Genomic DNA, 144,179 nt, shown 5'->3' with positions numbered 1-144,179 from the left:
GAATAAAGACGTAGACATAGAGAATGGACTTGAGGACACGGAGGGGGAGGGGGAAGCTGGGGCGAAGTGAGAGTAGCATCGACATATATACACTACCGAATGTAAAATATAGATAGCTAGTGGGAAGCAGCCGCATAGCACGGGGAGGTCAGCTCAGTGCTTTGTGACCACCTAGAGGGGTGGGACAGGGAGGGTGGGAGGGAGCCTCAAGAGGGAGGGGATATGGGGACACGTGTATGCATATGGCTGATTCACTTTGTTGTACAACAGAACTAACACAGCATTGTGAAGCAATTATACTCCAATAAAGATCTATTAAAAAAATGCACTTTCACTCTGGTTTTGTTTTTCAAATCCATCATTTCTTATGTCCCAGCCCCAAATCTATCTGGATGGCAGGGGCTGACCCCATTCCTGTCAGCTTTCCACCACCAACGAAAAATTCTTATTTTTTCAGTTGCAGAAATAGATCTTGAGAAACTGTCTGTGTGTCCCTGTCACAGCCCCCGGGAGGAGAGAGCAACGTCCAGGAACTCAGGGCTCTCCTGTTACCTCTCCATTTTCAATTTGCATCCTAAGCATCAAGGCACTTTTTTCCTTCCCAGGGAGATTTTAGTCATATTGTCTTGGCCAACCAGGCAGGAAGAGAGGAGATTTTTCTAAGCTCAGACCCAAGTACGACTAAGTGGCTTCTTCCTCATCCCCTCGCCACCCCTCACCAGAGATTTTAAATGCAGTGTATGTCGACTGCACTTCTATTTGCAAAGTGACTTTCATTCCAAACAGATCCCATACACTTCACACAGTTAAATAATATTTATGAAAGTGCATGATGGGGAAATAGAGAAGCGCAGGGTAAACTGATCGTGAGTCACAAAATGGAATGGAAGAGAGGAGGGTAGGTTGTAAAAATTACCAGATTGAAAACTAATAATAGGGTGAGTTGCTAATTAACTAGAAATGAATTTTATTTTTTTTACTAATTTTCAAAATGTTTTCAGTAGCCAATTAACTAGTTTAAAAGCTTAAAGGAATCCCACATCCGCATCAGGAAAGCCACCTTATTAAGCTAAGACATCTCAGCCCCCCACATAAGCTGGGAACCACATCAGCCACCATCACAAGGACTACTGTTTATTGAGCACTTACTATGTTCCAGGCTCCTTACACATTGCAGTCCTCCAACAACCCTATGGAGTTGACATTCAATTTCTGTTCCATAGACTAGGACACGGAGGCAGAGTTGTTACTTGCCAGGGTCAGCATGGTTCATGTCCATGGTCCACCATCTGCTGACCCACTGAGTATTTGCCTGAGCCCAGAAGAATCCACCAAAGTCTCATTCTTGATGCCTCACCCTGGCTTGATTTTGGCTCTAGACACACAGGGCATCAAGAACAAAAAGAAAGGCCTGATATATTGTGGGTACGAGCACCTCGGTGGGCAACACCTGGGTTCAGTTCCACGTTCTGGTATTTGCATGCTGTGTGATCCAGGGCAAGGAACTGTGTCTTTCTGAACCTCAGTTTCCCAGCCTAGAAAATGGAGACAATGATCACCTTTTGGGGTTATTGTTAGTAATAAGTGAGATTAATCATAATTGGACCTGGCACATTGCTGACACCAACTATTTTTATTTATACGGCTCGTCACATGTTGCTGAGTGCTTGTGAATTCAAGGAAATGACGAGCCTGGCACAGCACTGAAGCATCCTCAACACCCTAGGCAGTGTTTCTCAAAGCGTGCTGCATGGACCACTTTCATGAGAGTGACGTGGGGGGCTTGTAAAGCACACAGATTCCTGGGTCCCACCTAAAGTCTCCTGAATCCAAATACTGGGGACAAGGCCCAGGAGTCTGCATTCTTGGGAGGCTCCCCAGGCCAGTGATTCTTATGATGCCAACCCTGCAGCATCATAAGTCAGCAGGGTCAAAAAGAAGTGCTGGGGCAGTGGGGTTAACACTGGTGCTGTGGACTGAATAATTGTGTCCCCCAAACTTGTAAGTTGAAATCTAATCCCCAATACGATGGCATTAGGAGGGAGGATCTTTGGGAGGGGATAAGGTCATGAGGATGGAGCTCCCACAATGAGATTAGTGCCCTTGTAAAACAAGACAGGAGAGAAAGGATCTCTCTCTCTGCCATGTGAGGACACAGCGAGAAGGAGGCTGTCTGCCAGCTGGGAAGAGGGGCCTCACCAGGAACCGAATTGGTCAGCACCTTGACCTTGGACTTCCCACGCTCCAGAACCGTGAGAAATAAATGTCTGTTGTTCAATCCCCCCAGTCTATGGTATTTTGTTGTAGCAGCCCGAGTGCACTAAGATACCCGGAAAAAGAAGGTAAATGCAAGAGCCTTGGTTGTATAATCTCCTTCTACTGTCAGGGAAGCCCTGGTGCTGGCTCAGTTACCCACGTCTCCTTCCCCAAAGTCTGCCCGCACTATCAGCCCTCTCTTCCCTTAACTTTCAGCCATGGGGTTGCATTTTCAGAGGGAAAGAAGATCGAGCCACCAGCGCACGGTGAGTTACCTTGTGAAGCCACCAACGTGTTGAGGAAAGAGCCCTAAGCAGACTTCCATAACCGATGCTTCGACCACCTGCTATTTGTCAAGTACCACGTGGGTCTCTGGCGGTGGAGTGGTGGACAAGAAAGATACAGTCCCTGCCCCGCTCCTGGAATTTATCATCCTCTGTGTGTGTGTGTTTGGGTGTAGGAATGCCAACTTGTTACAAAGAATTTACAGCATGGTCTGATAAGAGTTGTGACAGGAGAAAGATGGAGTAAGAGAAACCAGGACTCTGAAAGGAACAAAGAAACTTAGAGCAGACAGTCAGGCAGAGGGAGACAGAGAGAGACTATGAAGGAATGAGAGGGGTGGGTGATGGTTGAAGTGAGGGTGGGAAGGCCAGTGGGGATAGGTGATGAGCTCCCTTGGGAACCAAGTTAAGGAATTTGTACTTTCTCTTCCAGGGCACTGGGGAGCTACTGAAGGATATTGAGCTCTGCAGGGCGCAATCAGGTCTGAGTTTTGGGTACAAGGTTCTCACTGCAGGGTGGTGAACGGATAGCAAGAAGCACAGGCAGAGGCTGGCGATCAGGAGCTGTGTTGTAAGTGGAGAAATGCCAGGTCTTGCCTCTCGCTGGTGGTGACGCTGATTCCAGCCCGGGGCTCTCATCTCTCACAGGCAGAATGGCCCCTTCTGTGCAGGCTTTGGGAGGAGATGAAATGGTCACTGCGTCCCAGGCTGGCACATTGTGCGCGTCATAAAGGGCAGCCATTATTACGTCCTGAGCTCAGCGTCTGGGTGACCTCCTTCAAGTGCCCCTTAGGGCCTCGGGGTCTGGAAACGCCCAGCCCACGGCCGCCTCAGGACCTGCCAGGATTCCGCTTCCAGAGAACCTCTTCCGAACGCCAGGGCCCTCTGATGTCCCTGAAACTGGCCTTTCCTTGAAGAGTGACCCCCGCCCGGCCAGCAGGTGGACAGAAGGCAGGGCCGCTGGGGTCCCCGGGCAGAGCCCCAGCCGTTCTCCGAAATCAGTCTTTAGCAGCTACTGCTAACGTTCCGCTGACGGACGGGCCGTGAACTTCCCGCAGCCCAAGTGCAGAGCTGTGAGACAAACGGGGATCTTAGTCATAAAGCAGAAACTAACACACCATTGTAAAGCAATTGTACTCCAATAAAGATGTAAAAAAAAAACAAAAAACAACGGGGATCTTAGAGATCCGTGCGCGGGCATCTGGGCCGCTGTCTTCTTCCCAGGCCCCGGCATCGGACTCTTTGTTTAGGGTTCAAGACCAGAGGCTGCCAGGTTTCCGACTGAAGCTCTTGCTGTGGCAGCCGGTCAACGTCTTAACAGCTCAACTAGCTGAAAAATAGAAAGGGGTCGAAGCAGAGGGAGCACAGGGGCCGCTGACTCCGCCGCAGGGCAGAGGGCGAGGCGGGGCGCGGGGGCACGGCGAGGGGACTCTCTTTTCGAAATACAGAGAAGCCTTCAAAGTGGGCACGCGTTGGGAGAGAGCCTTCAGGCCGTTCTTGGGGGATGGGAAATTCAGATCCAGCTGCCAAGGAGGAGGAGACCCACCTCTGCAGAAGGGATGGGAGTGGTCCTTTAACCTCGGGGTGACTGCTACCCACACACTTGTCCCTGCGCAACTCACCCGTCCACTGAGAGGTGGCTGCCGCTCTCCATGGAGAGATTACGGGCAGGGTGTGGCTCGGACGGCCCCAAGTTCAGGTCTGACCCGGAGCTTCCGCCCGGCTTCCTGCAGGACAGGGTTGCTGGGAGGATGAAGTGAGCCAGGGACACCAAGGACTGAGTAATAACCATGACAATGGATGTGCCATCAATGTGCTAATACAGGTATAGGTAACAAAACAAACATGTAACAGAAGCCCGTGTGCCAGGCTGGGAGCTGGGAGTGCAGAGGGGAGCGAGGCACAGACATGGTTCCAGTGGGAGAAACACCTGCTCAGGAGACGGGAAGGGGTCAGCTGCTATGAAGAAGCATAGAGTGGGGTGAAGGGGTCAGTTCAGGCAGGGTGGCCGGGGATGGTCGAACTGAGGACGGGACATTTGCTCTTGGATCCAAAGGCAGTGGACACACCGTGTGGACATCTGGGGGCAAGGTCCAGGCAGAAGAGGTTGCAGGTGCAAAGGCCCTGGGGCTGCAGGGCTGAGGTGCTTGTGCGGATGAGCAGACAGTGGGGGCTCCGGGGCTGGAGGAGAGTGCGCAGGGCGGGCGGGGGCGCGGGTGAGGGCAGAGAGGTGACATCTGGGGTTAAAAGACACCTATTATGGAGCACCTACTCTGTGCCGGGCACTGAGCCAGGTGCTGGGGACCCAGCAGTGGGAAAGCAGGCCTGGCTCCCCTTCTGAGCCCAAGGGGACTTGGTTCCGAAGGTCATTTGTGAAGGTCACCTTACTTGACCCTCCCGACCATCTTGTCCAGCAGCTCACACCCATTTGGCAGGTGGAGAAACCAAGTCCAGAGGGGACCCCATGTCCCAGTGGACTGCTGCATAGCCAGGCTCCCTTGCTCTCTGGCTTCTGGTTGGGTTGGCCAATGGGAGGTGCCCGCATTTGCTCAGGGGCCAAGAGGAGAGAGGGGCCAGTGGTATCTCTGTCCCTGGTTCCCTCTTGCTGAGCTGGGGTTGCAGTGCCTGCATTTCTTGGCCTCTGTCAGGTGACCACTAGCTGCAGGTCTTGCCAGGTGCCGATAGCCCATCCTTGGGAAAGGGTGATACCTTCTGTGGTTGCTTGTAGATGGAGGGGCGGACAGGGGAGCCTTGCTTCTTGTGGCTCTCACACGTTTGCAAAGAGTCTCATCATTCTCCCCTTCTGAGTAGGTGCTGTTCAACCCAAGGCCTGCCAACCAAACGATGAACAGCAGAACCAAGCAGAAAGACACCAGGGAGGGTCCCATGACATCACTGAGCTGCCAAAGCCCACCCTCATCTGGATTTCCTGTTACATGAGCCAATAACAGTCCTCATGCCATTTGGATATAGATTTTCTGTTTCCTCCAAAGTGACACAGTTACACAGCACTGGGGCATCTTGTCCCCCACCTCACCACCCCTGAGCTCCTAGCATCGGGTTAAAAGCTTGGGCTCCAAGTTAGACAGAAGTGGGATCAAATCCCAACTATTCTACTTAAAAACTGTGTGACCTTGGACAGGTTATGTAACCTCTCTGAGCATCAGTTCTCTTTCCTCCACCCTGGGGATGATAATAGTTCCTCCGCCATGGGGTCATGGTTGTAGGATTCAATGAACTACTTCCCAGTGCCCGGCACATAGCAAACACCCCAGACAGCTTAGTCAGCTCTGCTCTCCTATCACTACTTTCGCACACCGAGAACAATTTGACTGCATTTCCATTACTGAGATGATGCAATTGTGCCCATCACTGTTTTCTGCCTCAACACACCTATTGGTGACCAGCACTTTGAAGTTTCCCTCGAGGGGAGGGTTGTTCATGGGGATCCTGTTTTTGTGACTTAAACCTCACTCTGACACTCGTACTCCCTGGGACACGATGGAACAGAGTGCCACCCACTTCGGGGTCTGCTGCGTGGCTGTTGCAGTTTGAGGAACGCGTCCTGGAACTCTCAGGTAGGACAGCAGTTTTCGCCCTTGACGTTTCCTCTGTGGGGATGGCTTATGGGCAAGAGTGCAACCAGCGATGCCTCTGAGGCCAGCTGTCCACTGACGGAGGGACCAGCACTTAATGAGGCCGTGACGGTACAGCCCGGGGACCTCTAGCATCAGGTGGGAAGGAGGTGATGAGGTCTGATGGATGAGTTAATTGTTTTCTGAAAGGACCTGAGGTGAGAGTGCCAATTATCTTTCCCCTTCCAGGATGTTTAAACATTCCGGACCCATCCATCTGTTTGTTCCTTTAGTCGATAAATACGTATTGACTGCCCTTTATACTCCGGCAACTGTTTTAGGTACACGGGATATTGTGGTTAATAAGACAGAAAAATCCAAATACAGACCTTTCCTCCCTCTGGGACATCCAATTAAAAGCTCAGAGATTAAACAAGTAGAAGATAGACGTACAACTTTTTCTTCAACTTAAAAAGACCACAGTGGAAAATACGGAAAAGCACAGGGAAGAATCCTCTCCCCCAACGGCGATCGCAGTCACCGTTTCAGTGTATTTACTTCCATTCTTCCAAGATATGTGTTCTAAGTACTGTCAAGATGACTCTGCAATATGCAGGATTTTAACCTTTTCTTACTGTAAAATAAAACAGACTGCAAACCACACCAAACAACTGCATGGCTGAAGAAATTGCTCTAAGGAAAACACCCCTGTAGCCCCACCTGGATGAAGAAACATAACTTTGCCTCCTACCTTCAAAGACCGTCCACGTAGTCCAACCTCCTCCTCCAAAAGGTGCCGTTACCTGCCTTCTATAGCAACCTCTCTCTTGTGTTTCTTTGTAGTTTTGTTGCCCTGGTGTGCTGCCCTAGCCACTATGGTTTAGTCTTGCCTGTTTAAAATATTTAGTTATGTCTTTTAAGCCCCTTGTAATCTACAGTTTTGTCCTCCACCTGCGCCCCCCCCCCCTTTGCCATTTAATTTGTTACAGTCTGGAAGAATCTAAGAAAATTGATCCAAGAATTTCCCACAGCCTGGGTTTGGCTGATTGCAAACTCTGGGCAGTTTAACATGTACTCTGTCCTCTGTGTTTTCTGTAAATTGGAAGCTGGTCCAGCAGCTTGATCAGACTCAGGTTCAGTCTTTTTAGCTTGACCTCAGATGATGCTGTGTTCTTTCATCAGGAGGCAAGCCCTGTCTGATGTCTCTTTTTTCCCCGATGCAAGCAGCAAGTGTTGCTCTGTTCTTAGAGCCATTAATTCCCTGGGGGCTGCAAAATGGTCATGTTTTAATTCTGCTACTCCTCCTTCATTTATTAGCTGGAATTTTTTATAAAGAGATGTTTCCCCTCATCTGTCTGATTGCCCAGTGGTACAGTTCACAAGAGAAAGATCGGATAAATACCTGATTCTTTCTTCGTGCGTCGATTTCCAAGATAATGAGTTGATCTCCCACCATCCTCCAAAGATGATCAACTTTACTTTTTAAATGCCATTATGAACTCATAGATCTAAAACTATTTGCTAGGTTTTAATCCATTACAAAGAGTTTACTTTTTGAAGCTCGAATTGCGTTCTCTTCGGCTGCCGGAATCTTCTTCTGTTTTGTCTGTTTTGAGTTCTGTTTTGTCCTTTGACGTGACTCTAGTACACTTGTTTTCTTGCTCTTCTGGGTCCATTGTGAACATTTCCTGCCCTAGACCTCAAATCAGCCATTTCTCCAAGAAGCCTGGCTTCTCGTACTGGGAAATGGTATTCTGACACCGCAGTCTGGGTCCCTCAGATGCTCATTGCTGTCAGGTTGATGCTTATTTGTAAGGAATTTTAGCACTTAAGAGTATTCACATTCAAATCTAAGACTACAGATTTTTTATTTAATACCCCTATATTCATGGGCACAGGTGATGACAGAATTAATATATCCCATGGTTGTTCTCTTACGTTATCTTGCAGAACACCCACGACCATCTCAGATAATTCCGATACTAACACCAACAATGTAATTACTGAGAGCAGTTTAAAATTTCTTTGCATACACTCCTCCTACCCTCTCCCCACTTTTGTGTGATTGTATGACTGAGTAATTGCCGTTACAAACTATATCCTCTCCCTTTTAGCCCTCTTTATTGCTAGTTTAAAAGGGAGCCAGTATTTAATACTCACCATTGGTCTCTATGTAAAGGTTTCTCTAGTTATCTTGGTTGTCTGAATCCCATTCTCGAGTAGATTCCTTGGGAAGAACTCGTGGGAACAATATTCCCATTGCACATTGCTAACAGTTTGTAGCCTTTATACATAAAAGTCAGTCTGTGAAATTTCAAATCCTTAGCTCATGTTTTCTTCCTTGCAAAGCCTTAAAAATATTATGCTGGGCTTCCCCGGTGGCGCAGTGGTTAAGAATCCGCCTGCCAGTGCAGGGGACACGGGTTTGAGCCCTGGTCTGGGAAGATCCCGCATGCTGCAGAGCAACTGAGCCCACGTGCCACAACTACTGAGCCTGCGCTCTAGAGCCCGTGAGCCACAACTACTGAGCCCGCGTGCTGCAACTACTGAGCCTGTGTGCCTAGAGCCCGTGCTCCACAACAGGAGAGGCCACCGCAGTGAGAAGCCCGTGCACTGCAACAAAGAGTAGCCCCCGCTTACCGCAACTAGAGAAAGCCTGCGCACAGCAACGAAGACCAACCGCAGCCAACATCGTCTTCTGGCCTAAAACATTGCTGTCAAGAAGTGTGATAATTTTCTTTTCTCTAATAAATCACTTGCTGCTTTTGCCTAAATGGTCAATGGATTTTGTTTTTTCTTTAAAGTCCTGTGATTTTACTTTAGAATATGACTCAGTGATAGTCCTTCTGAGTCAATCTTCTCAGATACTTACCCTGTGTACTCTTGCAGTATGTGATTTCAAAGCATGTTTTAAACGGAGTAGAGTTTACATACAGTAAACTTCATTCTTTATATTGATCATTTCTATTGTGTCAGTTTTGACACAGTCATGCAACCACCACCGTGATTAAGATAGAAAATATTTCCATCATTCTTTCAATATGTAGGTTCAAAACTCCTTGTCTTCAGTAAAGTTTTCTTGAATTATTATTATTTTTAGTGTTGTTTCTGTTTCCTTGCTTTGGCGATCTTCCTCAGTTACTCTTTGTTAGATCTTCTTTGCCAATATTCAATAGGTGTCACTTTTTTCTGAAATCCTTTTTATCTCTCCTTTTTGTTACTGTTTTCCTCTCTCTGCATTTTGGGATTTTCGATGGCTCTGTGTTCAAGTTCACAGATCTTTTCTTCTGGTAGTGTCTAATCTGTTGGCAATCTCATCCTGTGTATTGTATATGTCAGACGTGATTATTTTCAACTCTAGAAGTTGGGTTCTTTTTATATTTTCTAGGTATCTCCTTAATGCTTTCCTCTATCTTCTTGAACATATGGAATGTAATCATAATAACTTTTCTAATATCATCTACAAATTCTATCATCTGTGTCTATTGGTTAGCTTTTTTCTCATTATTTTCCTGCTTTTAAAATTGGAATTACAGATTTTACCTTGTTGAGGGTACTGGATAGTTTTGTATTCCCTTAATTAATGAACTTTGTTCTGGAATGCAGGTACATTTCTTGGAAACATTTCCATCCTTTTGAAGTTTGTTTCCAGTCTGTGTTAGGTGGGAACAGCACAGTCTGGGTTACTTTGGCCCAACGATGGAGGCAATGCCCTTCTGAGTACTCTATGCAACGTCCTGTGTGTTACCGGGTTTTTCCATCCTGGCTGGTGGCAGCACGAATTATTCCCACCCCGTGTGAGCTCCAGGAATCATTCTGCCTGTTCCTTTCTGGTGGTTCTGCCCTTAGCTTTGGGTCGCTTCTTCGCATGCACTGATCAGTACTTGCCTGAAGGCTTGAGAGAAACCCTTTGCAGATTTCTGGAAAGTTCTCTCTGTGCAGCTCTCTGTTTGCTGCTACACTGCTATAAGTTCTAGCCATTTTGACTTCCCTGAATTGTCCACTCTGTCTTCTCAACCCAAGGAGATTGCCAAGATGTTTGGGTTCCTCCTCCTAGCACTGTGCCCTAGAATCTCTTCAGTCAATAAGCTGGGCTCACTGCGTTGTTTGTTTTTTTCTTTCCTTTTCTCAGCAACTCACTGTCCTGTGCTACCTGTTTTCCAACATCTGAAAATTATGGTTTCAAGTATTTTGTCTGGCTTTTGAGTTGTTTCGGGCAGGAACATAACTCTGTTCCCTTTGCGCCACCCTGGCTATGAGTCTGTGTCTCTGAGTTTAAAAATGTTCTCCTTTTCATGTTCTGTTTCTCTTAAGGCATCATTTGCTGTGTTTATACATGTGTGTATTTCTTCTAGTTTACTCTTTATTTCTGTAATTATTATTTTCTTTTATTTCTAATTCTTTCCTGAGTTCTGTTACCCCATTCCTGAAGTTTTTCTAATTCTGATTTACATTGTCTTTTAAAAAAATATATTTATTTAATTAATATTTTTGGCTACGCTGGGTCTTCGTTGCTGCACGCGGGCTTTCTCTAGTTGCAGCGAGTGGGCTCTAGAGCGCAGGCTCAGTAGTTGTGGTACATGGGCTTAGTTGCTCCACGGCATATGGGATCTTCCCGGACCAGGGCTCAAACCCATGTCCCCTGCATTGGCAGGCAGACTCTTAACCACTGCGCCACCAGGGAACCCCTACATTGTCTTTTCATGTCTTGTATCATTTTCTTTATATCTTTTGCTTCATTTGGAAATAGAAGGTCACAGTGGCATGATTTCATTTCCGTGGGGAGGTTATCTTGCTCTCTATTTCTTTGTATTATAATTCTGCGTGGGATTTGACCTCAGTGCTTTTCTGAGGTCAATTGAGCTTACTTGTTTCCACATGAGATTAACTTTCCTGAATTTTTACAAAGATGTGTGGTTCCCAGATCTTCATTTTTTTTTTGCTGTACGCGGGCCTCTCACTGCTGTGGCCTCTCCCGTTGCGGAGCACAGGCTCCGGACGCGCAGGCTCAGCGGCCATGGCTCACGCGCCCAGCCGCTCCGCGGCACGCGGGATCTTCCCGGACCGGGGCACGAACCTGCGTCCCCTGCATCGGCAGGCGGACTCCCAACCACTGCGCCACCAGGGAAGCCCGCCAGATCTTCTTTTTTTCTGGTATTTCCATGTAGTGTTAAAAATTATTATCCTGGTTCTATTCCACCCACCTTTATATACACCTTATATTTTCCTTCGTCTCTGCTGCTCCTGTATGGGCCAATTTTGATTCCACCCCCAGCAGTTCCTTATCCGTCCTTCCTGTCTTGGGAGGTGACCCTTCCAAGGCAGGATTAATTTCAAGAGTTCATAAGACCACCTGCTCCAGCTCCTTTCCTGGCTTCACCACTAACTAGTAGTATGACCCGGCGCAAACTACTCAGGTCCTTACTGACCACTGGTCAAGGGAGAACTACTCAGCGTTCTTCTGCCCAGTTTCCTTATCTGCAAAATGGGGATAATGATAGCATGAACTCATACAATTCTAGTGAAGATGGAATGAGAGGGTGTATTCTGAATGCTTGTGCTCAGCAAAAGCTCACAAACTTTTCAGCTGAGCTGGAGGTCTGCAGAAAGGAGAAGCACAGAGTTCGAATATTTTTGCTGCAAGTTCTCAGATGCTGACTGTCTGAGGACCTGGTTGGGTGGCTGGACAGTAGCTGTGCCTTTTACCGTTAGTGACTGAGCTTGTGTGGCTGCCCTGTTTCCTCTGGGTCCTGAGGCTGCTGCATCTTAAGGATGCCTCTTGGCCCAATTTTGTAGAGTTGGCAGTGAAGAATCGCACGTGGTTCGCCTGACATGTCAGGGAGAAGGGAATGATTTTCCACTCGATTCTGTTTTTTCCAATAAAATTCTATATTTAAACCACCCAGATATACTTTAAGGAAATCCATAGTGTTGCTTAATGGAAGCTCCCAGTTCAATAGAGAAACCTAAACATCTACATGGAAAGAGACACCTCACCTAATTCTTGACTCTCCTGAACTTTAATCCTTTTTCCATTTTCTTCGTCATTTTAAAAGAGGAATCTTAAATTTCCTAGAGACAGGAAGTGACATACAAAATTTGGCCAAGTCCTTCCAAACCCAGAGATGGAATCAGAGAAGTTTAGAAATCGTTGAGCCCTGGAGGCTTTCTTCATGGCCTCTGAAGTAACAAATGCCCAAAACGATGTCACCTATGACCAGAATAATTCCCTGGATGTTTCCCTTTCTTCTCTCCACATCTCAATCTTTCTTTTTCATGCCCACTGGAAGTACAGAAAGGGGTTGTTCTTCATTTGCCCATCTCTCTATTTATTCAACGTGTGTTTATCGAGCACCTACTGCATGCTGGTCACGGGGCTGGTGGAACATGGCAGACGAGGTATAGTCCCTGCTCTTACAGGGCTTATGTCCTACTATGAGGAGACAGAAAATAAACGAAGAAGTAAATGTCTAATCAGAAATTGTGATAACGCTATGAAGGAAATGGATTTTGGGGAGAGTGTGCAAAGGGGCCCAGAGGTGGCGACATTTAAGCTAATCCTGAAAGAGCAGAAGGATCTATTCGGCGGGCAGGAAGCGATTCCAGGCAGAGAGGATGGCTTGACCAAACACCCTGGAGCAGGAAATGGGACAGAACCACCGCCAGTGTGTGGCATTCAGTGGAGAATAGTGAAAGATGAGTTTGGAGGCATAATCCGTGGATTTTGGTCTTAATCCTTACAATAAAGGGAGACCATTGAAGGAATTTAAGCAGGAGAGTAAAACAATGAATGAAATTTTCTGCAAAGGTCAACGGCAGGGTGGAGGATGGATTGGAAAGAGGGGAAGTGGAAACAGGGAGGCCAGCCAGGCTGGGAGTGCACTGTTCAGAAGAGGCAATGATGCTGGCCTTGCCCCGGAGGCCAGTGAGACGTGGAGGACTAGGGTCGCTCTGCGGTGTTAGGGGAAGAGCCTTGATTCTATCCTTGGCTTCACTAGTGGTCAGGTAGATGGACCTGGGAATTTCTCCTTTCACCGCCAGCCCCCTTATTCCCCAATTTTTAAAACTGTAAAATTCACATAACATAAAATTTACCATCTTAACCATTTTTCAGTGTACAGTTCAGTGGTATTAAACACATTCGTAATGCTGTGCGACCATCTCCGCCATCCAACGCTTTTCATCTTGTAGGAGTGAAAATCTATCCACGTTAAGCTATAGCTGCCCATTTCACCGCTCTTGCCAGCCCCTGGAAACCACCCTTCTACTTTCCGTCTCTGTGATTTTGACTCCTCTAGGGACCTCATATAAGTGGAATCATACAGTATTCATCTTTTTGCAACTGGCTTATTTACTTAGCATGCTGTCCTCAAGGTTTACCCATGTTGTGGCATAGGATTTACAGAACTACCCTCCTTTTTGAGCCTGAATAATATTCCATTGTGTGGATGTACTACAGTTTGCATCTCTGTATTTCCAGCCTCAGCACATGGTAGGGTTTTTTTTAATGAAAAGATGGACATATACATGGATGAAAAAATGTATAAATGAATATATGGAGTTTTGGGTGGATCCATGGATGGATGGGTGGATAGGTGGTTGATGGATAGATGGATGGGTCAATGAATAGATGGATACGTGCATGCGTGAGGTGTTGTGTGGATGGATGATGGATGGAGGGATGGGTGAATGGGTAGATGGATGGATGGATGGATAATGGATGAATGGAAGGGTGGATGATGGATGGATGGGTGGATGGGTAGATGGATGGATGAATGGATGAGTGGGTAGGTGAGTGGAGGAATGGGTGGATGGAATAGTGAATGTATGTATGTATGATGGGCACATGGATAGATGCGTGGCTGGATTGAGGTATGAACAACCTTTCTCCAAGAGGCCTTTCATGGAGTTTGTGAGCTCTCTTTAAGGCTTTCCAAATGTGGCACTGTGAGGCACAGATGGAGAGCATGTGGTTTTCTAGATTCAAGACAGTGTAGGGGTAGAGAAGAGGTCTCAAACCAGAGGCCTGGGGGCCGTAGTCAGTTGGCAAGTGGAGTATACTTTCATCAAATTGGCTGTCGGCTTTAAAAGTGAGGATGTTTCCCACAAAAAAATCCAGATTTCTTGACTCTTTTGGAAAACGTTTTTTATTTAAGATTTTTTTTTTGATGTGGACCATCTTTTAAAAGTCTTTACTGAATTTGTTACAATATTGCTTCTGTTTTTTACGTTTTGTTTTTTTGGCCACGAGGCCTGTGGGATCTTAGCTCCCTGATCAGGGATCGAACCCACACCCCCTACTGGAAGGCTAAGTCTTAACCACTGGACCGTCCGGGAGGTCCCTCTTTTGGAAAACTTTTAAGCTCTGGCCTTACTGGGCCAACATTCCTGCCTGAAACAAGTGGCTGGAACTGAATGGCAGACGTCTCCTCTCGAGGGTCAGGGGCCGCCAGTTCCTCGGCTCCCAACATGCCCACCCCCCTCATTTGGTGCTCACAGCCGAGTCCTCCACCCTACAGTGGTGGGTCTGGGGTCCGAAAGGTCTGGGTCAGAGTGTACTCCCATCAGGTTCTCTGTGTCCTCGGGCAAGTCACTTCCTCTCCTTGTCCTGCTGGAGGGGCAGAGAACTGGTAGCAATAGAGTTGGTTTTGGTCAAAGTGCATCCCTCGCGCTGGTTCCTCCCTGGCTTTGCCGTAGATTCCTCACCTGAGACGTGGGGACGATAATGACATATTATTAATAATACTCACTATGACTATTAAAACGTGCTGCAAGCCTCTCACACAGTAGCCAGTGAATCCTCCAGTGAGGTCGGCAGTCTTATTATTCCCACTTCAAGAGGACGCTCAGGCTGCCCGAGTCCACCCGGCCAGAAACCAGCAGAGCCGGGCCCCAGACCGGGTCTCCCACTCCCAGCGTCTCCCCGTGCTTCCTGCAACCACGTGCACGCAGCACAGAGCGAGGCCCCTCTGAGCCACCGCCGCTGCCGCACATCCTGCCTTTGCTGACAAACCCGGCACTGGCCCTTTGACCCCCGGGGACCTCTCTGCGGAACATCCCGTTGTAAAGGCTCTGGAACGCGGTTCCTCCTCTCTCGTCCACACTCCGCTCTCGGGTGGCTGGGCCGTCCCCTTTCCCACACAGAGGGCCTGGAGGGCGCTTGAACAGCATGTCTGAGCAGAGGCCTGGGTTCCCAGCCTCCGGGGAGCCCCAGGGACTGGCCGCCCAGCTTCAAAGTGCTTCCCAGCCAGACGTGTCCAGCTGACTGTGTTCCCAGGGGACAATGTCTTTCCCACGGCCACACGGACCCCGGGAACGGCCTTGGCCACCAGCCCGCCTCTGAGGTCCTCCCGACCGCGGCCTTTCCCTCCCCGGGAGGCAGTGGGTCTGTGGCGATGGCGGGCCTGCGGCTTGGTGAGATCTGGGTTTGGGTCCAACAGCAATTTGACTTCAGGCGAACGCCTTCTCCTGTCTGAGGCTCCCCCTTCATCTGTACATTGGGGTTGACAGTGCCAGCCTCAGGGGGTTTCACCCAAGGGGCTTTCAACACGCCTTTCTGCCAAACCAGCCTCCAACTATGTCTCCCTGGAGAAAGGCCCCTAAATCCACATACCCCCCTCTTGTGACTGGTCGCCATGCTCTAGAGACTGCGAAGTGATTGAGCTGGTCGGTTCTCTTCCGGTGTAAAAGCCAGACCCCAGCCACCAGACATGACTCTCCGGCCTCCTAGTAAAAGGACACAGGGCCCCGCTTTCGTGATGCTCTTCAGAGGAATGTATGTTTCTTGAGGGCCAAGCGTATCATTTCTGGGTAGAGAACATGGAGAAGAAAAGGAGAATCCACCTCCACTGCTATCCTCACGGGAACGACGTTGAAAGAAAATAAAAACAAATGACCTCCTGATGTTACATAAAAAGTTAGTACATGTAGCAAGGTCCTAAAAAAAAAAAAAAGGACTAATAACTAGACAAATACACGACACAAATTTCAGGTCCGTTTAAGACTTGGACGTGGAAGTCTCTAGACTGCCATGGAAAAGGCAGCTTCACTTAGAAACACAGGACTTGGCCCTGGTGGTACTCAATGTTATTACCTTGAAGTACTAATGAGGGTGCCAAGCAAATAGTCCTCAAACTAAAGGCCACCAGCCATCGTGTTAATTTTACGTTAGTGTGTTGAATAAAAGAATATTTACTGCTCAAGGAACAGCTTGCCCATCTCAAGTTAATCGATTGAAAAACACATGAAAGTGTGGGCTTTTCTGGAAGGCCTTCTCTTTGTCAACATGAAGCTCCTCTAATTTCGTTATAAAGTCCCTGTATTTTCCCTCCACCATGGGAAGCATCATTTGGGATTATGTTACATATCGTCCCTAAGAAAATTCTGCTGATGGTAACAAGTATCTATCCCAGAAAGGTGACCGTAAATATTCCAGTAAGTGTCCTGTGGCCTGCCTGCGGCTGTTCCTGACATGGCCCCTGGGGAGCAGGAAAGGCTGCCCGCCACGCCAGCCTCAAAAGATGTCCAGGTGATGGTTGGCTGTGGCCCCTTCCCCGGGGCATGTAGTGAAGGGGGCAGGGGCCCTCCCTGTAAAAGAGGGTCACGGATTGTGGGCCCAGTACTATGGGACCCCTCCAAAAAGGGGGTCAGGAACTACTCAGACCAAAAAGAAGAAATCCCACCAGCAGAAGGTTGACATTATGTGGGCAATTTCTGAATGATGTTTAATATTGCTCTGGTAGGTCATTGTGAAGGTCAGTTTGAGGCGTCCACCCAGTGAGCCCCCGTCCCCAGTTCTTCAATCCATCGCTCATCAAAGTCGATAATCAGTTGACTTGAAGTTAGGGAGACTGTCCTAGATGGGCTGGTGGGCCTGGGCCAATCCGTGGAAGGGCCTTGACAGCACGGCTGGGGCTCCCTGGCGAAGAGGAAATCCTGCCTGATCTTTTGAGCTCTGTCCTGAAATTTTCATCTCATGGCTAATTTGAAGACCACCCAGGCCATGCCCCCATCTCTCGGCATGTCGGCCCCTCTGCCTGGACAGCTGCCAGCGGCTGGCATGCCTCATGGCTGGGATGCTGTGGGCATTGCACCTGCTCAGGGAGGCTACAGCGGCTCCTCTCCCACCGTCACTCTCATCCAGGCCCCTGGTACATTTCCGGTTCTGTGTTTGTTTGTCTTTATTGGATGTTACCTTGTTGATGTATCTGCTTCCTGTTTATTGTCTTTTCTCTCTCCCTTGCAGCAGAGAAATCCCTTGGATCCTGTCTATTTCTGCTCATCCACCTTGCATGTCCCAGGGTTGTGTCATAATTGTGGATGAGTGAATAAATGAATGCCCTGGAGTTTGGATGGGTGGGGCTGGGGACCAGAGCCAGCCCTCTCTCTTCCTGCTCTCTGCGGAAGAGCTCCACCACAGCACGGCCTGCCCTCCAGCCCAGGGCCTGCAGCCAGGAATTCAGATTCAGAGACATCTTGGAGGGAACATGTGGCAGGCTTGCTCCAGTGCCCGGCTGGACTCCGGGACGTCTCTGCCCGGGTTGCTGGGCACCTGCCCGCCGTCTAGGTCATGTGATCCCCATGGAAAATTTCTGATCTGCAGCAGGATGCCCATGACTCTGTGACCACAAAATGTTACACCCACTGGTTCTGATGGGGACGCTTTGTTTCTTGTTAAAACAGTGGCCTGGACATGTCAGGAGAGAGTCCGGCCCAGCCCTGGAAGCACTTCAATGCACTTGAACCCGGTTCCTGGCCAGGGCTCTGAGGCTATGAATCAGGCTGGGAACACAGTGAGTTCAGAGCTGGCAGAGATTTCAGGGCCTGGAGTCAGCCCTTAGCTGGGCCCAGGCTGTGGGTCAGGGAGGCTTTGGAGAATTTCACCCATCTTCAATTTGCACCAAGACCGCTCATCCCATAATAATAAAAATGCTCCTGTGGAGCCTTACACAACCTTGCACACGTGATCTCATGCACCCCCAGGGGCCTGACGAGGCGGTACCCTTCCCATGGTACAGATGAGGAAACTGAGGCTCAGAGAAGTGACTGTCTTGCCCAAGGTCTGGCAGATGGGACGGGAGCCCAGCATCCCGATTCCGTGCAGGTGTGGAGGGATTTTGTGCGTTGCAGCCGTACAGGGTGTCCCACCCTCTGAGGAGGAAAGAGGAGGCAGAGCCCTTCACTTCACACATGTGGGGGACTCCCTGGCACCCCTCAGGGTCCTACCTTTGGAGGGCTCAGGGGACTCACGCCTGGTGGGGCAAAGGCGGCCTGGGTTGGCTACATCTGAGAAATCAGAGCTGGATGAGTCGTGGGCACCAGGACCCTGGGGACTGCATTAGGGAAAAAGGGCTGCTGTCCCGGACACTGGCCCCCGGGGTGTACCCAGGGCCAGAGCCATCCCCCAGGAGTGTCAGTCCACGGTGGAGCCTCTGCTGAGCCCTGCCCCTGCTCCGAGGGAGAGGCCCAGACGGTGCAGGGTGGTCCACCTTGCCTGGTCTCCCCATCCTGCTTCATCCCTGCGCCCCGGCGAGGACTCCACTACCGCAGGCAGCCAGCTCACTGCAGACCTGTCAGGAAGCAGGTTCATATTCAACCAAAGAGCAAGTTTTGATTTTCTCCAGGATTGGGCTTCATCGATTGCTGCATGAGACTGTGTTTGTGACTTACACTCACCACAGGGCTGTCTCTGCTGGAGGGTCCAGCAAAGTCACCTTCACTGCCTGCGTTCACATCTGGTCGGGGCAAACCTCTGTCCCGGCGCACGGGTTTAAAGGGCCAGTGGGCAGCACAGAGGTTGGCTCCACGATTAATCCTACGTGTCCGGTTCGTTCTGTCCACCCAGCTCCACTGACTGGGGTCGTCCTGAAGTGGGGGTGATGTGTTCACCCAGCACTTCCCCCAGTGCTTGGAGCGTTGCAGGCCTTAAAAAGGATTTATTGCGGAAATGAAGAAATGGGATTGTCCAACTGGTCTGCAGTTGCAGGTTATCTTTTTTTTTTTTAACATCTTTATTGGGGTATAATTGCTTTACAATGGTGTGTTAGTTATCTTGACCCGAATGGATGCCCTCACTACTGATCCTCATGGGACTAAGCCAATCCTGGAGCAGGGTCAGCGGTTAGGGGAGGGGCACCCCACCTCCGGCTGCTCTGGGGCGTGGTCCCCCTGACTCAGGGAGGTGGAATGCTTTGGGTGGTTGATGACGAGATGCATCTGGCCACAGGCAGTGGGATGGGAGGGCCAAAGTGGGGAACTTGGCTCAAAGGGGATCCTAGGAGGCGCCCTTTCTGTGTTGTTCTTAGCCTTCCCGCGGGCAGTCGCCGTTCCACGTGCTGGTGTCATGGGGAGCTGCAGTCCCCCCAGGAACCAGCCACTCGGAGAGCCAGGTTGGGAGTGGGGAGGGGAGACCCATCCAGGCAAAAGGAAGGGCCTGTGGGAGAGCAGACCACTTTGTCTCAGGGCCAGACTTCAGGCAAGTGTGTAAGACACCATGAACAAAGGAGGAGAGGGAAGATTGGGGGTCAAATCATGGAGGGCTTGTGATTTTATTCCAAGTGCAGAGGGGGGCACTCAGGGCTTGAGCAGGAGGGTGATAAAACACTGATTTTTTTTTTCTAAAAGGCAGTTGTTTTAAGGAAGCCGCATCTCAGTTGGAGACACACGAGCCCTGCAAGGGCAGCCGCCAGTCTGTTCACACTCATGGGCCCGTCTAAGAACCGCCTTCGCACAAGGAGGCCATAGACCCACCCCTTCCCATCTGACTCGCCTGGGGCCCCTCCTGGGAAAAGGATGCTGTTTCCCTTTGGGGGTGGCCTCTGGAAGGGGCCACGCGGCATGACCTTCCGTTGACCCATCTTCTGCCCAAGGTCATGGCGGTTGGGTCGTCTGAATGGCCAAGTGATGAACTCATCGCCCACCTCCTGCAGGGCCACTGTCTGAGTGTGTCTGTGCTTAATCAAGGGACAAGCACGCCGTGTCCCGGGGCTGGGCCGCCAACATCCTTGATGAGTAACTGGGACAGTGAGGGGATGGGGAAGTGGCAACAATGCCACCATTGTTCTTTGGCTCCAGAGCCCCAGAGGGCCAGGGCCACATGGAGGCTGGGCCGCGCTGGGCTGGGCTGGAAGCTGCAGCTGCTAGCCAGACCCCCTGCAGCCTCCGTCATCTCAGCAGGAAGGCGAGGGGACAGGTCCTGCTGCCCCGGCGACGCCGCTTCCACAGAGTCCCCAGAGGCTCAAGACAAGCAAACATGTCTTGTCTGCAAAGGGCAAAGGTTCATTTCTGCAGAAGGACTGGGCATTTATGCACAGTGGAGGGTCTTTGGGTTCATTCGCGTGTTCATTCATTCATTCATTCATTTCTGATTCCTTCAATATTCATCCAGCCCCTTCGAGTGTTTTACCTGAAACATGAGAATGAGCAACTTCATCACGTTTAACCCTCACAGCATGCAGTGAGCTCTATGCAATTCAGATGCCTGTCCTAGGTGGCTGGGCTGGGACCTTCCCCACTCCTCCGGGGGGGGGGGTGTGTGGCCTTGGGCTGATTCCTTCACCTCTATGACATACATTACAGTGGGCGATGTTAACTACCTCATCCAGTTTTTATTCACAAATCTAGAGACAAAAGTCTACCTATAGGGGTATAATTTAATTAACAAATTTGATCCCATGTCTGGGTAACGAAATAGAAAGGTAGAGAATAAACTTTCTCTTCCATGAGATATCCATGGGATAGTTACCAAGAAAGAGCCATAAATCACCATATAACCACAATAAATCCCCTTCCCAGAAAATAATGCAGGCACATTTTGGCATAATATTGAAAAAACCCGATTAAACGAATGAAAAAAATAATACCCGAAAGAATATGAGTACTTGTAATTCACCCACTTGGGAAACTGTTTGAGAGGATCTGTTTGTTCTAGAGCTGAATGTATGCCTGTTCTCTGACCCGGCGTCTTTACCACTAGATGTACCTGCCCGGGAAAAAGGCCTGCATATGTGCTGGCGAGAGCCCGTGGTCTGTATCTCTTCCCAGCTCTACTTTTAGCTACATCACCGCGGCAGCTTGAAGTCAGCCACGGTGGGAGGATTTACACCGTGGAAATTGGCAGACACGTGTCAGAGCTTTTTTCTGAAGAGCCATTGTTCAACATTTGCCAGTATACCAGTGATCGAAAGTCATGGATTGAATATTCACGGCAGTGCTGTTCATAACGGCTCCACGCTGGAAGTATCCTGGGTGTTCATCCACAGTGAAGGATAAATTCATTATGGCATTTTTTTCCCTGCATCGGAACTTTGCAGCAAGGAAAGTGAATGCCACCACATACAGCGACATGGCTGAATCTCGCAGACACAAAATAATTTATAGTTTAGGGTTCCCTTTATGTAAAATTCAAAACCAGGCATGACTAATCTGTGGTGTGAAAGGCTATGACGGGGGAGTGCAGGGCCTGTCCAGAAGGGCACACAAATGGAGTTTCTGAGGTGGTGGTAGTATTCTGTTCCTGTATCAGTGCTCTGGCTACATGGCTGTGTTTACTTGGTAAAAATTCATTGAGCTGACGCTTATGATTTGATATGCATTTGATTTATATGTATCAGTGCTCTGGCTACATGGCTGTGTTTACTTGGTAAAAATTCATTGAGCTGACGCTTATGATTTGATATGTATTTGATTTATATGTATGTTAATCTTTAATAAAAAGTATACTAAAAATACAAGATTTACAAATAAAACGCAACAAACCAAACTAGAAAATTATCTCCTAAATAACTCTTAGGCCAAAGAGAAAATTATAAATGAGCTGGAAAATACTATTTGTCCTAGGTAATTAATCATGGACGTGTGTAAACATTAATCAGGAGAGTTTATTACAGAGCGGCTCAAAGTAGCAAAAAAAACATTGAGTATTATCCAAGTGTTTAACAAAGGATATTGGGTAAACATATTATGGCACAGTCACACAATGGAATATTATACAGTGACTACAATTATATTGTACAGAAAATGTCTGATGACATGGAAAGTTTCCTGATGTGTTATTAAATGGTTATGATAAGGTTTTTTAAACTGCATTTTATACAAGGAAAAATAACTGGAAAAAAATACATCAAAATATTAATAGTCGTTATCTCTGGATAATGGAAGTGCAGGTTACAAAATTGTTTTTTTATTCTTTTTTACATTTTCCAAAGGCTTTGCTGTGAATATGTGTCACTATTGTAATGCCCCCAAAGTTTATTTAAAACAAGATAGCTTTATTATTAAATTCTGGCAACTAGAATGTGCATTGTAGAGAATAAATCTCAGTGCCTACTTCTCGAGTGAATGAGTGATGGGTTCCTAGGGTCAAATCTGAGTCCTGTGGGAGAAGACAGTGTGCGTGGACCACTTACCATGTGTGATGGATGGGGACGTTTTCACGGTGGATACGGGCAGACAGAGTCGTGTTATAATAACTGTGGAGGGAAGGAAGAACGGATAGGGCTTTTGTAGATGGAGAATGAGACTTCCCAGGGTTAGAAACAGCTTGACCAGAGTAGAGCAGAGAGATTTTTCTGAGTGTCATTTCTGAGGTCAAGAGAGACCCTGCACCACCCTCTCAATCTTTTGAGGCTCATGGGAGTTACAAAATGGGGGCATAGTTCACATTTAATAAATAATAACTTAGGTGCAGAAACAGAGACAATGCCAGGTGTGAAAGAGTGTTGAGAGTTGACTGTTAGTCAACCACAGGTGGCCTGCCATTGCCCATCGTGGGAGTATTTACACCGTGGAAACTGGCAAACCCTACAAGCCAGCAGCATTTCCCCCCCCCCCTTTATTCTGGAGAGCTGGCTTACCAGCACATCCCTGGATATAATTGGCACTGTTCGCAAGATAATCCCAGCTCTCCCAAAGCCGGCTACTTCTTAGTGTGTGCTGGTCAGGGCACAGAGTTGAAGGTGTATTATGTATACTTTCTTCTCCCCGTCCTGCCAGGGTAGCTCTGCAGCCGTGTGTAAAGCTTCACGTGGCGATCTGGCTTCGGCCAAATGGCCATCTTGCGTGCAGCAGCTCCGGCCCACGGCCACCTCCACAGGTGGGAGGCCCCGCTCAACCAGCCCCACTACCCAAAGCCTGCCATTTCTTCCCGCACCCAAACCTGTCCACCAGCTGCTTCCGGTGGAGAATCCGCTCTCCCTGAGACCTCAGTGGGCGTGCGGGGGCGGGCCTGAGCCCCTCTCCTTTTCTGGCTCGAGAAACCCTTTAGGGCACATGGCACCTCCCGCGCTGTGGGTGCCTGTTCCCCACCAGCCTCTTGGGAAAGGTAAACGGCAAGAAAAGTTATCGTCACTCTTCAAACAGTGGCTGCCTTTGAAGCTGCATCTCAATGAGGTTGACTTCGCTGTCCATCGGGGGAAGGGGCTTCCTGAGAGAGGAGGGCCCTCACCCCATCCTCTCTCCCCTTCCCTCCTTCCCTCACCCTTCCAGCTCCCTGTGCCCTGGGCCGGGCGACAACTGGGCTGTGAAGAGCCTCTTCCCTCCGCTGTACACCCCTCCCTGTGTCCTACATAGACTCTCCCTGGGACAGGCATTCTCATCACGAGACCTTTGTCCTCGGAAAGATCCCGGCAGATGGCTCCCTTAGCCTAGAACATTCTTCCCCCATCTCCCCCCTCCTCTACCACCTTGCTTTCACCTGTGCAGTTAGTTCTCACCCTTCCTTCAGGACAGGCATCCCTGAAGGACTCCTCTCTCCAATCACACTCCTTTTCATGCCTCACAGTTTGGATGATAATGTTCCAAACTGTCTGCTGAGCACCTGCTCTGCACCAGGCTGACAGGAGACGGCATTTCCTTGTTTTCCTTGGGCTCCTTCCCCAAGGCATCTTACCTTCCTTCCAGCACCTTCTACACTCCTCTCGGACTTAACATAGAACTTGTGGCGTGGTGGGACCTCAGTATATATTGAGAGCCTACTATGTTCTTTTGCTATGCGTCCCTGAACATTTACTGACTGACAGCCACTGTCGACATTCCTGTGTCTATTGAAAAGATGTGGGTTTGCCCCCAACAGAGGATCTGCCATGGTTTCTTCTTCCCTCTACCTTCCTTCTTCAGCTCAGCTCAATTTTCGCAGAAAGTAAGATTTTCCAACTTGAACAGATGCCGTTTTCACCTTTGATCAAGGCTAAAAACTACAATTGAGATGCCTGACGACAGCAATCAATATTGTAATAAAATCACACCTAATTGACCTAGTACTTCAGGTGTACCAGGGTTCCGTTATCCGGATAGAGCTTTTGAAAGTTTCAAAATGAGGAAGACCTGTTTCGCTCATGAAATTTCTATGCTTGGCCCTCACTGACGCACCCTTAAGGGCCAAGACCTCCAAGCTCTGACCCGCTTAGGAAATGGATACCCTGGAACGCAAGCTTCTCAAGCGTTTCCAAAGCTTTTAGTCCTGAGACCCAAGCTGGTGGCAGGCAGGGTGACCAAAGATGCCTGACAGTTTATCTGTGCGGCATTGGGATGGAAATTACTTATCTTTCCATGGTAACCCTTATTATTGTTTCAGAAACTGGAGTTCTTTTCTCCAAGTAGGACGTTCATGAGAAAGGGGATTTACAGAGGGAGCTGGAACTGGAAAAGCAATGGTTTCCCAGCCAGGCCAACACCAGTCTCAGAGTGCAAAACATTCGTGAAAACCCACCAATGACACGTGGTCAAAACCCATTTTCTGCAGACGGTCTTCATGATTCTGGCGGGTCAGCTGAAGGCTTTTGTTTGCCTTCTATAATAAATACAACGGCAGTGGGTTTCTGAGCACAGAACCTGGAGGGGCTGGGAGGAACAGTCTCAAGGAACACAGCTCCAGAAAGTCCTCTGCCCAGATGGGCTTCCCGGGAGCAAAATGGACATCCTCCTTCTGGAGACCGACAGGTCCTCAGCTGAAATCGGCCAAGCAGGCCCCCAACCCGCCCCAAGTCCCAGACCCCAACTTTGTAAATAGCACCACCGCACTTATTTCCTTATTGTTGATTTATAATAAGCCGCTCTTATTTCCTTTCCTCCGTCATTACCCCAGTAAGGGCCGTTAATATGACTGTGTGACAGGCAGTTAAACATGTGGGCTTCTGATCACTCTGCCTGGGTTGGAATCTGTGCTCTGCCGCTTCTAGCTGTGTGAAGTGAGGCATGTTGCTTAACCTCTCTGTTCTTTTGGTCCCTCATTTATAAAATGGTGACAGTGATGATAGCAAATATCCAGGCTTAATTCAGGATTAAATGTGATAGTTTGCATAAGTCCAGTACAATATGGTGCTGGGATATGCAGAGTAATGTAAAATGTTGGCCTTTAATATTGTTGAAAATAGTTTAATTTCCCCACTTCTCTCTCTCCCCGCTGTCATCGCCTAGACTCAGCTGACATCCTGCTCCAGGCGGGTCAGCGAGACAGCTTCTCATGTGGCTGGCTCCCTGCTTCCTTTCCTGCCCCCCAAACCTCTTCTGCATGTTTCAGCCAGAGGGGACTTTAAAACGTTGCTTTAGTTTCTAAGACTGCCATACAAATGACTGCAAACTTGGAGGCGTGAAACAACAGAAAATTTATCCTCTCATCTTTCTGGAGGCCAGAGGTCTGAAATCAAGGATTCAGCAGGGCTGTGCCTGAGGCTCTAGAGGAGGATCTGGCCCCAGAAATCCCCACGGTCTCCTGCCTGTGGGTCCCTGTGGGGATCATCTGCTCATTTGCTTGATAAACAATGATCGACCCCCTGGCGGGGGGCTGGCACAGCGCGAGACCTGACTGTTAGGTCACGAGGAAAACGCAGTCAGAGCAGCGCCCAGGGGCCAGGCTAGGTTGGCCCTGTAGGTCAGGAGAGGGTACGGATTCTATTCTAATTGTGATGAAAAATCATTGAAGGTTTTGAGCAAGGAGCTAATGATTTGGTTGGTACTTTACAAAAGTCTCCCTGGCTTAGGGTTCCCAGATTTAGCAAACAAAAATGCAGGTTGCCCAGTTAAATTTTAGTTTAAAATAAATCACAAATAATTTTTTAGCGTATGTCCCAAATATTGCAGGCTGAAACTTATTCATTTATGTTGAAAATTATTCATTTTTGCTCTGAAATTTACATTCAACGGGGCGCCCTGTATTTTACGAAGCTGTTCTACCCTGGCTGCTGGGTGGAGGAGGGGTCAGAGAGGGACGAGGCTGCAGCCTGGGGCACCGTGATGAAGCTGGGGCATCACCCAGGGGTGTGATGATGGTGGCTCTGATGAGGTGGTGGCAGTGCAGGTGGAGACGAGTGGACAGACTGAAGACGTGTTTTGACAACATCTCACATTTGTGGGTGCTTTACTTATTTAATCTTTCCAATAACCCTCTAAGGTAGGCGCCCAGATTATGCCAATTAGACAGATGAGAAAACAGGCCCAGAGGGTACCTTGCTAACTTATGGGAGAACAGGATTCAAACCAGTCCCAAGCCTCTATTCTTAACTGCTCTAAGATAGCACTTACGTGGATTGAATCTCACCAAATTGTAGCCCCTAAACGTCCACCTCTGTTCAAAGACCTCAGCTGTGTGGGGGAGGGGTGTGGGGAGACCAGAGCAGTGGGATGGGTTAGGAGGGGCCCCCTTACAGGGCGACAGAGGTGGCTCTAGAGCAGCGGCAGTGAGAATGGAGGTGTGGAGAGGGGACATCTGTGTTCCAGAGACTTGGGGAGCAGACAGAAACGGCTCCCCATTTCTGTCTGCAGCAGGGTGCAGAGTTATTTTGGTCTGCCCACTATCTATTCCCCTTTCTTTTGGTTAGAAACTCCCCAGTTTCCATCGGGAACCAGCCCTCCCTTGAATTCCATCCGTGTGCTTGGGGGAGCCAGCCCCACCCCCAAGATCCAGAGGTGCCTTGTGAACAGGCTTGGCCATCAGTGCTCGCTACGGCTCCAGCCGCTGTGATTGGTTGGCATGACCCAATCCGTCAGTCATGCCGCGGGGTGAGCCCTGGCCTCCTTGGGATGCTTGGACAAGAGGCTCTCTTTCCGCTGGCGATGGCGAGCTAGTGCGTCATGGGCACAGTGCTGCTGGAAACTGTCTCTCCTCCCGAGGACAGTGAGGCCAGAGGACGCCCCCAGTGCAGAGAAGTTAGGGGTGGGGGATACCGGGGACCCTGAGGGCATTTGGCGCCTGAAACCAGAGCAACAAGGACCTTTCCAGTACAGGAGCCACTAAACTCCCCTTTCCTTGTCTTGATCCAACTTTAGTGGTGTGTCTGCCACTTGACCCTGGAGCGTCCAGGCTAATCTACAATGTCTCTGGATGGCATTTCACCTCCACCATGGAAAAGAATGTTCTGGAAAGAGGACTCTTGGATCTTTAGAACAACAGAGATCAAATGTCCCCATTCTAGAAGCCTTTGAGTCCTCACTGAATTTGGTAAACGAGGAAATGGAGGCCCCAAGCTGGGAAGCCTCCTGACAGCGTCACTTAGCTAGTTAGGGCCATAACCAGAGTGGGGTCCACTTTTGACAAATAGTTGGATTCTCCGTGATGTCTGCCGCGTAGCGAGCACCCAGCACATAGCTAGTGACTATACTGTGGCGGGAAATCCCTCCAAGAAAGCAGTATTTCCAGCTGCCAGCTTCTGACCCGCGAGGATGCTGGTGTTTTGGAGTCTTTCCTGGAGCAACAGGCATGTTAAAACCAGAGTTTACAGCTATCTTTATTTAGATGACTCAAGGTGTAATGATGCACAAAATTAAATTCAAACCAAGGTGTGATCAATGGAAATAGACACGTAACAGAAAGCTCAAAATTAGAGAAGGATGCTTTAAAAGAAGAGACCTCGTGGTCTCAAACACCCACGTGATGGTGAGAATCTGGCATTTCCCACGAAGATGGGCACTTCTCAATGTCCACTGCCGAGTTCTCCCCACACATGGGCAAAGGCTCCTGGTAGAGCTAAGAGGAGAGCCCTCCTCTGAACCTCTCCATCTGAGGTCACCGAACCAGAAGCCAGATGGACCTCTCCTGCTCAGGTGGGTCCCAGGTGCATCTCTCCAGGACCCCAGGAGCTCGGCAGTTCTGCTCTGAGCACCACTGCAGCCATGGGCTCACCCTGGGCCAGAAAACCGTGCTGTCCTATGGGTCCCTGAATCAGAGCATCTTGCCTCCCCTCTTGCTGCTTTTACCTGTGAAACCCAGCGGAATGTTGGGAGGGAATTCACCGTCTGCTGCTTTGGTCCCTCACTCCCTTGGAGCAGATAAAGCCAGGTCACCTGGGCACCCAGTCTCAGAACCAGGTCACATTCAAATAAACAACTGGCTGAGGGTCAGAAATAATTGAAAAGCAATTCAGTCTTTGCTGAAATCTCTCAAAAACACTCCAGGAGCTTCCATTCTCAATGCACATTGAAGCTTTCTAACACCCTCTATCCAGCAGTTCTCAGCCCAGGCACCCAGCCCAACCAGACAGTGAGGTCAGAGAGCCCGGGACAGGCAGGCCCAGTGTCTGTTAAAACTCCCCCGGGATCCCAATGCACAGCCAAGTGTGAGAACCTCCCCTAATGTGCTCCAAGCCCACCCTGCTTTTCTCTATCCCCCCACGTCCCCTCCACGCTCATTAATCCCATTTGAAAAACAAGAACCGGGAAAGAGCTGGCAAAGCCTGAGTTCTTCTTGACGGGGAGAGGAAAGGGCAGGAGTTGTAGATTTGCCCGTTGATTTGGGGGCACACACACTGATCTGCCAACATTCGTTAATGCTTACTGTATGCCAGGCACTGTGTGAGGCCCAGGAGAGCAAAGGTATTGCAATAAAAGGGATGAGAAAGGGCTGTGGTTTGAGGGAAGCAAGTAAAAGACAATTACAATAAAGGTCGATACAGACCATACGCACGATGGCCGATGCCACGTATTAGCTGCCTGCCGGATTCCAAGTCAGTAACGTGGATGAACCTGTTTAACCCGCACAGCAAACCTGTGGTGTAGGTACTGATGTGAACTCCCACGTTACAGGTGACAAGACAAAAACCAGAGAGGTTACTCCTCTGCTCAAGGGTGCACAGCAGGTCGGTGGCAGAGCTGGGATTCCAATCAGGAATGTCTGAGTTCCAGAGCCTGCCTCTCATCCATGGTACTATCCTCACAGAAGGCTGTGTGGTGGCAAAGTTGGGATTTAAACCAGCCTGGCAGAGCACGCTAGGGCACCAGGGAAAACTTCCTGGAGGAGGCAATGCCTGAGCTGCGTCTTGAAGGACCAAATGTTCCAACAGGGTTCCTCTAGCATCTAAGCGGCGCCTGGATAAGGCAGGACATGGGAGTGGGGGAAAGGGGAAGGAAAGTGGGCATGATAGCCACAGGGACATTCCTTGGCTGTGACTTGAACAGGGAAAGAAACACAAAAAGCTAGATTAACAACAACGACAATAAACCCAGGAAATTTACTGACATGTGCAACTTGGAACAGTTTGGCAGCCTTCAGGCACAGTTGTATCCAGGGGCTCATTTGACTTGACTCTCCTCTTGCCATCTCTTGGCTGTGTTTATTTCTAGTTGGCTTCATTCTTGGGCAAGCTGGGTTCCAAATGACAGCAGGGATGGCCTCCAGCAGTTCTGGGCTTCCATTTCTTTCATAGCTAGCGAGTCAAAGAAATCTCACCATCTTCCTATAGAATCCATTTCATTTCCCCCAAAGGATTCTGATTGGCCCTGATTTGGCCATGTGACCGCCCCCTGACCCAGGGCCTGTTAGGAACCGGGCCGAACAGCAGGAGGTGAGCAAGTGAAGCTTCTTCTGCCTCTCTCCATCGCTCGCATCACCGCCCGAACCATCGCTCGCGTTATCACCTGAACCATCTCCTTCCCTGGTCTGTGGAAAAATTGTCTTCCCCGAAACCAGTCCCTGGTGCCGAAAAGGCTGGGGACCGCTGCCCTGACCTATCCTGATGCTCCAGGTCATGGACTGCTCTGCCTAGCCAGCTTGGGTGACATGCTCAACCTCACGGTGAGGGAGGCGTTAAGGCAAAGGGGGTCCCCAGAGGAAGAAGAGCCTCCTGGGAGGGTAGTGGATCCCTCCTCCAGCCAGGCCCACTCCTCACGCCTGTCCAGCCAAGTCCAGCCTCAGTGGCCAGGAGGATGAGGAAAATGGAAAAAGAAGGACGAAGACAAACCGCAGGTTTCTATACGGTTAAAAAACAAACCCAAACAGAACCCCAAGCGGTCCTAGAAAATCACTGGAACTGCTGGAGAAAGAAAAAGAGAAGGAGGTGGGACCCTTGAAAATAAAATGGAATTAATTCGCTGTGAAACTGAGCACCAAGAAATTAAAAATAATTTAATATGAAGCTCACAGACTTTTGTCTAGCTTTCTATTTAACATCTGGGGAAACTTTGATACACAGACGTGCCCCAAATGGAGGGTGCGGAGGAAGGGAGAAAGCAGGACCCTTGCTTTGGGGTCAGGGGCCTGGGAGCTCAGCTCTGGGGAAGGGTCAGAGTCCTGGGAGGTGGGGCTGCTCCTGTCTTCACGGGGACAGACCTGCCATCCTGCCAGAGTCCTGCCAGGAGGGTAGGAAGATCCTACTTAGGCAAGGTCCAGGTAAGCAGCTCCCGAGTTAGAATCCAGGGCTCCTGGCTGCCCGAATGACCTGAGGAAAGCATGTTTCCTGAACTGCAGCTTCCTCGGTTTGTAAATGAAGTGGCTGATGGAAGACCTAGTTGGCCAGTGCTGGGCACACCCGTCATTAGTAGGAGAGATGATTTCCAGCAGTACAGAAGCAATTTTTTAAACTTTAATAATGATGTGTTCATCTTTACAGTCACCTTCTAGTTTTGTTTTTCCATCCGCAGTCGTGACGTAGGGTTTTATTTTAAAATGAATTTGCTTTTGTGAAAAGGGTGCATTGTTTAAAGAATAATTCTAAGTAAATTATAGCACCGGTAGGCAAAGTCATGAAGGCGTTCCCCACGTTGATCAATGTCTGGGGAATGCCAGCTGGGTGCACTGGGATTTCAGGTACAGGTTCTTATTTTATTTGTACATCAGCTGTGAGTGGGAGTGTTCAAGGTGCCCTGGCGACCAGCTATAACGCCCAGAGGAAGCCCTGAACTTCCCGGGCTTGCCTTCCCAGCGATTCTCCTAGGCACCTCCTAAAAAGATAGCTGCAATCCCGATACCATGACGTTTTGAATCCTGCTTTTTTGAAACAATATTTGCTGACAGTCACCATATGCTGGCAGACCGTCTCCTGTACCGTGATTGTCAGCTTCTGCCTCCAAGTCCCTCTCCGGAAGGTCCTATAATGTGCTTAACTGGTTCCTTTTTGGAAGGAGTGTCCCCATTTTTCATGATTGTGAACAGCAGTGCTTTGAGCTTTCCTGCAGCCGGACCGTGGCTCTGATGATTCCTGAGGGTGCTTTCCTTGGAAGGGACATGGCTGGACACCCTGATCAAGGTGGTGAGGAGCCACTGGCTGCGCCAGCTACAGCCCTGAGCACAAGGCCATTCAGCTGCAGTCCTGTCTAGACAGTGAGCGTGCCAGCCACTCACTACCAGGCCTGACCCAGCTGTGTGTGTGTGTGTGTGTGTGTGTGTGTGTGTGTGTGTGTGCGCGCGCGCGCGCGTGCGCACGCGCGTGTTTGCTAATTACTCTGGAATGTCTGTTCTGGCCGCCACTGTGGAAATGTAGGTCACCCCAGTGAGGCAGGCGGTCGTGAGAAGGGGGGTCAGGCCAGCCGGCCGTGCACACACCATATCGAGGTCATGGCAGTCTGGGAGCCAGCCCGATGGGGCCAAGCACGTGAGAAGCAGACAGACTGGGGGCTCTTTCTGCATCTATGTCTCCTCGTACATTTCATAGTATTGCTCACATTGTCAACCTCCAGCGTGTGGCTTTCCCATCACAGAGGCAAGGACAATGTCCCATTGTACATCTCAAATTAGATCTTTCACATAGAAGTCTTTTATTGAGCTGGGACATCCTATCAGGCAATTTTTCCTGCATGGTCAATGTCGTTTCATCCTTCCAGCAGCCCTAAGAGGAGGGTCCTATGTTCACCACAATAACCAAATACATAATCTCCATTTACCTTTTACAGGTAAGGAAACCAATGCTCAGAAACGTTACCCCGCTATTAATAATTTGTTCCTGACTACACACCGGTCTCATCTGTTCCCAGCTCTTTGTGCCTAATAGCTCTGGTAGTCCACCAACAACCAAACAAAGGTTGTTCCCATTTTACCGATGAGCAAACTGAGGCACAGAGAGGCCAATCACAAAGCCAGATTCAAACCCAGGTAGCCTGGCTAGAGGCTGAGCCCTCAACCATGAGCTGTCCATCATGGCGTTAAGGTGCCCAAGTTGGGCTGGAGTTGGCCTCTGTCTAGGATAAGCAATTTGAATTAAAACAAAACTGAAGTGAAAGCAGGGCTATTGTGCCCACTGCCGAGAAGATTTTGGTTAGAAAGAGTTAAACCTGTATCCTGGTAAACAAAGGCGGCTGCAGGGGAAGCCAGATCTTCTCAATGGGATTGTTCGAAGGCCCGGGTGTGCAGCGTCTTTTATCAGCACACACCCTCAGCCTCCTTGCCCCAGGTTAGAAAAGAAAATAATCTCATCTAACAGACTTTTCCATCTGTGGAACCATACACTGCTGTGTGGGTGCTTTGTTTGTGCACCTGACAGTAATAATTGTTCAAACATTTACAAACTGTGAGGTGACGAGGAAAAGGTTCTAAGGAACGAAAAGAAATACAAGGAAATGATGCTTTAGCCCACTCTCTCCTGGAAGCTGGGGCAGGATGCATCCCTCCCCCCAACATTTTATTATAAAAAATTCCAAACTACAGGAACATTGGAGGAATTACACAGTGGACACCCAGATACTCACCACCTCAATTTTACCATGAAAAGTTCGGCATGCTGGCTTTGTCACACGTCCACATGTGACAGCCTGCATTTGAAAATGTCACAGACTTATTGTCTGCAGGTAGCTTTCTCTCCACAGAGAAGGGGTTCCCAGTCACATGGGGGTTTGGCCATGACTTTTCAAGGATATTTTTATACATAACATAATGTTGGAGAAGGAGGGGACTGAGAAATGTCAACAACCGCTCTTTTCTTATCTCCCAGGCACAGCGGCGCTTTCTGCCTTAAATAGTAGCAGTAACAATACTGGTCCCCGAGGGCTGCGTGAACTTGGACAAGTTATCTCACCTCAGTTTCTCTGTGTGTGAAAAGGCAGTGATCATACCTTCTGATGAAAGCTGATGTGAGGTTCTGAGACACAGAGGGTGTACAGACAGCATCTTGCACATAGCAGGTGCTCAATAAAAGGTCATTCTCTTTCTTAACGTCTACTGAGCTTATAGGCTGTGCTGTGTGATTTGCATGTGAGGGGCCTGGTCCTGGGGCTTCTGTGACCCATAATCAGAAGTCATGTCCAGCTCTATGGGACAATGTGACAGAAGGGTCCCCTTGCTACACGCCCCCCCCAAAGGGTACCTCATAATCTGTGCTGGCTCAGGGAGAAGCGTGACCACCTTGGCAATTTGACCACCATTTAACAGTGAATCATACATGCTGCTCGTTTATTTCTTTTGTATTTCTCTCTGTTTCTGCCCTCAAGGAGCTGAAAGCCTGTAGAGGGGAGGTTTTACCCTTTTCGTACGGGACCAGAAGGACCCAGCAAAGGGCTCGGTGTAACTCAGTACTCCTCAATGCACCCCATGCTAATTCAACCTAACCCAAAGTAACCCAACCCAACCCAACCCTACCCAACTCAAACCAACTTAACCCGACTCAACTCAACCCAGGTCAATTTAACCTAGCTCAAACCAGCTCAATCCAACCCCACCCAGCCCAAACTAGGCCAACTCAGCTCAACCCAACCCAACTCAACCCAACCCAGCTTAACTCAGCCCAATCTAACCCAACCCAGCCCAGCACAACTCAGCTCAAGCAACACAGTTCAATCTAAACCAGCTCAATCCAACCCAGCCCAACTCAAACCACCCCAACCCAGCTCAACATGATCCAGCTCAAAGGCAATAGTTGTTCAACAGAAAGCACACAGAATTTGGAACCAGATAGACCTGAGGTGAAGTCTCAGCTTTTTGACTTAGGAGCTGTGTGGTCTTAAGCAAGTCCCTTCGCTTCTGAATCTGTTTCCTCATCTTTAAAATGGAGTTAAAATACTACATTTGCCAGTATAAAAAATGTTTTTTCTACTTGCAAGAGTATGAAGTTGGACCTTTCCTACCATGTGCAAAAAGTAAATCAAAATGGATCCTAGATCTAAATGTCAGAGCTAAAACTACACAAATCTTAGAAGAAAAGGGCGTAGATATCCACACTAGTGTGTGAATAGGTGTAGAAAGTGTGTAAATTGTGTAGAATAGGTGTAGATATTCACGACCTTGAACTAGGCAATGGCTTCTTAGATATGGCACCAAAAGCACAAACGACAAAAGAAAAACTAAAAACAAAATTCATTTTCTGTCCATCGGGTGCCTCCTTGTGTGACACCATTAAGTCGGCCTCAGGCCACTGAATGGAGTAAATCCCAGCAGCGTGCCCTGTCCCTCCCCTGACCCTCCCCTACAGCAGACGGGTGGGAAGGCCTCAGGAAGGGCAGGAAAGGCACCACCAGCCCTGTCCTCCTGTTTGGCACTTGTCTAAGAAGATTTGGGGTAATAGTTAATATTTTTCAGAAAATCCTCCTGATAAAATTGAGTGATTTCTTATGCACCAGCTAAATTTTCGACTATAAATATGGTCCCTTCAAAGCATTGTCGTGAAGACAGACATTAATGCGTGGTACACTAATATGTAGAAATTACTGCCGCTGCCGCTGCTCCTATGACCACGGTCAGGATACTAGTGTAGACGCTCTCTTGATCTGTCTCCGCATCACCAAGACACTGGACTGACCAGTCCTCTCCACTGCCCCTGAAAACATTCTCTGGATGCCCACAGCACTCTGAATGTTTGAGAGTGGTCAGCTACACATCACAGAGCCTTCCCACCTCTGCCCCCATCTAATAAGTCATCTGGTCACCCAGTGTCAGATGGATTTGTTCCCAAACCTGTCCACACCAGTTACACTTATGATTTTAATTTCAAAATTCAATTGAACTAATACACAAGGTGAAAAACTATGAGTATGAAAAGAAAGAGAATAGTTGGTTTTATGAAAAATAAGCCATATGCTTTGGAATGACCTGATAAATACAAATTGCCCCCCAAACCGCTGAAGAATTAGGTGTGGGAGAGATTACAAACTACGCGAATAACGAAGGACTCTACATTCAGAATCTTTGCAAGCGTCCTTCAAAGTTTTACTTCACCTTAAAGGATTGGAAACTAGCAATTCTAGGTAATGTAAAAATGGGTATGGTTTATGGAAGAAGATGAAAATGGAACTCCAATCAGCAAAACTAAAAATGCCTTGACGTACGCAGAAAGATTGGTACGTGGATGTCCCGTTGGGTGATTAAACCGCCGGCTCTAACCGCGTCGGGACTTTACAGAAGGTGACTGCCATGGAGAAAGCGACGTGCGTGGTGTCCCTGAGTCTGGCTCTGCAGTGGACTTCAGGCATTTGTATGAGCTGAATGGAATCAGGTCCCACAGTGGAAAGAACACAGTCTGGCATAGAGGCAGAAGGTTCAAGGGTCCTTCTACCACTCGCTGGGTGACTTTGGGTGGACCACGTCACTTCCCAGGGCTGTGATATCTTCCTTCGTGGGGTGTGAAGGTCAAGGGAGGGCTAAGGAGGATCTGTAGCCAGGTTTTGGCCCAGAAGAGGGGGCCGTCAGAGCGCCTGCCCCTCCCCTCTGGGCATCCATGGCCCAGTGGTCCAGCGTGTGCCTGACATTCTCATCTCCCAGCCCAGGGTCGAGGAGTCTCGGCTCTCAGCTGAAGGGCACTCCTGGGTGCCACATCTGTGAAATGGACAGAGGTCTATGAAACACACATTCCCTCAGGCTCTGAAAATGCACTTGACATATTCGTGTCCCTCGGGGACCCTGACGTTTTTGTCACCTGGGACTCTGCAGAGAGCAGATTGGGAAGAGAAGAGAGGAAGTTCCAGTAAAAGAGGGGCAAGGCACTGCGTCCTGGCTGTGTGGAGGGTTAAAGAAACACTGCCTCATGGATTATTTAACAGAGGCGGTCTCATTACCCACCGTCTGACCTCCAATGGGCAGACACTCTGGGTGGCCGCGTGGTCCAGGGTCATTAACAATGATGTGCGTGGATTTATTGCAGAGACAACCGCTTTCTTCAAGACCCAGCTTCAAACGGAAAAAGCACTTGTTTCCGCGTCTGCATTGTTCCTGGTAGATAAACAAGGAGAGGAGAGCGCTGGGCCCTGGTGAGGGCCCCCTTGGGAAGCGTGAGAGAAAAGTCTCCCCATGGTGCGGCTGTGACAGTTCCACCTCGGGGAGGGGCGGGCCGTGTGGCGAGACTTCAGGGAGGGATCCTGAGAGAACTTTCCAAGCGGTGGGGTCTCCTGGTGAAGGTCATTGGCTTACGAGTCAGGCAGACCTGGGCCACAGACACGAACCAGTCCAGCACTTGGCTTTACCTGTCCACACCTTGCTCTCCTGTTGTGCAAGGTTGGCCCTGGGGAGCAACCCACAGGTGGATGCTTCCTCCAAGAAACTAACATGGGGAGATGGCTCACCTCTTCCCCATCTTGGGTCGTTTCATTGGTTTGCTTGTTGACTAAAGAGGACTTTTTTTCTTTTCTTTTAGGCCTTGGGAGTTAGATTTCATCAATTAGAAACTTTAATGTGAGTGCTCAGAATATGGGTCCCTTCAGTTAATTGGACCACATTCTGCTCAGTTATCTCCTAAGGTTCCCATCCCTTCTCCCACCTCCCACCCATGGCCTCTGTGTTCCCCACTTAATCCCTAGGTAGAGTAAAGGATGCCCCATTAGACTGGAATTTTAAAAAAAAGTTTAGTGTAAGCATGTCTCATGCAATATTTGGCACGTACTTCTACTAAAAAGGATTATTCTTTGTTTATCTGAAATGCGATTTTTGCTGGGTAGAAATTTTTATTTTCATTTGCTCAACCTGAACATGGGTGGTTGCGGGGAGGCCCCAGAGCACCCCAGCTGGGACTCGGTCCCGTTAATGACTATGCTGTGATTTGTTTATCGGGCAGCCCCTCTGTGCCGGGCACTGGGCTGGGCCGTTGATGTCCGTCTTCCTGTCTTTAATCTTCACAATCACTTTGCAGATGTGAAAGCAGAGGGCATAGAGCTGTGGGGAGACCTGCCCATTAGACGCAGGTCACTGAAGCCCGTGCCGTTAACTGCTCGCCCCTGCCCCTCTAGAACCGAGACACAGGGCCCTGACCCCCTGCCCACTCGCCATCAGCAGCTGGTCCTGGACCACTTCCTCCCGCTCCCTGGACCTGATTTAGATTCCTGCTATTTTCAATCCAGTGCCTGTGCCACATGTCAAGTCTTTATTTTTCCATCTAAATTAGCTCCTGGGGAGACCCCGCACTCTCCCCAGCTTTTATATGCCTTGATCTGGCTCGTGAAATGAGACACGTAGCCCCTCTTGTTCTCCAGCGAGGCTGGCGGAGACTCTCTGCTCTTGGCTATGGCCCCTACCTTGTTCTCCACGAAATGTTATTTCCAGTAGACCGAGTGACGTAGCACCCGTCATATGGTACAAATCAGGCAGGATACTCTGACCGGCCTTCCCTCGTCCCACTGTGTTTCATGGGCCACGACTCACAGTGATGCTCTCAGGCACACAGTCTGGCGTTGCCTCGAGAACACACAGCTCAGCCTGACTGGAAAGGTTGGCTCAGCCTGACTGGAAAGGTTGGCTGTTACTCTGTTCTTTCTTTTATGTGGTTGGCTTTGTGGGAATGGGTGGGTTTACCAGCTGGAGTCACGCTCCAGAACCAGGCTTTTGGAGCCGGAACTTTAGACACAAGTTAGAATGTTCTGTGTTTGCCCTGGTTCTCTGAAGTCCGGCTCTGGTTTGAAAAGATACGTCATTATGAGGCAGACTGGAAGGTTGCCGACATCCTTGGATAAAGCCAATGACACCATCTTGCAGGTACTTGGGACAGTGGCTCTGGGAGAGGTAGTTAATCCAACAAGGTTCATGGCCACCAAAGGTACCCTCATTTACTCATTTAATGAATATTTCGTGAGCACTTATTTTGTGCCTGGTGTGTTAGCACCAGGGATACAGTGAGATAATTAGGATGTGTTTGCTGTGTTAAGGGTTCCGTCATCTACGGAGGTGGGGCGGGGGGTGGGGTCAGAAATATAAACCAACAGGCAAACCCACGAGACAGCGGCCACCATGCAGAGCCCCCTGAGGACCTGTAAGGGAGCTCCCACACTCTGTGTCTCCAGGCAGTGAACCAGGATTGATCCAAGTCTATCATGGCCACTGCATTCCCCTTTGCCAGGCTCTTATTTCCTGCCTCTGTTGCATCTGGGGTGGCCCCACAGCTCTACAAATGAGACAGGTTGAAATCTGGCAGGGAGTTGCTGAGAAACATTTTGCTCTCCTGATAAAAAGACCATATTCACCGGTTTCCCCTTCTGCTTTCTTCTTGTCTTGAAAATGTTGGTGTGATGCTTTGAGCTCCAGCAGCCATCTTGACACCATGAGGCCACCAACCTGAGGACAAAAATCCTAGGTGCCTGGAATGTCAGAGGGGAGGGCAAGGACAACCTCGGTCCCTGAGGGAGTCACTGAGACAGGGCGCCCTCCAAGCAGTGCCCCCTCCTCACTCCTTCACATGCAAGAAAAATAAACTCCTGTTTGTTTAAGCCACCGTTAGCTGGCATTTGTGTTACTTGTCGCCTAAAGCATTTCTAATGGATGCAGAATTCGGTGACTTGATCTGGAAGGTTCTGGAAAATCTAGACAGAAGAGGTTTAAAAATGCACAAAGTCCCTTGTCCTCAAAGATTCACAATTGGTCAGAGACATATAGCATGGAACCATGGTGACCCCTTTGTCCCAGCAGATAGAGGGGCCACTCCTTGACTGCCAGGGGCCGAGGTGTGAGGGCTGAACTTAAGAACTCTTGCCCCAGGAACAGGGGAAGTGAAATCAGACTGCTTGGTCCTGCTTGGTTTCCCTGAGACTCCTGCGGAACCCCCTTCTCTGTCATTTTCAATCCAGTTGAGCTGGGAAAACACAGAACATATAGACAGCACTGCTCAAGCCCCGGTGCGCTGACATCACCTAGGGGTCTTCTCCAAATGCAGATTCAGACCCAGCAGGTCCAGAGCCTGCATTTCCAGCTCCCAAGTGGTGCCGATGCTTCTGGCCTGGGGACCACACTTTGAGGAGGGGCGTGTAGAGGGTGGCCAGCTGCATCTAACACTGTCCCACTGGTGGCCAGGTCTGCTCTCCTACCCATGGAATCAGCCAAGTGGGCGTTCTGTACCTCAACTCACTTGGCTAAACCTTAGCTCACATCACAGTTCTTGTTAAGTATGCCCTTCTGCAGTCTGGCAGGACCTCTCAGTGACGGACTCTATATCAGTTCCCTGGGGTTTGGATGGACCTAGAGTGACCAACTGTCCTGGTTTGCCCAGTGCAGAGGGGCTTCCTGGGACGTGGGACTTTCAGTCCTGGCGAACTGGGACCAGCTGTTGGCCCTTTATAGACTGAAACCTGAGTGATTAAACCCAGGAAGACAACCCAGAAGAGGCCTTGGCACCAAACCGAGGAAATACCGAATGGGTGTCATGCAGGGGCTACTGCAAGCAGGTGAGTGAGGGAATTGTTACAGCGCTCCGATCAGTAAAGTGCGACAAGCCAGCCCTTTGGAATTTCCTCAAGATGTGCTAGACCGGGGTCTGGAGGCTTGAATAGTTGGGGAACAAAAATATCAAGCTCCACACCCACCCCCCCCCCGGGGGCTTGCTGCTGCCGTGTGGGCTGGCGGGGGCAGCCCTGTCACAGCCCTGCGCAGAGGCCCGAGGACTGGCGTTGGGACAGAATGAGGTCACGGGGCCTCCATGCCTCCTGGGGGTGCAGGGGACTCCCTGCCTTCCACAGTCCTGGGCGGTTAACAACTCAGCTCCTTAACAGAAGAAAATATGCACTCATTCCGCCCTTAATTTGTCTCATTTGTGCCTAAAGCACAGGGTGTCAGGGCAAAGCAATGTTAAACATTACCTTACATGTGGCCTTTGGCAATCCTCTGAAAGTGCGTTTTTTTCCAGAACTAGATAGGGGGGCAGGGCCGGAGATGGGGGCTAACCCGGAGGTGACGGGCTGGGTTCTGCCTGCGGACTGGCTTTATTTGGGGACTCTTGTTGTGTTTTTAAGAAGTGGCCAGTACTTAAAAATTGGAAGATCTTAAATAAATATCGATGTTTCTAATATCTCTTGAAAAATTTAGCAGCACCAAATCCACATTCAGACACGTGGACAGTGAGCTTGGGCTGAGGACGAGCGGCCCCTCGGGCGCCCCGGGGGCGGGATGTGTGAGGGCGGGGTGTGTGGGGATGGGGTGTGGGCTCCCCAGCCAACCTGGCTCCTGCAGCACTGAGTTGGAGGTTTCTCGGAATCATTTCTTGTGTTATTTTACTAAGTGGGCAAAATATTCTTAGTATTTGCACCAACACTGGTTATCATTATTGGATTTACTTTCACCAGTAATTTCTGACTCAACGCCCCTCCCAACAGAGGAATTTCCACACTTTGGGGATCTTGGGCCAGAACTGGAAAGGAAGCAGAAAGCAGGTGAGGCTTAACCCCAGCTAAGGAGCTGCGTTTGAGCATTGTGGGGTAGAGTTGCAGAGATAAGTTTTTATGTCTCTTATTATTTTTCAGAACTCTGTATTCATTGTGAAAATAGGTGTGAATTTTTCATAGCAACATTTGCAAAGAATGTAAGGAGTATCCATCAAGAGAGCGATGAACCCACATGTGTTTCAGGACATCCCAAGAAACTGCCCAGAAAATATTCCCCTCCGGCTGCTCTGAGTGTACCTTGAACAGGAAATGTTCATTCAGATCTCGGTGGGGTGGATATCCACGTGAGTAAATGTGAAGATTCCGTTCTTGGTAGGCAAAAGTGAGGTAACTGAAGGATCTAGCTCACCTCATTACTTGATGTATGATTTTTACTGTAGAAGCAAGTCTAATGACATGAAAAATGGTGTTAAGATAAGATACATAAAAAGTAGCAAAACTATATGTAATGCATGATACCACAACAAATTAGGTGTATATTTAAATGTGTGCACAAAAAGAAAGATCAAAAGTTATAAGTCAAAATGATCATTTTTATTAATGGATAGGAGAGTTGGATTTTGTTTTCTTTTTGTTCTTATTTTTAAAGGAATCTGGGCAGTCAATTCTATTTCCCAGATCAAGTTTCCTTCAAGCTGCTCAATTAAAATCAGCAAATGTTTACCAAGGATCCAGGCTGAGCCCTGAGTGAGTGCCAGTGATGGTCAAATAACAGCTATTATAATGATGGTGTACTATTTAGGACTGTGTTAGGCTGCATGTAACAGAAGCCCAATGGCAGCTTAACAAAATAGGGCTTTATCCAGCCCCCCATCCCCCCACCGCACCAACATCTCATATAACACGAAGTCCAAAAATACAGACAATGTCTCCATAATGCTACAGGAGCCCAGCGTCCCTCTTTCTCTCCACTCACCCATCCTTACCTTGTGCCTTACCTCCTTGCAAGAGCAAAATGGCTGCTTCACCTCCAGACATTGCATCCCTGGTTCAGGAATGAAGAAAAGAGAGTAGAAAGGGGGAAAATACTAAAATTCCTCTATTTTTTAAATTAAGGAGGCAAACCCTGACAAAGGATTGTTTCCGACTTCTCACTGTCTGGAACACATGGTCGTTTATAGCTGTAAGGAGGTCTAGGAAGGTGAGTATTTTTAAGAAGGCCCATTACTGTCTAAGAAAAATTGAGACTGTGAGTGAAGGAGACAAAGAGAATGGATATTGGCTAGGGACCTTGCAGTTTCCACCTCAAATAATGGTGATGGTCACTGTTTACCATGAGCTTTACTACATGCTGGGCTCATGTACTAAGGCTCATGCTTTGTATCAGTCATCTGGGGACCATTATTATTATTTTACATCCCAGAAAAAGAAACTGAGGCTCAGAAAAGTGGAGCCATTTGCCTGAGGCCACCCAGAGTGCCAGGTAGAGCCTAACATCATACTGTCTGGGTCCAGGGTATGTGCACCTAATCACCAGGACGTACCAAGAAAAACAGGCATTTGGGTGTGAGGAGACATATGCAGAGAGATAGTCATTTCTTCTTGAACCCAGACTTGTGGGCATGACCTCTTGGGTTCCTTAAGACCAGAGCTTCATGAATAGAACGTGCATCCAAATCACCTGAGGACCTTGAGAAAATGCAGAAGCAATTCCCGGTGGCCCGAGGTTCTGTACTTCCAACAAGCTCCTGGGTGATGCTCAGGCTGGTGGTCTGAGGACCACACTTTGAGTGGCGAAGCCTTGAGCCACTTTCCAGACTCATCCCACCTCCCTGGAACTGTCTCCTGGCTCCAGATATGTGGGCAAGTGGTGTTGAGATCATTCATTGCTCACGAGGAATACCCACAAGTTCCAGGGCCCTGGGAAGAAATGCCACAAGCACAGGAGCCAATAGGAGAACTCTGCAATGTGATGAAACCAAGCCAAGGAGAGCTTTGCTCCTGCTGTTTTCCTCAAGGAAGAGCCCACTTCCTGCAACAAGTTAAGTCTGGGGCTTCTAGAAGGACCAAGAGATGAGCCTCAGACCCAGATGGCCATGGAGAGTTTGATGCTTTGGGGAAATTGGCCCCGTAGTCCCATCTTCAGTGTCTCGGGAGCTGGTGGGTCATGAGTTTTGTTCTCTGCTGCTGAGATGATGAGGACAATGATGATGATGGTAAAGGAGAGAAGGAGGAGGAGAAAGAGAAGGAAGAAGAAGAAGAATAGAGAGAGGAGGGGGAGGGGGAGAGAAGATGGGGAGGGGGAGAGAGGAGGGGAGGGGGAGAGAGGCCACTAGAGTTTACTGAACACCTACTACATGCTGTCACTGTTCTAAGGTCTTTACATGCCTGATCTTATTTAACCTTCAGCAATACATTACCAGGGTTGTACTATTTTTTCCCCATTTTACAGAGGAGGAAACTGAGCCCAAAGACACCGAGTAACCTGCTTAAGCCCACATAGTTGGGAGATGACGGAGCTTGGATGGAAGCAGAAATTCCTTCATCCCATGTCTTTGAAGGCACGCAATCCATGGTGAGCCTCTTCTGCTGGATTCAGATGTAGTCTTGGGATTCTTCCCATCTGGAGTAAGAGGTACAAACTATCAGGTATAAAATAAGCTACAAGGATGTATTGCACATGGGGAATATAGCCAATATTTTATCATAACTATAGATGGCGTATAACCTTTAAAAATTGTGAGTTACTATATTGTACTTCTGTAACTTAGATAATATTTTACAGTAACTATATTCAATTTAAAAAAAGAATAGAAAAAGCAATTTAAAAAAATTCTTCCTGCCTGGGCACTCCCCCGCTCCCAGCCATCCCCTCCGTCCTAGTTTCCACTGGAGTCAGGATACAACAAAGAAAGAGAAGGAGAAGTCTGTAGAGACGTACTGTGGAAAAGAACACTTTGGAGTAAAAAAAAAAGCCAGTATGTATTTCCATGGCAGCCCTGCCCCTTGCCAGTAAGCCAGTTCTGTTCTAAGACTTGTTTGGAAAAATACAACTTTTCCAACATGATCAGTATATAAGCAAACAATCTGAGCATGATGGGAGTTTTGTGTTCGCTTGTATGCGGTGTTGTCCTTGAGAAACACTAGGGTGAATGCAAGACACTGCACTTAGCGGGGTCAAGCCACACAGGGACAAAAATGTCTCACACAGGTACACATGCCTGTGCGTGTGTGCAGACACACACACTCATCTCAACATCTACCTCAGCTCACCTCTTGGGTTAGGAGCCGCATTTGTCCACACCTGGTGTTAAGACTTCCTTCCCTGTTTTGGACAACCTTCCTTCCTCTATGTCCTCCCCACTCACAGGCAAATTTCAGGTCTTTTTCAAGATGAAGTGCCATATTTACTGTAGTATATATGTATTTTCTGTCCATTTAATGTGTGTAAAACTGAGCTGGTTTTTAATTTTTTTTTTTTAATGCGTTACTGGTGATGGTTCGAGAGTTGTGTTCCCATCCTGATTTTTTTCCCTTAAGCCCTGTGGTTTCTATTGTGTGATTTTGCGTAGCATGGTGATCTTCGGAGCCATATATTACCTTACGGCAGAACTGCCTGCTGTTACTTGAGTTAGTCACCTGGCCTTCTGGGAGCCTCAGTTTCCTCACCTGTAAAATGGGCCCATCTCACAGGGGATAGTAAAAAGAGCCCTGGACTTGGAGTCTAGGGACTGGGTCAAGGACTTTGGTTTCCCTGGGACCCTCTAAGCATCAGCTAGCTTCCTGGGCTGTTGAAGAGAGACCACCTCCTCAGCCCCGTCCACCTCACAGAGCAGCTGGGCGGCTTGGAGATGGGTCCCCAGATGTCCACAGGCTTTGCGAACTCAGTGGTCAGTGTTATCAAGTTAATTTTTAAAGTTTGGACGAAAAAGCCAGAAAGGTATGAAGGAAAAATGTGAAGTTCCACATATTCTAACCATCATTCATCTCTCAGTAGATTTAATTCTACCCCTTGTCCTTGACGTGTCCATGCTGGGTGACATTGTGCCATATATGTACACATATATATATGTATATATATATACACACACATATACGTGTATATATATGTATGTTTCACTCAACATTATGTCATGAGCATGCCATTTCCCCTTTATTAAAAATGCTTTGTAAACATTTGTTTTAACACGTGCATAAATATTTCATCATAAGGACATCCTCTAATTTAACCATTTTTGCAGTGTTGGACATTTAATTTTTTTTTTAAGTCAAATAATGCCATGATTAATGTCTGTTTATATTAACCTGTTTTCATTTCCTGATTATTTTCTTGGGCCAGATTCCCAAAAGCAGAATTACTGAATGAAGTAGATGAGTGGTTTTCATACATTTTCACACACAAGCACAATCAACGATTTGCTTTTGGTGAAGGTGCTTCTAACAACATTTGAGGGAGTCCATTGTGCTACACCATCCCCAGTACTGAGTATTATTGCTTTTTAAAAAAATTTTTATTGGCGTATAGTTGATTTACAATGTTGTGTTTATTTTTTAAAATCTTTGTTCAGTTAACTTTTTAGATGGCCTCTCACTGTTTCGATTACATTGATTAATTCTAAATCTATTTCTTCACAGATTTTTTTTTGACTAACAGTTTCATAAGTTAGAGCCCCTGACTGAACATCTCCATTGGATATCAGAGCTTGTCCTTCTGAATGAGCGGGACGGCATACCTTCCGCTGCACCACTGAGACGCCTGCCACCAGCCTTCACGACTAGGTCCGCTGCGAGGAAAGCCGGTGGCCTCAGGGGAAGGGGGTTACCTTCCCACTTTGCAGCAGCCTGAGCGTAAAGGTTGTGCTGGCATTGGGGGACCTGCATGGGGAGTGCTGGTCTGGTTTTGGGGGCCAGATGATCTGGGGCTGGGGGAATGATTTGGGAACCACTGTTCTCTGGTTGGTACCTGGTCACTGCTTCTGGGCAAACCTTGCCCAAGGGCGGAGTTCAGATTCTATGCGGTGTGACGGGCCCAAAGAACATTTCTGTTTGCATAGAGGATTATATAAATAACAAACAGATTGTAGCCCCAATATGTCTTTTCAAAGTTTATACGAAATGGCAGAGTTGGGGGTGAAAAACTTAGGGTGACCGGCTATGGCATTGTCCCCTCACCCGGGGTGACATTTTATGACTCTCTACGGCTGTAACCTCTGTGAGGCGTCTTTTCTCTCCATTCAGCCGGCTCACCAGACATGCCTGTCCTTCCCAGGACTATATCCATCATGTGCCCAAATTCAGGAACTGTCTTGGCATTTATCAATCAGCCAGAAAGCAGATCTAGTGCCTAGAAGACACCTCATTAATTTTGCAAGTTTGATTTATTCCCTGTTTAAACAATGAATTAAATTCCATGCAAGGGGAAAGAAAAATCATTTAAAGGAGCCCTCTGTCTGGGACAAGTTTGAGCTTTGGGAAGCGGTAAGTGTTGCCACCGGGGGGGGGGGCACGGAGCTGGTAGAAAGATGGTGGCATCTGGAGTCAAGAGACCCGAGTTCAAGCCCAGCAGGGTGACCTTGGGCAAGTCGGAAGTCACCGACCTCCAGGGTTTTCACCTGCGTGTGATGATTAAAAAGAAGCAACTCTGTGACCAGCAGACCAGTATCCAGATGTTGGTGACCGCAGTGCCGATCACCATCGCATTAACATCACTGGCAACGGACATATCGCAGCCCGCCTTCCTTTTACATTGGTTGTGGTACAACCAACCTTATTTGTAAGGTTGCATAATGTATATACGAAATGTATTTTGTAAATGTACGTGTATATTTTATATATATACAAATAACATATGTATGTATTGGTATATGATATAGATCACATATATTGATACATAGATACCTACACATGTATACATGTATTTATTAACATGATATACATATATATCAAAATGCACCATTTCTTTCTCCATGTTTACTTTTAGTTCTAATTATAAATTATAGGCAGACCACTTTTTAAAATGAAAGAGCAGTTTTTTGGGGTAAAATGTTAGTGATTTCTCCATTGCTTCCTCTATCCAAGTGCTTTCCAAAGAAAAATCTAAAAAGTGAAATTAAAAAATCTGATCAAGCCATAGTTTCCATCATCACGCTGGCTGGGTTGGAGTAATCTTAGCAGGAGACCCAGACAAAACAGATGCTAAGATAAACCCGCCGCCAGAAGAAGTAGCACAAGGGCCAGATAAAGGCTCCTGGTGACAGATGTAGCATCTAAACTGCAGCTCTGTGGTCATCGAATGGCTGCAGACTTTCTCTGTTTACTGCAATACCGACAACTCATTTGTGCTTTTATGGTGACAGCGGTATTTCTCTCTCCAGGCAGATGGCCGTGTTCATGTTCATTTAGCTCCAGCAGGCTGTCCAGTGTGGGGCTGGCTGGCTTCCTCTTCCGGAGCTAGCTGCTTGGCTAATTGAGTTTGGCTAGTACAGGGCGTGATGCACTGAGCCGGAAGTGGCTGCCTGGGGCATCACCTGTGGGCGAGGTCGGGGGAGGAGACCAGTCCCTGGGAGGATAGCCAGACTGAGAAAATCCTAGCAGGACACAGCAGGACCCTGGGGTAGGGCCACCTTCCCCTAGGGCACAGCGCCCAGGGACCCCGAGACTTTTAGGGGCTCATGAAGATGTTTCAGCTTCTTTTAGAATCAGATGAAAAAATGGCTTGGAGGTGAAAGACAGCGAGGCGTGTCAGGAGCTCTGGGTAGCTTCCTGTGTCCCCACTGCATCTTTCCTTCAGCTACTGTACTGACTGCCTCATTCGTAATCAGCTAAACTGCTCAAAAGAATGCGAGTCTCCCGGCCCGTCTCCTCACCGGCCCGTCCTCACACCCCCTCCGTCTGCTTCCCGCCCTCTGCAGAGGTGCTGCCAGTGAACTTCGCCACGGACCTCCGAGTGTCCACATCCCATGCACTGTCTCAGCTTCTCATTTTACCTGATTCTCAGAGGCTTGAAGCACTAACTAAAGGATCTGTCGTGTGATTTTTTTTTTTTTTTTTTTGCGGTACGCGCGGGCCTCTCACTGCTGTGGCCTCTCCCGTTGCGGAGCACAGGCTCCGGACGCGCAGGCTCAGTGGCCATGGCTCACGGGCCCAGCCGCTCCGCGGCACGTGGGATCTTCCCGGACCGGGGCACGAACCCATGTCCCTTGCATCGGCAGGCGGACTCTCAACCACTGCGCCACCAGGGAAGCCCTCGTGTGATCTTTTAATCAACAGCTTAATTGGAGCTTTTCCAACTTTTCCACCCAGATTCCACTAAAGGTGAAAGCCAGGGCTTGAATCCCCGGTGCATGGCAACAAGGTTGAAATTTACTTAGAGCTTGTGTTTTATCTTGAAAACTCTTCTAAGTTCTGCATTTTTCTCCAGTGTATGTCTGTATCTTCTTAGAAAAATAAGTGCCCCCCTGGCAACTCTCTGGGCAAAACTGACGCTCCAGGAAGGCAAGCTGTGTTTTCCCTGGGTTTTGCCTCCTGCCTGGAACCAGGGGCCAGGAGTAGGGTGAGGCTGGCCAGGAGCCCGGGGCTCAAGATGTCAGGAGGCCCCCATCTTGGTGCCAATCCCGGGCTCGCACGACTCTGAAGGTGACAGCTCCTTACACTGTGCACCCGTGTCTTCCTCAGCCTCCTCCCAGCCCTGCCCGGGCCCCACTATGAACCCCACTTTGAGAGATGGGAGCAGACCCTCCGGAGTAAACGTAACAGGTGGTGCCAGATGGCTGCCCCCCTACTGCACCGCCAGCTGCCCCCCGTATCATTGCAGGTGCATCAAAGCAGCTGAGGGTCTCACAGAGCCTCTTCAAAGGCCTCGTGTGGGACTAATATAGAGACAATTGGGTCATTCTGGGTGTCAGCATCGTCTCATGTATTTATTCACTTTCACCAAATGGTTACTAAAAGACCATCCAGATGCCAAGCTGGACACTGGGGACACAGCAGTGCCCAGACGGACGAGGTCCCTCTCAATGTCTGGCATTCAGTAGCTTCGAGGTTTTGTACAAAGAAAACCAGACGGGAAGGTAGAAAAATGCGTCTGTGTTTGGGTGCAGCTGGGGTGCTCCTGGGCACACCCGGCTCCCCAGTTCAGCATTTGCGCAAGTAGTTGATCTTTGGGGGTTTTTTGTTTTTTAAAAATAAATTTATTTTTGGCTGCATTGGGTCTTCGTTGCTGCGTGTGGGCTTTCTCCAGTTGCTGCGATCAGGGGCTACTCATTGCGGTGGCTTCTCTTGTTGCAGAGCATGGGCTCTAGGCACACAGGCTCAGTAGTTGTGGCGCACGGGCTTAGTTGCTCCGCGGCATGTGGGATCTTCCCGGACCAGGGCTTGAACCCGTGGCGCCTGCATTGGCAGGTGGATTCTTAACCACTGCACCACCAGGAAATTTCCAGAAATAGTTGGTTTCTGGGGGCACTTGCCCCAAGAGAAAAAGGGGTGCTGTGTCAAACAGACTCAGAAAACGCTGGATAAGTTGGGGCCCTGGAGAGGTTCACGACCTACATGTATAGATTAGATTCTGGCTAGTCCGGCGGGTCGACTCTGTCTGGCATCTCCACATTTGACCTGCAACATCTGTTAACATCTGGCCAGACAGGTTCTGCCTGGTCCACTTTCAGAAAGGCTGGTCTGTACCTTTTCCTGTGAGCTGCTGGGCTCAGCACCTTCCTCATTTGTCGCTCTCTGGGGGCAAGCTTACTTCCTTCCTCCTTGTGAAGACGTGTGAAGCTGCGTGGATGCAGCTTAACTGTGTTTCGGGGGATCGTGTGACCGTGCCGGAGGCTGCTGGTACCGAGCCCCCCAGAGGCACTGCTGCTGGGAGGTTAGGGATGATTTAGGAATGAGGAGGATTTTCCTACTGCAGAGAGCTTGGGCATAGCCCTAAAATGGCAATAATCAGCCAGAAACATGACAAACAACAAAAACAAAACAGAATGAGGAGGGTCCGGGGCAGTGGTGGCGCTGGGCGGGGTGGACCACAGGAAAGAAAACAGAAACGTCATGCAAAGATAGGTAATTTAGAAGTAAAATGGAAATAATGCCAGAGACTCAGCTGGGAGGCTTTGGAGTTTCAGGAAAGGAGTCCTCACTTCCTGCTGTAGAATCCTCTGGAGCTTTGAAAAAATGCTGAGCTGCCTGGCTCCAGGCGGGCCTAGGGAGGGCCCCAGACAGGGGTGGTATCTGAAAGCTCCCCCAGGCAACTGTGCCCTGAAGTCAAAGCTGAGAGCCCCTGCTTTCCCGCACAGTGGGAACGGAAGCTGTGTGGATCAACTCCCTCTTGTCCTTTTTCTTATTCCTTTTGTTTCAATGAATTTTTTTTGCGTCTTATTAAGTGTTTCTCAGATGACAAATCGAGACTCATGTCTCCATCCTCCCAGGCTTTTGTGTTGTTTTTCTATTTCTGGTTCTCATCCCGCTTTGTAAAGGTCTTTGCTTTGCTGTTTTTCTCCTCTAACTTCTCCCCAACCCCTACACACATGCACACACATGCACGTGCACACAGACACACACACACGTGCACACAGAGGCACACGGACGTGCACACGCACACAGGCATTTTTGCAGTGCCCTCAGCACGCACAGATGAACTGTGGCCTAATAGCCCCCAGGTCCACAGTTGCGAGGCTAATTTTGACTGGGCAGCTGCAGCCTCTCTGGGAAGCCAGCTATAGAAACCCTATGAAGATGGCAGGATCCTACATAGCTCTGGTGTCCCCGTCCTTCCTGCACAGGCCCGCAGTGCCAGAGTGACCCTGGGCAGCTCTGAGACACGGATGCTGCTGCGTTGGTGGGCCGATTGCCCTTTCTCCTCGAGGCTTCTTAGCTTGTATCTGTGTTGCTGTCTTCCTCGGCAGGTCAATGGCCAGATGGTGCAGGGCCTCCCTGGGGTCCCACCCTGCAGCTAGACCAGCATTTCTCCTCCGGGGACGTGTAATGGTGTCCGGAGATATTCGGGGCTGTCCTGTTGGCGGCAGTAAGGGTGCTTCTGGCGTCTGGTGGGTAGAGGCCGGGGATACCTATTCAACATCCCGCAGTGCCCAGCACAGCCTTCACCCAAACACCGGTAGGGCCCAGATGGAGGAAACTTGACTTAGACCACAAGGTCCATGACAGCTGGTTACGTGTCTCTCCCTTCCTTGGCAGCCCTAGAATTGATAATTGCAGAATTTGGGATAGGATAGGATCGAATCAACCTCAGTGATTTGGGTACAACTATTATTTATTTCATATATCTCTTTAAATTACGTCACTTTGCTTTCTTAAGTCAAATACATGAATAGTGGCAACGTTATATATTTGCAGTATTTGGGAAACCAGTATCACATGCCGCGAATAGACAGGACCCCTAAAAATAAGTGCAGAGAAGGCTCGGCCAAAGTTATTCACGTGGCCGGCTGGAATGGGTGTCTGTGCAGATTCTGAGCACAAGGTTTTGCGGTTGCTCTTATTTGAGTGTCAGAACAGGGTTAAACAGGCTAGTGCCCTGTGGAGGCTTTCTCCTTGAAGGAGGGAGGGCCCACAGGAACAAACTTGCTTGCTCTGCGAGCCGATCTTCCCTCCTGCCCTGCCTGCGTGCCGCCTGCGTCTTCTTGGGGGCTTCTCTGGTGCATTCATCACGCGCGGGGAGACCACAGCCCACTCTTCTCAGGCGGATGAGGGGTCTGGACCCCCATGCTGGGAGATTCTAGAAGGGAAAGCTGGCGCAGTCACCCCCCCCAGCTCTGCAATCTCAAGCAAGTTATTCAAACTTTCTGAGCCTCAGTTTCCTCACCTGTATGATGGGGGTGTAGCCATACCTACTCCTAGCATCGGTGTGAGTGTTTGGTGAGAGAACAAAACACACGTCCCAAGCCCTGTTCAGTGCTAAGCCCGATCACTGCCGAATACTTTCACACACTTATCGTGATGCATCGTCAGAAAAGCTGAAGACATTTTCCACTACGATTTTAAATAATAAATGCCCACATATGTTTAAGGCATTTGTACATTACGTATGCACACATCCTCACAGGCAGGCTCTGCAGGTTCTGAAACTGTCCTGTCTGGTCTCCAGATCCTTCAAGGACTGTGGATGAAGGTTTGCTTTCCCAGCCGGCTTCCTCCCTTCTCATGTGACCCTCAAATGTCCCTGGAGGACAGTGCCCTTGTGCTTGAGGGACCTGGATCTTTCCTCTCGGCCCTGAAGAAATTTCTCAGGAGTCCTGGACAGAATTGGAGTCCATGAGCCTGGGGGGGTGTCGGCCGAAGCTGCTGGAATCAAGACCCAGGAGGCTGGAACATCACGTCTGAGTCCCCTGCCCCGTGCCCTGCCCCGTGTCCCCAGCCAGGCCTCCACACTCAACCCAGCCCCCAAAGCCCCCTACAGGGTCTCCCTGCCCAAAGAAAGCCCTGGCAGAGCCTGTCCCAGTCGGTCAGGGGGCCTGCACTAGGCCTGGAGGAGGGGGCATGTTTCCTGGTTTGGGAGCCCCCCTGCCCTGCTCTGAGGTAGAGGAATGGCATTTGGACTTGAGGTACAAGAAGTCATTCCACTGCTGTGGGTTTAAGTCCCCAAGAGTTAAATGCTTTGGAGAGACGACATCCTTATCTATGAAGTGAGGACCCTCCCCGTCTCCAGGATTTAGTGGGACAGCGTATTCAGACACTGCGTGGAGCCTGGGACACAGTGAAGCTGCAAGAAATGGCAGCCACTACGCATAGTTTTAGGTCACATGGAGCTTGACCCACTGAAAAGAGACCCGCCCAGCCCATAGCAGTTAATAAACAGAAAGGCAAGGGGAGCTCCGAACTGGAATTGCTTCTAAAAAGTGAGCGTTCAGGGAGCTACTGGACTCTCTGCTCCCAGGTTATGGAGAAAACTGGAGGTGGGGGAGATGGCCTGGTGGTGCTGGTGGTGTGTGTGTGTGTGTGTGTGTGTGTGTGTGTGTGTTTGTACAATTTAAATGTAGGGTGGTTAGTTTCAAAGAGAAGGCAGTATTTGTGTAAAGATCTAAAAATAAAGGATTAACTCATTGGAATAGCAGGGAGCCTATTTCAAGCGGAGGAAAGAGTCAGTGCAAAGGCCCTGAGGCAGGAACGGAGCTGGCGTCTGAGAGCCGGCAAGAAGGCAGATGGGCTGGAGCAGAGTGGAAAGAGGCAGGGACCTAGGCCTCGGCCAAGACTTCATGCGATGCGGCACCCTGGAAGGACCAGGAGCGGAGAAGTGACAGAACTTCACCTGCATCTTAATGGGATCCCTCTGGCCACTGAGCTGAGAGACGGGAGCCCAGGGAGCCCAGGAAGGAGAGGGCTGCAGTAACAGGGTGAGAGATGGTGTGGGTTGCACACAGCAGGATCTTCTGAAAGAAGTGCTCATGTTCAGAATCTATTCATTGACCAATTCAGAGCCACATAAATGTGGGAAGCAAGGGTGGGAGAGTCCAGGACACCTCCTGCTTTCTGTCACTGAGTCGGGGTCACCGCGTTTCCTGACCTGGCCTTGGGGAGCACCTCCCCCTCTGCCACCATGGTGGGGGTGTTCCAGCTGGCGGAACAGGCCTTGAACTTGGGTAGGACAAGCCATTGTTTGGCGAGGGCCGTGGGCCCAGCAGGAGCCAGCACCCCATGGCCTGACGCTGGCCAGCCGCGTAGGGTAAACAGAAATTCAAAGGCTTCCCAGGCTAAGCGGGGCAAGCGGGACGCGGCTGTCTCCATGTCACCCGTCCCACAGACCTTTGATCAGTGGGGAGGGAGGGTGTCCAGTGTTATCTCAGCTGAGGCCAGAGGGGCCTCCACACAGAGCTGCTCAGGGGGAGGGCACTTGGGGGGAGGCTGTGGGAGTGGGGACACTCCAAGTCCCCTTGTGGAACATTCCTGTGGACTGGGTTTCGGCCCTTGGGGAGAGGGGGCTGGGAGGGGCATCTGGCTGCTGAGGGGCTGGGGGAGGGGAGTGCTGCTGGTGCAAAGAGAAACCTCTTGAAGTCAGGTGGCTTTTCTGAGCATTTGCGTCCTCCTGGGAAGCAAGTGTTTGGGGAGCCCTAACAGGCAATTATTCGTGAATAATCCGGAATGGCAGAGAGAGAAAGGACAGAAGAGGGAGATAAAAACAGACAGGGAAGGACGGGTCAGGGCAGCAGAGACAAGCGTGGCATCACGCGTGCCTCTGTGTCACTCAGCCCACCCAAGGTCACCGAGCACCTGCCTGGAGGTAAACGCTGGGCTGGCTTCCTGGGCCCCCACCTGGCTCCCTGGTGCTCATCCCTCAGCCTGGAGTATTCTCTCTTTCCCTCTCCATCTCAGAAATCCTTCCAGACCTAGGGACGGGTCGAGGGCTTCCTCCCACTAGGAGCGAGGCCCTTCTCTCCAGCAACTGTCATGAGCCTTGTCTGTCTTACCCTGGCGAGGGCGCGGTGTTTCTCTGTCACGTCCCCCCCCCGCCCCGCCCCTTCCTGCCCTCCTGGGGTGTTTGGCAGTTTTTGGAGACATTTTTCTTTGTCGAGACTCGGTTTGGGGGAGGGGTGCTCCTGGAATCAAGTGGGTGGAGACGAGAGCTGCACACCCTGCGAAGCCCAGGACGGCCCCACCGCACGCAGGGAATACCCAGTCCCAGTGTCAGCAGTGTGGACGCGGCGAAGCACAGGTGCTGAGGCCACGGTGGGCGGGCAGCCTGGGTGAAGCTCGTTGGCGTCCCTGTCGGCTAGCGATCCGGCACTGTCCATGAGCCAGCTGCGTCCTGACCCTCGCATGTGCGATGGCCCCTTCTCCTCTCACAGTCCCAGCAGGAAGACCTGTAAAGAGCCCTGTCTGACAGGCAAGGAGCCGGGGCTGTCCCTGGCCTCGTGGGGTGGGAGGACAGAGGGGGCGATGAAGAGGTGGAGAGCTCCCCGAAGAGACTGACACAAGGCTGCAGCTGACATTTTAAAAGAGCACGTTGCCCAGCCCAGATCTGCTCTGGTGCCACCTCCCTGCAGCCTTGTCCAGCAGACGCTTTTCGGGGTTCACAGCCATGCTGGAGGCAGGAGCACGCCTGCCTTCTTGGAGCCTGTGTTCTCTGGGCTGCTGTGATGCTGCCTTAGACACACAGGTGCCCCCAGAGCCCCCCAGTGGGGGACTGGCCACCCCACCAGCTGGGCTCTTGGTCAGCAGGCAGCCCGCAGCGGTCTGCCCTGGGGGATGGCCTCAGCTGCAGATGGCTGCCTGGTCCAAGGCCATGTCCCTCCCAGGGCAGCCAGTGTCCACTGACTGAAGGTTGCAGGGGTATAACGGCCTGGCCATCTCAGCCGTACTTGGGACAACTTCCCCTGGGGTGTGCTGAAGCTGTCATGGGGCTGCACCCCCTGCCCACTCTTCTTCCTCCCCTGCCCTTCCACCAGTGTGGGTCCCAAGGGCCCCCCAGTTAATGGTCCTGGTGCTCGCCCTCCTGATCTCAGAGTCTGCTTCCCAGGAGCCCTGGCCAAGGCAATCCCCATTTCTCTCTGCAAAATCCTCCTCCCCAGGCTCTCGACTCCCACACCTGTTCCAAGGAGACAAAAGTGAGCTAAAAACCTAAACAGAACCCTGCTGCATCCTAGGTCGACCCCTTCCGTCACTTCCTATTGCATTCAGAATAAAATCCAACCTTTGCTTAGTCTGTATGCACTGAAATGCCACCTCCTCCAGGAAGCCTGTCCTGACCACTCTGCCCAAACCACAGCCTGCTCTGCTCTCTGTCAGCCCTTCTTTGTTTCCATCACTGCATTGATTACAACTGTGATAATTGTCTCCGTCTATTTGGGGCTGTCTCCCTGGATAGTCAGCAGCCTAAGGGTAGAGACCTGTCTGCTTCACTCCTCATGGCTGGGTTCCCAGTACCTGGAGCAGGTCAGGCACATGGTGGGCCCTCAGGGAAGTCTGTAGCATAAATGAACTGGGGTGGAAACATACTAAGGTGATCCCCAGAGTCACACCCCTACATCATCCTCTCCTTTTGAGTTCAGACATGACCTGAATTGTTTCTCGCCAACAGAATACGACAGAAGGGAATGGGGGTATCATTCTCTTCATTAAGTTATTTTATATAAGACTCCACCTCAGCAGGTTGGGTCAAGGCGCTCCTGCTGGCCTTGAAGAAGCAGGCAGCCATGTCGAGAACTGCCCACAGAGTGGGTACGTGGCAGGGAGGTGTGGGTACATCCAGGGCCAAAGGGCAGCCTCCAGCTGACAACCAGCAAGCAGCAGGGACCTCAGCCCTACAACTGCAAGGAAATGGATGAGACCAGCAACCACACCAGTGAGCCTGGAAGTGGACCCTTCCCCAGATGAGCTTCTGAATGAGAACACAGCCCACCAGGCACCTTGATTGCAGCTTTTCGAGGCGTGTGTAAAGAGCCCAGCTAAGCCATGTCCAGACCCCTGACCCATGGAAACTCATAAATGTGTGTTCTTCGAAGCCACTAAGTTTGTGACAACTTGTCGTGCAGCGATAGAAAATGAACACAGCTGTAGTTAGAAAAGAATGGATGGAAATGTCACATGCATACCAGCAGACATTCATTGGATGGTATTGTTGTTACATCAATTTATCCATCCACCCATCCATCCATCCTGCAGAGTGAGGGTTACCACAGGAAGTTCTGCATCTTGCTGACGTTTGAGCAACGAAAGCTGGAATGCCGGGTGTATGTGGACTCCATCTTGAGTTGTCCTATAGCCTTCAAACTATTAGCAGACTATAAACTTTGTGACCAGTGTCGAGAAGTTGTCAAGGGTCTTACCATGTAAATGTGATCTCAGGAAAACTAAATATGTGTGCGTATGCCTCTGTGTGTGCATGTGTGTGTATGGGCGTGTGTGCGCTGTGTGCGTGTGTGTTTACCCATGAAGTTAGTCAAGGGCAGAACCCAGTATTGTTCTCCCCCCCATCCACTTGGCTCAGCCCTGAGTGGCCACAGGGTGAGTAAGGGAGCGAGGGAGCTTCCAGTGGGTCCGGACTTCCGGCTGGCCATGAGCATGGAGGACAGACACAGATGTCAAACGTCTACAGCAAATATAAGACTATTTAGGTACAATTTAGTGAGTCACCCGCAGACATAAACATTTTCATCGGAATGACAATGTTTTCAAACAATTTGACAATGCTCACACATGCTGAACAGATGGGCTGGGGTCGGGGCCCAGCAAGTGCGCTTCTGGGGGAGGGAACCCTGGCCAAGGCTGGCTGGCCTGCTGGAGGGGCAGAGTGGACGACGAGACCCCGTGCAACAGCAGAGTGGCTCCTGGGATGACCCCAAGTCCCCACTCCCAGGGGAGCCTGCCTGCAGTTTCAGGCACCTGTGTTTGATGTCTCAGTGATACTGGTAACATCAGGGGAAATCTTGATGCAAGGAGGCCATTCATTTATTCATTCATCTATTTGGGGAATTTGCCGAGTGCCTGTTATGGGCTGGGCACTGTAATGTGTGTGTGTGTGTGTGTGTGTGTGTGTGTGTGTAGCCTAATGCATTATGAACGTCTCACAGTTTCTGTATTTGGAATCCACGGGCGTGCGAGGCTGGCCTAGAAGTAGCCCCAGGGCAAAGATTTTGGTCACCTGTTTGTTTGGGAGGTGATTCTAGGAAGCTCCCGTAGGGTGTGAGGAAGTGAGGGGAGGAAGGGCAGGAGGCAGACACGGTGCATTGATGAATGGCCACCCTGCAGGCAGCGGGGGCTCCATCTCTCTGGAGCCCTGTGACATGGTGTGGGACTAATGTTTATAGTGACACAGCCAAAAATTTTTGGAGGTGGGATTCGATCCTAAGTCTGTCCCTCTCTGAGACTATATTCGTCAGGGCTCTCCAAAGAAACAGAACCAATAGGATATTTATAATGGAAAATTTATTGCAGGAATCGCCCCATGTGGTTATGGGAGCTGAGAAATCCCATGATCTGTGGTCAGTGGGCTGGAGACCAGAAAAGCCGATGACGTAATTCAGTCCTAGTCTGAACACGTGAGAATTGGCGGGGGTGGGGGATGGGAAAGTTGGGGGGTTGATGGTGTAAGTTCTGGTCTGAGTCCAAACGGCCAAGAAACAGGAGTGCCAGTCAAAGTCTCAGCTCAAGTAGAAAGGGGGGATTCGCCCTCCCTCCGCCTTTCTATGCCCACCCTCAACAGGTTGACGGATGCCCACCTGCAGAGGTGAGGGCGAGCTTAGCCTACTGATTTGGATACTAATCTCTTCCAGAAACACCTCCATACACACATCCAGAAATAAGGTTTTATCAGCTATCGAGGCATCTCTTAGCCCAGTCAAGTTGACACATGAAATTAACCATCACAGAGACCAATTGTCTTAACGCTGTGGCATGAAACTTCTCCCCGGTCTATCCCGAAACTCAGTTTATAGTGGAGGAAAAAACAGTGCCATCACATTGGATGCAAGTCATTTCAGGCTCTATTTCCTTTCCCTTGATGACACATTCATTGGGAAAAGGCCGTGAGTGACTGTGTGATGCCCATGTGTATAGGGGAGATGTTCTGTAGTAAATAAGATGGCTGTCTCCTCCGAGCAGGGGTGAGCCGTGTCCCCTCTTCCCGGGTCGGGTTTTCTGAGTCTAGACACTTCCCAATTCATCTCTAAATATAACCACCAGTTACCTGCGTCCCCACCTCCCAAGCAAGTGGAATGGTTTTGCACTTTAATCACCCATTGAGTTTCCAAAATTAATTTCCTGTTAGAAATAAAGATTGCACTGTGAATTATAAGTCAGACCAGGAGGTCATTTATAGAGAACCTGTAAATTAAAATTTCGACTGTTCTTTTCTGTAGCGAACGGAAGTGGGAGCAGTCAGAGGGTCTCTGGGGTTGAAGGTCCGTAGCTTCTCGAGGGAGGTCGGGTCTGAATGGACGCGACGTCGGCAGGAGGCCCTGGCTGCTGGGCCGCTTTCTTGTAATCAGTTCGGTGTGACTCCGTTCAGGCAGTTGTTGAAGCTTGTCCACCGCGTGCTGGTCATTGGGCGTAAGTAGTGAACAGCAAAATTCCTGCCCAGGACACGGGGTCTCCTAGTCGTGGTCCCCTGGGAGGCGGCTGCAGAGATGAGGACTCCGGGAGACCCCTGTGTTGCCCTCGCTTTGGGCCCACCCTGAGGATTGCCCTCAGCCTTTGCGCGTATCAATTTGTTTAACCTTCACGATAATTGGACCCAGTAGGTTCTATCATTAGTACCGTTTCGTGCTGGTGGGAAAGGAGGTGCAGAGAGCATCAGTAACACGTCAGAGGTGGTGAGTCGGCAGGTGGTGGCGCTCAGGAGCGTGGGGTCCCCTCAGTTCCGAGTCAGGGCCCCGACTCCGTCACACCCAGTCCTGGCTGGCCCATCGCCCCTTCTGAGGCCAGCCCACTCCTGTCCTCTCCGCCTTGGTGGCTCTCTCACCTCCCAGCCAGTCTCTCGCTTCTCCCCTTTGGGCACCCCCCTCAACACACACAAGTGCACATCACTCAGGGAGAACTTCAGGAACGTGGATTTGAATGTGAAATCCCACTGTGTCACCCCCCAGGTCTGCCCTATGCCCTTAATGAACAAGACAGCACCCTTGCCCCAAACCACACCCAGGTGGGCAGGGGAGACCACCCAAAGCAGTGGCTCCCTGGAACCCCGGCAGCCGGATGCAGGCCGTGAAGTCTTTTTACCGAAAGGTGATGATCTTGCAGGTTGGGGGAGGGGAAGGGCAGGGTCCTGGGAGGAGGCGGCATTTCCACGTTAAGCACTTCTCTGGTGAGCAAACCCTCACAAACCAATGGTGCAAAGTCCCAGCAAAATATTTATCGACTGGCTGAAAACGCACAAAATTGGGAGGCTCCGTGGTGAATGGGACAGATGAGCCCTTGCCCCCCAGTCATTCCTGGTTCAGGCAGGAAGATGGGAAATCCGCAAGCAGCCCCTTGCAGGGAGGCACGTGCGTGATGGGGGAGGTGGGGTGTCTGAGGGGCTCCTTATGGCTTTTTGCATCTTCCCACAAAAGGATGCAAAAAGCCATCGGGCACCTGTGAGCCTGCAGGTGATATTATCATCACTCCATCTTGCTGGAGGTGGGGACGAGACTGACAGGTGAGGTGACCTCCCCGGGCTGCAGAGGTGGTACATGGCAGAGCGCAAGCCTGACAGGGCAGCTGGCTGCAGAGCCTATGGTGTGACCACCATGAGCCCTGCCTCTCCTTTCCTGATTATCAGTAAATTGTTGAAGGAGCTGATCAGGTGGGGCCACACCTGAGAAGGGTCCTTCCCCTCACCCCACTGCTGGCAGATCATCTTCTCCTCCCAGACAATCTTTTCATTGGTTAGGATTTCTCCTGCACGTCTTGAAGCCCAACGCAAACTAGCTAAGAAACACAAGGAAATTTGCTGGCTTATTTTTACCGGGAATTCCAGGAGTACTGGCTGCAGGTACAGCTGGATCCAGGGACTCAAGTTCTGTCTTCTGGACTCTGTCTCTCTTCATTCGATTCTACTTGGCTTCTGCTCTCTTTCAGAAAAGAGGCTGCCCTGCCTTATAGTAGGATGGCAGCCTAGCTGTCCCCTGTGTGTGTCCTCCCAGCTTCACAACCAAAAGAAATCCCTTCCCTCCAGCTCCAAATACAGCTATTTTAGGGAAGGGCCCTGACTAGCTTGGCCAAGGTACCTGCCCACTGCTGGGCCCACTGCTGTGACAAGAGGAACCAGTGCTGTGACCGGCCCATGGCGTTGAATGGAACCAAGATGTGGGACAGGAGCATTGGGTGCCGGTCACTGCATCCTCCAAGAGGGGCGCTAGAAGTGGCTTCTGCTTCTTGCGGGGACTGGGGGAGTTACACCAAGGAGAGTCTTGAAAGAGACACCCATCTTAGTGAACGGAAGCCCCCTAAACCAAGGGTAAGATTCCCACTGCCTCACCAGCCCTGCCTTCCTGGCCTTTAGGGATTGATGGTGGAGGCTGAGCCAGCACTTGGGGAATGTTGCTGGCCTGGGGCTCCTGGGAAATGCAGTAGAAAGCTGGACGGGTGCAAACATTGGCCGGAGGGGGAGTTTAACTATCACCACCCCTACTGCTTCTCCTCTTCTTCCCTCTTCATTAGCATAAAAGTCCATTGAACCCATATTATGGTTCAAGATGCTCCAGAGCAGAGCTCATTCTGTGCATTATATCATTGCATCCTCACAGCGGACCCTCAATATAAGCTCTACAATCTTCATTTTAGCTCAGAGGGCAGAGCTGGCCACCAGGTCTCTCCGACTCCAAGCCCATGTTCTCTTCTCCACACACAAGACAGTCTTGCCTCACTTTCTAACACATGCAAACAAATGACCCGCTTGGAAGCGTTTCCCGTTACGGGGGTCCACCTCCCATATGGTGAACGGACCAGCACGGTCCACAAGCATGTGACCGGCTGTGGCCAGAACATCTGGCTTTCTTTCTTGCCCAATTTTTCTCGGTGCATAAATTCCCTTTTCTTGGCTTCTTTCATCTGGCCCCAGGCCTGATGTCCCCTGGGGACACAAAGAACCAAAGCAAATATTTACCTGAGCCCGACTTGGCTCCAGTTTAGGTTAAAAAGCCTTTTTAAAATGTAGAAGTGGAAACAGCCAGACCCTCGGGGTTATATCCTCCAGGCCCCAGTCCTGTTGGTAAAACAGAACAGAGAACGAACTCTGAGAGGTCGCCACTTGTAAGGGCTGGAGCTCCAGGGGTTAGGGCTAGCAGACGTTGCTTTGGCTGTGCTCTCAGTGGTCAGAAAGGCACCCTTACTGGGTGTGGCTCTGGGCGGGGTGAGGGTGGGGTGAGCTGTGATGGGGCGACAAGGACCAGAGAAACTCGAGACCCTGATTTTTAGCGATTTGGGGCTCCAGACCAGGAGTTGAAACTTTCTAGCCGGTGACTGAAGCGTTGGGCAAATCAGTCTCTACTGTTAACCCCTGAAGGGGTCATGCTTGCAGATTTGCCCTTGGGAGAAACAATTTTTTTTTTGATTGTGGTAAAATATATATAACATAAAGTTTATCTGTTTAAGTGTACCGTTTACTGGCACTGAGTATATTCACACTGTCATGTAAGCGTCACCCCCATCCATCTCCAGGACTTTCATCTTCCCAAACCAAAACTCTGTCCCCACTAAAGACGAACTCCCCACCCCACCTTCTCCCTCTGACCCCAGCACCCACCATTCTGCTTTCTGTCTTTATGAATTTGGCTACACCCAGTAACTCCTTGCTCTAGATTGAATGTTTGTGTCCCCCCAAATCGTATGTTGATAACCTCACGCCCAAGGTGGTGGTGTTAGGAGGCGGGGCCAGTGGAGCTCATCAGGTCATCATCTCGGGAATGGGATTCGTGTCCTCATAAGAGGCCCCACCCTCTCTCCGTGTAGGGGCGCAGCGGGGAGTCGGCAATCTGCAGCTCAGCCCAGAACTCGGCCGTGCTGGCACCTGCTCTGGAGCTATAAGCAAAGAGTTCCTGTTGTAAGTCTTCCTGGCTGAAATGTTTAGGCAGAATTTTTTTAACCTTCCAAAAACATGCCTGGGCTTTACTGATCCCACCTTACGTGAGCCAACATTTCTTAGCCTGAGAGATGATTTGCTCATTGAGGGACCAAACAGAAAGATCACGGGTGCGTTTACAGTGGGATAACCACATTCTTGAAGGATGAACACTCAGGGCTGAGCGTGTGACGAGTTTCTGTTTTTATGACCAAGAATCAGAGGGGAACTTCTCACGAGAGATCCCGACACTAACTGGCTGATTGTAAGAGACAGCAGCAAAAAGGTCGTGGAAACTTCCCATGTCTCCAGCCTGCTTTCAACGATATCTTTCCATGCTCTTGCCTCCCTGGGCCTCGTCAATAGCTCTGGGCCATAACATGAGCTTAAATAAGTTCTGACCTCCAGTTTGTTTGAAACACTGACACAGTGTTTCGTACAGAGCAAATCAACAAGTCCTGGGAGTGACTCCAAGTGGATGTGACTCTGGGTCCTGTCCCAAAGCAGGATTTCTGAGATCAAAGAAGAAAGTTCCAGAAGGGCGGCAATGCTGTGCTCACAGGCTCCCGCAAGCACCACCTTCCCTCAGGGCTGCATCATTCTGCCAGAGTCTGTCTTTTCTTGGCTGAAGTTCTCTCCCTGCAAGACACACTCGTCCCTTGGTATTCACAGGGCATTGGTTCCAGGACCCCATCCTGGGCATCAGAATCTGAGGACCCTCTCAAGTCCCTTATATAAAATGGTGCAGTATGGCATATAGTCTAAGCTCATCCTCCCGTGCACTTTAAATCATCTCTAGACTACTTGTGATACCTTATACGATGTGAGTGCTATGTAAATAGCTGTCAGCTCATGGCAGATTCAAGTTTGGCTCTTTGGAAATTTCTGGAATTCCTGCCCCCTCCCCCAACATTTTTGATCCTTGATTGGTTGAGTCCAAAGATGCAGAACCTGGGGATATACCAGACCGTGTACATCTAACAGGGAAGGAGTGGCCCTTATTGGCTCTGTCCACCCTCATTTCTCAAAGTGCACCCCACAGGCCACCTGCCCACATTCCTCCCTCCCTCCCTTCCTCCCTCCCTTCCTTCCTTCCTTCCTTCCTTCCTGAGACCTGGAGTGCAGACCTTGTCCAGAGATGTTGCAGCATCTCCCCTCACGGCTTTTCTGATCCAGGGCTCACAGGGTTAACAATACTACGTGTGGAGGTGAGCAGAGAGGCCCTCCAGGGAGCAGGGATGCTCTGGAACCAGGTTGCCCGCTGTGCGTCCTGGAGGAGCTCCCCGAGTGGGAGGCTCGCTGCCTGTGTCGGGCACCTGGTCCGGGGAGAGTGAAAGGCCCAGGCCGACCAGCACAGACGCCTCCCCGGAAAGGCTGCCCTCGTGAAGCCCCAGCAAATCACTGCCAGTGCCCACCCGAGGCCCTTCGGTGTGTGAGCTCTGTTGCCTTTGAGGCCTAGAGGAGGAAGCAGGACATCCTCTTATTCTTATTCTAAACAGCCAACAGTCCAGCTGATAAAAGGGAGGCACTCTTAGGCCCTTCCGGAACCTTCCAGGAGGAGCTCTCCCAAACACCATGGCCGCAGCAACAGGAGCTGGGGCCTTAGGAGGGCATGCGGGTGTCAGGGACCCCGTCTCTGCAGGGCGACGTCCTCTTTCTTCTGTCCCCTCGCGCTGCTTGTGTCCTGCAGAGCACCGGCACAGTTATTAGCGTGTAAATCATCTTCTTTATCCCTAGTTCACGTCCTTGGACTGCAAACTCCACGGGGCCAGGGCCACGACTGCTCTGCCCCCAGTGCCTGGTACCCAGCAGACCTTCAATAGATACTGATTGGCTCAACAAATAAAGGGCGTGATTCCCAAATCCTCTGCCCATTTACAGAGTCACAGAATGCAGTCCTCACATCTTTCTCGAGGGCCCGCTATGTGCCAGGAACATGGCCAGACACGGGATCCGTAGGATAACAAGAGCCCTGCATGGTCCCTGCCTCTGGGAGCTGAGTGATACCATGGAACTGACACAGGTTTGGGAATCAGGGACACAGGAGTTTGAACATCATAGGTCGGTCACTTAACTGCGTGCCTTTGGGCAACGAGCACCCAGTTAAGCCTCAGTTTCCCTGTTTGTAAAATGGAAAGAATGGTGGCATCTACTTCATGAGGTCGTTGGGCAGATTGGAAAGAGCGTCTGTAATGCGTTAAACAAAATGCTTAGTACATAGTAAGTGCTCATTAAACTAGCTTCTGGATTCATTTCCTAGGGCTGTTGTAAGAAAATACTACTAACTGGGTGTTTGAAACAATAAACGTTTATTCTCTCACATTTATAGAGGTCAGACATCTGAAATCTGCTTCCTTCTGGGGACTCTGGGGGAGAAGCTGTTCCAGGTCTCTCTCCCAGCTTCCGGTGGCTGCCGGCAACCCTTGGTGTGCCTTGGCTTGTGGCTGCAAACCTCCAGCCTCTGCCTGCATCGTCACGTCACTCCTTCCCATATGTCCCTATGTCTCTGTGTCCCTCTACCCTTAGAAGGACACCAGTCATTGGATTAGGGCCCACCCTAATCCAGTCTGACCTTAGCTAATTACATCTGCAAAGACCCTATTTCGATATAAGGTCACATTCTATGGCTCTGGGAAGACATGAGTATTGGGGGGACATTGCTGAGCCCAGAACAGCGTCTCTTATTTGGGGGCTCAGTGCCTCCCAGACACGATGGCCTCACATCCTCCGAGCCTCCTCAGGAAGAAGGGCCAGCGAGGAGGGGACGGCGGCCCTCAGGCTGTGTGACTGTTTTTGCTTTTGCTTTGAATTCATCTGATTTGCAAAGGGGGAGCCTGTGGCGGGGACCCCACCTTTGACGTTTCTCTCAAAATGGCAGGAGAGCAGCCGGACCACATGAGCTGGGCTCCAAAGCACCCTGTGTTCATAGGTCAGAAGAGCAGGCTTGGTTATAAAACAGACACTGAGCAGAGCTGCCGGAGGCCGACAGGAGGGTCGGAACGCGAGGCTGCTTCCAAGCTGACGCTGGCGGGATGGCAGAGCCGCGGGGGTCTCCTGGTGGCCCAAGGGCCCAACAGCGAGTGCTGGGGGGGTCCAGTCTGCCTGCGAATGCCGGGGGTCCAGCCTGCCTACGAGTGCTGGGGTTCCAGCTCCTCAGTGGGAAGGACTGTTTCTTTGTCAAACATTCTGGGAACCTCATCTCAACCTGGCACAGACCTCGCCCTTCCTGGGGTCACGAGGAAGGTTTGCTGCTGACGTCAATAAAATTCAGCCCCGTAATGTCTCTCTTGGGGATGCGTTTGTGGTGGGTTGATTCAAAGCCGTTCTGAAGACAGAGCCAGAGGGATTTGCTGGGTCTTTTAGGAAAAGTCCACCCACCAGGTATCTGAACCTGTATCCTAAAGAGCATCGTTTCTTCTCTGCCCGTGTGTGCAGCGGTGACACCGAAAGCATAACCAGAATGGCTCTTTGCTCTCTGAGCTTTACTTTCCCGGCACCTGTCCCAGGCTGGCTCTGCTCTTGTCAGCCTCCTGACTAGCACCCTGTCCTGCTTCCCTAATTCAGGCTCAAATCAAGGGCTGCCCTTGTTACAAAGGCAGATCCTGGGGTCCCCAATCTAAAGATTCTGACTTGGTAGGTCCCGGAATCCACCTTTGAAACAGGCTGTCTGAGTAACTGATCCAATCGGTCTGTGCGCTACCCTGGGGCGATGTTGAGCTAGCTTGGGAAGAAGCTCTAGAAGCATTCTGGAGCTCCAAAGTATTTTGCAAAATTAGAGAGACTTTTAGGGAAGATTTAAACCAGTGTTTTCCAAAGCATACATAGCATACAAAGCTTTCCAAAGCCAATGGCCAAGGGCAACGTGGTTTTAGGTGATGCACGCATGTGGCATTAAATAACATTGATTCATACAGTGCAAAAATGCTTCCCCTTTCCACCCTCTGGTTAGACCAAGGCGAAATTCTTCTGGCACTAGGAGTCTTTAGCACCTCCTGACATTTCTAATCTCCCTTGTGAACAAAGAGAGAAGGGCCCCAGGCTCAAAGCCTACACGGGCAGCAGCACGTGGCTGGAATTTAGTCGTATTCATTTAGAAATAATTATTTCTCTATATTTCTGAATAATCAAGCAATTATTACTTAGAAATAATTATTTCAAGGTTCCAGAAAGTAAATAATTACTTTCTATTAATGGCACGGTACACTGATTTCCGTTTACGGTGGTGATACCAAGGTTCCTTTTAGAGTAAATGCAGTTAATTAAAAATGCGAGGTGGTTTACAGAAGAAAAGGTAGTGACCGCATTCTAGCACAGGTGGCAGAAGAGGCCAAAATTATGGCAGTGCTGGGGAATGATGGAAGTTTGGGAAATGCTCATCTAGCCGAAGTTTTGCATTAGGTTCATGAGAAAATGGAGGCCCAGGGAGGGGAAGGGGCTTGCCCAAGGTCGCCCAGCATCTGGGGATGGTCTTCGCTGTCACCTCCAGGAACCCACTGCGGAGCTCTGCAGAGCCAACACTGCAGGAGAAGTTTTTTTCGCAAACCTGGGGATCTGAGCTCATTGGGGAGGTGTGATTCTCAAGACACCAACATCGGGGTTTTTTTTTTTTTTTTTTTTTACATCTTTATTGGAGTATAATTGCTTGACAATGGTGTGTTAGTTTCTGCTTTATAACAAAGTGAATCAGCTATACATATACATATGTTCCCATACCTCCTCCCTCTTGAAGACACCAACATCTTTAACACATATCAAAATAAAGTGGCAAGAGTGACCTCACGAGCATGTGGTGGCCGCTGGGAGCAGAGGGCTATAAAAATTAATTGCTCTCTATCTGATGACCTGCTACAGCAGGTGGGCCCCCGTGAGGGGGTCACCCGAAAGGCAGGGGGAAACGGAGACATTCTTTGGGCCTGACACAGCGGTTCCGCGGTGACCTCACCCAGACAACAGAAGCCTTGTTATTCCAAACTGAATTTCGTTTTGTTTCTAAGCGCTGGGGAGCTGGGGCTTGTGAACAGCTATCATCAAGATGAAGGTCTAGATCTTCAACAAGAGCGGTTGGTCCTCCGTGTCTGCAGAGCATGGACTTCAGCAGTTGCTGGTTCTGGGGCTTCCCCCGTCCATATGCGAGATACTTTGTTGATCCCACTGGTCTCCACTTGTCGTTGGAGTGAGCTCAGGGCGTGGAGCCACAGCAGCAGAGCCTGAGATGGGCATTCCTGTCCTGGGGTGGTTTCGAGGGAGGGCTCTCAGGAGAAGCTGGCAAGGCAGTGAGGGCAAGGACGGACCGGAGTAAATCTGCATTCGATAAGGAAACTCAGATGCTGCTGACAGGGATGGAAGAGAAACGTCCCCACCTGACCATTTCCCACCAACCTTGGGCTGACGATGTGTACAGGACCTGGGTGTGCTCACCTGCAGGGGAGCACCCTGAAGTAATCTTCTCCCAAAGCCTTCTCCTCGGTCACCACAGGCGCTGCTCTTCCGGGCACACCTTGCCCTGCTCCCACGGGGAGAGTGGATTCCGCCACAGAGTTGAATCCACCTCAGGCGTGAAGCAAGGTATCCAAGCCCCTTGTGAGTCGGTCCTTGTTGTGGGATGCCCTTGCGATGGACAGAGAGGCTCCCCTGATCACAGTCACCTTTCCAGAGAAGGGGGGTGGTCTTAGGAAGTGGTGTTTTGCTGGAAAACCAGCTCTCCAAGGGGCAGGAAGAGGAAAGTCCAGATTTGTAGCTTTTGCCCATTTCCGTGGTGTAGATACTCTCTCCGTGTGACCGATTTCAAAGCTAGCAATGGTGCAACAAAGGCTCACAAGATTCCTGGTTGTTTAACGACGAGCTCTCACCAGCCAGGAGGAGCTGACCCCTACCACACCCCTGCATTAGCTGTGGCTGGAGGGAGCAGAGGGCGGGGAAGGCCATCTGGGTACCAGGTCAGCGTCTCTTTGACTTTGTGATGACCACAGCTGCCTTCCAACCCGTCCTCCTGCTTCCCCTCCCCTGTGTGCAGGAGTGCCTTCTGCAGACACTGCTCCAACGTGCCACCCTCTGGTAACCCTTCACATTAGTCTTTAGTTCCATGGTTGGTGTGTTTCCATTTCTTTGAGGCTAGTTCTCAGAATTGTGGAAGCTTATGTCATGGCTACTGTCTGGTCATCATGTAGTTAACTTCTTCCACCTGGTGTGGGTTTCAGTATCTACAAGACAGCTCACAGGACATGGCTCAGAATATTACCTCTAGCCCTTGAGGAGGGACTAAAGGTCCCTGACCCTGCTTAATGACTCAACTATTATTATTTAGTCTTGTTGGACTGTTTTCCTTTGTTTCTTTATTTTCTCTGATTAAACTTATACTTTGGTTAAAGTTTTTCTACAGACAAAAGGCAGGAGGAGGACCCGCTGGGGTGTGTGTGTGGCGGGGGGCGGGGGGGGGCAAGGACCACAGGCTCCTGCTCTGTTTCGTGCTCACATGTCTTTGCCAGGAGAGGTTAGGGCTGTTCCTGACTCCCAGACACAGGACAACGAGAAGCTTCCAGTTCGGAGCTTTCCTGGGCTCTGTCCCCTGGGGTCTCTTCCCTGGGCTGATTTTGTCTGTATCCTTTGCTGTAATAAACTGTAACTGTGAGTATAGCAGCTTTCAGCGAGTTCTGAGTCTTTCCAGTGGATTATCAAAACTGAGAGCCCCAGACTTGCAACTGGTGTCCACATGATGGTGGTCTCGGGGTCCCCTGGACCCTTCAATGCCCATTTCAAGAGCACCTCTTCTGTGACTGGCCCTGGGATGCAAGGACCAGGGTCTCAGCTCGGGCCCTGTTCACTCTGCATCCCTGGGCCCCAGCACACAGTAGACGTGCAGTGAACAGTCGGTGGATTGACCCATTTAATAACGGCAGCCTTTGACATTCAGTAAGGCTGGGCTGTTGGTTTTGTCATGCCCACCTTACAAGGTGAAGCTGGACTTGCAGAGGGGCAGTGACTCGCCTAAACCGCAAAGCTGAGCCAGGATTTGAACACTGGTCTGAGGTTCTGAAGGCTCACTTTGCACTGTGCTCCATTCCACTGCGGGTCTGGCCTCATGGCTGCACGACTGGGAAGAGGAAAGGTCGGGAATACAGAGGCCAGGGAAGCAAGCATTAGGGGTGGAAGCACCAGGGAACAGTGCAGGAGGGGCTGGCCCGGGGCTGTTCAGAGCTGGGCTCTGCAGTGATGCTATCTGTGCCATGTGTGGGTCTGGCCTCAAAGCAAGGGAAGAGAAGAGAGAGGGAGAGAGAGGGGCCAGACCCTTTGTGAGTTATGAAAGGGAAGGCCAGATGAGAAGAGATAACAGCTTCAATGCCGTGCTTTTATTATACAAATCTGCACTTCGAGTTGGAAGAAAAGGATTTTTGCTTTTCGTTGTTATTTGCTTAAGAGAATTGGAGACCCGAGAGCTGTCTCGGTGGACGATTAATGGGGAAAAAATTACATTTCGATGAGGTCTCTCCTCCTGGAGGGTGACTCTCTTCAAAGGAACGTGTACAGTGGGTGTCAGGTTCGTTTCCTCATTTCCGTCTCAGCTAGGGCTGAAAGAGATGTTTTGAAGGGGGAACGGGGTAGGAAAGTAGCCGTTTAAGGCTGAGAGGCTCCTCGTTAATAATAATCGCAGCTAACATTGCCGGGGCCGGGACTGTGCCGGGCGCATACTTTGTGGTGTTGTGTACAGGTAATGAGCCCATGAATGAGGTGACACCAATGTCTCCATTTCACAAAGGAGCCAAATGAGGCTCAGGGAGCTTAAGTAGTTGGAACAGGGTCATAGGGTGAAACATGACTGAAACTGGATCTGTCTGGCTTCTCGGTCCTGGCTCTTCCTTCAGATTCATTTAAAGGCTGGACCAGCATCTTTCAGGGACAGCCTTGGGCAGGTGTCCATCTGGTCTCAATGAAAGGGCTTGGAAGAGCCAAGAAATGTCCCTCCTGTCCCTCAGGGGTCTGAGAGGGCATCATGTGAAGCTCAGGGACTGGCCCTGGGAGTTGAGGATGGGTGTGGGAGAACAGCAGAAGCTGGACCTGGTGGGTTTCACCTTATCCAAGAGCAGTGGCGGGGGAACAGGAAAGAAGAGGCGGGGGTGTGATCAAGTTTGTATTTCAAGAAGACTGAGACTGTCAAAAAACAAATCCAAAGTGTCAGAGCCAGGGGCCTCAGGAGCCCCAGGCTAGTCTCCTGTTAATGCAGCAGGTGGAGACCCAGGGCTCTGCAGAGCTGGGGGTGCCGGGCCCAGGGGCTGGGCTGAGGAGTACCCAGGAGGCTGGGCCCAGACCCCCACCCTCACTTCAAACAAAGCAGACCTTTGAAAATATTTTGTCTGGTACCCATTTGGGGGCTTTCACAGAAGATATCACTCAAGAAAACGTCTCTCTTGCCAAATAAATGGAAAAAAAAGAAAAGCATGTGACTTCTAAGCCAACCTCTTTTTAATAAGCTGGGGACCCCGAAGCCATGTGACCAGGGATGCGACTGCACAGTTTGTGGCTGAGCCAGGGCTCTGGCCCCTGGTGTATCCCTGTCTGCCCTACACTGGGCTTCTTTGGTGTATTAGTTTCCTGTGTGCTGCCCTAAAACAATGAGTGCTAACGTGGCAGTTTAAACAGTATGAATCTATTCTCCTACAGTTCTGCGGGTCAGAAGTCTGCAGTGAGCCTCTCGGGGCTAAAACCAAGGTGTCGGCAGGGCTGTGATCCTGGTGGAGGCTCTAGGGGAGAATCTGTGTCCTGCTCATTGGGGTTGTTGGTCGAATTCAGTTCCTTGGGGTTGGAGGACTGCTGTCCTGCTTCCTTGCTGGCTGTCAGCTGGGGCCTCTCTCCGCTCCTAGTCCTACACGTGGGCTGCTGTGTCTCAGAGCCAGCAACAGGGTGTAGACTCCACACACTGTCATCTCTTTGACCCTTCTTTGGAGCTCAAGTTGCTCTCACTGGCAAACGTTCTCCACTTTAAAAATTCTTTTTAAATTGTGCTAAAATACATATAAAATTTACCATCTTAACCTCTTTTTTTTTTTTTTGCCATGCCACATGGCTTGTAGGATCTCAGTTCCCCAACCAGGGATTGAACCTGGGACCTCAGCAGTGAAAGCACAGAGTCCTAACCACTGGACCTCCCGGGAAGTCCTTCATCTTCAAATGAAGATATATATATATATATTGGTGGCATTAACAACCCTCAGAATGGGACAAAATATTTGTAAATGAAACAACGGACAAAGGATTAATCTTCAAAATATACAAGCAGCTCATGGAGATCAATATCAATAAAACAAACTTAATAGACATTTCACCAAAGAAGACATACAGATGGCCAAGAGGCACATGAAAAGATGCTCAACATCACTAATTATTAGAGAAATGCAAATCAAAACTACAGTGAGGTATCACCTGACACCAGTCAGAATGGCCATCATCAAAAAATCTAGAAACAATAAATGCTGGAAAGGGTGTGGTGAAAAGAGGAACCCCCTTGCACTGTTGGTGGGAATGTAAATTGATACAGCCACTATGGAGAACAGTATGGAGGTTCCTTAACAAACTAAAAATAGAGCTACCATATGACCCAGGAATCCCACTACTGGGCATATACCCTGAGAAAACCATAATTTAAAAAGAGACATGTACCACAATGTTCATTGCAGCTCTATTTACAATAGCCAGGACACGGAAGCAACCTAAGTGTCCATTGACAGATGAATGGATAAAGAAGATGTGGCACACATATACAATGGAATATTACTCTGCCTTATAAAGAAATGAAATTGAGTTATTTGTAGCGAGGTGGATGGACCTAGAGACTGTCATACAGAGTGAAGTAAGTCAGAAAGAGAAAAACAAATACCGTATGCTAACACGTATATATGGAATCTAAAAAAAAAAAAAAAAATTGGTTCTGAAGAACCTAGGGGCAGGACAGGAATAAAGATGCAGACGTAGAGAATGGACTTGAGGACATGGGGAGGGGGAAGGGTAAGCTGGGACGAAGTGAGAGAGTGGCATGGACATATATACACTACCAAACGTAAAATAGATAGCTGGTGGGAAGCAGCCTCATAGCACAGGGAGATCAGCTCGGTGCTTTGTGACCACCTCGAGGGGTGGGATAGGGAGGGTGGGAGGGAGACGCAAGAGGGAGGGGATATGGGGACATGTGTATGCATATGGCTGATTCGCTTTGTTGTACAACAGGAACTAAGAGCATTGTGAAGCAATTATACTCCGATAAAGATCTATTAAAAAACAAATCGCACTATTGTGCAAGCGTGAGCCCCATCCACCTTGAGAACACTTTCCACCTTGTAAGCCTGAAGCTCTGAATCCATACATCAATAACTCCCCATGCGCCCCTCCCCGCAGGCTGTGATAACTACCATTCTGCTTCTTGCCTCTATGAGTCTGATTAGCCTCGCTTCCTCCTACGGGGGGAATCATACAGTGTTCGTCTCTCTGTGACCAGCTTATTTCACTCAGCATAATGTCCTCCAGGTTCATCCATGTTGTATCACGTGTCAGAATTTCATTTTTTAAGGCTGAATAATATGCCGTTGTATGTACAGACCACATTTTGCTTATCCATCCATCCATCAATGGATGTGGGTGGCTTCCACGTTTTAGCTGTTGTAAGTAATGCAGTTATGAACATGGGTGTACAAATATCGATATACTTTCCAGATTCTGCTTTCAGTTCTTTTGGGTGTATACCCAGATGTGGAATTGCTGGGTGATATGGTAATTCTATTGTTAATTTTTGAGGAACTGCCATACTGTTTTTCCACAGTGGCTGCACCAGTTCACATTTCCATCAACAGAGCAGAAGTGTTCGAATTTATCCACGTTCTCACCAACACTTATTTCGTTGTTGTTTAACAGTAGCCATCTGAATGGGTATGAGGTGGTATCTCACTGCGGTTTTGATTTGTATTTCCCTGTTGATTTGTGATGTGACGAGCTTCTTTGCTTTTGGGGATTCATGTAACTAGACTGGGCCCAGGTAGATATCCAGGTGATCGGGATAACCTACCATCTCAAGAACTTTAATGTAATCACGTCTGCAAAGTCCCCTTGCCATGTAAGAGAACATGTTTACGGGTTCCAGGGATTGGGACATGGACACCTTGGGGCCATTGTTCTGCTTTTCACACTTGAGCAGCTGAAATGGACCTGGAGAGCTTAGGGGGATGCTGTCCCCTTTCCTCTCCTCAGACCAGGTGGGAAGTGACCATCCAGGGGCTTAAAGGACCTCCAGCATCTTAATGAAAATGCAGTGGCTGTTGTTGTTTCCTCACCCGGGTCTTCAGAGACGAATCACCTGAGAGTCACGTGTCACTCAGCCCCTCTCGGTCTGTCCATCTGGGCAGCTCTTTCACACCAGGTGTCAGGCAGGTGTCACCAGTGGTGGACAAGGTCCCGTGTGGGAGACAGAACTGCAGCATCACAAGGTTGAAGTGCGGTTATGAGTGTGTTCAAGTGAGGAGGAGACCCCAGGGTTCCAAACCCTGAGATACTGATGCTTAAGCCCAGAGCAGGAGTCACTCAAGGCAGAGGTGTGGGGAGAGCTTCCCAGCAGAGGCAACAGAATATGCAAAGTCCCTGAGGTTGGCGGGGGCTCGGGTGGGGGGTGATCCTGGGATCCGAGGGATGGTGAAGGTGGCAAGAGGCTGGAGAAATCAGTGCTCCCACTTCCCATTCGAGAAACATCTATGATGTGAAGCTTGCTCAGTAAGGGACTGTTTTCCCTTCTGCGAAAGTCACGGAAATAACAGAGTTAGCAATCGGAGTGCGGCCCCATTACTCAATGGTAATTAACACGACAGCATCACTTTTTAGTAAGAGATTCAGCCATTGGTTCATTATTCCAGGAGGGAGATTAAACACACAGCATCCATGACGTGAAAATGAAAAGTTTGGTTACTCCCGGGAGCCAAGGGGGATGTGGGGGAACTTCATTCCCTTCTCGTCCCGGCCCTGCGCCTCCCTCCCTGCTGCCCTTCCCCCCACCCCAGATTGTCGCCCCCAAAGACCTCTCTTTCGAGTTGAGTCACAAACAGATGAATCTTTTAACAGCCCCCATTTCCTCTGCTCCAGGAGGCCTGCACGATGAAACGGCATCTCTGCACAGCGGAAGCCAAGCCAAACAGATTAATGTGAGATGCATCTGCTGTAGATTAAACATTTGGAAAAGCCATTTTATAAATATTTTTTTCCCACAGCGACATCCCCATATGGCCGCGAGCTCCGGTCCCTCTTCCCAACGCTGCCGGCGGCCTCAGGCGTATGTATTGAATGTACACTCGGGGTTCAGGACTTCTGTTCCTGGCCTCCCAGGAGCATTCCAGAGCAACGGCTAATCTACTTTGGGGGACACATCAGACTCCGAGGCGATCAAGACAGATGGCGCCCACGTCATGCGGGGATGGCCGTGGAGATGAGAGGCATCCCGTCTTGGTCTTCTCTCTAGAAATCCAGCCCATAGCCCTTTGTCTGCTCTGTGCTAAGTCAGGCCTCGGAATTCCCGAAACCTAGGTTCTTGTCTTTCTAGAACTCCTCATGCAGCAGGAAAATACCTTCAAGGGTCAGCTCTTGGTCCCGTGAACCATTACACTCCAGAGGACCACCAAGCCCCGTCCCTTCTCCCCAGTAAGTGCTTCCAGATTACGCGCCTGCAGCCGCTTCTAATTGTTTCCTCTCACTGCCCCCTCCCACCACATACCCCCAGCAGCCTGAGGGATAATGCTTGCGCACGCCTGGCGTTCAACCCACCACCAGTGGACACCTGCCTCCAGATGTTTGGTCAGGCCCTACAAGGCTCCATGCCTTCTCTCCCTGATAGATAGATTTACAGACAACTATAGATTCATCAAACTTGCAAAAATGGTGCAGAGAGGTCTGATGTATAGCTTCTCCCAATGGTAACACCTTAATAGCTATTATCAATATTAAAACCAGGGCCTTCCCTGGTGGCGCAGTGGTTGAGAGTCCGCCTGCCGATGCAGGGGACATGGGTTCGTGCCCCGGTCCGGGAAGATCCCACATGCCGCGGAGCGGCATGAGCCATGGCATGAGCCATGGCCATTGAGCCTGCGCGTCCGGAGCCTGTGCTCCGCAACGGGAGAGGCCACAACAGTGAGAGGCCTGCGTACCGCAAAAAAAAAAAAAAAATTAAAACCAGGAAATTAACATTGGTGTTATTGCAGATTTCACCAGCTTTATGTGCACGTGTGTGTGTGCGTGTGTGTGTACGTGTGTGTTTAGTTCTATGCAACTTTACCCCATGTATGGATTCATGGAATTGCCATCATGATCAAGACATAGAGCGGCTCCATCAGCACAAAGTTCTCCCTTCAGAGTCACACCACTCCCCCTCCCCTCTCTCCCTTCCCTAACCCCTGGGAACCACTCATCTGTTCTCTGTTTCTGTAATTTTGTCATTTCAAGAACCTTACGTTAATGGAAGCATACAATATGTGACCTTTCGAGCTTGGCTTTTTTCATTCAGCAAAAGGCCCTTGAGATCCACGCAAGTTGTTGTGTATACCAAGAATTTGTCTCTCTTTATTCCTTTTTATTTGTTTAACCATTCACCCATTGAAGGACATTTGGGGCGTCTCCAGTTTTTGACTATTACAAACAAAGCTGCTGGAAATAATCATGGGCATGCTTTTGTATGGATGTACGTTTTCATTTCTCGGAACAAGTGTCCAGAAATGCAATTATTTGGTCGTGTGATAAATATATATATCATTTTTTAAGGATTTGCCAGAGTTCTAAGCCAAGAAAACACCCACAGCGCAAAGAAGATTGGTAGGGAGGGCGCGGCCTGTTGGAGGTGCCAAAGAAGTCCAGAGCGGATAAAGTTCCTCGATATCCGGCCAGGGCACCAAGAGTATGGTCCATGCAAGGAAAACTCAGTTTGTTGGACCTGGTCAAAATTAAAAACTTTTGTTCTGCAAAAGACTCTCTTAAGACGATGAAAAACCTTGCAGGAAAAATTTATAAACTACGTAGTTGACAAAGGACTAGTACCTGGGACACAGAGAGAACTCTCAATTTTGTAATGTATAGAAATACTGAATTGCTACGTTGTACACCTAGAACTAACACAGGCCTGTAGGTTAATTATATTTAAAGTAAAAAAAATTTTAATTAAAATAAAACAAAGCAAGGCACTTCCCTGGTGGCGCAGTGGTTAAGAATCCGCCTGCCAGTGCAGGGGACATGGGTTCGAGCCCTGGTCCAGGGAGATCCCACATGCCACGGAGCAACTAAGCCTGGGCACCACAACTACTGAGCCTGTGCTCTAGAGCCCGTGAACCGCAACTACTGAGCCCGCGTGCCTAGAGCCCATGCTCTGCAACAGGAGAAGCCACCACAGTGAGAAGCCTGTGCACCACAACGAACGAAGAGTAGCCCCCGCTCGCCACAGCTAGAGACAGTCTGCGCGCAGCCTGTGCACAATAGCGAAGACCCAACACGGCCAAAAAATCATAATAATGATAAAAATAAAGCAAAGCAAAAAACTAAGAAAATTTAAAAGATAAACAATACTCTGGGGGAAAATTTTTTTTAAAAAATAAATCTCAGAACTCAATAGAAAAACCATTTAATTAGAAAATGGTCAAGAGACATTTCACTGGAAAGGATTTATACAGATGGCAAAGAAGCACATGAAAAGGTGTTCAACATCATTAGCCATCGGGGAAGTGCAGAATTAAAACCACAGTGATGCAATAGTACACAGCTATCAGAATGGCTAAAACTAAAACATAGTGATGACACCGAATGCTGGCAAGGATGCAGAGAAACTGGGCCTCTCATATATTGCTGGTGGGGATGTAAAGCAGTATGGCCACTCTGGGAGACCCTACATAAACACGTTTTCATTGGGGTTTTATTCACCCCAGGTATTGGTTTACTTGTCTGGATTTACAAATCCCGGGGTAGCTTAGGAATGACCTTTCTTTGCCTCACAGGTTGTCATGTTCACCCTTCTCTGACTTGGGGTCAGGAGACCCAGCAGGGGAGGGGGCCTGTTGGAAGTTTAACTTGCTGGAACAAGCAGCCAGACAGCATGGTCCATCTGGGCAAGGCCCTGGGCCCCAAAAGAGGCACAGAAACTCTAAGAATTTGGGGGCCCCCCCAAATTCCAAGAGCCACAGGAGCTTTGGCAATGAGCACCTCAGGGGCGGCTGGCATGGACTGAAGACAAGAAGAGCTCACATATACTCGATTCTGTGCAAGACCCCAGGGCCTTTGCACGTCCTGGGATGACCAAGGTTGAATTTGCCTCCAGCCATGAGTGACAGGAGCTCAGAGGCAGATATAAGGTGATTTAAAGACTTTTTAGAAAGGCAGTTTTGTCTGTGCGTGGACTGAGTTTCTAGGTCAGCACAGTTCTGCTCCAAGTGCGGTCCACAGACTGGGAACTGGTAGGAAATGCTCACCCTTGGGCCCCACCCAGACCTACTAAGTCAGAATCCCTGGGGGCGGGGTCCGAGATCCATGCTCCCTCTAGCTCTCCAGGGGATTCTTTCACAAGCTAGAGTTTGAGATGCCCTAGATTAAGAAATGCACTCCTCAGACACAGTGTGCATATTGGAAGGTGCATAATGAACCCACTGCAGGAAGTGGAGATGCGACTGTGGGTTGAGTACACTGATTATCAAAGTGTGTGGTCCAGGGACCCCTGGTGGTTCCTGAGACCTCCGCAGAGGGTTCACAGGGTCAAAACAATTGTCCTAAATAATACAAATGGTCAAACAAATGTGCAGAATCATTTGTCTTTTTCACCCTCATGTTCTCATGAGAGTACAATGGAGTTTTCTAGCAGCTGCACGATGTGTGATGACATCATAGCTCTGCCAGCTAATGGAATGTGTGCTTGTGATTCTTGCGTTTTAAAGATGTGTTAGTTTTAATTTCTAACACCATTAATATCGATAGATACAACCTTCTTGGACAAAAGCTCTTTGGAATCCTCAGTAGTTTTTAAAAGGCTAAAGCGGTCCTCAGCACAAAAGTTTGAGAACCTCTGATCTCGCACTTGCCACAGAGATCTAGGAAGCACCAATAATAATCATCATTGGAGGCTATTATGCCCATTTCACAGATGAGGAAGATGAGGCTCATAGAGTATACCAGTTCTGGTTCTTGGGCTGCAAGCATCAGAAACCCAAGGCTTACCTAGGTGAAAGAGGATTTACTGGAACTCTTGGGGTGGAGGAGGGGGATTACCCAGGTAGCATCCAAGGACCAAGGGATCGACCTGCTTGAATGGAGCAGCCGTTTGTGCTCCTGCTGCCCAATGGAGCTGTGAGAAGGGGCCCCACGCTCTCCTAGAGAAAGGCAGGCACATAGCCGGGCCAGTGAGATTCCTTCTCCTGCAACTTGGTTCTTAAGCAGAGGGGCAACAGACTGACTTTCTGAGCACAAGGAGGCCTCTCCCCAGGGTCCAGGAACCCCATTTTGCCAACAGCCACTTGCGAGAAAGCAGTTTCCCACAAGTCTCCCCATGGCTCATTGGGGCGAATGTTCAAACCAACCCGTGCCCAGAAAGATGTCTGGGTGGTGAGTGGAAGGCTGATCATGTCTGCGCTTTTTTTTTTTGCGGTACGTGGACCTCTCACTGCTATGGCCTTTCCCGTTGCGGAGCACAGGCTCCGGTCGTGCAGGTTCAGCAGCCATGGCTCACGGGTCCCAGCCACTCCGCGGCATGTGGGATCTTCCCGGACCGGGGCACGAACCCGTGTCCCCTGCATCGGCAGGCGGACTCTCAACCACTGCGCCACCAGGGAAGCCCATGTATGCGCTTTTAAGTTCCTAATGAATCTCCCTCTCCCCGCAACCCCAAGCCAGCGCGGACACGAACCTCGCCCCCCCTCCCCCCCTCGATCGTGCCAGTGTTTGTTGGGAGCTCTGTGTGTGCTGTCTTCTACCCAGTGGGACATCTTTCTTTGGATTTATTGGAGAAATTGCCTGTCAGATATGATTATTCGTTTGGAGTCGTGTATATCTCATTTCGCTGGAGCTGGTGTGCTGTCACACACAGTTTATAGGTATACGGCGGGCGCAGTCCCATTAAATGCCCTTTAAAAATATGCTTGGTTAAAAAACAGCAAGCACCTTGTTCATGGTTAACACAGAGAATCACAAAACCCTTCTTCCCTGGGGACTTTCGGTGTTTGCCGCCTGTAGCAGAGGAGCTGTGTGACTTAGCCTCAGTCCTGAGGCGGCCACCACCCGACTCCTTTTCAGGAGGGAGGTCCGAGGACAGCCAGCCTTTGTCCACAGTTCATTTCCTCTCTGCTTAATCACAGCAGGTGAGATGGATCCAGGCTGACTAGCCCTGAGAAAGCAGCCCGTCTGGCTCGGCTAAAAGGGTGTTTCAGGTGGGGATCTGATCGGTAGAATTAAAAGGCTGAAGAAATCTACCCATCCACAAGCCTGGAGACATATCCATGTGAGTTGCATGTTTCATTCGGGGTTTTGCAAACTAGGAAGACCTGTTGGGCCAGGACTGAAGTCCTCCTGGCCCATTCTGCCCGCCCCCCTCTGCCCTGCCTGGCCTGGGTCTGGATCCTTCCCCTGCTGGCCAAGCTTCTTGCCGTGACTGGAGGGTCCGATGCCCTCGCCTGGTTATAAATAGCCAACAGTGCTGACGAGAGCGCCCCTCCCTTGGTCCACGTTTCCTCTGGGTACGCACCCATACAGGATGTCGGCGCCTTCTGATCTGGCACCGTGAGCACACGTCTGCTCAAATAAGTTAATGTCCCTATTTTGTTTTGGCAGACTCAGTTGGCAAGGACAAGGTGTCCACCAGGCTGCCCACGGGGCCCCTCCCCTGAGAACCGTACAGCATTTGTGTGCTCGGCTGTGCCGGGCTTTGAGAAAGGGCAGCTTCACCTTTCCTGTGACTTCCATGGTCCTGGCCACTGGCCTCAGCCTGACGTTGGTGCAGCCTGAAAGTCTTGGAGCTTGCAAATTCAGCAGAGAAGAATGAGAGGGACCTTCTGTGAGTTCTCAGGGTAGGGGGTCAGCTATGGCATGCTTCGCCAAAGGATGGGAACAGAAGGGGTACATTTCTACTGAGGGTTCTCAAAGATATTAAAACCTTCAGGACTCCAAGATACTGTTAAAATGGTAAAAACAAAAAACTCAAGAACTATTGCAGTAGGGGAGAAGAGACCTGGGCTCAGTTCCGATCACAACAAGGGCAAGTGGGGAATTACAGACAAGGAGCGGGGTGGGGTCAGAGGATGGAAACTCACTAAGAGGAAACATCAGCATAAGGGGGATTCTGGCTAAACTGAACCAACAGGATTCTTGCTGCAGGCAGGCCAGGAGTGATGGGTATTGCCTGGGGGATGATGGGGGAGGAGGAACCCAATCAGACATCCAAGTGATCAGATGTTGAGGGTGAGGATTCTCAGCAGAATTCTTGCTACAACTGGATGCTCAGTGGTGGTTTCTCCCAGAATGCCCCAAATGTGGGTATAACTGCCCGGGACTTGGGATCTGCGTCCTCCACCTGATCTTCTCCAAGGTTCATGGGTCTTCCTTTCAGAAAAAAAAAATCTCACTTGACATCAGTAATTACATTGTCACCTGACTTAGAAATTCAAAAGCAACTGCAAGTCAGGTTTTGAGTGCCAGCACCCAAGGTGGGAAATTACTTCTTGACTCTATTCGTGGCTTTTGGAAACGGCCCCCAGACAGCTCCATGCATAAGGATGTCAGGAAGGACTTATTGTCTAGGCAGCAAAAGGCAGAAATTTCAGCGACTGCTCAGTGATCTAATGCGGAGTGAAATTCCTCTTTCCGTACTCAAGCACTTTGGAAATGCTAATGTTTTCAGACCCAGACTCTGTGGTTTTTCAATAGCGTAGATAGCATAGTAAAGTTTGATGTCAGTTGCCTATTGATTTTACAATTTCCTTGTTTCCCTTTTCCCCTCCCTGTCTTTCATTTTATTTATTAGAGACTCAACCTCGCCAGGCACAGAAGGCTCACCCCGTTACTCATGGTGGCCCGGGGTCTCAGGTCCAAACCTGGCAATGGGCATTCCTTCTCTCAGTCTGCATTTGCTCACCAGACCCCCAGGGCCAGAAGTGATGCTGGCCATGGGGACCCTAGAAGACTAAGGCGTGGCTCCCCTTGGATGAGCTCACTGTCCCATTGGTCGGGTGAAAGGAATGGTGATTTAAAATATGAACCCCCAGCAGGTATCACAAGGCAGGAGCTCCAATTCAGAGGTGCTGATTCCTGACCCCATGGCTTCTTGCGGAAATGACTCGGGACGGCCCAGTCCCAGCAGAGAAGGAGCAGAGATGGTGAAGGCTGACCTCCGAGAGGTGGGTCATGCTGCAGGTGGTCTTAGACCATGTCATCACCCAGCTATGATTCTCCCCTCCTTCAGGGGAATCGACATCCTCCAGCAGATGTCTGGCTTTGTTCAAGTTTGGAAGAGCATTTTCCACTATATATGACTTCCTTTCAAAATTAGTCACCAGCTCTTCATTCAAGTAAGGCTGGAGAAGCAATGGTGCTTCATGGGGGGAGGGGGGTGTGGGTGTCCAAACTGGCCACAAACATGGTCTGTAGGACCCTCAGACCTCACTGGTCCGGCCAGGACCCCGAATGCTCTGGAGTGTCCCAGGCTTCCCCCAGGGAGAGCCTCATCCAGGGGCTGGCAGGACCTTGGCTTCCGGAGACACTGATGGGAAAAAAAAGAAAAAAATAACCACCCCCTGAAATAAATGACTAACTACCACAGTCCCCTCTAATGCGACCCCATGTGGCAGTTGGCATTTCCACCTGTAGCTTGCCATGAGTTCTGACGCCCCTGACAGGCTCTACTTCACTAATTCATTGATGGCGCAGGGGACAGGGGCCCAGGGAACCCTGGCTGCAGACCACACCCCTTCTGAGCAGGAGAGGAGATGCTGATTCCCCTCCTGGTCCCTCCATGGGGCCTCCTGGCTGGGAGGCTGCCAAGAAGTGCAGGCAGCTGGTAAATTTGAGGGAGGTACTTCACCTCTCTGAGCCTTAGTTTCCTCATCTGTAGAATGGGGGTGTTAGAACATAGAGTCCAATTTCAAAAAGTATCAATGAATCCAGTTACTATCATTAGTCTAATTACACAACTTGAAATATGTGCCCCAGGCTGGCTGCTGGCGTGTTCACAGTCTGACCCCACGAAACACGGGTAGGACTTGAGAGCTGTTTTCTCTTGAGTGAAATACTGCCCAGAGCAGGGCGTTGCTGCCGAGTGCGGCAAACACGTTTTAGATGGCGGAGGGGGGAACACACAGTGTCTTTAGAGGAGTTTCCTTCCAGGGCCCTGAGAAACCCTCAGGGGCAGCCCACCCAGGAAAAGGGTCTGGAAAGGAGAGAGGAGAAGCGTGCGAATGCTTCAGCCAGGGCATCTCTAAGTGCCCAGACGTCAGCCAGAGCACAGGCCTGCAATCCTTTCCAAATCCATAGGCTTTCTGAGGCTGGATTTAGATGGAGGGGCTAACGAGAGGCCATTCCCTGCGCCCTAGCTCATCCTCACTTGTCTGATGGTGGAAGTGGAAAATAACCTCCTTTTCAAACTCCACCTGAATGGAAGGCTCCCATGGACCACAGGCAGTCACGGCATGAGATGGTCTCATTAGCATTCCCATCGCACAGGTGAAGAGACGGAGCCTGCCGCATCACCCCTGACCCGTCTCATCCTCTGTCCCCCCCCCCTACACACACACAACTTCCATAGCCGTCGGCCTTGAGGTTCCAAGTAGGGCAATCAAGAAGGAACCTGGCCACCTGGGGACACGTGAGTCCCCAGGCAGGGGGACGCCTTCTTCCTCGAGGGACAATTCTGGGGAGACCTCAGCTTCTGGGTGGATATATTTGGTAATGAGAGCATACGGTGTGTCCCCCGAGCCTGATGTGGCTCACGGACGGAGCGCTGGACCAGGAGTCCAAAGGCATGGCTCTAGTTCTGACTCCCTTGTTCCCTGCCCCGGCCAGCAGCGTGACCCCAATCTCACTTTCACCTTGACAGAGAGCTGCTCGCTCATCTGCAAAGAGGTATAAACACCCTGACCTGCCGTGGAGATAAGAGCCTTCTACAGGCGTAAGGAGGGTCATACCGATAACGGGCTGAGGTCCGCCCAGCTGGTTCTGCGCTCGCTTGGCTGCCCCGAGCAGTTAAGCCGTGAATGAAGACTTTCCGTTGTCCTGAAACCATTTCTCTTCCACTGAGAGCTCAGAGCACCTGCCACACTCTCCACCCCTGAGATCTGAACCCTCCAAATTCAAAACCAAGACAGTCGTGTCAGTTCCTGAGCAGGACCCAGAAGACAGGACCTGTGTCTGTGACGATCTAGGTAACGTCCTGCATGTCTTTAGGACACACACACGCCAGGAACATGGGAAACGTTTATATTCATTTAATTTCCATGACAAGCCTACTGTCGTCTGCTTCTCAGGTGAGAAAACTAAGGCTCACAGGCCAGTGTAGACAAGTGCGCAGACAGAGATTGGATGGATAGAAATGATAAAACAAAGACTCCTGAACTTTTCTAGATGTAGATGTGGAAAAATAGATTAGATAGACAGGGAGGAAGGGAGGAAAAGAAGGAGGAAGGGAGGGGGGAGCCAGTGGAAGGCAGAAACTATTTCTTACGTGTAGAATACGATTCAAACAAAGAATTGGGGGTTGTTCTTGCGTGTGTGTGTGTGTGTGTGTGTGTGTGTGTGTGCGCGTTTCTTTTGGCTTATCTGATGATTACTATTGTTTCCTCTCCTTGTAGAAAGTCACAGAAATAAGTATCTTCTGGTAATAAAATAAAGCCAGACCCCAGCTACCTCTCCTTCTTGCCGCTGCAGGCAGCCATGCAGGATGGTGGATCATAGTGTCAGAAAGACGGGGGACGTGTGGCCTCCCGCAGTCCATTAATGGCGATAATTAGACACTGTAAACAGTCTCGGACATAATTAAGGCTGGAGGCCCAGGGCTGGGCGTGCTCCCCGTTGAGCGTCATCAGACGTGGGGGCTGGAGGCTCGGCTCCGTCCAGGAGACGTCAAAGTGCCAGCCTGCCCCTTGGGGCAGCTGCAGCTTCCTCCCGGGCTCCTCCCCGTTCCTTCTCCTAGGGCACCTCCCGAGGGGAGCCACGATCCAGCCAGGCACCCGGCTCAGTGCTGATGCCCAGAAACAAAGCATCCAGTGACTCCAGACCCCTGAGAGAGCCTCATCCTGCGGGGGGAGAGGTAGCTGCTCCCGAGACCCCAGAAACCCACAGGGTCTGAAATTGAGCTCAGCTTTCCCTTCTTCCTTCCACCGAGCTGCTGCACCCACAGCTCTTAAACCGACTTCGGGGCTCAAACCCCAAACCTGGGGGTCTACCCTGAAGCCTCCCTCTCATGTCTGACTCTAACCCATTCATTCATTTGTTCACTTATTCCATAAATATGAATGGGAGACTGCCATGACCAGGCTCTGTGTCATCAACAAGCACCGTCAGTTTTACCTCCCAAATGTTCTCCATCTTCACCCCACCTGCCTGGAGCAAGCCAGCTCCTCCCGGGTCTCCCAGCTTCCTCTCTGAGCCTCCGGGATCAGCTTAGAAAACCCAAGTCTGGCTAGGTCCTTCTCTGCTTAAAGCCTTCCGAGAACTCACCACTGTCCTTGTGACAGGACAAAGTTCTTACTAGGCTGCACCATCAGGCTCCGGACATGTCCAGTTTCCTCTTTCGCACTCTGAGCTCCAGCCACCCTGGTTGTCTCTCTGTCTTCCTGCTTCTAAGCCTCTGCACAAGCTGTTCCTTCTGCCAGGAATGCCCTCTCCCCCTCTCCTCTCCTCACCTAGAAGACCCCAACGTGTCTTTTATGTCCATTTCAAACAGCTTTTCTTCAAAGGAACATCCCCTGACCTTCTGCTTGGGTCAAATCCCCCAGTACATGGTTTTATGACTCCATGACTTTGCTTTTTGATAGTTAAATATCTTTGTAATTATGTGTTTAACAACTTCCCCTCTTGACAAATTATTTGTAAGTTCCTTGACAGCCGGGCCTCGTCTGGCTTGTTTGCTGCTGTATCTCCAACACCTGGAACAGTGCCTCGCACATAGTAGGTCTTCCCTTTGTTGAATGAATGAGTGAATAAGTAAATGAATGTGTGAATGAATGGCTTTTAGTTTTTCCCTAGGACATATAGAGGCAACGTGTTGCATTTTCTACTTTCTGTTTTTTGTGACCCACCTAGATCATTCTACTTATTTTGGGTTTGATTCTTGTCATTTGCCATTTCTGTTCTGCAAGTTCCCACGTACCGAGAGGTTCAGGGTCGTGGGGATTACAGATGGCTACTAGTCATTTGATGTAAACTCCATGTTGCCTCCTCCTGAATCTGGCCTGGTCTGTGATGACTTGACCTCTTGGTATGGTGAAAGAGATTGTCTGCTCCAGGCCTTGCCTTTAAGAGGACTGTCAGCTTCCACATCCTTCTTCCAGGAGCCCTGAGCCACCATGCAAGGAGTCCGATTACCCTCGGGCTGCCATGCTGTGAGGAAGCCCAAACTATCCACATAGAGAGCCATGTAGAGAGAGCAAGGGAGAGATGCCTGGCCAGCCCCAGCCATTGGAGTCAGCCCCGCTGACATCCCAGACATGTGCATCCCTGCTGTGCCTTGTCTGCCCAACCCACAGAGCCCTGATACATAGTAATCAATTGTTATTTTAAGCCAGGATGTTTGGGGTAGTTCGTTATGCAACAAGACAGAGCCAGAACAGGGGTTCTTCAGCTTTGGCAGAGAAGACAATACTTTCAGACATTTTAATAATGCCACATCTGCCCCCACTCATCACATCTGCAAATCCTCCCACGAGACACGTTGCTCTTCTAAAGCCCTCTTCTGAGTAAAAGCAAACAGATAAACAGCACGTCTGTGGGACTTCTGGGGCAGAGACTTTCTTCTGGTTTTGTGTTTTGGAGAGCCTTTCCTTGTGGTCTTTTATTTTTCCAAAACAGACTCTCAGCTGGTTTTTGTTACCCATGGGACTGCTGGAAAATTCTAATCCCTAATGCAAGACCTATATTTTTAAGAACATCAGTTAAGAAAATTAGGAAAAATACTATGTTTAGGAGGAATGAAGCATTCTAGAATGTGTGTGTGTTGGGGCAGGGGCTGGGGGTGGGGAGCGTGGATCTCTGAGACCAGAAAAACTGCCACTTCTTTTCAGTACATGGTCCCAGCCTGGAGCTTGTCTTCGATGGGAGGATGCCGGATGTGAGACCAGATGCGGATGGATGCAGAATTAGTTTCATGGTTGAAAGCTGGGTCTTCTCTGGCAAGCAGAGGACCCCTGTTCTGGTCATCTGTCGCTATGATGTGTCTCTTGGCTGAACAGAAGTGGCTCACTGCCCCGAAGCTGGGCTGTGAGGGTCTTGTCTGCCGGTGGAAAAGCCCTTGGGACAGCGGGGCTCTGCCTCCTTCTGTGAAGATGCACCCCACATCATGGACATCCGGGCCCGCCGCATGACATCTCAGCATCTAATACTTGCTGGTGGCTTCCCCAGGGCTCCCGTCGACACCTTTCTCAGACTGAGTCCCTGGGAGAATGTGTTTGGGCTACTTCATGGATGGCTGGGGCAGGAACCCATCAGGATCAGGCAGATGTTACCTGGAGGAGGAGAAACTCCATCTCCCTCGTGGAGTGGTTGTTTCCTTCAGGGGAGGGGACCCAGCAGTTGGATGAATGAAAATGTTGAAAAGGAGAAGAGGGACTTCAGAGAGACTGAGAGGGAAGGTTTGGGTGACCCTCAAGTACAGCGGGAGGGGGAGAACGGACTTGCCAGGGGAGAGCGGAGGACGGAGAATGTGACTGGATCTCTGGACAGACCAGGCTGAGCCAGCCTGGGGCAGAGAAAGAGCAGAGAGACCCCTGGTCAGGGTGCCCCAGGGGGGAGGAGCCACCAGTGGGTCAAGCAGGACATTCAGAGGTGATGTCATCAGAGGAGCCAGGAGCAGGCCTGGCTGGTCTTCAAACATACCAGACCCTTCAGGTTTTTGGGGGGTTTTGTTTTTTTAATTATTTATTTATAATTTAATATTAAATTAAATTAATTAATTAATTTAAATTATAATTTATTTTTGGCTGTGTTGGGTCTTTGTTGCTGCGCACGGGTTTTCTCTAGTTGCGGCGAGCGGGGGCTACTCTTCGTTGTGGTGCGCAGGCTTCTCATTGCGGTGGCTTCTCTTGTTGCGGAGCACGGGCTCCAGGCGCGCGGGCTTCAGTAGTTGTGGTGCGTGGGCTCAGTTGCTCCGTGGCATGTGGCATCTTCCTGACCAGGGCTCAAACCCATGTCCCCTGCATTGGCAGGCGGATTCTTAACCACTGTGTCACCAGGGGAGTCCCAGACCCTTCAGTTTTACAAACTGTTCCCCACCCAGCAGCCCAAGCATCTTCTCTGAGCCTAATTAAGCCATGTCTTGTTCGCTCTGCTTCTAACCTGCAGTGGCTTCCCAGTGTCCCATGAGAGAGACCGCCTTCCCTTCCCCGCCTCTCACTCACCGAAAACAAGTCAGTCTGCCCCGGCCCAGAACGGGCTCTGGCTTGTCCGACTCAGAGGGGCTTTCTCTGAACCCACCTCCCTCACTGCAAATGCCAAGCAATTCTAAGAGTGTGTGTGAATCTAAATGTAAAACAATAAGGCTTCAAGATGAACACGTAGGAAATGATCTTGACACTTGGGGAGGCACAGAATTCTGAAGTAGGACACAAAAAGCATTGACCAAAAAGGAAAAGACTGTGAAATTCGACTACATTATAAGAACTAGCCATCAAAGAACCCATTAAGAGAGTAATAGGCAGGCCACAGAGAGGGACAAAACACCCACAATACAGATATTCAACAAAAGATTTGTATGTATAGAATATATAAAGAATTCCTACAAACCAGTAAGAAAAAAATAGACAACCCACAAGAAAGATGGGCAAAAGACTTGCAAAGGCAGAGAGAACATTCCAGCAGACAAGCAACGTACCAGAGGGGATTCACCTGTTCAGCCACAAGGACATGAAAATGAAAGCCAGAGTAAGATGCCACACATGCCCACTGGATTGACTCAACTTTCAAACCCAGGCAGCGCCGAGAGTGGGCTAAAATGTAGAGGGACTACATGCTGGTGTGAGCGTGAAATGCTTTGACTTTGGAAAATGGTTTGGCAGCATCTAGTAAAGCTAAACGTATTTACTTTAGGTCCATTCATCCCGTTCCTGGGCGTGGACCCAACAGGTGTACGTACATGCCCACAAGACGTGTACAAGAAGTTCCTAGAAGTGCCCTTCCAATAGCCCCAAACTGGAGACAACCCAAATGTCCACCCCTCAGAAAAGGGTGCATTATGGTGTATGGGCAGCCCTCATTTTATTGCACTTCACTTTATTGAGCTTTGCAGATAATTGAGTTTTTTTACATATTGCGGGTTGGTGGCAGCCCTGCACTGAGTAAATCTATCAGAGCCATTTTTTCCAACAGCGTTTCCTCACGTCATGTCTCTGTACCCCATTTTGGTAATTCTCGCGATATTTCAAGCTTGTTCATTATTATTATATGTGTCGTGGTGACCTGTGATCAGTGATTTTGATGTTACTACTATGACCTGCTGAAGGCTCTGATCATGGTTAGCATCTTTTAGCAATAAAGTATTTTAAAATTAAGGCCTGTACATTGTTTTATTAGACACTTAATAGACTATAGTATTGTGTAAACTTTTATATGCACTGGGAAACCAAAACATTCATGTGACTTGCTTTACTGCAATATTTGCTTGATTGTGGAGGTCTGAGAATGAACCCGGAATATCTCCGAGGCGTGCCTGTATTTCATACAACGGAATAAATTATTGCTGACACCTACATCATGGACAAACCTCATAGACTTACGTTTGAGAGAAGCCAGGTGCAGTGGAGTGCTACAGCGTGGTTCCCTCTACGTACAATTCAAGAAGAGATGAAACGAATCCCTGGGGACAGGTAATCGTAGGGGCTGGGATGCGGCCTGGGGGTCAGCCTGGGGCTGGGTGGTTCTTTTTCTTCACGTGGAGGGTGATGACATGGTTCGGTCACGTAGTGAAGACTCACAGAACTGAATGCTTATGGTTTCTGCACTTTTCCAAATGTGAGTTATACTTCTATTAAAGTTTACTTAAAAAATAAATAAAAAGAAATAAAGCAGGCCCGTACCCCAGACACTCACTGTCCCAAGAACCCATTTGATTTTCCTTATAATTACTTATGAGAGGGAGTCACGAAGATATTTTGGGGCTTAATTTTGAGAGTGTCACTTATACACTGTGTGACTTCAGGCAAGTTACTTAACGTATCTGTGCCTCAGTTTCTTCATCTGTGAAATGGGAGTGACGGTAGTGGTGGATGTATAATACTTGCAGCACAGGGATTTCTGCCATCATCACAGCACTTCCCACTCTCTGAGATCATCTCACGAACAGGATGTCCATCTTCCTGGCTGAAACGCCAGCTTCATGGGAGAGGGGTCCTGCCAGGCTTCCTGGGACACTGCTCGGCCACTGCAAGTATTCAATACATATTCATCCAGTGACTGAGCAGAGGGTCGGGGACCCATGAGGCAGAGCCGCCCGAGAACAGGCTTTGAGAAAAGGAGTCTTTCCTGGTGCAAGAACAAAGCTGATGGCAGGCCAGCGTGGCCGTAGGTACCAGTGGGGGCACCTGGATCCCCCTGACTTGTCCAGCACCCGGAAGGAGCTGCTACTCAAAGAATCACTCCTTTCGGCCAAAAGCAACCTTGGGAAAAAGAGAAAGAAAGAGGGAAGAGGCAAAATGAAACCTCCGGAGTCTCTCCTGCCAGGGTGGCCTTGGAATGTTTTTAAATTATGCCAGGACCACTGACGCCCAGGAGCAGTGTTCCCTAGAGGCGCTGAGCCGGACACTAAGTCTCTCGTCCACCCGCCTCAACTCCTTACAGGCGACACCCGACTGGGGGGCAGGGGGTGCCGGAGGCCACGCTCGAGTTGCCGCAAGCGGCGGGGACAGGGCCACCGCACTGCCACCTCTCCCAGTGGGCTCCGTTTGACAGGACGTAATAAAAAGTCTTTTAATCTTTGTCACCGTGGGTAGGCGGAGAGGCCAGACGTCTCCATGTTTTAAAGGGAAATTTTAATTAGTATGTAAATTCGACTGGCGACATTAAAATGTCATTTGCTAAGTAAATGTTGCTGCACTCGGAGTTCAGGTATTTATTTGATCCTGTCCTGCCAAGGTGCCTTTGTGGGTTTCCTGAGTGTGTAATAACAGCATTTCAAAAACAAAATGAAATTCTGCCTCTGTTACAATGCACCCGGGTTACGGCTTTGCCGCCGGCGATGTGACTGGAATATTTTAAGGTAGCGGCCGCCGTCTCTGGCAGCCGCACACAATGTCCCCTCTTTCCTGTTTTCTGAGACGGCCTCTGGGGGCTGTGAAGGAGACCCTTGCATCCTTGAATCTGGATCCCCAGCATTGGGCTGGCGGCCTCTGGGGTGACTGCCAGCTAACTGCGAAGTGGGGGACGTGATGGGCGTCCAGGCTTTCAGATGAGGGGCGACAGCTGAGAGGTCAGGTCATGTCCCAGCCTCCACAAAACCCACGAGGAACCACCCACAGAGGACGCGGTAGAAGGAGATCACTAGGGGCCACGTTTTCCTTAATTCCAAGATAGGTGATAATTTAATGCTTAGGATCCAATGACTGTCCAGTCTTTCAATGCACTGGAATTTCCACCACTAGTGAGCAAATCTTCCTCTGAATGTTGATTACGCTTCACTAAACATTCCCCGTGTGTGTGTGCATGCATGTGTGCGTGCACGTCTGCAGCTCCAAGCTGCCAGCCTCCTACAGCGGGAGTCCATTCAGCTCCCAGCTTCTGCCAGGCCTGAGCTGGCTCTGTGTGTGTGTTTGTGTGTGTGTGTGTGTGTGTGTGTGTGCACGCGTGCGCACGTGCGTGCGTGTACATGTGTGTTTGCTTGTGTGTACATGAATGCATGTGCAAGTGTGTTGGGGGTAATTCTAGATTACTGCATTTACCAGATGCACAAACTGAGGCCCAGGGATGTGACCCCGCTGGCCTCCCGTCCCTCAAGCTTTCCTCCTCTAATCCACCCCGATACCACCTGTTGGAGGAGAATGAATTGGGGGCATTTTCAGGAGCCCGGGAGGGACTGGGACAGAAGTCCCCCAAAGTGCGTTAGTTCTCACGCCGGCCCCGCCAGTCATCAGCTGTGAGACCTCGATTCCCTGAATCCCCGTCCCCACTGCTGCTCCCCGGCCCCCATCTTCTCCAAGTCAGAGTGGCACATGGGTGTCTGGGTGGCTGAACCCCAAAGCCGGGGCATCCTCGGGGCACCGTGTGTCTTGAGGAACAGAGAGGAGGTGAGGAAGGAGTGGGGTGTGGGCCAGGCTGAAATGGGTGGTTTCTGCTCAGCTTATAGGTGTTAAGACAACACTCGGGACCCCCAGCCCTCTGATAAGTCACACCTGTCCCGCCTGCTAGAACGCCAAATGTCTCTGTGAAAACACCCCACCTTGGGCCGCTGAACATTTATGTTGTAAAACCCAAATCGAATACCAATACAGAGGCAGCCCTTCCCCACCATCCCATTAGGATTTACCACCTGTGCTGGAAGAAGAAAAACACTTAAGCTAGAGGCACAAGGGTTTCAATACAGCTCTCTTCATCCTCTTATTCACACAGTCACTAAAAACGCTGGCTGAGGCCCCACTACCCCATCACCTGGACCCTCGACCCTCTGAACAGAGCAATGGTTTAAAGGGCAGGCCCTAGTGGTGGAAGAACCAGGCTGGAATCTTGGTGGAACTGCTTCCTGGCTGTGTGAGGTTAATTAACCTCTCTGAGCCTCAGTGTTTTCATGGGTCAGTTGGTGATGCTGGCGGAGCCTATTTCAGAGATGCTCCTGCGAAGCACAACCCTGGTCACGTGTGGAGCCCCCAGCAAGTGGCAGGTTTGACTATTGCTGCTGGAGCTTCCAGCCCATATGGACCCTTCCTGATGCAAGACTTGCCAGTGAAGAGGAAGGGTGGGGGGGCAGAGCGGGTGCCGTGTTTCCCCAACAACTTTATGAAAGGAGCGCCCTCCTGGGATGAGATTTCTTCCCAAACACCCTGCCCATTTTCCAGAGTTTCTGGAGTTAATGACCAAGTTTCAATATTTCTAGAAACCTGAAAAGCTATAAATATGCAAAGACACTTAGGTGGGCTTGGAGGGGCCTAGAGATGGAGAGGAGTTGGGATGAGGCTTTGTCCCCTGAGTGGTGAGACACAGATTTACCTTCTCCTCCTGGGTCCACTCAAAGGGCCTTTCAGCAAATCTGGTGGACTAGTTAGTGGGAATTTGTGAGGAACGCACCCGGAAGCAGCCGTCCACAGCAACACTCTCTAGCCATGAAAGTCTACTCACTGGTCCTCGCCCCGGGGAGCCTTGAAACTGCTAGTGCCTGGGACCCACCCGGTGGCCAGCCAGCCTGATTTAATTGGCAGGATGGTGATCTGAGGATCAGTGGGTCTTAAAACCTCCCCAGTGATTCCCACGTGCAACCAGGGCCGAGAACCACTGGTTCAGGGCTGCAGTGGGCAGAACGGCAAAAGAGGGATGAATGAGTGGCAGAAGCTTCTGCATGAGGCAAAGGGCCAGGATTTCTCAGGAGAAAGATTCTTGGGTCCCAGTTCCAAGATGTGCTTGGATAAGGTTGGTGAGAGCCACCCGGAGCTGGCTGGGCACAGGAATGCCATCTGAGTTCCCAGAGCTCAAGCCCCAGGATGAGCTGAGAAACTCAGCCCCATCACCTCCTGACACCACGGACATGCCCCCTGGGGGGAAGGATAGCAGCATGTGGGGCTGCAGCCTCTCTCTCAGCTCAGAGGAGCCTGGGGTGTTATTCACCTCTCACTCGCACCCCTGTTCCCTTCGTTCATTCATCTATTCATTCATCTGTCTTCTACTGAGAGCTGCCTATGTGCCTGGCATCATTCCAGATTTGGAGACCTAGCCAGGAAAAAGTCAAGACACGTGCCCTCAAGGAGCATACAGTCTAATGGTGGAAACAAACGGCACGGGTATCACTTAAAACAGCAAGGAAGTTTCGAATAGTGGCAAGTACTGCAGAGACAATCAGCTTTCCACCTGGAAAATGAGGATTATAACAAAGCCCCTCAAGACCAACGTAAAGATTAAATTAAATAAGTAGTGAAAATATACACGGCATGGTAACAGGCGTCCAGTAGGTGTTCCAAGCTTACCGACAGCGGTTGGCAAGAAGAGAATCAACACAGCACAGGGAGAAACGCTGTGTATCAAGGATATAACAGTAAGTTAGAGACACACAACAAAGAGATACAGGGCCTTCTCTGGCTCAACAGGAGGCACTAGGACCAGGGCTGGGTCCAATTTATTTAGCATTTCCCTAAATACCAATCCTCTCCTGTCCTCATACAGTTTAGGAAACTTGGATGGCTCTCAGCAGCCAGGCCACCCTGGGCAAGCCCTCTAATTCCATCCCATTCTAGGTGAAATTGGGAATTCCAGTTGGAGAGGAATGTCTGTGTTAAATAGAATGTTAAGAGACTAGGAGGGACGGAGGATGCAGCCCAGAGTGGGCCCCAGACCCTGGCTATCTGTAGGTTGTGCTGACCTGCTAAAAAGGGGCTCTCCAATCCCGAAAGGTGGAGTCTGGAAAAGGGCCAAGTAAAGGTCTGTGGACGCTGTTGGTCCTGGCAAGGTCCACAGCACTTGGACCAGCGCCTAGCACGTAGTTGGCACTCAGTTCATGTTTGCGGGCCAGCTGCGCACCTGGCGGAGAGACAGTCACGTCCATCACTAGCTGGCGGCTACGGCCCCTCCCCCAGGACGTCTGGACGGGGCAGGAGGCAGGGCACGGACTGGTGTTTCACCACTGAAAGGACGCCTTTAAGACGAGCGGAGATAAAAAGTGACCTCGTTTCATAAGCAATGTTGAAAGGGGGCTGCTCAGGGGCCTAGTTCAAGCTGAATGGGAAAGAAGCCCCAGGGAGACCTGCATCCATCTCCATTGGGACTGTTGCGGCATGCGGGTGGCGGGAGTCACCCCCCACACATCACACCGGGCAGAGGGGGACAGTCCAGCTTTCCCGGATTTGGTTCCCCGAGAGAGGGCGTGTCTGGGTCATGAGCCGACCCAGGACCATCCCTCCTGCTCTGACCAGCTGCTTAGCGGTGCCCACAAGCCCAGGACGCCTCCCGTCCACCTGGCCAGTCCGCCTGTCCTGGTTTGTCCGACTCCATGCTGCAGTGCAGCTTCCCCAGCTCGCTGGCGCCCAGCGATGGCAGCCACCCCACCACTTATGCCGGAAACCTGGGGTCACTCTTGTCGCTCTCTCTCCTCCACACCTTGCAAGTTCTCGCCAGAATCTGTCCACTTGTCTCCCTGTCCCTGCCTGGGTCCGGCCACTGTCCCAGCCTCTTGGATGACCGTCATGGCCTCAGGTGGTTCTCCACAAAGGCCCTGGCAGGAGGTGGGTCTCACCCCGCCACGCCTGTTCCACACCCTCCCCTGGCCCCTGCTGCCCTTTCAATTTTTCTGTCCAGTTCCAGGCACACTGGTTTGCTAGGCAGCCCGGAGACAGACGTAAAGTGTTCATGGTTATCAATTCATCAGCCGACGGGAATAAATTGTCCCCCTGGAACGCATTTCAAATCTCCATCCTGCGAGCCCAGGGCCAGGTATTCCTGCTTACAGTCTGGTGCCACCTCCTGTCCTACAGTATTTGGATGGGCCTGTGGGATGCAGTCCTGCAGGCTCGGGGCACCATGAATGCACGATCCTTGTCACAGCACCTACTGTGTGCCTTGCTGTTCCACACTTGACCTCATTTCATGTTCGCGACATGAGGGCCTGCAAAGCCAGAGGCTTCTGAACGTGCGGTCTGGTGGCTGGGGTTAGAGAGTTAAGTTCAGATCTGCCTGACGCCACAGCTGTTACGCCACTAGTTCCTTCCAAGGCACCTTTACAATTTTTTCTGGGTTCTTCAAGCCTCAGCTTTTTCCGTTACCTTAAAGGGAATAAATAGCTTACTTGAGTTTTATCCTAGTGATATGCATTTTCTTGTTATCAAAAGTTGGTACATAAGGTCTAAAAATATCTTGTGTGATAATATGAGACTGTTTGTATAAAAAGTTTTGCAGAGGGCTCTAAACGGAATCATCTTTCGTGAATCGCCTTTACTGAAAGAGTCAAACCTCCCGAAACTGAGTCCGCACCAGGCTTCCTCCAACACTTCCTCCAGGCTGAAGATGTTCAAACCTTCACAAAAGGTCGTTTGCCAGCCTTTGTGGGCTGGCTTTTGTTCCTCTTCACTCTGTTGACCAAGAGGGGAGAGGCACCCCCAGACTGTCAAGGCCAGAGGGATGGGCCCTAATATTCATTTCAACAGAATTTCAGTACAACAAAATCCCAAGACAACAACAATCTTTTCACTAAGACTTGGGCTTGGCTGGGTCGAAATGGACCTGAATTATTCCGATAACTAATTAGAGCCTATTAGTTTTATTGTCTTTGATTTAAAAAAAGAACAACTCGTGCTGAACCCAGAGGACCCCTGTAGCACATCAGTAGAAACGTTTGTGGTATTCTGTATAATAATGATGCATATTACTATGGCAGGGGAAAAAACCTTCTAAATCAGAGTAATAATGCAAAAACCCAACCCTTTTTAGCTGTTTTAGGGATGCCATATACCTGCTGAGTTCTTGTGGGAAGCAGAGAAATGCTTGCCCTGCGGACACGGTTGAATTTGTGTTGTCTTGTTTGATGTGGTTTTTGACAGGGGTTGTTTGTCAGCCTTTGTGAGCTGGTTTTTGTTCCTCTGCACTGGAGGGGCCCTCAGCGATCTGAAGAGGATGCTGGGCTGGGGTTGTCACTGCCAAGAATCAGGGAAGGAGGCTTGGAGGTCCAGGGTTTGTGTCTCAGGATGGAGGTGGGAGATGCCAAATAGGGTGGTACGTTCTGTCGGGGTGCCTGGGAGAGGGGGGCCTGGGAGAGAGAGACCCGGGCTCTGCATTGTCCAGGTGGAAGGTGAGGGAGACCACGTAAGTGTCGTCCACTCCTGGCCACTACAGGGAGTGTAGAGGAAGCACATCTAACCATTATGCCAGGACAGCAGCGGGGGACCTGGACTGCCTGGGGCAAACTAGGATGTGGCCGCTAACTGAGACGTCATTTGCGGATGGTGTCCGGCAGACACTGGGATGCCTGGGACTGGCTCTCTGGCTGTTATAAAAAATCCTTCAGCCTGACCACGTGGAGCTAGGGAACAGCCTTCTGTATGACCCTTTACAGCTAAAATAAAGGGCTTGCTTTCTGCCCTGTGCTGTCATTCTTTGTGGCTTAGTAAATCTGAAATAATAGACAGAATTTTAAGCTTTTCAGTGATTGCTCTGCATCTGCACAAGACATGTAACAAGCGTTCCTTTGCGGACTGGTCCCAGCAACTCCAGGAAATGGGGACCGCCATGATCCGCACTCTGCAGACAAGGAAGCCGAGGCTCGGAACAGCTGTCCTATGACTGTATGACCGAGGTCACACACCTTAGAAGGAGTAGAGCCAGGGTCTGAAAGCAGGTCTATGTGACCCCAGGGTTCCTGCCCTGTTGTTTCTGCATCAGAGACACTAATTTACATCAAGCGTTCAAGGCTGATAATGTTCAGTCTTTTTCTACATTTCTCACCTGGTCCCATCACACTTTAAAGACTCATGAGCAAAAAAACCAAAGACAGACATAAAACGAAAACACACTCATGAGCGCTCAGCAGTTCAACTTCACAACCTAGAAGTAATCAAACTAGGACGCCTCTAAACCAATCCTCCAAGGTGCCATCAGGGTCCAGTTTTGTTTTTTTTTTTTAATTTATTTTTGGCTGTGTTGGGTCTTCGTTTCTGTGCGAGGGCTTTCTCTAGTTGCGGCGAGCGGGGGCCGCTCTTCATCGCGGTGCGCGGGCCTCTCACTGTCGCGGCCTCTCTTGTTGCGGAGCACAGGCTCCAGACACGCAGGCTCCGTAGTTGTGGCTCACGGGCCTAGTTGCTCCGCGGCATGTGGGATCCTCCCGGACTGGGGCACGAACCCGTGTCCCCTGCATTGGCAAGCGGACTCTCAACCACTGTGCCACCAGGGAAGCCCCAGGGTCCAGGTTTCCAAAGACCCTGAGATGGAGGAAGGGAGGGCGAGTCCCCACCTCTTAGCTTGTCCACTCATGGGCCAATTGTTCTAAGACTCCTCTGCCTCCCCAACTTCACAGTGTTCCAGGCCTTTCTAGAACTTGCCAAATGGCTTGGTTTTAAATTCTGACTCTGCCCTTTGCTATGGACCTTGGGCAAGTTACCTGAACCTGTGAATCTGTGAAATGGGGATGTCAGTCAAGCCTTCCCAGGGGACTGTTATGGAGGTTGGGTGAGATAATGTATGCAGAGCTTGTTAGCACCTGCTCAAGGCTCAACACAGCAGTTCCATGTGCTGTGTTGTGTTGTTGTCATTGTTTTAATCCACCCCCGCCCCCAACACTCTGTTATTCTCAGGAATCAGCACCAAGAACTGACTCTCGACTGTCACCCATCAAGTCAGCGGCCCTCACCTCTGCTACCCACTGGGATCACGCGGGAGTTTTAAACCTCCTGATGGCCAGGCCACATCTCAGAACAACTATGTGGGAATCTCTGGGTCTGTGTCCCAGCATCGGAGATTTTCATGTTCCTGGTGATTTCAACAGGCAGCCAAGGCCGAGAACCCGAGGATGGAGGACTTGGGTCCTGTGATCCCAGTTGCTCTACAAGGAGAGAGGACTTTCCTAGGTGAAGTGTCTGACAACCGTCGGTCATGTGAAGTGTGGTGGAGATCAATGCATGCAGCCAGGCCGCAGGCCCCAGTCCCACAGTCCCCTGGCCCCTGACCTTCCTGTCGCCCTCTCTGCTTTGATCCCAGAGGTTCTGTGAAGTCCCCACCTCAGGGCTATGGCCAACACATTCTCTGGTTGGCCACGGGGCCAGCCAGTCCCTCCTTGTGTGCCCTGAGTTCCAGGGCCTGGACGGCCTGGGCAAAGGGTCCGTCCAGCCCACAGTCACGGTGAACGTGCTGGGTGGACACTTCACAGACATTCTCTCCAAGCCTGGTGACGGTAGGGGCTGGGGTGAGGGGGGTGGGGTGGTGCCGGCCTCCAGGGAGCCACAGGAGCCCACCAGACACATTTTGCTTGAATCATACTATGTTAAAAAATTTTAAATTAGTTCCCAACGTTTAAAAATCTGTGGCTTGCACATAAAAATTTCATTTCATTCCCTTTCTTGCACAGCGAGACTACTTTGTGCTCACACGGACACAGCAGCCAGCAGGGACTGGTCCAGCTGCCCCTACGTGGGAGCAGCCTGTGGACCACACTGCCCACCCGTCTCTCCCCTCCCAGTGTGGCGGCAGCCCCCGGAGCCCAGGGCAGGCCCCAGTCCTGGGCGGGGCGCAGCCCCCTTTGTTCACTCTCAAAGCCTCTTCCTACCATTCTGAGCTTCCCAGGCCCAGGGCACAGGTGGTGCCGAAAGCTTCCCAACACACCTGTCCTCACGCCAGTACTGGGGTGAGAGGGGCACCCTTCTATACCCTTTTCCCAGATGAGCTAACTGAGCTCAGAGAGGGTGAATAATTTGCCTCGGGACACACAGCTGACCAGTAGCAGAGTGAGACTCAAAGCGAGGCCACCTGATCCCAGTGACGGAGCCCTTCACCCACAATGGCCTCCCCTCTCCCCCATTCAATCATTCCCAACACACAGACAGACGTGAAATGGGGAAAGAAGATGGAAGTCGATACATAATGTAGGTATTTTGCATTTTTGGCAGAATTTAAACAGAAGCCCTGGAAAAATGCTGGCATTTCTACTCCAAAGGGACTCTGTGAATGCATGGCCCAGGTGAAAGTAAGCTCAAGGCAACAAGGGGTTAAGGAGAAATAAATGGATGATTTATCCTTTCTCTTCCCCTGCCCGCCCATCCTTTTGGCCACCACTGAACACAGGGCCTTGCCTAACGCCGTGATTTATCCGTGTATAAATATCAACAGAGTGTCTCCGATGGGACAAGAAGGTTGCCCGTTCTCTGAGCTCTAATAATTTCCTTATGTTGCACAACTGTCTCACTCCTTTCAATCAAGAGCTGCGGCCCAGGGAGGCCTGTGGTCCTTGCTCACTGGGTTAGCAAATACCAGGCTGGCTGGGAGACTCAGCATTGCCTGGGGCTATCAAGAACTTCCTTCAGATAAAAACCCTGCCAGCCAGGGGAGAGCTGCCAGACAAATTAGGAAGAGCTGCCTGACAGGGCCTTTTCAGATCCTTTGAGAGGAGAAAGCTCACTCCCTTCTGAGAAGGTTACCTGTCCAGGTACCGGCTGAATCACCTCATTATTCTAAGGGCCTCCTGCAAAGGCTCCATGCTCCAGGAGCCAGGACTGCCAACCTTTGAAGAAGAGACAAGGCTACGTTCAAACCAATTTGACCCTGAGGGGGCCAGGATGCTAGAGCTCAGTCTCCTGGCTGGGGCTTAAGAGAAGATTATTTCCAGAAAGAAATGAAGCAGCTCTTTCAGCCTCGGGCCTGAGCTGACTTTATTTTTCTCTCTTGGAGGCAGTGAAATAAAATCAGGCCTTTATTTATCAGGACTCATTCCTACAAGAGGCTTATTTGCCCTGGGAAGAGTCGAGGGAGAAAGTTCATGGGGGAGGTAACTGTCTTACATGCAGAGAGAGCAATGGAGGGAGTGGGGCCCAGAGAGGGCAAGTCGCTTACCCTGGGTCACAAAGCCAGGCAGTCTCCAGGTGGCAGGAGTCAAGCCATGTTTCCAGAACATTCCAGAACATTCATGTTTCTACTAGAGGAGGGTTTCCCAACCTTGACATTATTGGCATTTGGGCCGGATAGTTCTCTGTTGTCGGGGGCTACCCTGTGCTATACAGGGAGTTTAGCAGCCTCCCTGACCTCTGCCAACATGCTGTAGCCCCACCCCATCCCAGCAGTGACAACCATGTGCCTAGAGGACAGGGTGGCTCCCTCCATGTGTCCTGTTTTAAAGAATGTGGCCTGGACCTCTGGTTCTCTTACCTGCAGTGGGACTGGGCCCTGAGGGTCCTTAGCCCTGTGGGCCGGGCAGAAGGAGGTGCCCAGGTGTGGGGCATCCTGAAGGACCAAGAGGCAGTGGTGGCCTGGTCCGACCATGCCCATAATCCCACTCCTTCCCCCCAGTGCCCCCAGGGATGCCGATCTCACAGACAGGGACACGGAGACTCGGCCGGGCGGTGGCCACCCTCTGTCCGCAGCGGTGACAACGTGTCCCAGGGAAATCACAGCTGCTCAGGACCAGCCCAACAGACCGCCAGGGGAGCCCTCTGGCTTCTTTCTGGAACACCTTTTTTCTTTGCCTTTTAATTATTCATTAAAAAAACTCTTGCTGGGGGCCTGCCGGTGGGGGGGGTCCTGGCTTTTGAGGGCCCCAAGGAGGGAGTCAGGCGTGGAGCTGAGCAAACCCTCAGCATCCCTGTGGGAGAGCCGGAGGTGTCGGGGGCTCAGCATCACCGCCGAGGGGGGCAGATGGTGGGGTTGCAGCCGTCCCTTCCTCTCTGCCGCTGACATCCCTCCCCCACGTCCTTTCTCATCCTCCCTCCAACTGCCCTGTCCCTTGGGGCCCCTTTCCTGGAGCGGCCCAGCACCACCTGCCCTCACAAGAACCACAGTGCCCACAGCAGCGGCCTCCATCCGCTGCCTTCCCGTGCCCGCCTCAGCTCCCCCTCCGCACCGATGCTTCTGGGGTGGACTCTCCAGGAAGCTGTTTTCTTGCCCGTGCCAGGGTCTGCTTCTGGGGAAGCCCAGACTAAGCGCTAGTCACAGCACCCACGCGTGTCCCGCACACGCCGCCCGCCCCTGTCTATTTCTCTCACGGCAGGGGCAGGCGAGTCCTCCCAGGCTCCACTGCCTCTGGCCGAATAATATCCAGGCTCTCTCAAGCTCCCTTCACAGATCCTGGGCTCTCTGCACCCCCAGGGCTTCTGCACGTGCTGGTCCCGCTGCCTGAAATCCTTTCCCCCAGGTGTGCACGGGGCCAGATCCTTCATGTCTTCATGCCTGAGCCCAGGCTCACTCTGCACCTCCCCAGTCTGGCAGCTGTGCTCTGCCCCTTGGCCCGGCTTGGCTGCATCAGCACCCAGAGCTCTCGGAGGTCACCTTCTCTGAGCCTGTGTTTACTCGGTCACGGCCTCTCCTGAAGCAGAAGGTGAGCTCCGTGAGGGCAGGAAGCCTAACCATCTTGTTCACTGCAGTAGCTCCATCTAGAGCAGTGTAGCAATGGTAGTCTCAAAGGACGCTTGTAGGAGGGATGAATGGATGGATGAATGAAGACAAAGCCGACCATGGATGAGTGGGGGAGGGGGCCAGCTTGAAAGGGATGCCCTGACTCTCCCCGTGTTCCCCAGATTCTGCCCAGTCGGCATCCAGCATCCACGAGAGCCTGTCCTGGGCACCAGGCACCTGGTCTTCCATGCCATAGGAGACACTGGCGAAGACTCAGGGTGGCTCCCTCTCTGTCCCCCAACGTGAAGGAGGCCCCCAGCTATGAGCAGGACACCAGAACTTGGCTGTGTTCCAGGAGAACAGAGGGAGAGAGAAATCCAGCATCATTGGACAGCCGAGGAGCTATGGAAATGCATCTAAAATAGCTGTTCTAGCAGCTGTCAGCAGATTACTTTCTCTATGCAGACTGGATGGCTTTAATAAAAAATGAGAACTTCTCCATCTGCTCTTTAAAGATAAGCCCCCGGTTCCCCAAATCGGTGAGCGACAGAGGCCCGGGGGGCTCGGAGAGCCTGGGAACAGCCAGTAAGGCCAGTGACAGAGCCGATTAGCTACGATCGGGCAGCGCGAGGCCGGTCGGTGCCTCCGGGCTGTGTGACGGAGGTGGAGGCCAGGTGATGAAGCCGTCGTTTAGGCCCTGTGGAGGCCGCCTCGCCTTCCCCAGGGTCACGTGCCAGCCTTGTCTCCTACCTGCTGTCAGGTGGAAAAGGATGGATCTCCAGGGGCCTGGTAACCCCGGGATCACGACTGCGTTCCCAAGGGTGACCGGGAAGCAGCCTGGCTGATGGAGACCATGGGCTAAAGCAGGTCCCATGTCCCTTGAACAAGATTAACCACCAAGATGGGTGCCATGTGCACTCAAAAGACACTGCCGGGGAGACGCCCAGATCCCCCATATTGTGGCAGGTCTCCTAGCTCTACTGTTGGAGAAGGACTGCAGGGCCGGGTGCTTGCACAACTGGGGGGCCTTCGATGAGATCATGGATACAGCATGATGATCAGAAAGCAGCTAGAGCCTTTCCCAGGGCCTTGGAAGGGCCACGAGAGGGAGAGGCCCTGGGACTCAGGCTGTATGGGCTTCACTATAAACATGCGTGTGTGTCAGGGAGAGACAGAGTGTGAGTGCGTGTGTGCACACACGGAGCTGGCATCTTTCCACCCGCGCCTTCTTCGGTTTGGAACCCCAGGTACAACATGAAGTAAGTGACATTTATTAACGTGTGACGATGCCCACCTCCTGCCCCAGCTCTTGATCCCAGCCCCCCATCAAGGACTACTCTTTGCCAACCACCTCTCAGAATTTCGTGACACAGAATCAGAAGGATAGGACTAGAAAGGCAGGAAGGGGAGGGGAGGACCTGCCCAGAGAAACCAAGTTTGTCCACAAAGAAATGACGGAGATTTGGTAGAAGGAAGGGAGACTAAAACTCAACAGGCAGCAAGTTTGAAAGAGCCAGGAGTTTGTTGAAGGCGAGGCTCTCTGGGCGCATATGGTCTTGACAAGTCATGTTGTCGGTTGTGAACTGGATCCTCTGATGTTCTTGGAGAGACACAGGTAACTAGCCAAATGCCTTTTGACCGACTGTTGGTTGTAGCAACCACGTATGACTAGGGTATCAGTGGGGCAACACAGGGCCCAGGTTTTAATAGGGTTACACTTCAGTCCAAGGAGGAATTCTCCTGCCCAGGTGTGTGCATGTGTGTGTGTACGTGTGTGTCTGTGCACATATGGGAAGTGAGGTGCCGGACCTCCTGCTCGATAAGTCACGAAGCATCACCCATGTATTATACCACTGCTGTATACAGATGTGACACAATGGGGGCTGGGGTCTGCAGCCTTGCCACCCGGCAGGGGAGACCTGGGGCTGCCCTCAGCCCACCAAAGAGTCAACAGCACAGAGAAGTCCCAGCCCCGTAATCTGCACACTTACAGAAACTGCTACCTTAGCCCACATTTTCTAGATGTGACCTTTTTTAAAAAGTTAAGTGGGTTAGCTCAGGGCTTCTTAGATTTTAATGCACCCACACAAACACTCGGAGGTCTTGTTAAAATGCAGATTTGGGTTCAGCAGGGCTGCGGTGAGGCCCAGTATTCTGCCTGAGCAGAATGCTGTCTGAGCAGCTACCGGGGGTGCAAAGCTGCTGGGCCAGGGAGCACGCTGCGAGAAACAAGTGAGAAGGGGTTGTGTGTGCTTTCTGTGCGAGGCGTGTTTGCAGGCTGGGGTGCAAGTGGATTCCAAAGAGGACAGTAGGGAGAAGGGTCAGCTCTGGGGACAGGGACGTGGCGGGTGACTTGCCCACATGTGGCACATCCTCCACCCGGGGACTGAAGGAAGGAAGGCTGACAGCTGCCTCCTGCAGGGCTCATGGGGCCGCGGGACCCCTGCCGTCCCTCTGGTTCCGCAGTACAATGAGTCCTGCCTTCCACTTGTCCTCGGCCCTCAGGTGGGCCAACATGGGGCCCCAGGGGCGCCCAGGGTCAGAGGCTGGCCCACCGGTAAATCTCTATGCAATACCAGCCAGGGGAGACAAAGGGCTCATGTTTAAAGGTGTTTTTATTTGAAAATAATTTCAAACTTTACCAAAAAGTTGAAAGAATAGGAATTGTACAAAGAACCCCCATATAACTGTTTGCCCAGATTGACTGCTAACATTTTATCTCTGTTTCATCGTTTGCGAGCTCTCTCTCCCTCCTTGTCTCTCAACCTCAATCTGCCCCTCTTGCCTGCCCCCCCCATTTGTATAGATTTTTCTAAGCCTTTTAAGAGGACTTTCCCCCTCAATACTACAGTGTGCATTTCCTAAGAAAAGGGATATTCTCATACACAACCACATAACGTTACTCACTCCAGGAAGTTAACATGCATGCGATTCTTTTCTCTGATTTTCCATCCATATTCCAATTTGACCAATTGGCCCAATGCAGTTCTTGCTAGCATTTTCTCCTGCCGTACAGGGTCCTGTCCAGGACGCGGTTTTGTATTGAGTTGTCATGTCTCTTTAGCATCCTCAAGCTGGAACGTTTCCACAGTCTTTCTTTGTCTTTATGACATTGACATATTTGAAAAATACAGTCCCTCCCCCGCTGACCCCATTAAAAAAAATAGCGTGTTACTCTTTTTGGATGGATCTGATGTTCTCCACATAGTTAGAGACAGGTTGGGATTTCTGCCAGCTGACTGCATGGTGATGTGTGTGCCCTTCAGGGGCCCATTGGCTCTGTGCTGAGATGTTAATTTTTATCACCTGGTCAGGATATTGCCTGATTTCTCCACTGCTTAATTACGAATTTTCCTTAAGACCATGCAAATATCCAGCCCCTCAACAAATTCCCAAATTACCCATTGGTGACCCTGGCCCTGACCAATCTTTACAACCATGATTGCAAAATAATGCTTTTAAGTCCAGCACCCTCCCCGGTTCTCAGTCAGCGCCCGGTGTTCTTCTGTAAGCAAGAGCCCTTCTTCCCCCATTCAATCATTCATTCACCCATTCATTCATTCACCCATTCATTCATTTGTTCATTCATTCATCCACTCACTCATTCATTCATTCACTCATTCATTCTCTCACTCATTCATTTATTCATTCACTCATCTGTTTAGTATAGGTATGGGCTCATGAATGAGTGGAAACGTGTGGAAACGACGTTTCCACAATGGTTTACAATTCATTGCTGTTCTTAATTATTTTGGTGCTCAAATTGTCCTAGATTTGGCCCCTGGAGCCCCTTCAAGATGTGTTCTTATGATATGTCTTCATTTTTTCTTAATACCGCCTTAATTTTTGGAATAATAAGCTTTTCAAGGCTCATCTAGTACCTTCCTTGCCCCAGCCCTGGAACTGGCCATTCCTCTGAGGATCCTGTTCCTTTCATAGTGAATGGATTTAGAAACCTAGATCTGGGCATTAGCAGTGCTATTGCTACTGGGGTGTCTTTGCTTCTAGGCCTTTCTAGTAGACAGAGCTAAGAAATAACTGATATATAGAAACACTTGCATATATACATATACATGCACACACACACACACACACACACACACATAAATTTATCTTGGAAATCATGCATTCGCCTGATACCTCCGTGCAGACAAAGAAGTTTGCCTCTCAGACCCCCAGCTGTGCAGAGCACAGTCCCCAGCTGTCAGCTTGCTCAGGGTCCCGCGCAGCTTTGAAGCTGAAGCTCCTCTGGGGAAGCAATGACTGTGCAGGCAGTGCTACAAGGATCGGCTTGCCACCCAATCTGGGACCCCTCCACAGACAGTCCTTGCTCTGGAACTCTCTGTTAGGCTGACAGAACTTGTTGAGTCTGCCTATAGTCTGACAGCCCCACTGCCTAACCCTGCACCCCCCCTTTCCTCCACACCCTGTGCGCTCCCAACTCCACCTCCACGCATGCGCCTCCGACCCCAGCCCACACCCTGGAGGTCTTTCTTGCCTTCCCGGTTCCACAGCTGATGCTCCCTTCTTTCCCAGTGAGAACCTGGCTCCTGAAAATAACGCCACACTTATTCATACACTCAATTTTATAATCGAAAACAATTCCTCAGTTGTGTTGCTCATAGCACCACAAAAGCATCCATTCAAAAGAGCTTGGTGTGTTTGCAAATCTCTTCCAACCCCCCCGCCCCAGAGCTGCCAAGGACCGTGCTTGTGAGTTCGTAGGATTGGTTCTGATTTTCTTTTTCTCTTTTCATTTCAGTGTGGCTATGGTGTTCATTTGAAATACATTTGAGTTCATTTGTTAGCTTCCTTTCTAGTTTCCCCACCCCCATCCTTACTGATTTAATTTTATGTTCTTGAATATATAAAACATAAACATGCTTCTAAATTTCAAAACTGGGCTAAAAGGCACATCCGGAGAAGCACTCCCTCCTGGGTCCCTTCTATCCTCCCCTCACTCCATCCCTCATAGGGATCAAGTTCACTGTTTTCTTGTTTATCCTTTCCATGTTTTTCTTCCTGTGTATGTTTTATCCCCTCCACACACTTTTTTTTTTTTTTTTGCGGTATGCAGGTCTCTCACTGTTGTGGCCTCTCCCGTTGCAGAGCAGAGGCTCCGGACACGCAGGCTCAGCGGCCATGGCTCACGGGCCCAGCCGCTCCGCGGTATGTGGGATCCTCCCGGACTGGGGCATGAACCCGTGTCCCCTGCATCGGCAGGAGGACTCTCAACCACTGCGCCACCAGGGAAGCCCCTCCCTCCACTTTTTTTCTTACACAAAAGGTAGCATATGTCCAACATGCACTCTTCTGTACTTTTTTATTTACAGCCAGCCACCTCTCCTGGAAATCCCTCCCTATTCCTTCACAGAGGTCTTCCTCAGCCTTCTTCACAGCTGTGTAGTACTCCACATCCCAGGTGATGCCCTTGTTTACTCAGACTTGCTCCTGCATATAGGTGTTCAGGTGTTTGCAATATTCTGCAATTGTACACAATGTACATGTGCATTTTCATATAATCGGAGGTACATCTTTAGGGTAAATTCCTAGCAGTGAGATTGCAGATTCGAAGGGTAAGTGCGTGTATCATTTTGTACGACATTGCCCAGTTTTCCTCTGTAGAGATTCTGCCATGTTGCATTCCCACCAGCCATGCAAGAGAGTGTCTGTTTCCCAGGCTCTCCGACAGAGACTGGTGTCAAGTTTTGACCTTTGCCATTCTGATGGGTAAGAAATGGTACCTTGGTGGAGTTTCCATTTGTATTTCCCTTACTTGGCACGTTTCACATGTTTATGGGCCATTTTAAATCTCTTTTTGTGATTTGTCTGTTTATGTCTTTTGGTCATTTTCCCATAGTATTTTTGGTCTGGTTTTCTCAGTTTTTAAATGCTCTGTGTATTTTAAACAACATTAACCTTTTATCTCTGATATATATTACAGATATTTTCTCCCAGTTTACCATTTGACTTTGCATATGGTGTTTTTCACTATGCAACAATTTTTAATTTTTATGTATCAGTCTTGATTTTCATGACAGTTAGAAGGTCTTCCCTTTCACCCAGCTTAGAGGAATTCACCCACATTTCCTTCTAGTGCCCGTGTAGTTTCATTTTTACACGTAGACCACTGATCCATGTGGAGTTATTCTTGTGTTTGGGATGAGAAATAGATTAATTTTATCTTCTTTCCAAATGGCTGTCTGGTTGTCCCAACACATTTATTACTCAGATCGTCTTAGCGTTGGGCTCGTTTTTAATTCTTTCATGAATAGCCTTGCGGGGTGGAGGAAAAAGGGGGCAGTGGGGGCAGGGCTCTATGATATTTCCAAGTGAAGAATGGTCTGGCCTTGGCAGGCTGAGGGGCCTCATCCTTCTATTTCCTGGACTGGCTCGAGGATGCTGGAGAATCTGCCCTGAGGGTGGTGTGTTGAAATGAGTTTCTGGTCCCCTGGCAAGATGCTACATCACCAGCATTCCTGGGAACTAGGGCCCCTTTGACCTAAGAAGTAGGGGCTCCAGCATCCTTCCTGCAAAGGGAGGGGCTGAGGAGGCTTGAGAAAGATGGAAGAATGTCATCAGTCAGCCTTGGGTCATCCATGGTCCTAGGCCTTGTAAAGACCCCACACAGGCCTGCTCTCGCCCTGGTTCCTGCCCTGGCATCGCCCGCTGAGGTGACCTAGTAGCTTCCATCCGGTCTCTGGTCCCTCTCCGGCCGTCCCACAACAACCAGAGGGATGCCTTCAAAACAATCCACGCCACGTCAACTGACCTGCTCTCTGTTCTCTCTGACCTCACCTCTGGCGACACCCCTGGCTCACTGGTTCCAGCTGCCCCCAGACACACCAGGAACGTGCCTGCCTCAGGGCCTTTGCCCGTGCTGTCCCTGCACTGGAACGCCTTCCCCACATATTCACATGTCTCTCTCCCCTCACTTTACTCAGGTCTCTACTTTAGTGTTGTTTCCACAACGAGGCCCCCCAGATCTCCTCCTCTGTGCTCCATCTCCCTCTTTCCCGCATTCTCTGCTGTATTCAATAATTAAATAATTATGTAGGCAGCCATGTAGGTGGATCGTCTCCCTCCTAGACCATGAGCTCTGTGCGGACAGAGCTGGGCTCGCTCATCTCAGCTTCCCAGTGCCCAGCAGGGCACCTGGGCCATCAGTGGGCTGCAGTGGGCCCATCAGTGTGGGCTGCAGACGGTAATACAAGTTCAAGGTGCATGAACACATGCCTTTGCACAGCTGATGGAAAGAAGCAAATCGAAAGCAAGCCTGAGATGTGAGGCAGGAGGGGTAAGGGTCCTAAACGCTGCGACACTGTACCTTTCCTTCCCAGTACAAAAAGACACTGAGTCTCATGGCCACTTCAAGGATGGAGGGAAAGGCACAAGCCTTGGCTACCACACCTTCCTCCCATGCCCACTTTGCCACATCTTGATCCAAGACACTGTTCTTCACCCACCAGGGCTTTCTGCCTCCTGCGTGATAAAGCTCTTCGAGCTTACAGAAAGTAATTACGCATGAAGGAGCCACAGCAAGAAGTCTGCTTCCCAGCGGGGTCCATGCACATGCCCAGATATGGGGTGGATGGAGATACGGTGGTCCGCACGCTGGGCTGAGGTCTGTCCCTGAGGAGGGGGGCAAGCGGCAGGCCATTGCCGGCTCTGTGAGAATGCCTGGAATTTCCGAGCAGAAAGTTATGAGTTTGTTTGGCCAGAGCTGTCTGACCGTATTTTCCTCTGTTTGCACCTAAGAGATCACTTCGTGAAGCTAAGCTCTCTTTACCTGATGGGATTCAAGCCCTATTTTGCCAGTAAATTAGGACCTTGGCAAGTTCCTGGGGCCATGCGCCCCCCCATCCCACCAATCCTGGAGGCCGGTGCTGGATGTCTTCTCTTTGCGTCACATCTTCTTGGCCAGAAGATTAAAGAACTGTTGAGTTTTGAATTAGAATTTGTCAGGGCAGGTGCAGGGCGAGCTTCTGGGTTCATGGAGAGCAGAGCTGAGGTTATCCTGCCCACAACTCTCTGGCTTGAGGCCGTCCAGGCTGAAGGTTTGTGGGCCGTAGGGGACCCCCGTGGGGGGCAGGGTAAGCTGGCCAGGGAGTGGGGCTCAGGGGTCAAGACCACCCCCTTCAGGGCTCCCAGTTCCAGTCTGAGCAGATGCAGCCCTGGCGCAAGGGGTCTGAGGAGATCACCCTCACCCGAGGGGCGGGAGTCAGAGGTCAATGCCCCACCCTCTCTGTCCCCCCACCCCCATCTGTGCTCAGCTCTGAGCACGCCCTTGAGGCGCCCCAAAGGCCCCCGGCAGCACGGAGCTCCCCGTTTTACTGTCTTTCAGGTCCGCCCTTCATAAAACCACCTGTGCCCAAGTCTTGCCTCCAGCTTTGCTCTGGGGACACGAACCAAGACCCGCCGCCTTCCAGCAGGTTCACTGTAGCCTCCTTGACACGGGGTAGGTTGCTCTCTGTAATGGGGGCTGCCTTGGACCTTGCAGCATCCCGGCCTCCACCCACTAGATGACAGGAGCAGCCCCGCCCCATTCGTGATGCCCGAAAATGTCTGCAGACGTTGCCCAATACCCCCGAGGGCAAAACCCCGGTGCCCGAGAACCGCTGCCTGAGATCAAGGGCCCGAGGTCTCACACGGGGCAGAGGAGGCCCAGGACGCCCAGGGCTGCGGTGAACTGGGGGCCCTACTGGGGCTGCAGCCCTGAAGTTGCCCGGTCCCCCATCAACCCCACTCTATTTTTATTTATTTATTTTTATTATTCTTATTATTTTTGGCGGTACGCGGGCCTCTCACTGTTGTGGCCTCTCCCATTGTGGAGCACAGGCTCCGGACGTGCAGGCTCAGCGGCCATGGCTCACGGGCCCAGCCGCTCCGTGGCATGTGGGATCTTCCCGGACCGGGGCACGAACCCGTGTCCCCTGCATTGGCAGGCGGATTCTCAGCCACTGCGCCATCAGGGAAGCCCCCCACTCTATTTTTAAAAGGAGCTAAAGCCCTTGATCTTTTTCTGATTTAAAAAATTGGGCTGGTCAAGGCAAATCCATCTGAGGACCAGCTCTGGCCCTTGGCCCCAGCTAGTTGCCCTGTTCCCCCATGGCTCCCCCAGTCCTGAGACAGACCCCAGGCTCTCAGCTTCCTGCCTCGCTGTCTCCAGAAGCCGTGCCCGTGGGAGCCTGGGAGAAGCAAATCTTCTCTTGTTCTTGGGGCTTTTCCAGTGATTTCCCAAGAGTTCTAAGACCTCGTGACTCCCATGCATGGGGGGGAGGGCAGTGCAGGAAGACCATTTCCTGGGAACTTCAGGCCACGTCAGGGAACGAGGCCATGGGCCTGGGTCCCCCAGGACTTGCCAGTCACACAGCCCCGGCAGGGCTGTCACTGACGGACACACTTTGGGGACTCTTCACACTAAGTCCTTTAAGTGTCTTGAAAGGAAACTATGCTTTGTCTCACCGGGTCAGCCAAGCCCCCAGTGAGCCAAACTCTAAACACCAGAGCCTAAAGGCTCGACAGCATCAGAAATGCGAGAGAAGCTCTTTCTCGAGCCCCCCGGGTTCTGGGGGCAGGAAACCTGGTGACCAATTCCAACCCGTACCTGCTCACATTGACTTTGACAAGATGGTGACTCCTCTGTGATTTCTTCGATGAGGAGGCTGTGGGCAGCAATGCTTGAGCACCTCTTGTATACCTGGTGCTGTGCTGGAATGACGTCCTATTATTGAACCCGCCGGCGTGTGGGCTTGGCGGTTAGGAGCTTGCTTTCTGGGACACCAGTCTCCCCACACCCGGAACCGTGACAGGCACATGGCCGACGATCTAGGAGAGAAAGCCTGACCTCACGGCAGCAGGAGGGGCAGGACTGGTCACTCTCCTCCACGTCCCGACAGAAAAGCTGAGCCTCAGAGAGGGTGAGTGTCTTTCTCAAGGACAGACAGCTAGTAAGTGGCGGAGCCAGGACTCGAAACCCAGGAGGGTGTGCCCGTCACATCTATCGTCTTGGCCACTTTCTGCCCACCTTCCAGGTTCACAGACTTTGTGCCAGTGTCTGAGTTTCCTCTTGCTGTTGTAACAGATCACCACAAATATAGCAGCTTGAAACAGTACAACTTTATTCGCATAGAGTTCTGGAGGCCAGAAGCCTGAAAAGGGTCTTACTGGGGTAAGATCAAGGTGTGGGCACAGCTGCCTTCCTTCTGGAGGCTCTGGCTTCTAGAAGCTGCTGCATTCCTTGGCTCGTGGCCCCTCCCTCCACCTTCAAAGCTGTCAGCCTCATCCCTTCAACCTCTGCTCCGTCATCACCACTCCCTCCTTGACACTGACCCGCTGTCTCCCTTGCTCTCTCATGAGGACCCTAGTGACTACACTGTGTCCACCTAGTTAGCCCAGGATCATCTGCAAAGACCCTTTCGCTCCGCCAGGTTCTAGGGACCAGGGCTGGACATTTTGGGGGCCATGGTGCTGCCCAGCACAGCCAGTCTGTGGAGCTGGATTTCCAAGTTGCCGAATGTTTTAGTTCAGGCCGCCACAGTAAAATACCATAGACTGGGGCCCTTAAACAGCAGAAATGCATTGTCCCACAGTTCTGGAGGTTGGGAGTCTGAGATCGGTCTGAATGCCAACATGGTGGGCTCCGCTGAGAACTCCTTCCTGCCTTGCAAGTGGAAGGGATGGAACATGGCTCTCTCTCTCCCCCTGTCTTCTCCCCTCCCCCTCCCCCTCCTTCTTCTTCCCCTTCTTCTCCTTCTCCTTCTAAGGCCATTGCTCCTATCGGATGAGGACCCCACTCCTGTGTTCTCATTTAACCTTAATCTCCTCCATGTACCGTCTCATTGGGGTTAGGGCATCAACACAGGAATTTAAGGGACCCGCTTCTGTCCCTGGCCCAGGACGTCAGTAAATGCTCCCACATCCGCCCTCCCTCTTCCCCTGAGACTACATTTCCCAGGCTGCCCTGCCCACTGGCTGCCATCCGCGTGGAGGCAATAGGAGGCCGGGAGGGGGGCTGGGGGAAGGAGGACCCAGGAGGGCCATGCCCATGGTGAGGACGCTGGTGTCCCTCTGAGGTTCAGTCGTTCAGTGACTGAGCTGCGCCCAGGTCCCTCTCTGCTCTCTTTTATGGTCTTCTGTATTTTCCACACGGTTTCCGACAAACAGTAGTTACTTTTGTTAACAAAAAACACAAATAAAATCTAGAATTAAAAAAAAAAAACCCAGGGCTCTCCTCAAGCCCAGTGCTGTCCAATTAGAACTTTCTACTGTGATGGAAACGCCCTTTACATCTGCACCAACCAATACAGCAGCCACTCACCACATGTTGCTGCTGAGCACCGGCAATGCGGCTGGTGTGACTAAAGAACAGAATTTTACATTTTATTTAGTTTCAATTTAAACTTCAATAGGCACATGTATTGGTTGCCACGTGGGGCAGCGCGTCGCCAGACTAACAGTGACTATAGCCGCTTCTGAGAATTTCTCTCCAGCGTGTTCACATCTGTATAAACGTCTTGTACAAAACCCCAAAATCATCAGTCAGCAAGTTATCCGAGTGCCCAGCCTGATGTGAGGGGCAGGTTGAGCCGGGACAGGAGGGGACGGAGCAAATGCCAGGAGGGCTCAAGGTCAAATTTAACTCAAGGTCTTTTACAAATCCCTGAATGGCACAAGTGGGGAACACATATAGAGGTCAGCCTATACGGATTTATTTGCATGGAAAATGGAGTTTTTCATTCTCCATGCAGATAAATCTGCCGGCTCAGTGCGCACCGGGCCGTACTTTAGAGCCAGCGCCCCAGGTGGGTGCAGCAGAGAAGCCCCAGCCCCTCCTCTGCGGTCCTCTCCACATCCCCATCCTCCGGGCAAGGCTGGAGTGTGGGGTACCGAGGGGGACAACTACCTCCCGGGGGGATAACAGCTTCAGGAAGCAACCTGCTAAATGCCAAGGCCTTCCTCCTTCCCTCACATGTGGAAATCCCTCCACCCCACCCCCCCAGGCTCTCCCCTCAGGCCCCACTAGGTACCGGGCTGTTTGTTCATTTTTTCAGTCTTTTGACCATTTCTTATAGGATCTCAGCCAAGGTGTGAATGGGGAAGAAGGAGCCCCAGAGGGGTGACAGGGCTGACCTCTACCAAATTCCAGTGAGGCCCAGGGACGGGTGGACTCCGAGGTGTTACCACATTTCATTCTCCAAACCACCGCCCCCTGCCCCCAAGAAAGACACTTTACATTCTCAGGAGAAAAGGTAATTGAGGTGTAAGGAAGTGCAGCACCTGCCCAAGGTCCCACCACAGGTGAGCAGGGGGACTGGGATTCTGCAGGATTCTGGAAGATCCTAGAAGAGCCTGGAAACTCCTAGAAGATCCTGGAGGATTCTGGAAGCTTCTGGAAGATCCCAGAGGATCCTGGACCATCCCAGAGGAGTCTAGAGGGTCCTGGAGGATTCTGGAAGCTCCTAGAAGATCTTAGAGGATTCTGCAAGATCCTAGAAGGTCCTGGAAGATCCTAGAGGGGTCTGGAAGATGCTGGAGGATTCTGGAAGAGCCTAGACGGTCCTGGAGGGCTCTGGAAGATCCTGGAGGATTCCAGAATCTGGGTTTGTTCTGCTCACCATGCCCAGAACATCCTTCCAGGAGAGACAAACACCACCACCCACAATAGTGGATGAAAGAAAGGATTCAGGGCACAGAAAGGAAAGTCGGGCAGGGTGGGGGAAAGCTCTGGGTCATTGACTGCATGGTTTATCAAATCTAAGATTAATCCCAGGAAGTATTTTAGGCACAGTTGTCATGGTGGTCAGTTTCTGAATTGCATGCCCAGCAGGACAGGGGGCTTTTCTTGTATGGGTACCTTCAAATGTGCAGCTTCCCAGTGAGACGTACTACTGCCATTGCCTGCTTCATGGGGGAAGAAATGAGCTCGGAGAGCTGGACTGAGTTGCCCGAGGTCACATAGTCCGTGAGTGGGGGACAGGTCCTCGAACCCAGGTCTCCAAAGTTGGCGCCTTCATCAGCACACAGCCCCCTTCCCTAGGCGGCTGGAGCGGGAGGAAATGCAGCCTGGCCAGGGCAGCCCCTCTGCTCCAGGCAGAGCCAGAGCCCAGCCAGGTCCCCAGTGCATTTTGCCCACCCCAGCAGTGATGGGATTGCCTCAAAATTCAGTCCCTTAAAGGCCATCAGAACTCAGCCTAAGTGGGCCCCAGAGTGATCTTGACATTTTCTTTCCTTCCTAATGTTGAAACCCTATCATTCATCCCACCCCTCCATCGCTGCTAGCCCTGGAAGATAAGGGCAACTCCTAGGATCATTCCAACTCTGATGACCTGGCTGGTCACATGCCTCGGAACTCTGAATTAGGTGGTGATAGAATGGATTCCAGGACCTTCAAAAAGCAGGAGGCGTGAGTGAGAGCCTGTGAGGAAAGAGATGAGCTGGGGCCTCGGCAATCTGTACGAGAGAAAGAGGGTGTAAGACATGGGCCCCAGATGCCATGGGCCAAGGTTCTGGAAGGGTCTGGGCATCAAAGCCTGGTCCATCACCCGTAGCCCCAGGGGCCCACTTTCTCTCCATCCCCTCCTCTACTAAGAGAAGGAATAGGGTATTAAGTGTTTAAAACAACAACAGATTTGAAGTCACAGAGCTGGGCCAAATCTCAGCTCAGCCACTTACTAGCTGCCCTTGACAATGTCACTTAACTCCTCTGACCTTCTTTATCCCTCATGCATAAGACAGAAGACAATGGTGCGCACTGTGCCATTTGTTAGAAATAGAGCAACATGTGCTGCTTGAACTGAGGCTGTGCAGAGTGAGGACTGCAGGTGTGGTGGCTGCTTGGTGCTATAGAGACCCGTCCTAGCTCCTGGGTGGCCAGAGGTGATGCATCTGGAAGGGTCCCACCTCTGATGTCTGACTTGCTGAGGACTTTCTGGGGCTGCAGAGCTGAGCTGAGCTGCTGCAAGGCGCCACAGGTTCAGCAGGTGAGAAAGCTGCGTGCCAAGGATGGCAGTTCTTCCCGAAGGATGTGCCCTGTGAGGGGCTGTAGTTAGTGTTTCACGTATTGTCTTATGGTTGCTTCCCCAACTTTAGGAGTGTGACCGACAGTGTGAACTGCTTCCCCTCCTGCCTCCAAGGCTAACAGAACCCCACCTGCATGGGCTTGTGCTGTTCCCAGCCCCAGGGAATGAGTGGTGACTGGTCTAAGCCAGCCATGATGATTCCTTTCTACTTTGTCAAATGCTTGCTTTCTAAGCCTCCCTTATAACTAGGAGTGGCCCTGTGACCCAGTTTTAGACAATGAGAAGAAAGGAAAATGTCTGCTGGATTACATCTGGGAAGGATTTTCTTTCTGGATAAAAAGACAGGATCATCTGGGGAGAAAGTCCTTGGTTCCTACTCTGTTCTTCCTGCTGAGGATGCTGCATAGGAGGGCGTGATGTTCGGAGTTGTGGTAGCCATCTTGTGACCACGAGGCAACAAGCATGAGGACACAATTTCACTGGATGTAAGAATGGACGCCGGATCCTTGATGATACTGTTGAATATCTGAGCCTGCCTTGTGACCCAGTATTTCTGGGCACCTGATTAAGGGAACAAACAATCTTCTTATGATTTAAACCATAAGGTCTATTGCGTTCTCTAGGGCTTGCAATCAAAAGCATTCCTAGCATAAGCCATTGAGGAGTGTGCTCAGGAGAATTAGGGCAGTAAGTGAACACTGAGGCAGTGCTGAACAAGGGGCTTGGAAGTAGTTTGCTGAGTGTGAGAGAATTGGGGTGGAGGCAAAAGGCATTTTTCAGAAGTGTCCTGTGGGTTGTGATTTGCATCCCCTCAATATCCTTTGAAAATGAAAGTGAGAATTGGAATTACATTTTGTTTCCTCTTGACTATTTAGCTGTGTTTCTCTGACTAGCAGAGGCTGAGCCTGGTGGAGCATAGAAGTTATTTGGGTCACATTCAAAGCCACAGTTTGGGTTCTGAAAAAAAATGAAGGATTAAAAAGGATATAAAATCAAGAGACGTTTACGCAATGATAGTCACATGTTTTAAGTTTGTGCTTCTCATTTGGAATAACCTGAGGGGTATAAAATAAGTTTACTGCCAGAGAGACTAGAGAAAGGGGACTAATGTAAAAGTGTAATATTCAAAAAAATTAAAAACATAACTCTCATACAAGCACACAGTGAGTAGATGTCACAAGTATTATATTTGTTAATGAGTGAAATAGGATGGCAAAGTCGATTCAAGAGGATGTGAGAGTTGGATACAAGTGAGATACAAAACCGGTTAATGTCTTGTGTCCTACAAGGCAAAAAAAATTTGTAAACTCTGAGATACTCTTTTCTATTAGCCATTAATCATTTCCATCTCTTCTGGACAGTCATTGCAACTTATTAATCTCTACAAGCTAACATTTCACTTTACTATCAGTCTGGGCTCCAATCGATAGTCAGTCACAGATCAGAAAATCAGATCAGTTTTATGCAGGTGTGTTAGATATTGTTCTAGTACGATTCTGAAAGAACACGCAGCAATATTTTCCTTTTATTTCCAAGCTTGAATAATGCCTCTTAACACCATAAGAGGGCTACAAAACATCTGGCAGCCTGTGCCTCTGTGACCCGGATTCCAGGACAAGAGCCTCAGGACTGGGGCTGGAAAGAAATCACACTCGGGCAAACCGAATCCAAAAGCACGAAGGCGCTAGTTTACCACCAACAAAACAACCATCTGGAATTAGCAAAAAGCATCTGGAACCAAAGGGGCCTCCAGGCGATTCGAGCTGTTAATCTTGATTGATTGTCCTTTGCGATCCAGAGAATTTCTTGTGGAAATTGATCCTGTGTGGGATTTGGGAGGAGGGGTGCGGGAGGGCATAGCGCCTACACCGCCTGGACCACTCAGCTCTATGTCACAGTCTGATGCGGCGGGAAGGGCAGGAAACCTAATCTGGGCTCTGCCACTTGCCAGTTGTGGACCTTGGGCAAGTTACCCGTGTCGGGGTCTCAGTTTCCCACCTGAACAATGGGGTGACGACAGCGCCTGTGTCTGCAAGGACCAGGAGGGTACAGAGCACGGAGCACAGACAGTGCCTCCCACAGAGGTGTTTTGGGGACCAGTTAGTTCTACGTCCTGCTTGTGGGCGGAGGGTGGGGAGTCGGGGGTAGAGGAACGGACGCTGCGTTCGGGGGGAGTCCGGCAGGGACCCTCCCAGCCCAGGCCTCAATCTGGTCACCAGATCCAGCGCAGCCGCGGTTCCCGTTTGTAAGGAGAAGTCACAGTGTCAGTGCCTCCCCGTGGGACGATCCTATCCTGTCCTCACAGGGCTCAGCGCCTGTACTGTTCCCATTTCATGGGCGGGACAGTGCCTGCACAGGGGGGTTTAGACATCTCCAGAGGTTAGACTCTCCCCCCTCCTGCTCTGGGATTCGGTGTCAGCTGTCAGTAGGCAGGCGACGTTTCTTCAGCTGGGGAGGATCCAGGTTGAGAGGAGGGCGGGGTGAAGGCCAGCGACCTGCTCGGTCTCCAAATACCATCCAACGAGGCCCACGTGTGGGCAAGCGCAGCGACCCCAGGGGCCTCTTGCAGCCGCTTCTTAGAAGTGGGGGGACCCGGGGGCTCCAGCTCCAGGAAGAAAAGTGACTACAGAGAGCGGGCCCGGAACCACACGCAGTGCAGGGCTGAGGGGACGTCTCGGGCCCCCAAACAGCGGTCCCGTCCAGGCTGCACGGACTCTGTGACCACCCGTCCGTTTCCCCGTGGGAGTGAGAGTCGGACCCTTGAAATGGAAGCCCCCCGTGGGCTTGTCTCTGAGGCCAGCTGGGAGGACGGGGCAGAGGGGCTGCCCACCAAGAGCCCGAGAGGGTGCGAGAAACGCTCCCCCACACACGGAACGTGTCAGCCCGCAACTCCGTACCTGGTCCAACTCCAGCTGTTAGATGAGGACAGACGTCTGAGCCCGAAGTGCCTGGTCCACAGGCGCCAATAGCCCATGACCTCGGCAGATGTGGAGAAGAGGCGCGTGCGTCGGGGCCGCCGTGATGGGCTATGTGTGCACAGACTCCCTGCGGCCGCAGGAGCCCGAGGGGAGTGTGCGGGCGACGTGGGGGAAGGGAGGACCTGGGGGCAGGTGGGAGGGTCCCCCGAGGGCAGAGCCCTGGGGTCATGCCCTTCAGCCGCCCAGCCCAGGGCCCTGGATCCCCGGGGAATCCCAGGGCAGACGCCAGCCTCCCTCCTCGAGCTCCTCCTGACGTTTCCCACCCTTGAGTCTGCACAGTAAACCCACCCGCTTCCAGGGACCTTGAGAGCAGCTAGAATACTCACCCCCATCCCAAGGAGCACACCTCCCCTCCCCTGTCTATCCTGCGGGCCTCAGCCTGACCCTTGACCCTCCTCTTCTCAGGGCTGGCTCAGAGTTGGCCGATTCATGCCCCCGTATGGGGTGTGGTCCTTCACAGAGCTCCCCACTTCTAAACGCCCACCCCATACCCCCTGCACATCCCCAATCCAGTAGATGCTGAGGGCAGGGATGGCGGTCTCCTGGGCACATAGTAGGAGCTGAATAAACATAAAAGGAATAGACAACATGGGCAACCCATGTTGCAGACACGGCTGAGAAATGTTCAGGAAAAATAAATGGTAATTGATTGTTGTCCGTTCCTTTAGGCTGTGAATCTTCCCAGTGTCTCTAACTCCCAGGAAAACCTTCCACGCATGTGCACGTCTTATGAGAGTGATAGCTTTCGGTGGAAATACAGGAAAGGCCGGATCCCTCACATGAATCAGCGCCGTGAAGGATGGAGACCAAGATAATGGGAGGAGCCATAATTCATTATGGGGACAGACCAGAGGGGACCGTGACAAGCTGACGCCCCTTCCCCAAATTTGCGGACATTGAGCAGAGAGTTTGGACTTACACTGGGTGTGCAAGGAGGGGAGCTGGAAACCATCTTTTCTTAGGGGGCAGGGGGATCGCAGCTGATATCTGGACTCCAGTTCTACACCCACCCAGAAGCCGATGGCAAAAGTCTGTTGACAAAACAAATGAAAAAACAAATGACCCTAGTTAGCCAGGTGTCTGCTCTTGTGGGGTTTTTTTTTTTCATATTTATGAAGAAAAACGGGGAAGAGACAAGGCCGAGACCCCATTTATACCTCCAAAGCCAGATGTAACGCTCCAAGACAGGCTGGCTGGCTTTCAGTAAGACAGAAAGTTTTTGAAAGGTAAAATGCAGCTCCCCTCTGTCGCTGAGCAGAGAGCTTCCCAAAATCTCAGCAGCAGGATCTGATGGGCTGAGGGCAGGAAGTGCTTCACTAAAAAGCCTATGTCACAAAGCACCGAGCTGATCTCCCTGTGCTCTGAGGGGTGGGATAGGGAGGGTGGGAGGGAGAAGCAAGAGGGAAGAGATATGGGAACATATGTATATGTATAACTGATTCACTTTGTTATAAAGCAGAAACTAACACACCATTGTAAAGCAATTATACTCCAGTAAAGATGTAAAAAAATACCTATGTCAAGGCAGAATTCCAGAGCTGACTTGCTTGACCTGGGAACCAGCAGCTTAGTGGAGAAGCAGCAAAGCAGCACTTGTAGGTCACCTTGCACATTCCTGGGACAAGGAGGAGACCTCAGCCGTGCTGGGGCCTGGGGTCTGCAGCATCCCTCCGTCAGACTCCATTTTCTGGAAGTGCTCAATTTGCCCTTGGAAAAAATTGAAAGAAAGAGACCAGGAACGGAGGGGATGGAATGAATTATCCAGTGGATCAGACACTTCGGTTGAAGCCCAGGACCTCGCAGGGTCTTGCATGAAATCTTACGAGCAATATAAACAGAGCGGCCGCCAACCTCGCCACCAGAAATATTCAATAATAAAACACAGCTGTCAGCACTGGCGTTTCCCAAGCAGAGTTTGTCATTCTTGCCATTAGAAATGCTGACAAAGACAAAAACTGTAACATGAAAGCCAGTTTTCTTTTCCCCACCAAAGAGGGAGGCTTTTGTGAACTGTAGTCTAAATATTCACTTAAAACTAGAACGATCCATAAAAATAATTTAAGACAGAACTTCTTGAAAACTCATTTTGGCCGAGTGTTTGTGAGAGACCTGGGTTGATTCTGGCTAGGATAATCGCTTTGATTTGAAAGCTGTGTCCTGATTATTAAAATACTCTCCAGCCCCTCTTCTTGGCTCACCCCAGAGGTAATTAAGCGGGAGTCTTCTTAGCCGACTCCAAGTGATGGGACTGATACGGAGCTGGCAGCGGCGGTTGGCCAATCTTGTTGGGACTTTATGACAGTAACATCTTAAAATTGTTCTGTGCGAAGAGAAAGACCCAGATGTGGGTGACAAGAAACATCTGTGACCACAACTCAATCCTCTGGCCTCAAAGCTTCCCACTCCCTGGGGTCCCAAAGATGGCAGCAGGAATTTTGGTAATAAAAACAGAGCTTTTGAGGGGGGCAGGGTGCAGGGAGACAAGGAAGCCAGAAGGGCATGAGTTCGGGTAATCATGTGTTCTCGGGCTTTTTCTTGTCAGAAAGACAGGTACCATTCGAGGATACACATCCGATCCAGCGTGTGGGCTGCATGGAGAGAGGCGGGAGACGGGAAACCAAAGCGGGGATGGAGGCAAGGGGAGGGGAAGTAAGAGAATATAGGAAGCGACGTGGAGGCTTTCCAGGGACCCGGGAAGATGGAGAGTTTTGGGCTCAGAAGTTAGATGTATTCAAACCTCTGCACCTTAGATCCAAAAAGGAAAAAAAAAGAGCATTAGAAGGGACAGAAAAAGGTGACGTTTAGTAGCACGTGCTTGTGGTTCAATACAGCGTGTCATAGGATTTGGCTTGGAACAATGAAGGCCCGGGTCTCAAAGGAGCTTCTACCCTGGGTGGCTCTTCCTGCCTGTGGTTTGCCGTTTAAAGTCTGATTACATTTCGCCAAGTGCTCAGAGAGGCCGGAAAAAAAGATGGCCCTGCCCTTGGACGCTGTTCTGAGCACAAAGCAGAATGACAACAGGGCAGCGAAGCAGAGAATGCTGGGACTTTAAAAGAGCAATTTTTACCCTAGCAGCAGGGAAGGAATGTTATCTCTTTTTTAAAGGAAAAAATTCCATATTTATCCCTGCTTCGCCTGAACTCAGAGGAGTGGGATGCAATTGTAACGAGTCTGTTCACCCCAGAGCCGCAGGCTTGGTCAGACTCCACGCAGGGATGCTGTAAGCAAATGCACAGGTCTTATCTTCTTCAGATAAAGTAATCACCAGCTGAGAAGAGGCTGGAGCAGCGACTCGAGGGGACGTGCCGCCCGGGCTGGTGCCTCGACCTCTCCCGTTTCCTAGCCTCTCCTCTGAGGGAAAAGGGCTCTGTGGTTGAAGAGCTCTCTGGATGTGAAGTAGTACTGCTTTTTGCTTTGATTGGGGCAACACAGACCCTCAGAAAGTGCAGACACCCTCAGCCTTGCCCACCAGGGGGACCCACTAGGTGACCCGCACCGGGATCAGGCAGTGTAGACCCGACCTGGGGCTGCCATCCCACCCGCCCTCCAAGAGCCCCTCTCAGTCACACTCTGAAAGGGTTAATCACATCAGACAGGCCTCCCCCCCGCCCCCTGTCTGCTCATGGCTCAGGGAGCGAGGGAGGGGATCCACTGACTAGACAGCTTCAGTGAAATCAATAAAATATTGTTTTAAAAAATGAAGTTAGAGTGCATTATCTCTCCATTCCATGGGTAGGGCTTGCCCCAGGACACTGCCAGAGATGCAGGTCCCCCAAGGTAATCCGTGCCTAGGTTTCCTGCATGTAGAATGAATTCACCCCAGGCAGCGGCAGGGGGCGAGGGACAGCTTTTCTTTTTAAGCCTTTCAAGTGCATTTTTGTCACATTGAAGAAGAGGACTGCAGAGTCCAGGATGGAATGTGTCTGCTTTCCCTCACGTATCTGCAGCTGGCCCCGCACCGGTGCTGTCTCCACCCCACGGCCCTTCATGCGTTCCTGCCAGCCTCCAGGGGAACCTACCCTGTTCAAGACCCCTGGGTGTCTTTTGAGGTACCTTGACCTGTGAAGTAGGAGGACCAGTGACTTCTAACTCGGTTTGGGTCCTCATGCCTTCGCTGTGCACTCACCGTGTGTCAAGCAATCAAAACCAGCAACACTGACCCCGTGACAGTCACTGGTCACTGTTCGAAGACCCTTCCACGTATCAGCTCACTGAGTCTTGACAACGCCCCAGGGAGATAACTAGGGAGGGTCATCCCCACTCGACAGAGGGGAAACTGAGGCACGGGAAATAGAGTAAGTTGCCCAAAATCACAGTGATCATAAGTGGATGATGTAAGATTCCAACCCCATCTGACGGCCTCAGAGCCGAGGCCCTGAGCCCTGTGCTCCAGGGACATGGACCAAAGCATCAGCCCAGACGGCACGGAGGCCCCCATTCAGGCAGACGTAGACCTGTCGGTGCTCCAGACCCCCTAAGCCTGGCTGCTCTGCCTCCATCAGGGGCCTTGGGGGGAGTGGATGTTCCCACTCACTGGCCGGGGCCACCACGCTGCTGAAGGGCCACTTGCAGTGAGGCACAGCCCTAGCGCAGGAATTCTGTTCTTCCATAGAAGGAAGCTGTATTTGCAGAAGGAGCCACATTTGGCTGGTGAAATTCATCCAATCGAAAGTTGTACCCAAGTTGTTATAATTCAAACTCAGATGTCGATTTCAACTCCTATCTCACAACTATTTTGAGCCCAGGAAAGCCCACAAGCGTGTCTATTCTGAGATGACACAAAAAGATCCAGTTAGAAAAATGTTCAGAGAAACTTGGGAATTATAATTACTCCTACACCCGAGAGCATTCAGCTACTCTCATTTTATAAAGTGGCTTTGCAGAAACTGTATCTGAATGTTCTGCCCCAAAGGCGGTGGGAAGGGGGTGGTGACAATATTTTTAATTGATAGAAGGCTCCCCCATGAGAGGCTTGCAGGGGAAACGGGTCCAGGAACTCGTGGGCAAGCAGGTGTCCGCAGGAAGGTGCAGAGGGGGCTCCGTGGCAGCTCAGACAGAAGGGGGCCCATCGCAGGGAAGAGGAGAGAAGGGATTAGGTAAGGGAGGGCCAGAGGCTCAGCACATACAATACCAGACTTATTTTAAAAACGACGACGTTGGCCTCCATTTAGTGGCCGTTTTATGTTTATGGCCAAGAGTATACTAAGCCCTAGACATGTATGAACTCATTTAATTATCAAAAACAACCCCTTAAAATAGATTCTGTTGGAATCCCAATAGCATTGGGATTTTACAGCTGAAAAATTAGGGCAGAGAGGTTTAGTGACTCTGGAAAGTCACACAGTAGAGCAATGAATCCAGGATTTGAATGTAAGCCCCTGACTCCTGGGTTTCTGCGCTCCGTCTCGTGTAATTCTCAGACGAATTGGAGTGAATCAAAGGGTGGCTCCCAGAAAGATATGTCCATGTCCTGTTCCCTGGAACCTGTAAATGTGGCCTTATTTGGAAAAGAGGTGTTTGCAGATGGACTTAAGGATCTCGAGAGGAGATCATCCTGGATTATCCAGTTGAAACTTAAATCCATTGACAAGAGACACACAGAGAAGAGCAGGTGAAAATGAAAGCAGAGATTGGAGGCATGTTGCCATAAGCCAAGGAAGCCAGAAACCACCAGAAGCTGAAAGAGGCCAGGACGTAATCTCCCCTAGAGGCTTCAGAAGAGTGCGGCCCTGCTGACACCTTGACTTTGAACTTCTGGCCCCCAGAACTGTGAGCAAATACCTTTCTGTTGTTTCAGGCCATTTAGTTTGTGGTAACTTGCTACGGCATCCACAGGGCACTGATACACCAGCCCTATAAGGTTAGTACTCAGTTAAGATGAGGACGCCCGGGGCTTCCCTGGTGGCGCAGCGGTTGAGAGTCCGCCTGCCGATGCAGGGGACACGGGTTCGTGCCCCGGTCCGGGAAGATCCCACATGCCGCGGAGCGGCTGGACCCGTGAGCCGTGGCCGCTGAGCCTGCGCATCCGGAGCCTGTGCTCCGCAACGGGAGAGGCCACGACAGTGAGAGGCCCGCATACCGCAAAAAAAAAATAATAATAAAAAGAAAAAATGAGGACGCCCAGGCTCTAGGGGTTAAGTGACTGTAAGCACACATGGCAGGTGGCCAAACAAGGACGCAGACCCCATCTGTCTTCACTCCACACGCCTCTCCCCATCAGCTCATGAAGCATCCCTGTGAAGCATTTCGAGGGGGCATCTCAGGTTCAGGGAGGAGAGAAACGTCCCGACACTGAACAGGGGTCAGTGCCGGGGAGACACTCAGTCTGCTGGGGTTCTGGATTGCCCACCACGGACCGTGGGTTGGACAGAAGGTTCTGGGCCACCATTGATTCAGTGATTTGATCTGCTTGAGCACTCCCAGTTCTAGGAAACTGAGGCAGGTCCTCCATCGTTCAGATGTTCCACTTGGAAATTCTTCCCTTGTATTGGGCTCAAAACACCTTCCAAGGATCCTTGCCACCCCCTGGGAGTTACTCTGAGCGTGCCAGAGTGAAGGGACTTGGTGTGGTCCTGGAGGTCTGCTACCCCACAAGTCTGAGCAAAGATTCCTGCCCTCAAAGAGCTTATGGTCAGCCAGGGAGCGCACTTGACAATATCTGATGTCAACATGGGATTGGCAGAGGGAACCAGTTCCAGATTCAAGAAGACAGGGCTTCTCTGCACATCTCTCGAGTCATCCTGCCTGGCACAGGGTTGCCCAGAGGAGTTGGAGGAATAACCATCACAATAGTAACAAACACAGTGATGGCTCCCATGGGTTCAACGCTGCCGCCGGCCAGGTGCCGCTCTGAAACCTTTCGTCTCATCCTTACTTGGACTCCCACCAAAGGTACCATCGCTACTCCCATTTTATAGAGAAGGGGAGGAGGTGAGACTCAGCCTGGCTGGGGCCCTTTTCTCAGGTTACGTGGTCGTTAAATTTCTGAGCAAAGATTGGAACCTAACTGTCTAAGTCCAGAGGCTGTGCTCCTGGTCTCTTTTTTCCTAAACTGCCCACTTATGGATGAAGCACTTTGCACCACTGCTGTCCGCTAGACCATCTTCCTGGCCTTGACAACCCTCCCAGAGTCTCCTCGGGCCTGTCACATGAGCATCCCCAATAAATATCTGAGTGGGATGGAAAGGGGTGGGGACCGGTGGGCTGACTTGGTCTGATCGGATCCAGGTTGATTTTAATGGACTTAACCTGAGTTGACGTGGCTTGAGATGACTTGACATGAGCTGATGAGTTGAATAAAAAATAGTTTAGGACTATTTCTGGGAAACTAAAGAAACGTCACTTTACCCCTTTGCACTGAGACCCACCCAGCCCTCTTCCCTCGGACTATGTTGGGGTCGGGAGTGGGGAGGATGGTGCTAGGGAGGGATGGACAGTCTCAGAAGTGACAGCCCTGGGAGCCTGGGCAGAGCTGGCCAGAACCACAGACATCAGAGCAGGGCAAAGGAAGCCGAATCTGTGCCAGGAGTTGGGTTTCAAACTCTGAGCCAAGGCTGGTACAGAGGCCAGTATGGGCGCAGACAGAGGGAAAATCAGAGGTCGGGTAAGTAGTGAGCCTCACTCAGCCCCAGCCATGCCCACAGGTCACAGAACACGGCCCACTCGGTGTGTAAGTGCGGGGAAGAAACCGAGACCCGTGGCCTTGACCCACCGAATGTTTCCACTGGGGCCAACGTGGTTCCAGGGTCCATGAGGGTGTATGCCCTCCAGGGTTTCATCTCTGACTTCGGTTCTGGAAGTTTCTTTCCCTCCTGGAGGCAATGCAGAAGCTTGGGAACAGTGAGAGCTTTGAAGTCAGACAAACCTGGGTGAGCAACTCTGGCGGACTTGCTGTGGGCAAGTCGCTTCAGCTCTGGGGGCCTTTGGTTTCTCATCTCTAAAATGGGAGTACTGTCGTGCAGAGCAGAAAGCGCTCCGTGGAGAGCACTGAGCCCTGCGGTTGGCATGCAGCAGGCACACAGTTAACGCTAGCTGCGAGTGCGGCCTGGGGGGGACGGGCAGAGAGAGCTGAGGCCGTCCTCCCGTTGCCACCCCAGCTGCCGTCGCACTGATTCCTCCTGCATTGTTCGGTGACTGTAACAGCTCTCTCTAACCATATGCATTTCACATGCGTGATCTCATTTAGGCCTTACAACAACCCTGTTATTATCCCCACTCTGCTCACGAGCAAGCCAAGGCCCCGTGACCAACTGTCCTGATTTGCCCGGGACTGAGATGTTGCCTAGGATGTGAGATTTCCGGGGCTAACACTGAAAACCAGGCAAGCTGGCGGGCCTAGACCAGAGGACCTCGCCCTGGTCTCATGACCAGCCCTCAGCAGGGCCACTGTCAGCCGAGCTTGCTGGATTCCAGCACGTGCAGACCCAGAGCGGCATCCCCCCGAGGGACCATCCTTGAATGGAGGCAACTCAGGCAGACATGGACCGTCTCCTTCTACCTCCACCCTCCACAAACCCCTAGAGAAGTTACAAGCAGCTTTGTCCAAAGAGGCTCCTTAGCATGAATCCATCATGCTTCCCAGCAACCCCATAGGGAAGGCATGTCCCGGCCCCATTTCACAGCATGTATACACTGAGGTCTCCCGAGGTCAAAGAAGTTCCCTTGAGGCCTGTGACCACACAGTTCTGCACCCACATGCCCCTGGAGGTCTGGGACCGACTTTGGAAATATTCAGAAGTATTTATGGGAAAGAGGAATTGTCACTCAGGTTTCATTTAGGGCATAAACAGTCATTTTATAACATTCCTTAACCCAACCCAAGGCAAAGCAAACAGGGAAGTAAACATTGGTCTGCGTCAGAGGGCTTGTCTCAGGGAAAATCACTCACCTCAGACTCCAGCCTGAGCCCAAGAGGGGAGGTGGGGTGGTGGGTAGAGAGGGGTGGGCAGATGGGCTGCAGGGACACATTAGGAAGGGGGGCTTCTCAGCAGGGCTGCACCCTGTAGGGCTCACAGACACTGTGTCACAGCCTTGAGAATGAAAATTGCCAACGTCCTGCCACTAGGCTGTTCTGGACGGCGACACTGCCAGCTTCTCTGTCGCTGGATGGATCCCCCAGCCCGCTGGGCCCTGCCCGCTGCCCTCAGATGTAGCACCTCGTTTGGCTGTACCTGAAGCCGAGAAATTAGATAAAACTGTGGATCAGTCAGGAGCAGGCAGTGGGGTGACCTTCAGCTCTTGTCTGGGGCACAGGATCTGGGTTCTGGGCCCCAGAAAGTACCTATTCTGTGGGGCAAACAGGAGACCACTGCTGGGGGCCTCCTAGGGGCTCAGGCTTCTTTGCGGGTTTGGGGGATCATGGGAAAGGCAGGCCCTGAGGACCCAAGTCACTGTGGGGAATAAAATGGAAAGACCAGTCTCCATCCTCATTGTCGGTTTTAACTGAGAGCTTATGGCATAAGTGCTTTTCAGACGTTGTCTCCTTTATTCCCACCGTGGCCCCCAGGGAAGAGCAGTTTCTGGCCGGTATCCCCAGCTTGGAGGAGACTGGGTCCCCAGCCTCTAGGTCTCCATTCCTAAACTCTCACTCTGCTGACCTGGAAGCTGGGGCGTCGGCGTCGAGTGGGGACAGCCCTGGCCCAGCAGGGAGGCCGCCTGGGGGGCCCTGAAGCCCCCTCACTGCCCTGAGCCCTTTGTCCTCATCTGGGCCCCCAGGCCCCCAGCTGAGTGTTTGGTTGGTGTGGACTGATTTCAGCCTCGGACTCTCAAGGAGCCCAGAGGCTGCCCCAGCGAAGGCTCTGACGCTGGACCCCCAAGGCCGTCTAAGCCGGGATTTCAGGGAACGGTCCTCACAACTCATCGTCCCAAGAAGCTGAGCCACACGGGGAGGGCGGGGCTGTGCATTCGCAAATCCCAGAGACCCCTGGGCTTTCCGGCCCTCCCTGGGGGGGCCACCTGAGTGGGGATCCTCCAGGTCCCACGTCCCTTCCGCCCAAGCAGTTCCTGATGCAGGGTTCCCAGCACCGTTGCATTTTAAGGAAGAGCGGAGGGTTGCAGAGGGCGAAGGGGGTCGGTACAGTAATGTCACTTAGCACTGTCTTCAGAGTGGCCTGTAATGACCTAGGTCGGGGGGAAATGCGGCCCCCTCTGCCCCCAGCAGCAAAGCAAAGGCCTGAGTGCAGGTAGCTCATCTGAGAAGTGGTCTGGGGAGCCGGAGTGCAGGTGAGAGGCAGGTGGGAAGGGAGGGAGGAAGAGGCTCAGGGGCCTGGCTGCGCTGGCACCGCTCAGGGGCTCAGAGCCCCCGGAACAGGGATGGCGGGGGAGGCGTTTATCCACTGGCTCCTGTGCCCCGTGGGTGCTGACAGGGGCCAGAGGCATGATAGGCTCACCTGGTCCACTTTCTGTGTGGGCCCTTGTGGGTGCTCTGTGGGCAGCAAAGCCCCAGGACAGGCAGGGATTGTCAGGTGGGCACTCAGAACAAAGGAGCGTGGGCGTGCAAAGTGCGCGGGGAGACTGAATGAAGAACAAGAGCCGGGCGAGACAGAGGGAGGTGAGAATGGGGCAGAAAATGGAAACACAAGCGGAGGGCTCTGAGATGCCAGCCCTGAAGACCACCGCGCTGTGTCTCCCGGCTACAGATACAGGATTGCCCAAGCGAGTGCCACCTCCCAACCCTTTAGCTGACTTGTCAGAATCCGCGGCAGCATTTCCAAGGCCCAGTGCAAACTGAATATGCAGGACCTTCTGTTCAAAAATTGTTAAGAATTTCAAGGTGGGGCTTCCCTGGTGGCACAGGGGTTAAGAATCTGCCTGCCAATTCAGGGGACACAGGTTCGAGCCCTGGTCCGGGAAGATCCCACATGCCGCAGAGCAACTAAGCTCGTGTGCCACAAGTACTGAGCCCGCAAGCCACAACTACTGAAGCCCACGCGCCTGAGCCAGTGCTCTGCAACAAGAGAAGCCACCGCAATGAGAAGCCCGCGCACGGCAATGAAGAGTAGCCCCTGCTCGCCACAACTGGAGAAAGCCCGCGTGCAGCAACGAAGACCCAACGCAGCCAGAAATAAATAAAAATTAAAAGAAAAAAGGATTTCAAGGTGGTGACAGCAAAGCATTAAACTGAGCTCGGGACCCTTTAGAACACGGGGCCCTGGGCGCCTGCCCAGGTGGCAGACCCGTGAAGCCAGTGCTGGTTAATATCGCCGAGGCTCAGGGGGGGTCAGGGAGCTTGTGCAAGTGTCTACACTGCTGGTAAATGGCTGGGTTGGGATATGAAATCAGTTCTGTCTGACCCTAAATCCTCGCTCCCAATCAAGGCTGGGTTCTGGGTCTTCAGAAGATGTAAAGGAATCCCGTGTGGGACTGACGGCAGCACCAGGGCACAATTCCAGGCTAACCCAACACTCCCACGCGTCAACACGTGCCATGTGTGTTGTGTCTGCTGCCCAGCATCCACTCCCAGTCTGTTTACCAACAGCACCTGGCTTACCTGTGGGGACTTCTCCCCACTCCTGTTCCATGTACAGGATGGGGTGGGGCTGACCTCACCCTTAATTCCTGGGGAAGACACATGACCCGGGCCTAGCCAATCAGGGCTTTTCATTCTTGTCATCTTCCTGACTACAGTCATTGGTTCAAGGATGTGCATGTGGATCCAGCTCAGCCAATGAGAGGCAGCCACAGAAGTTGGGAGAGTGATGCACTCTCTCACCAGGGGATGTAAAGCTGCAGGAACGTAAGCTGGGAGCTCTGGGAAACCAAGGCAGGGGAAGGCCCTGCTTGGGACAGAACTTACATGGACAAAAGCATAGTCAAAGGATGGTGAGAGACAGAGAGAGAGACATTTCTTGTGACATTGTTAGAGCCCCTGGATCTAGCCGTTCCTGAAGCTGGCTAGATCTCTGAACATCTTTTCTTAAGCCAGTTTGAGTTGGGCTTTTGTTACTGGAAATGGAAAGAGTCCTGTGATAAATGAACATAGTTTGAGATACTGATCTTTTTACTATTACCAGGCACACAACAACAACATTTGAACCTGGTTCAGTGTCCCCAAAGAATAATACGGTCAGGGCTCTGGGCTTAAGAGCAGGGACCACAGCTTGGCAATGAGGAGCTTCCCACTCCTCTGAGCCCTAAAATCTTTCTAGACATCCACAGGCAGCCTGATGGCCACAACAGCGTTTGAATCCACCCACCAATGGGTCTTCATGAACATCTGCACCGTCCCTGGACAGCGGGCACGTGGTTTCTGTAGGGTGGGGTGGCTTTCATTTCTGGCTCATCATGGGAGTGGCTCTGGGGGCTCAACAGACTGAACAAAGGGAAGCCAGCGGCCAGGATTAACCTGACACCCAACACTTCACGGCTTCCACACCAGGGTGTCAGAAAAACCCAGAATCTTCCGGGGGCTAGGTTTGCGTTGGAGGAGGGAAACCCTTAGGTTCAGAAGGAGGCTTCTCTGGGTGCAGACAAGCTGGTCCTCCCAGGGCTGTGACAGGTCTCAGCAGAATTTTAAGTACGAGTGCACAGTGGGGTCTGCAAGCTTACACCCGGCAGAGAGACCCAGTGATGGAGGAACTTGGGGACGTCTCAGAAGGCAGCGGAGGGGGTGACAGTTGGGTCTCAAGGTGAGCAAATGTGGCTGAGGAATAGGGAATTATGAGTGTGGAGAGAGAGAGGGATGAGAATAGACAGACAGGACAGAGGCGGAGAGAGAGGAGGTGGGAACGGAAACCAGCGTAGGCTAGTGTTCAACCCGAGAAAGGAGGGGTCGGAGGAAAATTTTCCACTTTCTTCCCCTGAAACCTCCCTCACCAGACAGGCTTCTTCACTGCTAAGAAGATGTGTTTTGTTTTTTTTTTTGTTTTTTTTCTTTCATCAGCAAACTGTCAAAATTACAGATGCTTGGTATGAAGGGGAAGTCAGAATCTTCCAACCCTTTGGAGTTTTTGGATAAAATTTCCTGCCTCTGTATCTCTGTCACATCATTAAGGAGAAGTTTATTTTCTTTGGGGCAACAATGTCGACTCTGATTAACTTTCAACAAGACAGACTCGGCAGTGAGTCGCCAGGATGGGAAATTAGGGAATGTCTTTTCGGGTCTTTTTGGGGGTTCTACAAGTCAGTAATCACTTTCCTCTTTCCTAAAGGGAAAGCAGTTTTGATTGGTGTGAAGGTGATTTTGTTTTTATATAGACGTAAAACTCACTCATGAATCAGAAGGTAATGGGGGGAAACGGGCTTGTTAAACTTGGTACTGAACTGTAACATGCCCACTGAACTACGAGCTCATTATAGATGCCTGGGTATCAACTCATCTCATGCTCACTGCAGCCCTACGAGGTCCTCTGGGCTCTGCCCATTTCACAGATGAGCATCTGACACTGAGCAGTATTAGCCGTGTCCGGGATCACATGGCTTCATGGCCTGGAGCCAAGGTCCAGACCCTGGCAGGCAGAGTCCAGAGCTCGCTCCCTTCCTCACTGACCACTACCTGCTCTAATCAGTGTTGGCCACAAAGGGGGCATTATGGGTCCTACAGCTGATGGCCCCAAGAATCTGACCCTGCGATTCCTGATGGGTGCCCTAGCACCCAGGAGGTGCACAGGACGTGATATTGAATGAATGGATCCTCACCACATACACGTATACTGGACAGATGTCCTGGGAAACCACAGAGAGGGCTTTTCCGGAGATGAGACTCATCCTTGACAAATCGCCCCATTTGGATGCACCCCGAAGCAGACCCTGAGACAAGGCAGGGATGCAGGTAGTTAATGAGTGTCGTGACACCAGGAAGCAGGGGTCAGAGAAGAGGGATGATAAAGCTGCAGCTACTCCTTCCGAGGAATTGTGAACGGCACCTCAGAATTGCCCTGCTGAGACCAGGCACCCGGGGTCTTCACCCACTGACTCAGACTCATGGCTGAGGGCGGCCAGGGGTCTTTCCCAGCCACCCCTGCAGATGGGCTGGACGAGCTCTGGGGTGCAAGAAAGAGCCAGCAGGCAACTAGGCTGAGAACAGGGGGCAGAGGATGGGGACGTGGGCTGGCCGAGCTGCAGGAGAACTTAGAATGGCTGAGGGAACCCAGCAGACCAGCAGCTTTGGCTACAGGAGTCAAGAGAGGAGAGTAAAGACAAGTGACATCTTTGAGGGCTTACTATTTGCCAGTATCTTAGTCTGTGTGAGCTGCTATAACAGAATACCACAGACTGGATGTCTTACAAACAATAGAAATTTCTCACAGGTCTGGAAACTGGAAGTCCAAGATCAGGGTGCTGGCAGATTTGGTGTCTGATGAGGGTTTCCTAGTTCATAGATGGCTGTCTTCTCACTCAGATCTCTCATGATGGAAGAGCTGAGGGAGCTCTCTGGGGTCTCTTTTATAAGGACACTAACCCCATTCATGAGGCCTCCACCCTCATGATCCAATCACCTCCCGAATGTCCCATCTCTGAATGCTGTCACACTGGGGGTTAGGAGTCTAACATACGGATTTTGCTATGGACAAACATTCAGTCTATACTACCCCCTAGTAAGCACTAGCCTTATCTCTACTCTACAAGTGAGGAAACTGAGACACAGAAAGGTTCTAATCTCACCCAAGGTCACTCAGCCAGCAGGCAGCAGACAAGGATGAGGCTGGGCAGTCTGGACTCAGAGCTTGTGCTGGTAACCAGGGCTGGGACTCAGGTGATCAAACAAGGCACTCAGGTTTAAAATTTAGGGAGATGTCACTCTCAGGATTGGTCCTGTGCAAAGTTGGTGCCTGAGAGTCAGGCCTCCTTAAATTTTGCACCCTGAGTGTCTCACTTGCCTCACCCTGGTCTAGGCCCTGCTCATGGCTCTGTGCACTCCGCCCCCTGGAATGAGCTTCCCTGCAGTCCTGCACCCGACCCATCACACATCGCTCACAACCTGCACTGGGGGATGTGCTGGCTGGGTTCTGAGGCTGACCTAAAGTCACATGCCCCCAACGTGCAGAAGGGGTAACTGAGACAATTATGCAGATTGTTTACACAAGAAATAATTTGTCCCTTTGATCTGAATTTTTCAAGAGGTTTCAAGCAACTGACAATAAAATACATTACAACTTGATTTTAAAATGTATTTGAGGACTTCTAGTTTCCGCTCCAACATGTAGAACTTAGAACTCATCATTCTCATCCTCACAATAAGAAAAAAGCAGAACAAACTGAAAATCAACATCTCTTCTTAGATCCTTCAAGGAATTGAGGTCCCAGGGCAGACTGCCTCTCCAGAAACTTGGGAGAGACAAGCAGATACAGAGTGCTAACTTACAGGGACCAGAGCTGCTAAAGCCAGTAGTGGGCAGGAACTCCTTAACAGCAATTGACTAATTGCTGGAGGTTGAGTGTGGGCTAGCATGAGACGAAAAACTCCAGGGTGTCCCATTTCAAGACGGGTCCCACACTTTCATGAGTTTTCCCTTCGGAAGTCCCACTTGTGCTTCCAACAGGGAGAGGAGGAAACAAGCCTTCTGAAATATGCCCCAAACCTTCTATTCTCCTTAGCAAAGGCCTGCACTCAAGGGAAAATACTTTACCAGAGCCTGATCACCTAGGGCAAGGGCAACTAGATAGCTGGAGCCCCCTCTGGCCTTCCATCTCACTTTAGGGGAGAGGAAGAAACTCTTTTGAAGGTCACAGCCCAGAGGCTCTGGCCCACAGAGAAGATTTGATGATAAGATTAGCTCCTTTCCTCGTTACTTTACTATCACATCACTATACTAGCTCCAGTATAATAACAGGAGGTTACAAGTGAGAGCCATGAGACACAGACTCAATTTAAGAAAGAATTTCTAGGGAAAACCAAAGACAACAAGAGGATGAAAACATGGACATGAGAGGAACTTGAAGCCTTTGTTGTTACCTATGTTTACAACAAACATGAAACACAGCCCAGCTCTGAGCCCCAGATTGTCATAGTGCCTCACACTAAGTCCTGTTTGCCTCAGCTCCTGTTGCTCAATACAACATGTCCAGATTTCAAGAAAAAGTTACAAGGCATACTACAAGGCAAGAAAAAACACAGTCTGAGAAGACAAAGCAGGCATTAGAAACAGACTAAGTAATGGCAGAGATTTCAGAATTATCAGGCCAAGAACTTAAAATAACTATGATTAATATGCTAAGTGCTCTAATGGAAAAAGTGGACAATACGCAAGAACAGTAAAGCAAAAAGGTGGAAACTCTAAGAAAGAATCAAAAGGAAATATTTGAAGTCAAAAACACTACAAAAGAAAGTAAGAATGCCTCTGATGAGCTCATGAGTAGACTTGACATGGCTGAGGAAAGAATCAGTGAGCTTGAAGATGTGTCAACAGGAACTTTCCAAATCGAAAAGCAAAGAGAAAAAAAGAGAGAGAGAGAGCACAGAAGAGAATATAGACTATCCAAGAAATGTGGGACAATTACAAAAGGCATAACGTAAGCATAATGGGAATAACAGAAGGAGAAGAAAAAAGAAAGGAACAGAAGAAATATATGAATAATAACAAGGCTGAGATTTTCCAAAATTAATGACAGACACCAGGAAGCACAGAGAACACCAAGCAGGTTAAATACCAAAATATCTACACCTAAGCATATCAAACTGAAGAAAACCAAAGACAAAGAGAAAATCTTGAAAGAAGCCAGGGCGGTGGGTGTGGGTGGGAACCCACCTTACCTACAGAGGGACAAGGATGAGAATTACATCGGACATCTCTTCAGAAACCATTCAAGCAAGAAGAGATTTGAGTCAAATATTTAAAGTGTTGAAAGAAAAAGCCTGCCAACCTAGAATTCTGTATCCAGTTAAATTATCCTTCAAATTTGAAGGGAAAATAAACTGAGGGCCTTTGTCACCAGTAGACCTGCCTTGCAAGAAATATTTTTAAAAGTTCTTCAGAGAAAAGGAAAATTCAGATCTACATAAAGAAAGAGCATTAGAAACGGAATAAATGAAGGTAAAATTGAATCTTGTATTTTCTTACTTGTAATTGATTCATAGATAATAGATAATAGATAATAGATAATCTTACTTGTAATTGATTAATAGATAACTTCAAAATTATAATAGCAAAATGCATTGGGTTATTATAGCTTGTGAATAAGCAAAATTAATGACAACAGTACTATGGGAAACAGAAGGAGGAATGGATTGAGAAGACTCTGTTATAAGGTATCTTCACTACCCATGAGGTGAGATAGTGTTAGTTGATAGTGGACTTGGATCAGCTATAAATGTATATTGCAAACTCTAAGGCAACCATTAAAAAAAATATTTTTAAAGAAACATAATTGATATACTAGAGAAGAGAGAAAAATGAAGTCATAGAGAATATGCTCAATTAAAACCAGAGAAGGCAGAAAAAGAGAAGACAAAAATTAACAAGTACAATGAATAGAAACAACTACACTAGATATTAATCCAACTATATCAATAATCACTTTAAACATCAAGGTCTAAATACACCAATTAAAAGACATGGACTTACAGAGTGGATAAGAAAACAAGACCTGACTATATGTTGTCCACAAGAAACCTGCTTTAAATGTAATGACACAGATGCATTAAAAATAAAAGGGTGGAAAAAGATAGACCATTCTTTTTAATGAAAAGAAAGCAGGAGTGGATATTTAAATTCAGACAGAGCAGACTTCAGAGCAACGAAAGTCAGAACGATAAGGAAGGAAGGAGGGAGAGAGGGATGGGGGAAAGAAGAAAAGAGGTGTTTGGGTTTTTTTTTTTTAACATCTTTATTGCAGTATAATTGCCTTACAATGGTGTGTTAGTTTGTGCTTTATAACAAACTGAATCAGCTATACATATACATATATCCCCATATCCCCTCCCTCTTGTGTCTCCCTCCCACAATCCCTATCCCACCCCTCTAGGTGGACACAAAGCACCGAGCTGATCTCCCTGTGCTATGCGGCTGCTTCCCACTAGCTATCTATTTTACATTTGGGAGTGTGTATATGTCCATGCCACTCTCTCACTTCGTCCCATCTTACCCTTCCCCCTCCCCATGTCCTCAAGTCCATTCTCTATGTCTGCATCTTTATTACTGTCCTGCCCCTAGGTTCTTCAGAACCTTTTTCTTTTTTTTAGATTCCATATATATGTGTTAGCATACAGTATTTGTCTCTCTCTTTCTGACTTACTTCACTCTGTATGACAGACTCTGGGTCCATCTACCTCACTACAAATAACTCAATTTCGTTTCTTTTTATGGCTGAGTAATATTCCATTGTGTATATGTGCCACATCTTCTTTATCCATTCATCTGTCGATGGACACTTAGGTTGTTTCCGTGTCCTGGCTATTGTCAATGATAGTCATTTCCACAATGTTGATTGTTCCAATCCAAGAACATGGTATATCTCTCTGTTTGTATCATCTTTAATTTCTTTCATCAGTGTCTTATAGTTTTCTGCATACAGGTCTTTTGTCTCCTTAGGTAGGTTTATTAATAATCACTTGATTCTTAATCGTGTTTATATTTAATTATAAACATAAGACTTATTTTTAGAATAAAAAGAATGAAAAAATCTCCATCATGTGTCTTTGGTCCCAATAATCCCTTTCAGATAGATCTGTGAAGTAATACAGAGCACAGTGTCGACATACCTTTCATTTCAAAGGCCAAAAAAAAATAGAGCTTAAGTAGTGAGATCATTTCTATTAGGCTTTATGTTAGTATCAATTAATGAGTTAATCAGTCAAACGAGCATCTGTTGATTTAATCTCACCCAAATGAATGGGTCTCTGTTGGTTTATCAATGTGATAGAGCATCAGAGTTCAATGGGCAGGAAGAAAATTCTGCCCACATAATGTGAGTCTTCACTTTTCCTTCTGAATCACGAAAGTACCTCCCATTCCTACAGGCTTATCTCCATAATGTTTTTCAAGAGTCTGTCTCATACAAGTCACGAAGTTAAGTTTTCCAGTTCTTCTTTTGGCTTTCACCTCAATGACCTTTTTAGTTCCTTGGAAAAATGCTCTCGCTTACTAAATATTATTCTTTTTTATTTTAATTTTTGTTTGCATTGGGTCTTCATTGCTGCATGTGGGCTTTCTCTAGTTGCAGCGAGCGGGGGCTACTCTTTGTTGCAGTGCGCGGGCTTCTCATTGCAGTGCCTTCTCTCATTGTGGAGCACAGGATCTAGGCGCGTGGGCCTCAGTAGTTGTGGCACATGGGTTTAGTTGCTCCACGGCATGTGGGATCTTCTCAGACCAGGGCTCAAACCCATGTCCCCCTGCATTGGCAGGCGGATTCTTAACCACTGAGCCACCAGGGAAGCCCAAAGTATTATTCTTAACCTTAGTTTTAAATGAGACTCTCACTCTGCCTGTAGTATTTTCTGAATCTTTTATAACTGGGTTACTTAAAGAGGTTTGGGACTTGGGTAGCTTTGGATTTTCTTAAGAAAACTACAGTGGTCGCAGTAAGCATTCAAATTTTTAGCTATCTGAGAACTTTTGGAGAATACTGCATTTTTAGAACAAAATCACCTTTCCAGGTTGGCCTTCACTGGCAAAAAGATTAGCCAGTAATGCAAACCCCCAATCATGGTATTTCTCACTGTATTTCTCTAGTAGGCACCCTCCATCTGCAGAGTTAACATGAGCAAAGTAACTTCCATTCACAGGAGGTTTGTGTTCACTTTCCATTTGAACAACTGGCATAAACTCAGAATTGAATCCAAGAGTCGGAAATGGGCCTGCTCCTGCTCCAAGAACAAAAGCTCCAGGAAGCTGGATTTCTTCTGCGATTTTATTTAGATCATAATTTCTTTTTATTTATAAGAGGCAATAAGTAAGGCACACCTCCTACTTCTGCAATTCTAGTTTTCCCACAGATACCTTTTACGGGAAAGGTAAATGGCTCCTAAGTCAAATTAGGGCAATCAACTACAGAGACCTGGACATCAGCAAAGGTATCCGTTAGCCCCTTCTGCAGAACTCCAAACTCCGGAACTCCACACTCCAGAGGCCCTCCTTTCGACATGCTGCCTCTCCCCTTCTGCCGAAAAGAGGTATTTTTTAAAAAGAGTCCAGGGTTTCCCTGGTGGCGCAGTGGTTAAGAATCTGCCTGTCAATGCAGGGGACACGGGTTCAAGCCCTGGTCCGGGAAGATCCCACATGCCGCGGAGCACCTAAGCCCGTGCGCTACAACTACTGAGCCTGCGCTCTAGAGCCCGTGGGCCATAACTACTGAGCCCACGTGCCACAACTAATGAAACCTGCACCCCTAGAGCCTGTGCTCCACAACGAAAGAAGCCACTGCAATAAGAAGCTCGCACATCACAACGAAAAGTAGCTCCAGCTCACTGCAACTAGAGACAGCCCGTGTGCAGCAATGAAGACCCAATGCAGTCAAAAATAAATAAATAAATGTATTAAAAAAAAAAAGAGCCCAACCAAGAAGAAAATATGTCTCCAGAAATAGAAGAGAATTTCTCTCAGTTGCTTCACCCTCTAGAAAAACTTAATAAACATTATGCATTCAGTAAAACAAATGCTGGAAGACAAAATGATTTTCAAATCCTATTTAAGATATAAACTGACCAAAGGGAACAGACTTTTTAAAAAAATTTTTACATAACTAAGGAATAAAATTTTAAATGACAGAGAACACAACAGATACAGCTGGAAATCAAATATTAACAGAGAGAAAAGGCATGAGATGAAATGAATGCACATGAAAAGGGCAAAGAGATCAAAGCTGAGGGAAGCTAACAGAGGTGGAGGCCTGTTGCAGGAGATGCGATATAGGCGTTTGGGGGTGTCCCTGGATTACAAAGCCCAACAGTGGTAATGTATTCAAAGACATGAAGCAGGAAACTTTCCCTGAAATGAAGAAAAACCTCTGAAACTTTATACTTAAAAAACTCATATGTTCCAAGAAACTTTTCTTTAAAATGCCCAACACCGAGATATGCTGTAATTGAACAATTGAATTCCAAAGACAGAGAAAGACTTCTTCAAACATTGAAGCAGGAAAACAGATCAGGGAAAAGGAGGGAAATATTTGAGCTGATCTGACTTTTCCACAGAAACACGTTGCACCAGAAAACAACTTCCACAAAGTCCAGATGGGCCGTGGATGTGACCTGGAAACGTTACATGTAGGCAAGATGTTCAAATCAACACAGTGGGTAGATGCTCCACACACAAGAGGACACACATCCCTGGAGAAAACTCCTTGGGAGAGTTTTGGAAAGAGAACTGGAGTCAATTTTTTGACAGTGAGATCCAACCAGCAAGAGAGTAATCAAAAAAGAATTCAGACCAAATATACAACTACCCTACAACCCAGCAATTCCATTCCTAGAAACACCCTAACAGAAAAGAGGGCAAATGTCCAGACAAAGACCTGCACATGAATGTTGGAAGCAGCTTTATTCATTGTAGCCCAAATCTGGAAAGAACCCAAACGTGCATCCACAGGAGAATGGACAAACTGTGACACATCCACACAGTGAACACTACCCAGCAGTGATGCATGAACTACTGGTCCACAAGACACTGATGGATCTCCCAGTGGAAGAAACCAGATGTACATTTTACAAGTGTCAGTTTTCCCAACTCAACTCACTTTACGTGACGATCAAGAACAGGCAACACAGGGCTTCCCTGGTGGCGCAGTGGTTGAGAGTCCGCCTGCCGATGCAGGGGACACGGGTTCGTGCCCCGGTCTGGGAAGATCCCACGTGCCACGGAACGGCTGGGCCCGTGAGCCATGGCCGCTGAGCCTGCGCGTCCGGAGCCTGTGCTCCGCAAAGGGAGAGGCCACAGCAGTGAGAGGCCCGCGTACCGCAAAAAAAAAAAAAAAAAAAAAAGAACAGGCAACACAGATCCACAGTGATAGAAGTCAGGACAGAGGTTACCTTTGGGGGCTTAAACAGAAGAGGTGCTGGAAATGGTCTGAGTGACCTGGGTGGTGATGACACAGGTGTGTGCACGTGTGAAAATTCATCAGGGTGCACTTTGTGTGTGTTCACAGGGAGAAGAAAGGAGGGAGGGGAGGAGGGAGGAAGGCCACCCGCCAGGTCACAGTCACACAGCAGAAAAGAGCGGCCCACCGAAAGTGCCATCAGGGTAACGGCTGATTCCAAACTCCAAACTCGGGGAAACGTCAACCACTGCGGACGAGGAAACCCAAGGCTAATCCAACAGCAGCCGTCAGTTATTTCGTAGTGAGGAGAGTGGAGCATAAATACCCTGCAGCTCCAGGAGGCCGATCTGGCGGGACAATCAGGTAGCATAGATGCTTGGCTGCAGGGAAGCCCGCAAGCCAGGGGCAACGCAGAAGGCATCACCCCCAGGTTCCTACAAGCAGTGTCAAGCCCCACATCTCTGACGAGGGGAGCGTGACATTGTTCTGAAATGAAGGCGCTCCGACAGCAAGGACCCATGTGCCCGGCGTGTTCAGTTCCCTTTGCTGCTCTAACAAGTTACTGCAACCTGAGTGGCTTAGAACAGCATGGATGTATTCTCGTGCAGTTCAGGAGGTCAGAATTCTGAAATGGTTCTTACTGGACCAAAATTCAGGTGTATCAGGGCTGTCTTCCTTCCCCGAGGCTCTAGGGGAGAATCTGCTTCTTTGCCTTTTCCAGTTTCTAGAGGCTGATGCATTCCTTGGCTTGTGGTCCCTTCCTCTATCTTCAAAGGCAGCAAAGTCATCACTCCAACCTCTGCTTCTGGCCTCACATTCTCTCTCTCTCATCCTCCTGCCTCCCACTTATAAGGACCTCTATGAATACATGGGGCCCATTCAGACAATCCAGGTTAATTTTCCCATCTTAAGATTCATCATCACGTCCGCAAAGTCCCTTTTGCTACATAAGGTGACATATTCATAGGTTCCAGAGGTTAGGACTTGGGCTTCTTTGGGGGCCATCATTCTGCCCACCGCACCCAGAGACTGAGCTTCATTTATGCAACATCTCAGAGCCTCGATCTCAGACTTCTGATTGGTCCAGGGTGTGTCACACGCCCATCTCTCATCCAATACCCAGGAAGAGAGGAGGGAAATTCTGGTGGGCATCTCTGAACCATAGCAACCAAGTGGATCCGTGCTCAGCTAACTCCAGAGGGGACCTGAGAGAGACGACAGGACCCACCCGAGCCACATCCCCAGGTCCCTCACCAGAGGCTGAGCTGGCCTCACATCATGGGTCCTCCTTAGCCAACCAGGCAGGGCAGCAGAGCCGGCCGCCCACGCCTCCAGCCCTGTCCGCACCTGCTTCCCTGCCCTCATTTTTGCTGATCCTGGGCCAGCAGACGAGTGAGGCTGCCAGCTCTTGGCACAGTGCTGATGTCCCCCGAGGCCGGCGAGGTGTGACGGTGACTTGTTATGAGGCTAGCATGGGGAAGACTGGACTTTCTCACCCCTGGTGTCTGGAGACAGCTGCTCTAAATTCCCCTGAGCTCCCAGCCCAGAGGGAAGGAGAGCAAAGCCAGAAACGTAAAAGAGAAGCAGATTCCCGGTGCTGAGAGCCAAGGGCCAGGGCCCCGGCTGCTTGGAGGGGAGCTCCCCGCTGCTGGGGGTAAAACCCAAGCCCCTCCCACGCTGACGAGGCCGGGCGTGGTCTGGCTCGTGGTCCCCACTTCTCCAGGCTCATCCTAGCCTTCTTCCTGCTTCAGTCTCCCCCTGCACCTTCCAGCCTACCTACTTTTGCCTATCTGGACCTGCTGCCTGGAACACTGTCCCTGTCCCATCCTTCCCCTGGCCAAATCCCGCTCATCTTTCCAATGTTGGGATACATGTTCCTTCCTCCTGGAATAAGGTCTGTCTGAACCTCGCAGACTGTGATATGCCCCCTCTCCACAACCCCTCGGACACATGCACCTGTGTCTTCACTTGTCTGTCTCCCTGTGTTGGGTCACAAGCTTCGTGTCCCTTCTCAGATTCTCCCAGGTGCCCCTTCCTTCCCTCTTGGATGACACCACCCCACACCTCCACTTCCATACGTGGATGAGATACCACACAGAGGGGACCCTGGCTTTTCTAGCAGCCCAGAGGGGCTGGATGAGGTGCCTGGGGAGGAAGTGTGTTGGGGGGATTCCCTGAGCCGGGCAGAATGCCTTCTCCTTTCTCTCTCCCGTGACTCCTTGGAGATGCGGTTCCTCCTTGAAGCCCTTCCAGGGAAGTTTATGTGCTGGGTGAACACACCTGCCGGGCAGCCCACTCTGTCCCTCCTCAGCACTTTGGGTGTGGCAGCCAGTGCCCTGCAACATCGCCCATCAAATCCTCCCTCACCACCTCACCTCCCTCTCCATCACCTCCACTGCCCTGGGCTTGCTCCTCCCCAGTACATCAGAAGTCACCTAATCCTTGCCTCAGGCTCTGCTTTCTAAAGGATCCCTGCTCTTTGAAGACAGGAACATGTCTTATTCATTATTTTAATCCCAGTGCCTGGCAATGAATATATGAGGAGTGATGTGTTCATTCATTTTTCTGACACTCACTTTGCCAATGAAAAATAAAAGCAGAGAGGAGGTGAGTGGAAGCTCTCTTTTAGCATCCTTGGTCAGAAATTGATCTAATGGCTGAACTGGAATCCTTATGCTCTTATCAACAGGTGGGGAATTGAGAACCTCTTTTCACTTCTGTGAAGATGAACCTGGTTCATATAAATTCAGAGAGCTGGAAACACAAGAGGTTTCCTCTCCAGGCCTCGGAGCTTTCCCAACTGTCCAGAGGTGAATTAACCTTGACCTTGGACTTGTGCCGTCTACAAGGCACATGTCTTTCAGCTACTTTCTTGCAGGTCCTTAAACCATGACACGTGGACGTGTCAGCACAGTGACAGCCTCCCTCTACCCTGGGTTTGAGCTGCTTTTGAACCACGTGCCCCAATAAAATGAGGCATAAAGGTGTCTGTTTCACATCTTGCAGCAAAGTGCAAGAAATTTCTCCAGATCACTTCCTGAAACAAAGTCCCCTCCATTCTGAGAGGAGGCAGCCAGATGTAGCCAGTACACCTTGAGAACTTGGCCCCCTAGAGAAGGGACGACCCTCAGTGCCTCTCCAGCATGGCTGCATATCCAGTCATTCAAAAAGAAGGCGAGTGACTTTTGCGCTGCTCTCCGGTAGTAACAGTGTGTTTTGTGATATTGCTTTTGTAAGTTTCCCAAGCATGACTCACAATTCTTCCATTTGCTTGGCTGTTTCCTAATAGTACAACCTAATTAAGCATGATTAGCTTTCAAATTGCGTTAGACTGAGGCCCCCACATATAGAGAACCCCGAATCTAATTAGAGGCCACCGTGAGCATCGGAGAAGCCTGCAGACGTGACACCACTCCACGAAGCATAATTGTCTGCTGGATTTTCTACTTCAATTTTCTTAGTGATGAGAGTTAAAAAAAAAAAAAAAGTGGGAAAAATACTATGTTTTTCAGCTGCAGTGATAACTTGAACAAATAGCTTTGCATCCTAATGTAACGTATTTCCGGTAGACATTTCAGAAAGGA

This window comes from Delphinapterus leucas, chromosome 15 (assembly GCF_059928025.1).
Source record: "Delphinapterus leucas isolate spDelLeu-1000000601 "Yukka" chromosome 15, BTC_Dleu_Yukka2, whole genome shotgun sequence".
Lineage (NCBI taxonomy): Eukaryota > Metazoa > Chordata > Mammalia > Artiodactyla > Monodontidae > Delphinapterus > Delphinapterus leucas.
Note: the sequence above shows the minus strand (reverse complement) of the source record.